This window comes from Medicago truncatula, chromosome 4 (assembly GCF_003473485.1).
Source record: "Medicago truncatula cultivar Jemalong A17 chromosome 4, MtrunA17r5.0-ANR, whole genome shotgun sequence".
Classification (NCBI taxonomy): domain Eukaryota; kingdom Viridiplantae; phylum Streptophyta; class Magnoliopsida; order Fabales; family Fabaceae; genus Medicago; species Medicago truncatula.
This window is the reverse complement of record NC_053045.1, coordinates 16169758-16312108: the sequence shown is the minus strand read 5'-3', so window position 1 is coordinate 16312108 and position 142351 is coordinate 16169758. Positions and strand designations below refer to the sequence as shown.

The 142351-nt window shown below is 33.6% G+C and overlaps 16 protein-coding genes and 2 long non-coding RNA genes across 22 annotated transcripts; 10 read left to right on the top strand and 8 right to left on the bottom strand.

Annotated features, from left to right (window-relative positions):
- The first annotated feature begins 13060 nt into the window (after window positions 1-13060).
- Window positions 13061-16951, top strand: LOC25479419 (structural maintenance of chromosomes protein 1). The gene is made up of 2 exons (XM_013588182.1): window positions 13061-16410; window positions 16675-16951. Exons 1-2 carry the CDS (start codon window positions 13061-13063, stop codon window positions 16949-16951), a joined length of 3627 nt encoding a protein of 1208 aa, XP_013443636.1.
- Window positions 16952-18143: 1192 nt separating this feature from the next.
- Window positions 18144-21295, bottom strand: LOC25479420 (equilibrative nucleotide transporter 1). Its single transcript, XM_013588183.3, has 2 exons — window positions 20645-21295; window positions 18144-19179 (listed from the first exon to the last, which is right to left on the bottom strand). The coding sequence occupies exons 1-2, from the start codon at window positions 21162-21164 to the stop codon at window positions 18452-18454; spliced, it is 1248 nt and encodes a 415-aa protein (XP_013443637.1). The 5' UTR covers window positions 21165-21295; the 3' UTR covers window positions 18144-18451.
- A 3300-nt stretch (window positions 21296-24595) lies between these two features.
- Window positions 24596-32713, top strand: LOC25479421 (structure-specific endonuclease subunit slx1). 2 transcript variants are annotated; one of them, XM_024774862.2, is made up of 4 exons: window positions 24596-24880; window positions 25514-25620; window positions 27295-28768; window positions 32304-32432. In XM_024774862.2, the coding sequence occupies exons 1-3, from the start codon at window positions 24681-24683 to the stop codon at window positions 27426-27428; spliced, it is 441 nt and encodes a 146-aa protein (XP_024630630.1). In that variant the 5' UTR covers window positions 24596-24680; the 3' UTR covers window positions 27429-28768; window positions 32304-32432. The 2 variants fall into 2 exon arrangements, with proteins under 2 accessions (XP_024630630.1, XP_013443638.1); XM_013588184.3 differs by lacking the exon at window positions 27295-28768 and having other exon boundaries at window positions 24604-24880; window positions 32304-32713.
- A 973-nt stretch (window positions 32714-33686) lies between these two features.
- On the bottom strand, window positions 33687-35022 carry LOC25479422 (acyl-CoA--sterol O-acyltransferase 1). Its single transcript, XM_013588186.3, has one exon. The coding sequence runs from the start codon at window positions 34855-34857 to the stop codon at window positions 33766-33768; it is 1092 nt and encodes a 363-aa protein (XP_013443640.1). The 5' UTR covers window positions 34858-35022; the 3' UTR covers window positions 33687-33765.
- Window positions 35023-43841: 8819 nt separating this feature from the next.
- On the top strand, window positions 43842-44334 carry LOC25481166 (uncharacterized). The gene is made up of 2 exons (XR_003008346.2): window positions 43842-44054; window positions 44147-44334. It is a non-coding gene; the product is annotated as an uncharacterized lncRNA (long non-coding RNA).
- A 5738-nt stretch (window positions 44335-50072) lies between these two features.
- On the top strand, window positions 50073-53532 carry LOC25481165 (uncharacterized). Its single transcript, XM_013586347.3, has 3 exons — window positions 50073-50236; window positions 50324-50376; window positions 53254-53532. The coding sequence occupies exons 1-3, from the start codon at window positions 50146-50148 to the stop codon at window positions 53374-53376; spliced, it is 267 nt and encodes an 88-aa protein (XP_013441801.1). The 5' UTR covers window positions 50073-50145; the 3' UTR covers window positions 53377-53532.
- Window positions 53533-66109: 12577 nt separating this feature from the next.
- On the top strand, window positions 66110-66616 carry LOC112418492 (uncharacterized). The gene has a single exon (XM_024774876.1). The coding sequence runs from the start codon at window positions 66110-66112 to the stop codon at window positions 66614-66616; it is 507 nt and encodes a 168-aa protein (XP_024630644.1).
- Window positions 66617-72087: 5471 nt separating this feature from the next.
- LOC120579905 (uncharacterized mitochondrial protein AtMg00810-like) lies at window positions 72088-73150 on the top strand. Its single transcript, XM_039832658.1, has one exon. It carries the CDS (start codon window positions 72146-72148, stop codon window positions 73148-73150), a length of 1005 nt encoding a protein of 334 aa, XP_039688592.1. The 5' UTR covers window positions 72088-72145.
- Window positions 73151-74266: 1116 nt separating this feature from the next.
- Window positions 74267-75860, bottom strand: LOC25479423 (protein STRICTOSIDINE SYNTHASE-LIKE 12). The gene is made up of 3 exons (XM_013588187.3): window positions 75843-75860; window positions 74900-75054; window positions 74267-74819 (listed from the first exon to the last, which is right to left on the bottom strand). The coding sequence occupies exons 1-3, from the start codon at window positions 75858-75860 to the stop codon at window positions 74282-74284; spliced, it is 711 nt and encodes a 236-aa protein (XP_013443641.2). The 3' UTR covers window positions 74267-74281.
- A 5807-nt stretch (window positions 75861-81667) lies between these two features.
- Window positions 81668-86330, top strand: LOC25479424 (ubiquitin-like modifier-activating enzyme atg7). Of its 2 annotated transcripts, none has more exons than XM_013588188.3 (14): window positions 81668-81848; window positions 82669-82886; window positions 82989-83180; window positions 83272-83326; window positions 83411-83505; window positions 83643-83832; window positions 83927-84026; window positions 84136-84280; window positions 84354-84512; window positions 84601-84789; window positions 84958-85140; window positions 85223-85338; window positions 85443-85599; window positions 85990-86330. In XM_013588188.3, exons 1-14 carry the CDS (start codon window positions 81731-81733, stop codon window positions 86167-86169), a joined length of 2097 nt encoding a protein of 698 aa, XP_013443642.1. In that variant the 5' UTR covers window positions 81668-81730; the 3' UTR covers window positions 86170-86330. The 2 variants fall into 2 exon arrangements, with proteins under 2 accessions (XP_013443642.1, XP_039688497.1); XM_039832563.1 differs by lacking the exon at window positions 81668-81848 and adding an exon at window positions 81936-82162.
- A 1756-nt stretch (window positions 86331-88086) lies between these two features.
- Window positions 88087-94232, bottom strand: LOC25479425 (serine carboxypeptidase-like 40). The gene is made up of 7 exons (XM_013588189.3): window positions 93562-94232; window positions 92472-92579; window positions 91757-92028; window positions 89489-89743; window positions 89101-89309; window positions 88612-88717; window positions 88087-88372 (listed from the first exon to the last, which is right to left on the bottom strand). The coding sequence occupies exons 1-7, from the start codon at window positions 93932-93934 to the stop codon at window positions 88214-88216; spliced, it is 1482 nt and encodes a 493-aa protein (XP_013443643.1). The 5' UTR covers window positions 93935-94232; the 3' UTR covers window positions 88087-88213.
- Window positions 94233-104905: 10673 nt separating this feature from the next.
- LOC25479426 (UPF0496 protein 4) lies at window positions 104906-106171 on the top strand. Its single transcript, XM_013588191.3, has one exon. It carries the CDS (start codon window positions 105061-105063, stop codon window positions 106003-106005), a length of 945 nt encoding a protein of 314 aa, XP_013443645.1. The 5' UTR covers window positions 104906-105060; the 3' UTR covers window positions 106006-106171.
- An 85-nt stretch (window positions 106172-106256) lies between these two features.
- On the bottom strand, window positions 106257-110627 carry LOC25479427 (agamous-like MADS-box protein AGL15). Its single transcript, XM_013588192.3, has 8 exons — window positions 110171-110627; window positions 108882-108957; window positions 108700-108773; window positions 108491-108590; window positions 108161-108202; window positions 107536-107577; window positions 107257-107432; window positions 106257-106628 (listed from the first exon to the last, which is right to left on the bottom strand). The coding sequence occupies exons 1-8, from the start codon at window positions 110350-110352 to the stop codon at window positions 106550-106552; spliced, it is 771 nt and encodes a 256-aa protein (XP_013443646.1). The 5' UTR covers window positions 110353-110627; the 3' UTR covers window positions 106257-106549.
- A 7887-nt stretch (window positions 110628-118514) lies between these two features.
- LOC120580266 (uncharacterized) lies at window positions 118515-119591 on the top strand. Its single transcript, XR_005645964.1, has 2 exons — window positions 118515-118998; window positions 119137-119591. It is a non-coding gene; the product is annotated as an uncharacterized lncRNA (long non-coding RNA).
- A 182-nt stretch (window positions 119592-119773) lies between these two features.
- On the bottom strand, window positions 119774-124542 carry LOC25479429 (EEF1A lysine methyltransferase 4). Of its 2 annotated transcripts, none has more exons than XM_024774863.2 (8): window positions 124199-124542; window positions 121908-122021; window positions 121736-121804; window positions 121581-121600; window positions 121437-121489; window positions 121299-121329; window positions 121117-121198; window positions 119774-120255 (listed from the first exon to the last, which is right to left on the bottom strand). In XM_024774863.2, exons 1-8 carry the CDS (start codon window positions 124380-124382, stop codon window positions 120050-120052), a joined length of 759 nt encoding a protein of 252 aa, XP_024630631.1. In that variant the 5' UTR covers window positions 124383-124542; the 3' UTR covers window positions 119774-120049. The 2 variants fall into 2 exon arrangements, with proteins under 2 accessions (XP_024630631.1, XP_024630632.1); XM_024774864.2 differs by having other exon boundaries at window positions 121908-122056; window positions 124199-124337.
- A 3013-nt stretch (window positions 124543-127555) lies between these two features.
- LOC25479430 (lactoylglutathione lyase) lies at window positions 127556-130289 on the top strand. The gene is made up of 2 exons (XM_013588196.3): window positions 127556-127946; window positions 129877-130289. The coding sequence occupies exons 1-2, from the start codon at window positions 127602-127604 to the stop codon at window positions 130132-130134; spliced, it is 603 nt and encodes a 200-aa protein (XP_013443650.1). The 5' UTR covers window positions 127556-127601; the 3' UTR covers window positions 130135-130289.
- Window positions 130290-134919: 4630 nt separating this feature from the next.
- LOC25479431 (calcium-binding protein 39) lies at window positions 134920-135958 on the bottom strand. Its single transcript, XM_039832959.1, has one exon. The coding sequence runs from the start codon at window positions 135952-135954 to the stop codon at window positions 134920-134922; it is 1035 nt and encodes a 344-aa protein (XP_039688893.1). The 5' UTR covers window positions 135955-135958.
- A 2107-nt stretch (window positions 135959-138065) lies between these two features.
- On the bottom strand, window positions 138066-140564 carry LOC25479432 (S-adenosylmethionine decarboxylase proenzyme). Of its 2 annotated transcripts, none has more exons than XM_024774877.2 (4): window positions 140490-140564; window positions 140299-140377; window positions 139533-139688; window positions 138066-139415 (listed from the first exon to the last, which is right to left on the bottom strand). In XM_024774877.2, exon 4 carries the CDS (start codon window positions 139261-139263, stop codon window positions 138181-138183), a length of 1083 nt encoding a protein of 360 aa, XP_024630645.1. In that variant the 5' UTR covers window positions 139264-139415; window positions 139533-139688; window positions 140299-140377; window positions 140490-140564; the 3' UTR covers window positions 138066-138180. The 2 variants fall into 2 exon arrangements, with proteins under 2 accessions (XP_024630645.1, XP_024630646.1); XM_024774878.2 differs by having other exon boundaries at window positions 140303-140377.
- Between the last annotated feature and the right edge of the window lie 1787 nt (window positions 140565-142351).

The following is a 142351-nucleotide window of genomic DNA, read 5'->3' as shown; positions in this document are numbered from 1 at the left end:
TTTGATCTTTTGTTCCGGGTCTTTGGGGGCCAATCCGAGTTTTCTTAAATGATTCTTTAAGCATGTTTAACTACTTTTAATCCTCCAAAACCTACTGGAACAATGATTGCTTGCCTATACTTGAAAATTTTGAATTGAGTCTTAACTTGTGAATTTTGAGGATTCCAAACTTTGTCGAAAACAAATTTTGTAAATTAATAAAGCTTGCAAGTTGAACCTACAACTCATATAGACTTAGGTAATACTTGCAAGAGTGGTCAAACATCTTAATCAAGTAGAAAGTGATATTTCGGGTGGGAAAGTGAAGGTTGTGAAAACGGGATTTTCATATGAACTTAAGTTGTGCTCGGGTTAATGTTGATGATCCGGAGGCGACTTAATTTCATGAGTACATTGTCGATTAAGGTTGTTTGAAGATTTTCAACTTGTCTACGTCATTTTGTTTTAAGTGGCTATGTTTATATAACTAAGTGAAGTTGTATGAATGAATGATTATGCGGGATATGCTGTCTATCATGAGATGTGTAAGAAATGTTGAATATGTGAAACTATATGTGATAGTTGATTTTGAATGACATTGTTGATTATTGATAAACATGTTGATGTGTGATGATGAATACTATGATTTTAATTGTGTATGGGCATGTTTTCTTGATAATGCAAATGATGTGGAGATGAACAATATAATTGGGTGTTGTCCTATATATTGTGGAGAAAATTATGATTGTTGTCGCATTATCGAGTCTTGTTACATGTCCATTCATCATAGTCGTGTAATTGTAAAAGGGTTGAGCTCTTTTACTTCGGAGATTATGTAAGGCGGGGTGAACCCTTACATACGATGTTGAGTTGTTCCATCGGAGGTGACGACCTTTTGGAGATTTGGTACCACATGCATTTATGTGTCAATAAGTGCATATCATGACATGAGTCTTATTTGATATATGTGATTGTTCATGAAATGTAATTAATGATTATTCATGATAAATGTGATTGGTGATTGTGAACGAATATTTGTGAATTGATAATTGTTCATATGATTGATGAATATTGATGCGAAATATCGGGGTGTGATGTAAGTATTAATGTGTGATTATTATTGATCAAATGCATGTTGTTAATTGATTATTCATGATAACTGCTATTTGGATTTTGATAATGTAATACTTACCCCCCGTGGTTTTAACCGCCTATCTGTCTGTATGGATGGGTAGACGTTGTGCAGGAGTAGTGCTTGGTGATATCGGGAGCTTTCTCCGGTATCGGTGTTGAGTCGGCTCTGATCTAGGTTTGTTGTGTCGGTCTAGATTAGGTTATTTTTGGATTTTGTTTTGTTGGAGATTACCCGTTTTGTTTGGGATTTTTGAGATGCATCTATGTGATGTGATTTATTGATTCATGACATGTATATATTTGGATTACTCTGGTTTATATTCCGCTGCAACCGTTGAGGTTTATATACATGTTTATTGATTTTTGAATTTTGAATGTGGCGTAGCCTCTATTTCTTGAATAAATGTATTATTCGCATGTTTAATTGCTTTAATAGAAATAGGAGCGTTACATTATGCATGAAATCTTTGAATGGTAATATTTGATTATGCTTTAATTGTGAATTATGAACTAACCCCGAGAGGTCGTTTGGTTGACCGCCTACCTTATTCGTATGGATGGGTAGACAGTGTGCAGGAGTAGTTGCTTTGCATTGCTGGGTTTCTTGAGGAAAACTCGGAGCTTCCTCGTTTGCTGCTTTTTCAGAGTCTAGTGTGTCGGCTCTAATTAGGATGTCTTTCTGTTTGGAGTCTCAGGACTATTTGTTGTAGTGTGATTGTGAGACATGATTACTTAGAGATTTTTTACTAAACACAATTGAGATGTTATTTTTATTTTGCTGCCAAGTTTTGAGAAAATTGCTATTTATGCATCCTTGATGATTTATTGGCGAAATAGCATCTAGATTCTTCATATGCTCGTATCATTAGTGTGATTTATCGCTTTTAGAGTTTAAGGTGTTACAATATTTTAGGGAATCAAAATTCAATGCATTGTATGAAGCGGCAATGATGCAAAATATCAATCTATGTTATTATAAAAAATAAAATCAAAAATATCAATCTACGTTGACCGATGTAATATAATATGAGATAAAAAGTATCTTAATTTCTAATAACAATCATCAATTTAAACCAACTTCCTATGAATATAGAATATTTTATAGAACTATAACAATTGTGAAGCCGTGTTATTTTTGTTTAGGAGTTAATTTATATGTCTTTTGTCTATTTATTCGTTATACAATTCTTTTGGGTAACCATGATATAGGTTCACAAATTCTACTAACGTTAGAGATGACTAATCTCCGTCAAAAATTGGTGGGTCAAGGTGGATTCTTCCCTTCAATTGATTTTTTTTTTCTGATATGCATGAGCCACAAAACAAACCACGACCACGTGTTTAAAGGGACCCAAAACTCTTACCACTTGGACTAATTCATTATTGATTTTGTTACACTTTTATTCTTGCATTGGACATTCATCTCACCATTTATATTTATTTTTAAGATATTATTATAATTGTAAATTGTTTAAATTTACATTACAACTAAAAATGTCTGCGAGAAAGAATAGGAGAGAGAGCGCTCGACCAGCGGGTTTCAGGCCACCACCACGCCGTTTTCCTTTGTTGGTGGTGCGTTTGAATGGGGGGGATGGGCCATATGCCAGGGAGGCAGAAACGGGGTGGGATCAAGGGGAATGGACCTGGGTGAGAAATAGGAGAAGGAAAGCATTGGGACCGGCATTCGACGGACGGAACGGACAGCGGCAGGGCAACAGACAAGGAGTGGTGGATTATTCTTCGAGACGACGGGTGATATTTCTATGGAAGAAATCAGAATCGTGTTAGGGATGGTAGCAGAGACAGTCTGCGTGGTGCTCCAGCTAGGGTTAGGGTTTTTCATGAAACACACCGTGGAAGATCGTTAACCTATCGTTATGGACGTCCTTTTTCATGCTCTAGAGAAGTTGTGGCTCGGCATTGGAAGGGTATGAGCTCTGATGTTGGTGCAGACCAGGTTAACAGGGCAAATAATGACAATTTTCGAAACAACAGTGGTGTAATTCGTCAGCTGCGCTTTGGGGAGATTAAAACCGGCAATAACAGCACCGCTATTCAGGTATCAGCAGTGTTTTATTTTACCAATTTCCCTGAGCGTCTGTTGTTTGTTGATTTGAAGAAAGGCTTGGAGGTGTGTGGAATCCTTTCAGATGTTTATTTATCTTGGTTTCGTAATGTGCGTGGACAACGCTTTGGTTTTGCTAAATTTTCGAAGGTTCGTGATGTAGAAAAATTGAAAAAAGCTCTCAATAATGTAGTGTTTTGGGACATTAGGTTGTTTGCAAATGTGGCAAAGTTTGATAGATTTATTGAGGAGAATAGAGGTAGTACTGCTGGTGGAGAGGAGAGGAATGGTGGTAAGAGGGTTGAGGGAGAAAATAATAGGGGTAATAAGGAAGGAAAAAATTTGAGGGAGATGGAAGGGAAAGTGGATGAGAGAGGGGACAGTCGGAAGTTGGTTTTAGAAAAGGTGAAGGTGGCTGCCATTCGTAGTGAGTTGGAGAGGGAGAGGGAGAAGGTATTTACGGTGGGGAAAGTGGAATGTGGCGGTTTTAAGGGAGCAAAGATGGGGAAGGAGGAAGGCACCAAGATGAAAGATGTCGAGTTGAAAGAGGAGGGAAGGCCAAAATCTGTTGTTGGGGAGGGAACGGAATCCGTGTGTGGCAACGTGACACCAGAAGCGTTGCGTGAGTTTTTACCGTTCCATGAAGATGTTGAATGGGCGCATAAGAGTATCCTAGCCAAAATAAAGGATGGTACGTGTATTTCTGCTATTAAACAAGCTTTTGTAGATGCTGGTTTCGATATCTTTAAGTTAATAGCATTGGGTGGGGATAATGTTTTGTTACATCCATGCGTAGAAGGAGATGTTATGGAATTATTTAAATCGGCAACGGACTTTGTTGGTAATTTTCTTTGTGACTTTCGACCGTGGACGAAGGATAGTAGTGTACCTTATGAGAGGGGTGCATGGGTCAGGTGTTATGGGGTGCCATTGCATTCTTGGAATGATATATTTTTCTTGGAATTGGCCTCTATTCGAGGTAGGCTTTTAAAAATAGATGATGTTACTGTGAATAAAGATAAAATGGATTTTGCACGTTTCTTGATTGCTACAAGTGAATTGAAAGAATTAAATTTTGTTGTCCATTTTATGATTGATGGGAGGGAGTATCCTATTTGTTTTATTGAGGACTTGGAGTTTGGTTTTGCTGAAGATGCATGTTTAGTGGAATATGAAGAAGATAATAATTCACAGTGTTCAACTCATGCGTGTATGGACGATGAGGAGCCGTTGGTTGATGCTATTGTGCAACAATTACAAAAGGATTGGGTTCAACATTCTATTGTGGTTAAGGAGGAGGGTGAAGTCGAATTAGCTCAGCAATCTCAAGGTAAGGTGGTGATTAATGAGGTTAAAGATGACTCGGGTTCTTCGTCAACAAAAACTTCGACCGCGTCTTTAAATGTGTAGGGGGTGGACGGATTGAGCAAAGGGACAAAGAAAAATTGCAAAATAAAAAAGTTTAAGGTGGTACCATCGTTGGTTGGTTTGAAAAAATTGCAAGATTATCAGAAGCTGACAGGTTAGCTTTGATTCGGTCTTTGAAAAGGTCCAAAATTGCTACAAAAAAAATCAGTTAAGGGTAAGTCTTCTAAAACGTCCTCAAACATTTCTTCTTGCAAGAAAAATGGGGTTTCTTTGTCAGCGGGTTCAGGTTCTTCAGCTAATTCTAAAGATTGGGAGAATTGGAATGTCCTTCATGGGAATGCTAAGGTGGTAGAAGATGATGTTATAGATGTGGGAGAGTCTATTGGTGTTCCGTGTAACAATAGTTTTCAGGTTCTTTCTAGAGGGCCAGCAGGTGGTGGGTTGGTGAGGGAGAAGGAGATGCGGAAGGTGAGGGTGGTTTAGGGTGGTTGGGAGCCGAGTGGAAGGTTGTGGGGAGTGGGGTTAGCAATGAAGATTTTATCTATTAATATTAGAGGGTTAGGGGCAGCAGAGAAGAGGAGGGATGTTCGGAAATTGGTGTTAGAAAGGAAGCCGATGATGTTGTGTATTCAATAATCGAAGTTGGAGGTGGTTGATGAGTTCTTGTGTCGATCGTTGTGGGGGGATGATCCGTTGGCCTTTTCTTATAAACCTTCTGTTGGTGCCTCTGGAGGTATTATCACTGTGTGGGATCCTAGTGTGGTGGATGTCTGGTTATCAGTAAATATTGCTAATTGTTTTATTGTGAAAGGGAAGTTCATAAAAAGTAATGAAGTGTTTTGTTTGGCAAATATTTATGCTCCTTGCGATAGTAGTGGTCGCCAGGTTTTGTGGGGTGCTTTGACTAATTTGATTCAGTTACATGGGGAAGCTGTGTGGTGTGTTCTTGGTGATTTTAATGTCGTTCGGTCTAGTGAAGAACGAAGAGGTCGAGTAGACAATTCCTTATCTGCAGAATATGTTCCTTTTAATCAGTTCATTGATGGTAATTTTCTCATTGATTTACCGTTGTGTGGCCGTAACTTTACGTGGTATCGAGGAGATGGTGTATCCATGAGCCGTCTTGATCGTTTTTTATTATCAGAATCTTGGGTGACGTTGTTTCCTAATTGCATTCAAGTGGCTCTTCCAAGAAGTTTGTCAGATCATTGTCATATTCTATTAACCATTGATGAGGAAAATTGGGGGCCTAAACCTCTTCGAATGCTAAAGTGTTGGGCGGATATTCCAGGCTATGCAGATTTTGTTAAGTATATATGGCAATCGACTCAGGTACAAGGATGGAGTGGGTATATTCTAAAAGAAAAATTGAAAAAATTAAAGGAAAATTTGCGGAGTTGGCACTTGAATCATACTCTTAACATTGATAGTAAAATTCATAGTGCTAAGGAGCGCATGGCTGCATTAGATGCTCTTGGGGAGAACCATTCCTTGGGTGCTTCGGAAGTGGAAGAAACACGCTCTCGGTTGATATTATGACTTTATCGAAACTTCAAAATAGCATGCAGTGGCAGAAGTCAAGGGTAAACTGGTTGAAGGAATGTGACACTAATTCTAAATTTTTTCATGGTCTTATGTCTTCTAGAAAGAGGTCAAATGCTATTATCTCCTTGGTGGTTGATTGGGTTAATATTGAGGGTGTGGAACCTGTGCGTCAAACTGTATTCCATCATTTTAATAATCACTTCAAGAGAAATTGGTAGGAGAGACCAGACATTGGTGGTTTGGTGTTCAAATTTGTGTCAGCAACTGATGGGGCTGATCTTATTAAACCTTTTATGATGGAGGAAATTAAAGCAGTTGTGTGGGACTGTGATAGCTTTAAGTGTCCCGGTCCAGATGGTATTAATCTGGGTTTTTTCAAAGATTTTTGGGATGTCTTGAAGGTTGATTTGCTGAATTTTTTTGCTGAATTTTATCATAATGGTAAGCTTACTAAAGGCCCTAATTCCACTTTTATAGCTTTGATCCCTAAGGTTGAAAGTCCTCAACGGGTGGCTGATTTTCGTCCGATATCTTTGGTTAGTAGTGTTTATAAAATTCTTTCCAAAGTGTTGGCCAATCGATTGAGAATGATGGTGGGAAATGTTGTATCTGGTTCTCAATCTGCTTTTATCAAGGGTAGACAAATTCTGGATGGGATTTTAATAGCAAATGAATTAGTTGATGATGCAAAGTGTAAAAAAAAAAAAGATTTACTTATGTTTAAGGTGGATTTTGAGAAAGCTTATGATTCAGCTTATGATTCAGTTGATTGGGGTTACTTAGAGGAGGTGATGGTTAAAATGAATTTTCCACGTTTATGGCGATCTTGGATTATGGAGTGTGTCACAACGGCCATGACTTCAGTGTTAGTCAATGGATGTCCTACTGATGAGTTTAAGCTTGAGAGAGGCCTTCGTCAAGGGGATCCTCTTTCTCCGTTTTTGTTTCTGTTAGCTGCTGAAGGTTTTCATGTGATGATGTCTGCGGTGGTTTCAAATGGTTTGTTTGTGCCATATAGTGTTGGGGCGCAGGAGCCTGTGTTGGTGTCCCATCTTCAGTTTGCTGATGACACTTTAGTGATCGGTGTTAAATCATGGGCTAATGTTCGGGCCATGAAAGCAGTCTTGTTGTTATTTGAAGCCGTATCAGGGTTAAAAATGAATTTCCACAAAAGCATGTTATTTGGTGTGAATGTTAATGAGTCTTGGCTTCATGAGGCGGCTGTGGTTATGCATTGTAAACATGGTCGGCTCCCTTTTCTCTATTTAGGGCTGCCCATTGGTGGAGACCCTCGGAAGATACCGTTTTGGTATTCGTTGATTGATAGGATACGTAGGCGGTTATCAGGGTGGAAGTGCAAGAATTTATCTTTGGGTGGTCGGTTGGTTTTGCTTAAGTCCGTTCTGTCGTCCATTCCGGTTTATTTCCTTTCTTTCTTCAAAGCTCCCTCAGGTATTATTTCTACCCTTTAATCTATTTTTATTAATTTTTTTGGGGAGGGGGTGAGAATTTTAGGAAAATTTCTTGGATTAAATGGGATACTATTTGTTTGAATAAGGAGAATGGAGGGTTGGGGTGAAAAGGTTGAGGGAATTTAATACATCTTTGTTGGGGAAATGGGTGTGGAGGGTGTTGGAGGAGAGGGAGAGTTTGTGGAATGTGGTGTTGCAAGCTAAGTATAGGGAGGTAGGAGGGAGGGTGCGGTTTAGTGATGGTGTTGGGTCAATTTGGTGGCGTCAACTAAACCAAATTCGATCTGGTGTGGGAGTAACGGATGCTAGGTGGTTGGTTGATAACGTTGTAAGGAAGGTAGGCGATGGGAGTACCACTTTTTTTTGGGAGGATCCTTGGTTGTTTAATGGTTCGTTAGCGGAGCTTTTTCCTAGACTTTTTGAATTGTCGGAAACTAAAGAGGCCACGGTGTGGGAGATGTTTGTGTTAGGATGGGGGACGGATGGGGGAGCGTGGAGATAGAGGAGGAGATTATTTGCGTGGGAGGAAGAGTTGGTGGGGGAGTGTGTGGAGAGGGTGGCTAATATTGTTTTGCAGGTAGGCATGTCGGATAAGTGGGTTTGGAGACTTCACTCTTCACAAAGATATACGGTGCACTCAGCTTACTCTTGTTTAACAGCGGTGGACAACACCGCCAATGAAGATTTTCATCAATTTTTATGGCTTAAGGCGGTTCCGTTAAAGGTTAACATTTTTGTTTGGCGTCTTTTTCTGAATAGACTTGCTACAAAGGACAATTTGCGTAAAAGGAATGTCCTTGAGGCTAACAATGTATATTGTGCGGCCTTGTGTGGTAAGGAGGAGGAAAGAGACCATTTATTTTTCCAATGTGATCATTATGGGTGGTTATGGCTCTTGGTATCGCGGCCATTTATATTGTGCGGCCTTACATGGTAACTTACATACTCATGCTACTCAATTTTGTGCTTTAGTCGGGTTTTCAAAGAGGTCTACGGTAGCGTTTACTATCATTTGGATTTCGGTTTTATTTGTTATATGGAAAGATCGCAATAGGAGAATATTTCAAAAGCAGGTTGTTCATCTTGAAGCTCTTTTGGAAAAGGTTAAACTTCAAACGTATTGGTGATTGAAAGCAAACTTTATCACGTTCGTCTTTGACCATCACTCATGGAGACAAAATCCTTTTTCTTGCTTACAGACTGTCATGTAATGTCTGTTTTTTGTAGAGTTTTTGGCTGCGTGTAGCCTTCTTGCGTTGTAATTAACATTTTTCAACCCCCTTTTGCACATCTTGTGCTTGAGGGGTTGATTGTTTGCTTGCATTTTAATATAATTCGCTTAGTTTCTTCAAAAAAAAAGTTATAATTGTAAATTTAAATAAGTTCAATTTAATATACTTACATGTGTATTCGTGCACACAAAATTATTTAATATCTAACCCGGGCAACGTCGGGACTCTAAACTAGTTTTCTAGAAAAACAAAAGGAGGACGGAGGCAGAAATTACAACGCGAGAGTTGCCTAGATCTTTTGTGATGCTTTTAGTGTATACTTCTAGCGAATAAATTTAAACATTTAGATTAAACTAAATCAATGGATATTATTTGGTGTAAGTCTAATGACTTACACCTGGTATAAACGAATCATGACTCATATACTATTGATTGATTGCACGTTTTAGACAAACCTTTTTAAAAATTAGTTTTTTAAAACAAACTTTTGTTATCTATAATAATTGATCTATCCAATCTATTTGAAAAATTCAAGTTTGTTATCTATTTTAAACAATTTGTTTTTTAAAACAAACTTTTGTTATCTATTATAATTTATCTATCCAATCTATTCGAAAAACTCAAGTTTGTTTTTTGAAAACAAAATTTTGCTACCTAAGATTGTAACATTGTTAAAAAAATTAATTATAAATTAGAAGAACAATTTGATGAAAAAAAATTGTTTGTTATAGGAAAAATAAAGTATGAAAAAGAAAAGTTTGTTGAAGAGAGATAGAAAGAGATATTTCAATTGTTTTTTTTAGATAAAATATTTCAATTGTTATTATTGTTGTAAAAAAAAAAAAAATTATTATTACTAGCGAAAAAACGAGCACTCACGTTTCCATCTCTCCGCTCTTTTTATTACGCTAACACGTGTAGATTATGAACGATATTTTATAGAAATTTTCGTGTAAATTAAAAAAAAAAAATTTATATAATTTTTTGATATAGATTAAAATTATAAGTATATATATGTCCTCTCAAAAAAATATATATATATATGTGACATTCAAATGTAACAAATTCAACAAATCATATTTATTTTTTTCAATGACAACAATAATGTAACAAATATAATAAAAATTCTTATTTTTTTTAATAACACGAACAATATAACATTATATAAGAAAATTTGTTTAATCGTATAATTAGAATAACAAAAAGTCAACCCAAAATCTTCCCAAAACCACCTATTTTCTATATATATATATATATATATATATATATATATATAGTATAGATTTGAAAGAAGAAGGAAAAAAACGGAGTACATTAGGTATGCAACATAAACCTATAAATAGAAACTTCAGAAAGCCGAAATCTAAAAACAAAATAGATTCATATAAAAAGACATTGATCGATTTACACTGTACAACACAATTATTAAACCCCTAATAACCAACACTGCTAAAGTCTTTTCTCCAACTATAGAACAAGAGCTTAAAAAGACATTGAAAGATCAACAGGCCAACATATAATTCAGGTATTCTTTATCGGTCTCTCTTTATGTTTCAGAATCACTCTCATGTATCCTAATGTTATCTTGGTATTGTGTTTATTGTTTATTCTTGACGTTTGTAACATAATTATTTGACTATTAAGTTTTAGAGCAAGGACCATGTCTTTGATTTGGAATAAGTTCTACTTTTTTTTAGAAACAAAAACAAAAAAGTAGTTTAGTTGGTGCTATTGCAAAATTGCGCTATAGCAAAATCACACACTATTTTGAAATAGAGTACATCATAATGGTATATTACTTTCCGTTTTTTTTATTGCACTAACATTTGAAAATTATGTACGATTTTTTTTTTTTATGGAATTTTGATTTTAATTAAAACTTAAATGTTTGTTATAATCTAATTTCTTTAATAAGACCAACAACAATCTTTAGATTATATTGTTGGTGTCATAAAAAATAGAATTTAAATTATATTTTTTTTGTTATATTGTTACTGTCGTTGAAATAAATAACCATGGTTAGTTTTGTTTGTTATAACTTTTTGTTTTGAGGAATGATTTATTATTTTTTTACAAGTTGAGGAATGGTTTGTTATAATTTGAAAGTAACAAACATTTATATTTTTAGTTTTAAATAAAATCAAAATTTCATAATAAAAATGTTCATAATTTTCAAACGTTAGCACCTTAACACAATAAAAAGAGCGGAAAGACGGACACGTGAGTGCTCGTCTTTTCGCTAGTAATTTTAAATCAACAAACATTTATATTTTTAGTTTTAATCAAAATCAAAATTTCATAAAAAAAAAAAAAAAAAAAAAAAAAACACATTTCATAATTTTCAAACGTTAACACAATAAAAGAGCGGGAAAGACAGGCAATCGTGTGCCCGTCTTTTCGCTATATATTTAGTGTAAATAGGTATTAAGGTACCGTTTGACCCGGCTTTTTTTCAGCTTCTCTACGTTTTTAAGGAGAAGTTAGGCCAAACACAATATCAATTAAGTTACTTATTAAAAAAGTACTTTTTTTAGAATACTTAAAATTGAATGGAATGAGCTTTAGGCAAAAGTTGTTGAATGCTATTTCAAAAAACTATTTCTCGACAATTTATTTCACAAGTACCTCTCTTCAACCCACGCTGGGAACCTTTTTTTTTATTTTTCAATATTTATATTTCAATATGCTTTTTTCTTCCATTTAATTTTTTTGAGCCGGTCCATTTAATTTTTTTTTTGAAGGAGGGTCCATTTAATTTTATTTTATTTTTTAGGGAAAAGGAGGGACCAATTAATTTTATTATTATTTTTTTATAGGAATTATATTATCTTTTTATCACTTATATATTTAATTTCAATATCGTTTAATTATCACAACTTCACTAATATTTTTATTCACGCTGTCATTGAATCACACCAAATATTTTTATTCTCTTTCTTCAACCTCGCAAATATATACACACACACATTAGAGTTTAGAATAATACTTTATGTCCGTCTGTCTATTTTTTTGTTACGGTAATGCGTAAAAAAAAAAATTAGTGTTGTATAATATATTTGTCTGCCTCAGTGAAAGAATTGTGGAGCTGAAGAATATATCTGTAATATGTATATGATGTGTGTATATATAAAGAGAATAGTTGTTTTTTTCTTTTTCAATTATACTCTATAACAAATTTTGTTATAATTAAGAATACCATAGTTTTGGTGTCACTCAAAAAGATAAGAATTCATATTATAATGATATTATATTTGTTACATTGTTGGTGTCATTGAAAAAGATATGTTTAGTTTTTTTTTATAAGAAAAAAATATGCATAGTTTGTTACAATATAAATGTAAAAAATATATATAAGTATAATTTTTTTAGAAATCTATACTTGTACTTTTAATTAAAATTAAAATTTTATAAAATTAATTATATGTATTACACAACACTAAAAAAGTTATCCGTCAAAAAAAAAAACACGAAAAATATTATATGCATTAGCGTAGCAAATAACAGACAGACAGACATAAAGCATTACTCTAATCGCTAATATGTGTGTATATATTTTTGAGGTTGAAGAAAGAGAATAAAAATATTTGGTGTCTTCAATGATAACGTCAATAAAAAGATAATAAATTCTTTCAAAATAGATAATAATATTAAATGGACCCTCCTTAAAAAAAATTAAATTGACCGGTTAAAAAAATATATTAAATGAAAGAAAAAAACATATTGAAATATAAATATTTAAAAAATAAATAAAAGAAAAAGGTTTTCAGCGTGATTTGAAGAGAGGTACTTGTGAAATAAATTGTCGAGAAGTAAGTTTTGTACAATATTTTACCAAACAACTTTTAACTTAAAAATAACTTTAAAACTAAAAAAAAATAACGAAACCAAGCAGATTTAGCTTCTTTCTTAAAGGACTTTATTTTAACTTTGTTTTAAAGGAGCTTTTAGACCGTAAAAAAGTCTGGCCAAACGGTGCCCTCAAATGGGAGTAAAACATTCCAAAAAAAAAAAACGAGACTAAAAAATATTCGGAGGAGTATTAGCTACGGAACATAAACCTATAAATAATAGAAACTTCAATCTTTCAGTCGAAAATCATTGGATATTTTCTTCAAGTGATTTTGATTTCTGAAAACAAAATCGATTCCTATAAAAAACACGTTAATCGATTTACATTGTAAACACAATTGTTAAAACCCTAATAACCCTTTCTTGTTTCTTGAACCAACCTAGGGTTTTGGTTTCCACTACAGCATCAAACCATGTCACTGGGGAAAATTCACCGTCTGGAGATAGAGAATTTCAAGTCATACAAAGGTTCCCAAATCATCGGTCCCTTCGCCGGCTTCACAGCCATCATCGGCCCTAATGGCGCCGGTAAATCAAACCTAATGGACGCTATCTGCTTCGTTCTTGGCGTTAGAACCTTTCACCTCCGTGGTTCTCAACTAACGGATCTTATCTACGATGACAGCGAGAAACAGAAGAACGAACGTTCTGCCTTAGTTCGATTGATTTATCAACTCGCAGACAAATCTGAGATTCAATTTGCAAGAACCATCACTGCCACAGGCGCAAGTCAGTACTTTATCGACGACAATGTGGTTACCTGGGATGTCTACAATGCTAAACTCATATCCCTTGACATTCTTGTCAAAGCTCGGAATTTCTTGGTCTTTCAGGGTTATGTGGAATCCATAGCATCGAAAAATCCAAAGGAACTTACTTTACTCTTCGAACAGATATCTGGCTCGGATCAATTCAAGAGAGAGTACGACAAGTTGGAAGATGAAAAAAATTCTGCAGAGGAGAAAATGGCGCTTGTTTATCAGAAGAAAAAGACTATTTTGATGGAGAAAAAGAAGAAGAAAGAACAAAAGAAAAAGGCAGAGGAACATCTTCGGTTGCAAGACGAATTGAAATCTAAGAAAGAGGAACATTTCTTGTGGAAGTTGTTCAATATAGAGAATGATTTTGCTAAAACCACTGAGGAACTTGAAGTTGATAAAACAAGTTGTGAAGGTGTTGGTAAAGAGGTAGAAAAATTTGAACATGAAGCCAATGAAAAGGAAAAAGAGCTAGCCAATTGTGTTGAAGAGATTAAGCTACTTGAGGAGAAAATAACTGAGATAAGCAACAAACTTGATGACAAGACTCGACCCGATGTTATCAAGTTAAAGGAGAAAATATCTCGTATCAATTTGAAAATTGAAAAGGTGAAGAAGGAGCTCTGCAAAAAAGGTGAAGAACGAAAGAGGCATGCTAATGATATAGCAATGTTAAAGAGAAGTATCTGGGATCTTGAGGCGAAAAAGGATGACCTACAGGAAAAGGGTCGAAATGTTGGTGGTCAGATTAAGTTAGATGGCAATGACTTGGAAGAATATAGTAGAATAAAAGAGGAAGTTAGGATAAAAACTGCAAATCTTAGAGAGAAAAAAGAACTTCTTGATGGGCAGCAACGTGGTGATAGTGAAGCTCAAACTAATTTGGAAGAAACTCTTCAACAATTAAAAAACCGGGAGTCGGAGCTGGATTCAAAGGAAAAACAGATGCGAGAAAGGCTTGATAATTTTGCAAAGAATAAGGATGACCTGGAAAACACGAAGAGAGAGCTGTGTCTGTTGCAGGAAAAGCAAAGTGATTTCAAGCGAGAATATCATAACTTGAAGAAAAAAATTGGTGATGTAGTAAATGAACTACACGAATTAAAATCTGATAGATATGAAAACGAGAGAGATGCTAAGTTTGCTGATACTGTGGCGACTCTAAAACGCTTGTTTCAAGGAGTCCATGGTCGCATGACTGATATTTGTAGACCAACACAGAAGAAGTATAATCTAGCCGTTACCGTTGCAATGGGTAAATTAATGGATGCAATTGTTGTTGAGGATGAAAATACCGCGAAGGAATGCATCAGACATTTAAAAGAGCTGCGGTTTCCTCCCCAGACATTTATTCCTTTACAGTCTATTCGTGTGAATCTAATAATCGAAAGATTACGCTCGTTAGGGGGTACCACAAAACTGGTTTTTGATGTGATTCAGTTTGATCCTTCCTTGGAGAGGGCAATTCTCTTTGCTGTTGGGAACACTCTTGTTTGTGAAGATCTTGAGGAGGCCAAAATTTTAAGCTGGACTGGTGAGAGGTTAAAAGTTGTGACTGTGGACGGAATTCTTCTGACAAAATCTGGCACAATGACTGGTGGCACTAGTGGTGGAATGGAAGCAAGGTCAAAAAAGTGGGATGCCAAGAAATTTGAAGAATCTTCCCAGAAGAAAGAGAAGTATGAATCGAAGTTGGAAGAGCTAGGATCAATTAGAGATATGCATCATATTAAAGTGTCTGAAGTAGAGGAAAAAATTAGCGAACTCAAGAAGAAAGCTCAATATGCTGAGATTGAAAAGCAATGCATTGAAAAGAAGCTTCCAACATTGAGCGATGAAAAGGGGACTATCAAAAAACAAATTGAACGAGTTAGTCCAGAACTGATCAAGTTAAGAGCTGCTGTTGAAAAGAGAAATGCAGAAATACGCGAGCTTGAGAAGAGTATAAATGAAATCACCGATGAGATATACAAAGACTTCAGCAAGTCAGTTGGGGTTGCAAACATTCGCGAGTATGAAGAAACTCAACTCAAGGCTTCTCAAAATGCAGCAGAGGAGAGACTGAACCTGAGTAGCCAACTTTCAAAATTAAAATATCAGTTGGAGTATGAGCAAAATCGGGACATGAGTTCTCGAATTCAAGAATTGGAATCTTCACTGAGTGCTTTAAAGAATGATTTAAAGGGGCTACAGAACAAAGAGGCCGAAGCAAAGTTAGCAGCGGAGAATGCTAATAAAGAGATCAGTCAGTTGAAGGGTGAATATGAAAAGTGGAAATCCAAGTCAGAGGATTGTGAAAAGGAAATTCAGGAACTGAAGAAGAGGGCTTCTGCAGCCAAAACAAACTTATCCAAACTTAATCATCAGATTAAGTCAAAGGAGGAACAGATTGAGAAGTTAATGGGGAAAAAGCAGGAAATACAAGAAAAGTGTAAGCTGGAGCAGATTAACCTTCCAATCATATCAGATCCTATGGATACCGATAGCTCAACAGGTCCAGTTTTTGACTTTGATGAGCTCAGTAGGACACTGAGAAATAGGAGACACTGTGACAGGGATAAAATAGAGGTAGAATACAAGAAAAACATGGATGCGTTGATGTCTAAGATCGAAAGTACAGCGCCAAATTTGAAGGCATTGAAACAGTATGATGCCCTGGATGAAAAAGAAAGACTTATAACTGAAGAGTTTGAGGCTGTCATGAAAGAAGAGAAGGAAAGAACAGATAGTTTCAATGCGATTAAGCAGGAGAGATATAATTTGTTCATGGGTGCTTTCAACCGTATATCTGGTAACATAGATAAAATCTACAAACAACTTACAAAGAGCAACACACATCTTTTTGGTGGAACAGCATACCTATATTTGGAAAATGAAGACGATCCATTTCAACATGGCATCAAGTACACTGCCATGCCTCCCACAAAGGCATTCTTCGATATGGATCAACTTTCTGGTGGCGAAAAGACGATTTCTGCGCTTGCGTTGATATTCTCCATTCATAGGTACAGTTGTTTGTACTTGTAAAATTAATTTATCTTTCTATATGAGCATTTTTGGTTTGAGAAAGTATTTTGTTTTTTACTTTTTAGTTATAAAACTGTCCTCATTGTTTTTACTTTATTTCCTATTTTTAAATATTTGTGTATGTAAACAAAAAATAAATGTTATTAAAATTTCGAAGAGTTCAACCAAGTAATAAATATACTTACACATCTTGCCTATACAGAATGTCTACTAACATGGTTCCCGCTTCCTTATCTTTTCAGTTATAAGCCTTCACCATTTTTCATACTTGATGAAGTTGATGCTGCATTGGACAACTTGAATGTTGCGAAAGTTGCTAGCTTTATTCGTTCAAAATCTTGTGAAGGAGCGAGGGCTAATCAAGATACCAATGATGGAAAGGGTTTTCAGATAATTCAAATATCACAGAAAAATCACTTCTATGACAAAGCTGAAGTGTTAGTCGGGGTTTGCAGAGACTCTAAAAGTGGCAGTTCGAGAACTCTCTCGCTTGATCTCACTAAATACCGGGAGTCCTAAATTTCATTCATTCAATAAATTTTGTTAGTTAAGTTCTTTGTAATGTACAGAGCTCAATTTGCAATTTATAGAAATCCTTCACTTAGGTTCTTCCTTTCTGATGGGAGTTCATACTGCTTCATCTATATCTATACTTTATTTTACCTTCATCATATATATACTTGGTATTTCTAACCATTTTCTAAACATTAAAATAGTTCTTAAATTGTATCTGTTTTGGACCTCAGTATCTGTATTATCTAATTCATATTCAATTTAATTTCTTTTCTATCTGTTGCCACTAATTGATTTCTAAATTTGTTACTTTTTTCCTTAAAGATAGATTTTGCCTCTATAGATGTACATAGATTAGTTAACAGTGTTGTTAATGGCACTCATGGCGCCACAATGGCGGAAATCACATGGTCGATTTTTGGACAACCATCATAGGAAATTTGTAAAGGAACGCAAACCATTGCGGCGCCATATGCCGCAATGGCGTGTTTATATGGCAGATGTTTGGATTTCTCCTATATTCTGCCATACACTGGTGACAACATCGTTAGTTACAAAATAACCTGAAAGTTAAAGTGTTAGTTTGGATTTTCGAGGACTCTAAAAGAGGCTGTTTGAGAACTCTCATTTTATCTCACTAAGAGATCTGGATAGGTATATGTTAGCAAGTCCTACTGTCAAATGTTTGTGGAGCAATATAATGTTGCTTTGAAAGAATTATTTAGTTGGAGTTTGGGTGTTGCAATATAATGTGGAGTAGTGTTAAGCTACTGTGTGATGTAACTTTCATCTCCAAAATTTGGAGTTTGGCTCACTAAGAATTATTCTTGTGGTAATGAGCTTTATATCGGGAGTCCTAACCTTCATCCATTCGATATGTTATATAAGTTAAGTTGCTTGCGATGTACAGAGCTCGATTTGCAATTTTACAATAATAATTATCAGAAAGTGTCATTATTCTACACAACTTTTATATTTGTTGGTTCAACTAACAGGTAGAGTATTTCTTTTTTATATGGAAAATGTTAATTGTTCTCTTTTTTTTTAATGGTTTTTGGTTCAATTCTAGAGCTGTTTTTTCCCTGTAATTTGGGTGCTGTTAAGGTCTAGCATGTTCAGAAGCTTATTACTTGATTACAAGGGTTTTGAGGTTCCTTTTGTATGGAGTAGTTAAATAATTTTACGGAAAGTATAAATATTTCTTGCAAACATATAGACAGATCTTAATCTTTCAGACAGAATTTACCTGCTCAGGCTTTACATTTTGTTTGGACATTTATCAGCAAAGAAAGAATGGAACAAATAAAGAGGGACCAACATGGTGCCTTTAAAAGTGATTCTACAATTAAAAAGAAGGGTATTCCTTCCTATACATTTCAAAGGTAAGCTTACAAGTTTTCACGTGTTCGGAAAACAAATTAAGGAAACCAATCCCAATAATGACTTCTGGTTCAGTGAAGCCAATACAGAGGTTTTGGAGTCCCTAGATATATACAGATTTCCAGGTCAGATGACCCAAAACCAAGCAATAATAGAACCAGAAGCCAGACCGAAAACTAAGAATAACACACTCACAATCCCGGCAGTCTCGGCATGCTGTAACTTTACGGTTTTAGGAGCTAAAATCATCAATACACTGGTAAGGTATCCATTTGTAAGCCCCAAGAGACAAGTCAGTATTGTGACAGGAATCTCTGTCCGGAAGAATTTTGGACCATGTAGGCATCCCAAGAAGAGAGGGAAAAACAACAGTCTTGCTATGCAACAACCAATAGCAATTTTTGCATTCTCTAGAAGGTATACTGCGGTAAGGCTTTTGCCGACTAGGTCAAAAACATTAAAGCAAGTAATAAGGAGAACTGGATACCAATCCTTAAGAAGTTGAGAGTGGACATCCTCTGTAATGTAACCTGGAAATATTGCGAGTGTCACAACATAAATGAGCATTAATGCAACTCCATACCACTTGATTGTTCCCACGGTATCCCATACAGTTGATCTCCAAACAGATCCAGTCAAAGGACTGTTGTCGTCTTCCACAGCGACTGCCTGAATCTTTAGTTCATCGTAGTACTTCATAATGGGAAGTTTGTGAGCTACATTGTACAAAACCATGCATAGGAACATAATCACAATTGATACCGCAAAGTAGAGATTTGCACTCTTTTGCAGACCGGAGACATCTTGTGTGTAAACAGCTTTTGTAAATATTCTCAGGAAAGAAACAAGTACCCCTGAATTCAAAAACATACATAATGTGAAGAGGAAAACCATTTACCTTTTCAAATTTCAATAAAAAAAAGGAATATATCGAGTATCAACAATTCCTTACACATTATTTTCCATTCAAACATAAATCAAGTTACTTAAGATTCATAAAAAAATCTAAAACAAAAAATAAAACATGATATTAGATGAACTCTGCCTAATTGGTCGGTATGCAAAACTACGAGGTCGCTTGATAGACATAGAACATAAAGTTTCAACTCAGAATCAAGCTCCATTTTGTCTCCTTGATTCTTCATAATAATTGCCTTACAACAATAAAATAAATGCCTAGGCAAAGAGAAACCTGAGATGCCCAAGTAATACTAACTACAAGGCATCACATACCTAAGCAGCCACAGCACAAAAATGCTTAAGTTTTCAAAGGTGCACAAAAAAAATGTGATTTTAAAAATAAAAAAATCAGGTTCCTAGAAATATAAGTTGCAAATATCTGATTTTATTATAGGAAAGGAAAGGTACATTTATCACACACACAGTATCAATATAACATATCCCAAAAGAAGAGAATGACTTCAAACTTAATAAGAGGAATGCCTAATTGGCTTCACACTCCCATTCTCAGATCATATATATGATCTATGAAGCACCGCACAAACATGACCACCGGGCACAACATTGCCATTGATATGCACAACCATATAATAATTTTAAGAATTAAAATTGACCAGTGATTGACTATAATCACATTCATCAGACAACACCGACATATGTCAGACACTATACACTCCTTCAATCTATAATGATATCAAAATATTAATATCAAATCACACAAATCAAACAATGCATCTATAATCTTTATAAAAAAATGAAAAACCCAAAATGGGTGTCGGACAACGAAACGACACCGACACATGTGATTACATTCAAAGTGCCAGTGTAGTGTCAGGTGTCTGTGTCACTACATAGAAAGTGAAAAATAAAAGTAAAAAATGTAAACTCAAAATAGTAACAAATTTTAGGAGTGAAGACTTATTTATAGACTTCAATTACACTAACTAGAGTTAGTAACTAACTATTCCAACTACCTTAAATAACTTCACCTATCTTCCAACTATTTTAACACACACTCCCATTCTCACATCATATATGATCTATGAGGAACAAATACAAACACTACCACTGGACACAACATTGACATTTGACACTAATATGTACACAATGTTGTGGCCCAATTCAATCCCTCACAACCTATGAAGCACAGACACTCCTCAGATTAGGTGTGTCCCGGTGTCAGACACGCATCCGTGTATGACACGACAGTGACAGATATGATTACACTGATAATGTCATTTCCTCAAATTATCATCGGTGTCAGGTGTCGTGTTTGGTGTCCGTGACTATGTTTGTGCGTCATAAATGACAACAAATAAACTCAAAATAGTAACAAAGTTATGGGTGTGAATACTATACCAGAAGCAGCAGTGCCAGCAATGACAGCTTGCATATACCTCTCCGGCAACTCACCAGCAGATCCAACAATTGAACCCTGCACCAATGCATCAGCAACACCCGAAAGTCCAACAGCACCAACAGCAACATAAAACCCACCGTAAAACCCGACCCGACCCTTAACATAAAAAACATCAATCAAAGGAACAAGCAGCAACGAAACAACAAAAAGAGCAAGACCCAAGTTAATCCTAACATAAGCATGAGATTTATGCCTATAAAGAATAATCACAGTAAGACCAAAGAGACCAACGAGCATGTAAACAACGGCGAAGATGCGATCAACGCTTGCTTCAGGGTAAAGATAAGAGAAATAATCAACGGCTGTGATGAATGCATTCCATGGAAGTAAATAACCGAAACCGAGGATGAAATAGGTTATGTATGCTAAATGGTATTTGTCTTGTGGTGCTTTTTTGGTTGTTTCTGAAGATGATGATGATGGTAAAAGAAGAGTTGAATCGGAATCGGTGAATACCATTGTTGTTTTTTCGGGTTTTCCGTTCGGGTTTGGGTTGTTGATGATGATGATGTTGATGCGTGTAAACTTACTTTCCTCTTTTTCTGTTCATATCTTCAAATCAAAGGGGACATTTATTATAATGCAATTTGCAACTAACTTTTGACTCTACCTAATCCTAGTTGTAATGTAATGCAAGTAAAATAATTAATTTATTCAATGCAATTCGATCTTTTTCGTTTATAAATATTTCTTTTTTATTAGAAAAAAAAAAATGTTTCTTTTTTAGTTACGTACACACCACACCAACCAATAATGTAGTTCTATCATTTTTTCATAAAATAAATAAAACAAACATGTGAAATTTGATTATTATGAATTTAAAAGAGATGTATTGTCGATATAAATCAATTTTACACATGCAATTAATATCTATTATTAAGTTGAAGAGTTTAGTTTAGTAGTAAAACGGTATACTTTAAATATATGAAAGCCACAAGTTCAAGCCTACTACAGTCCTTTAATTGGCTCATGTCTATGGAGTTGGATTGTGTTATTATAGAGATGGATTGTAAAAAAGTAGTGGATGATGTTCATAATTCATAGTTAGATCGATTTGAGTATGGTTCAATTATCTCTTAATTTAGTATCTTTTTGTCTTTCAAAAACAACTATAAAGTTGTGTTTACTAGACGACAAGTAAATGGTAGTGCTCACGCTCTAGCATAAGCATCTATCAATTACGTTATTCGCAAAACTTTTACAAGCATTCTTCATTGTATTTGGAATATTATCATAAATAAAATGTGTTGAATTTTGTTTGAGTCAAAAAAGTAACTATGTTTGAATCTCAACTGAGGGTATCTATAAGAAATGTTAACCGAATTATTAGGAGAAGATATATCATAGTTAGTTTAGAAAATCAAGGTTATCGTTGTAGCAAATGAATCAGCAGGAATTATTAACATTAGACCAATTACAGGCTAAGTAAAAGGCTTCTAACGACTAGTTTCCAGTTTTTCCAATACAATGATGACATATTTATGCCTAAAATAATTATCTAGTTAACAAAAATTAGTAGATGTAGAATTAGAGGTTCGGAGAACTTTCCCAACCGATGGAAGGTTAGACGAGTGTTATTTTAGTCGAGCAAGGGTCAACCGAATCTTTATTGAGTCTACTAATTAGCATGTGGGCCTTGAAGACATCAAATTGAGTTAAATCTCAATAGAACTAGACAATAAGACACTAAATACATGCTCCCTCTTTATCGTGCCACTAACGACGAGGAGTGATTGAGTAAAGAAGCGTGTTTTAAGGGAAGGTGTGCATCGTGGACCTTGTCAATGGATCACGTTGTGAAGTGAAAGTTACCATTTGAACAAGGGGTGCCGCGAACCCCTCAACGAGAAAAACACACACACTCTCCATGCAAATATCTGAGCAAGGCTAGACATTGTAGTTCATGTCGTTTAAATTGGTATGAGTAGTTTTCCTTATAAATACCCATTATATACATAGTATTCAACACAATAAATCAAACACAAATTATTTTACGTTATTTTATTCTTGGGTTAATTATGTTTTAGGTCCCTATAAATAGGTGCGTTTCCAACATTAGTCCCTACCTAAATTTTATTCAATTTTTGGTCCCCAACGTTTTTTTCCGTTAGCAAAATAGGTCCTCGCTGTTAATTGTTGCTGATTGAGCAAACGGTGAAGCACACGTGGATGCCACGTCTGACTTTTTTTGTTGGATTAAATATGTTAATATGCATTTTAAGTTTAGTCCTTACTTAATTTTAATAGTTGTTTTAGTCCTTACAAAAATATTATGCACTCAGTATTAGTCCTTACTCAATTCAAATTTGTTTAATTTATGCTTAAACTCTTAAGTTTTTTAACAATTTTTTGTAGATGTGTTAAGCATTACTCTTTGGTTGATCTCTAGGCATCTTGTATACTGCTACTAGTTTTGCATGAAATGGGAGCATATGGGTTGGTTCGAATTAATATGGAATTATTTTCCCCCGCTCATTCAATATTTTGCCCCTGGTTAAGATATTAGGTTCTACTCAAATAATCTATGCCGCTTCAACATCTTTTGTTATGATAGACTACGTCTTCTTTATCTTGACGAAATGGGCGGAATGGCTATCCCAATGCCAAAAATATTCACGATTTTCACTATCTTATCGATGACTTCTTTTGCATTGTCGGGCATGAGTGGTTTTGTTGCCGAATTGATAGTTTTTTTGAAATAATTACTAGTCAAAAATATTTTTTCATGATGAAAATACTATCATAACTAGTTTTAATAGGTTTTTTTAGTCCCTACAAAAAAAAATTACTTCTAATTTTAGTCCCTACTAAAACAAAGTTTGTTTAATTATCCTTCAACTGTTAAATTTTTGAACGACTTTTTTGAGACAAGTTTAGAACACTATGAATGGTTCAATTAATAAAATTTAGAATTTTTTAACATGAAACGAATTAAATATGAATATTTGAAAACAATAAAAGTTAAAGATAAAAGTAATAAAATATGGACATATAGATCAAATTTTGCGGCGGAACTTTTAGTAATGTTCTTAACACGTCTACAAAAAATTGTTAAAAAACTTAAGAGTTTAAGAATAAATTAAACAAATTTGAATTGAGCAAAGACTAATATTGAATGCATAGTATTTTTGTAAGGACTAAAACAACTATTAAAATTAAGTAAGGACTAAACTTAAAATGCCTCAATTTTATAGGGACTAAAAACATATTTAATGCAACAAAAAAAAGTCAGATGTGACATCCACGTGTGCTTCTGTTTGCTCAATCAGCAACAATTAACAGCGATGACCTATTTTGCTAACGGAAAAAAACGTCGGGGACCAAAAATTTAATAAAATTTAAGTAAAAACTAATGTTAGAAACGCGCATATTTATAGGAACTTAACCCTTTATTCTTTCATCATTTTGTCTTTATCCTTATTTACATGTAATTTCCTAGTCTCTCCTAAAAATATTAATGTATTTTCTTTAGTCTGATAGCAAAAATAATATCTTTCTTTCCTCAACATCAATCAATTGAATAAAGAATCACAATTGATGAATATCATTGATAAATTGATTAAATCACTAGTTCCACAACAATAATATAACCAAATTACATAAATTATAACCAATTATCAAAACATATTATTATTTATTTATTTTTGATCAAATAGTCTCGTGATTAAAATTTCACCTTTAATATGAATAATAAACAGGTGAGGAATCTAGGTTCGAACATGACATCTACATATATAATACGATATCATTACCAATTGAAATATGCTGACTTTATCAAAATAAATTATAGATTAAAAAATATTTATTTGAAATTTATTATAAATATTTATTTTTAATTTATATAAGTTACTCCAACGGTAATATTATTTTTAAATAAAATAACTTTTTTCGGATTGTCGTTTGTTTTCATTTTCAAGAGCTGGTCGGAGAAGCGGTCCAACGGTAAAGCAGAGAAGTAGTTGATTTGATTTTACGATGAGAACGCTATCTCAGACATTTCGCTCCATCAAACGCCCAATTTCAAACCCTAAATTATCCAAATGTTCTTCATCATCGCCTAAAAAATCAGAATTAAAACCAAAATCAGAATCATCATCATGGTGTGTTTATCTCATTCTCTCCACCAATCATCCAATCAAAACCTACGTTGGCGTCACTACCAATTTCCCTCGCCGGTACCTTTCAAATTTCACCTTTTACCATTTTTCTGACCTATACGATTCATCTCTCTTGATTTCCATATTCAATTAACGTGTTATCTGAATTTGGTGCTAAAATTTGTTGTTGCATTTTTGTGATCATATGAAACGGATTTTACTTTGTATTTGTGCTATTTGTTTTTTCAATTACAATCTATGAAGCACGGACACCGGACACGACACGGACACTGACACGCCGACACAGCTAATAATTTGGAAAAATCACATAATTTAGTGTAATTATGAGTGTCGGTGTCGTGTTGGTGTCGGACACGACACGTGTCCGACACCGGGACACGCCTAATCCGAGAAGTGTCCGTGCTTCATAGATTACAATTAATGGGTTTAATCCCAAGGAAAAATTAGGAAAAATTGTTTGAAAATTACAATGCTGCCTCTGTTCTGTAAGTAATATGATCTGGTTAAAGGAAACTATAGTAGTTTGTAAAACTTGAGTTACGGGTTTGCCTATTGTTACATTCCGGTTTAATTTTGTTACATCGATGCAGTTAATTTCCTCTTATATTTTTTAAATGCTGCTGATGTATGTCATTTGATCTGGAGTTATAGAAATAGGTGTTTGATTTGTATTTATCTTAATTGTTGTAGTTTGAAGGAGCATAACGGTGATCTTAAAGGTGGTGCAAAAGCTTCACGTGCTGGAAGGCCGTGGATTTGTGCATGTATCGTTTGTGGCTTTACAAACCGAAGTGAAGGTATATATACGACTACCTTTTGTGTTCTTTTTTTAAAACACTAAACTATAAGTTGTTTTTCCATTAAACGCAGAACTATAAATTGTTTTTCCATTGTGATAATCTAACTTATGCGGAGAAAGTAAATGTTGTTATACTTGTGTTCAGCTTTTATGATTTCATTTTGTTTTAAAATATTTCCCATTTTTCTTTGATGTTCTTCCATTTGGATGTTATAGTTGAAAAGTCACCTGCCAATACAACCTGACATATGTGAGTATTTGGCCACACTACCTACCCTTAAATAGACTATTGTCATAGGAACAAAGTTCCATGTAAGAAGAATCAACAAGAGAAACCGAGGGAGGAAGAAAACTTGTGTATATTGCCTTAATGAGAAAAGAGTACAAAAGCGACTATATATATTACTATGTTAGTCTACTATAAGCATCATACATCACAAGTATAGGAACCTATCTCTTGTAACCATTCTCTAACTGTCGTTGAGCTGGCATAATAGCTTCAACATCCGCAACTGAATGCTGAGTTGATGCAGGCTTTGTGGTGTTAGTTTAAGTAGCTTTGAGCTCCTTCAACAACATATTGTACAATCACACTCCTGGAGCATACAAATTAGATGCATCAGTCTTGTTACAAATGAACCCAATACAAGGACTCCTATGGGACTTGACAATAATATTGGTTGCTTAGTCATTGGTATTGAGGTAGCGTGATAGGAACCAAATAATCCACCACAATAACACAACAAAGAATGAAGATGAAACAGATGGTAATTAAGGAAAATAGGATATTTCATTTATACGAATGAAAATGGTAAAATAGTAGAAGAGAGAGTTTCTCTAACTACTCCCAGAGCAAAGCTCCGACACAACTCATAAGAATCCTAATCTGGCCCTAAACAGAAAACTTATTCCGTCATACTCTATAACTCTTAAGAATACTCCTTTATATACAAATAAATAAAGAGAACATTCTAACTCTAATGGGCCTCTTATTATTTAGTCATAATGGCCCACTTACTAATGATCTGCTTAAACCTAATTAACTACCTACTAATTACTTAAAACATCCTCTCATTGGGTCCTAACATTGCCACTGACTAGAAAAACAGACTTGTACAATCCATGAAAAATAAGTGAACCACTCCTGCAGTATTCACATGTTGTAGCTGCCAGAGTAGTATTGAGTTTTCTTGGGTCCCATTGCTTGATAGTCGCTGAGTAATCCAATGGCCTTACCTTCTCCTTAGCTGGTGATCCTTGCATTGGATAAATGCAACTTCCAACACTTAGTAGAGCTAGAATGCCCAATTTTACTTGTCGAGAATCTTCCAACAGTAACCCATATGTGTCTGAGGGACTTTCAGCACCATCTCCAAGTGATTTCACATGATTACTCACTTTATCCGTCAGCAAGCTTGAAGCAAGATTGATGAAGGCTCATTCATCCTCACCTAAACAATTACTCTGTTTCCTTTCAACACAGAAAGTTTCGTTTTCAATCTCTTTCCCTTCCTTCACTTCCTTTTTCGTTTTCTCTCCATACCATTACTCTGTTTCGTTTTCTCCATAGTCCATACCTCATTACTTTGTTTTCTCTCCATACCCATCAATACTATTTTTAATATAACATTTGTAATGGCTTCAACTACTAATGTCAATGAAACTTCTTCAGTTGCTTCTTCAGCTCCAGTAGCTTCTTCATCTGCTGCTGCTAGGGCAAGGCCAAAAAATGAAAAAGGAAATAAAACTGATCCAGCATGGGAGTATGCTATTTCTATTAAGCAGGATAAGAAGGGTGAAATGTAGATTCTGTCAACTTCCTTTTACAGGAAGTGCTTATAGGGTTAAGCATCATTTAACTGGAACGAGTAGAGATGTTTCGCCTTGTCCGTCGGTTCCTCCGGATGTTAAGAAAGTTATGCAGGATAGGGTTGATAAGTTACAAAAGAAGTTTGCTAAAAAAAGCTAATTTGTTAGTTGTCGATGCTGCTGATGGGGACAAAGATGGTGCTGCTGATGCTGATCTTGAGATTGTTGATGGAGGCAGGGGAAAAAGAAAAAGTGTAAGCGAGATAGCACCTAAGAACATGTTTAAAAGAGGACTCACTACAATGAAACAATCCACAATCAATGGTGTGTGGAAGAAGGAAGACCGGGAAGATGCTTGTAAGGCTATTGCTCTCTCTTTTTACAATAATGTTATTCCATTTGATGTTGCAAGGTCTGATGAGTATTTTAAGATGTTTGAATATGTTGCAAAGCATGGTATAGGATTTAAGCCACACCCTCTTATCATGAGATTAGAGCTAAATATTTGGATTATTTATATGGTGAAATTAGTAAGGATTTGGCAGGACATAGAGCTGTTTGGAAGAAATATGGTTGCACAATTATGACCGATGGTTGGACTGATAGGAGGAGAAGAACTATATTGAATTTTTTGGTACATAGTCCAAAGGGAGCTTTTTTTTTTTTTAAAGTCTATTGATGCATCTGACATTACCAAAACTGCTAATAAATTTTTTTAAGATGATTGATGATGTTGTTGAAAAGATTGGAGAAGAAAATGTTGGCCATGTAGTTACGGACAATGCAACAATTTATAAGGCAGCTGGTGAGTTGTTGATGGAGAAGAGACCACATTTGTATTGGACACAATTTGCTGCTCATTGTATTGACTTGATGTTGGAGGATTTTGAGAAGAAGATCCCTCTCCATACAGATGCAATTTCTAGGGGCAAAAAGATCACGACTTATATATATGGAAGAACAAGTCTCATATCTTTGTTGCATAAGTTTACTAACCATGTTGATTTGATTCGACCAACAATGACATGTTTTGCTACCTCTTATTTGACATTGGGGTGTTTGAATGAACATCAAAATCAACTTATTGATTTGTTCAAGTCAAACGAGTGGAAGACTAGTAAACTTGCTATGAGTAAAGATGGAAAGGTCGTGCAAAATGCTGTTTTAAATAAGTTTTTTTTGAAGAATGTTTTGAACTGTCTAAGGGGTGCTTTTCCACTTGTTAAAGTGTTGCGCATGGTGGACTCGGAAGAAAAGGCAGCCATGGGATATATTTATGAAGAGATGGATCGTGCTAAAGAGAAGATTTGAACCAACTTTAATGGGGCTGCTAGGAGGTAACTATAATTCTATTTGTGCCTATTTTTTTTATCACAATCCATCTCTCCATAAATATATCTCATGGCTGCCTTTTCTTCCGAGTCCATCATGCACAGCACTTTAACATGTCGGAAAGCACCTATCAGACAGTTCAAAACATCCTTCCAAAAAAACATATTTAAAACAACATTTTTTGCACGATCTTTCCATCTTTACTCTTAGCAAGTTTACTAGTCTTCCACTCGTTTGACTTTAACAAATCAATAAGTTGATTTTGATGTTCATTCAAACACCCCAATGTCAAATAAGAGGTAGCAAAACGTGTCATTGTCGGTCGAATCAAATCAACTTTGTTAGTAAACTTATGCAAAAAAGACATGAGACTTGTTCTTCCATAAATATAAGTGGTGATCTTTTGCCCCTAGAAATTGCATCTGTACGGAGAGGGATCTTCTTCTCAAAATCCTCCACCATCAAGTCAATACAATGAGCAGCATATAGTATCCAATACAAATGTGGCCTCTTCTCCATCAACAACTCACCAGCTGCATTGTCTGTAACTACCTAGACAACATTTTCTTCTCCAATCTCTTCAACAACATCATCAATCATCTTAAAAATTTTATCAGGAGTTTTGGTAATGTAAGATGCTCAATAGACTTTAAAAAAAAAAGTTCCCTTTGGACTATGTACCAAAAAGTTCAATATAGTTCTTCTCCTCCTATCAGTCCAACCATCGGTCATAATTGTGCAACCATATTTCTCCCAAACAACTCTATGTCCTGTCAAATCCTTACTAATTTCACCATAGAAATAATCCAAATATTTAACTCTAATCTCATGATAAGAGGGTGGCTTAAATATTAAACCATGCTTTGCAACATATTCAAACATCTTAAAATACTCATCAGAGCTTGCACCATTAAATGGAATAACATTATTGTAAAAAAGGAGAGCAATAGCCTAACAAGCATCTTCCCGGTCTTCCTTCTTCCACACACCATTGATTGTGGATTGTTTCATTGTAGTGAGTCCTCTTGTAAACATGTTCTTAGGTGCTATCTCCCTTACAATTTTTCTTTTTCCCCTCCCGCCATCAACAATCTGAAGATCAGCAGCATCGACAACTAACAAATTAGCTTTTTTTAGCAACTTCTTTGGTAACTTATCAACCCTATCCTACATAATTTTCTTAACATCCGGAGGAACCGACGGGCATGGCGAAACATCTCTGCTCGTTCCAGCCAAATGATGCTTAACCCTATAAGCACTTCTTGTAAAAGGAAGCCGACGGAATCTACATTTCACCTTCTTGATCCTGCTTCAAAAGAAATAGCATACTCCAATGCTGGATCAGTTTTATTTCCTTTTGCATTTTTTGAAATAGCATACTCCAATGCTGGATCAGTTTTATTTCCTTTTGCATTTTTTGGCCTTGCCCTAACAGCAGCGGATGAAGAAGCTACTGGAGCTGAAGAAGTTTCATTGACATACTAGTTGAAGCCATTACAAATGTTATATTAAAAATAATATTGATGGGTATGGAGAGAAAACAGAGTAATGGGGTATGGACTACGGAGAAAACGAAACAGAGGAATGGTATGGAGAGAACGAAAAAGGAAGTGAAGGAAAGGAAAGATATTGAAAACGAAACTTTGTGTTGAAAAGAAAAAGAGTAATGGTTTAGGTGAGAGGAAGAATGAGAGAGAACAACGAGAATACAAGCAAGAGAGAGAATGACGGCGAGAAATTCGCCAGAAACTTTCCATGGCCGTCGTTCCTGTGTTTTAGGGTTAAGTGAGAAGTATTGAAATTTCCGGGTTTTATTATTTATAGAAACCGGGTTATTTTTTGACCCGAGCCGGTTCGGGTAGCCCAAACCAATTTTGGCAAACCCAGGTTCTTGCATCAGGAACTCATTCCTGCCAACAAACATGGGAAAAACGATTCGAAACAGGGTCGAAGCACGTTTGGGTGTGGGAAGCACATAGGATCGTCCGTTCCTACGTGCTGGGACTGGTTCCTGACTACCTTGGTCCTAGAGTAATGTAAAATAGTAGAAGAGAGAGTTTCTCTAACTACTCCTAGAGCAATGCACCGACACAACCAATTCTATTTTGGCCCCAAACTGAAAACTTCTTCGTTCATACTCTAGAACTCCTAAGAATTCCCCTTTATATACAAATAAAGAGAACATTCTAACTCGAATGGGCCTCTTATTGTTTAATCTTAATGGGCCACTTCTAATGATTTACTTAAACGGTTAAACCTAATTACTTAAAACACCCTCTCCTTTTGGATCCTAACATAGCGCTACTAGTTAGTGATATTATAATACACCATAAAGCACATTTTATTTGACAATCCACTTCGATATGTTTGGTCCTCATATAAAAAAATCAGGTTATAGAGGAAATATGGACTGCAGCTTGATTATTACAAAGCAACTTTATTTGAGATATTTCTGTAAATTTTAGTTCTTGAATTAGTTAGATTTCTCTATGAACTCACAGCAAGTCATAGTTTAGTATTCTGGGTCAGCATCGATCTGATTGCATTGCTTCTTATTTTTCCATCAAACAAGGTTACCTTACCTTGAATGAAACACAATATCATCTGAGATGGGAACTCATCTCAATTTGGGAGGTCTTTCCTGCTTTCCTGCACTACTTAGACGTAGTACTGGCTTAATATTATGTTACCCTGTAGTCACGGGGTCCCAATATCTCTCTCTCTCTCCCCGCCTCCCCCTGTCTTGACTATCTAGCTACTTATTTTGCGATTACCTGAAGGCATTCTTGCTGAATATTATAATCCTACTATCTTTTACTGATATAAAGACCTCAGTTCTTTTAAGTGCTGTGAACATATAATCAAATTACCTTTTCTGCCACTATTCAATAAGACTTACAATATGATTTGTAAAAGAAGAAACGAGGGAGCTAATTGATTGATTCTGGATTTCCTGCTTTTAATATGGTATAATGTTAACCCACTTGGGTTGGCTTGGTAATTTCAGTAGGCTAGTTTGGTTTCTTCAAAAAAGAATATGGTATAATGTTGTAGTGTTAGACTAGTGACTTAGTGTAATGAGACTTATTTTTATCAGTGGAAGAAATATTTTCCCAACTGTAATAATCTTGTCTTGTGGCTAAGTGCTGTCAAATAAAATGATGATTTTGTGTTGATTTTTAATTCTCATTTTTACAGTAGTGTTTTGGAGCGTTAGATCTGTTCAGTAATTTAGCATTATAAGCATTTTTGTCACGGGGTTGACTATTTGATAGCTCCTTTTGATAATCTAGTGTTTGGTAATTTTGGAAGTCTTTTATGTGCAAATGGGCTCTAATCCCTCTATTTCTCTTTGCATGTTTTGCAATAACTCGAAGTCATGGTAATATTATAATCCAGCTCTCTTTACTAATCTGAATAGGCTGTTATTTTCTTCCTGTGTTTAAATATCACATCTTTTTTATATTTGTTCCTTTTAAGGATTTGGATTTCTGAATTTCCAGTTGATGATTTTGTTTTGTTTTCCTTCTGCTTTTGTAGCTTGTGTATTTGAATCAAAATGGAAAGCGTTGTCAAGGAGAGTTCCCCGCAAAAAACAAAATGACGATTCCTCCAAGCAAAGCGAAAGCGAAGATCCATCACGTCCACTGCTGCAACACAGGCAAGCAGCTTTAAATAGAGTGAAAACCTCACTTGACTGCACAAACTTAGAAATTAATTGGCATTTGGATCCAATTTGATTCAACTACAACGATGTAGGTGTTTTAATTTAATAACTGTAATATATTCAAATGCCAAAACATAGGCCAAATATTTAACAGACACTTTACAATACACACAACGATTGATTATTTTAATAAAAGATCTCTGTATATCCAAGAACCAAGTCCATTGAGTATATGGAATGGAACAGTATATTATATTTCAGACCCAGCATCATTTAGTGAAAAGGACAATATTTGATACCCTTAAAATGCAAAGCATGCTATATAATCTAAATATGAGTATTAAAAAAGCAAAATAAAATATAGTCGAAAAAATTGTGATTTGACTTGTTTTAATCTACATCATATCAGTTTAAATTGAACCATCCAAGGATTGGCGGATTCTTGGCCAGCGATGAATGATTAGCGAAAAAGACATAATTTCCTCCCTAATTAAAAGAATAAAAAGCTAACTTGTACCGCTAATGACATATGTTAAGATAACTAAATACAGAAATATAGTATTGAAAATTGCGCATTTAACGTCTAAAAAGTTAAAAAAAATATTATTTTCACAATGCAAAATTTATCTTTCATTTTTTTTGTTCTTAATTTGTGTCGCTGAGGTGTGAAAACATGGTCGTGTAGTACACAAATAGGAAGTTTCCTTGTTGACTAATTTTCAGAAGAGAATATGATTGGCTCTCTTAAATATAGTGGCATCTACCAACTACAATTGATTAGTATATGTTTGATTACACTTTTGGAGTTTAAAATCTATATTGATATATTTGAAAGATATCGAGTGGGATTGCTTTTATCGTGCAATTCAGGTTGTCTAATTAGCTTCGATTCAATCAAATACTGGAATTGTTATTTTAGACACTTCAATGTATGGTGTTCATTTTAAATGTTGTAAGTTTGTGTTTAGATTCATTTTGTTTGTTTTTATAGAATTTGAATTTATGTTCTTTAACATACTCTAATTTAAATAAAGGGTTAATAGTGATTTTCACCCATTTAAAAACCAAAATTTCTTGAAAAAAAATTCTGAAAATAACATATTTGGGGTGTTTTCCGAAAAATAAAATTTTTACGAGGGAGCAAATCAAACCGAAAATTTTATAGGGGCGAAAACCGGAAATGACATATATTATAGGGGTGAAAAGCACTATTACCCCTTAAATAAATATCATTTTTTTAGTAGACAAACATATCATTTTTTTCCTAACAATAGCGATTGTGATAGTTTGATAGTCAAACAAAAAAAAATCAAGAGTGAATTACAACAAAAAATTTCAGAACTTGGAACTGAGATTTTTAACAAACACACCTAAAGCAGCATATTCCTCAAAAGCCCTAACATCAAGCCTACACCGTATAAACTCTGGAAGAAACAACCAAAAACACGTTGCAAAAACAAATCCAGCCGTCAAAAACCCCGACACAAACCTCGGCAACTGCCACCTGGCAGTAAAACACCTCTTCAATGCAATCTCCACCGTCAAACACACTCCATGAAAAACAAAGAACCCAAACATCCTTAAAGTTGGTTCCAACCTTCCCATGTAATACAGTATAAGCTCATGCATCAAACCTGAAACCACAAATGTTCCAAACACTGCTGGTAGTGGGGCCCACTTTGGACCCACAATGTTCTTTGCTGCTTTTAATGTTGGTTCATACACTGTTGGTCTTAGGATGCTTGTCACCATAAGGTTCCATCTTCTTCCCCAGAAATCTTGGAGTGATGTTGAGAGGATTGGATTATTAAACTGTGGTTCCAATTCTAAACCCAATATTGTTCTAGCTAATGTTGCAACAATTGCTAAGATTATTTCCAATAGAAAATATATGTGGAAACAATACATACCTAGTATAATTTTTGGATGAATTTGGTCACTGTAATCATAAATTTTCACCAAAATAGCCAAAAGAACAAACTTTATGGCATATTGTAGAAATGGGGTGTTGGTATTTGATGTTTTTGAAGTGGGTTTGGTTTCAGTTTCAAAATCTGAATTTTTTGATCCATTTGTTAGATTTTGATGGTGTTTTTTGGGTGGGTTTTGTTGGATCTTGATTGGAAGACAAGCAAGAGCTATAAAACGTGTAAGAGAGATTGATGAATCAGATGATAAAGGACCAATATTGAAAGCAAATAGCAAGAGTTTGAAATTTGCAAGCCAAGCAAAGAAGAATCCTAAGGTGCCTGTTAAGTGTACAGAGGTAAAGGTAAGAGGAATGAAAAGATTGAGAAAAATAATTGGAAGAAGACAAATAAGTCTTTTTGTTCCTGGTGAAACAAATTTATGAATCAAATAACAGTAGCTTAAGGATATGATAACTATGGGACACACCTTGATCAGATTCAACATGTTACTTTCCATGATTGTTGAATAAGTAATTTTGTTAGAGCAATGTTGAAGAGATAATGGAGATATTGGAAGTTACATAGTGATTTGGATGCAATGAATTTCTTTTCTTTTCCATTAATTATAACAGCTAACCCAAACAGTGGGTAGACCTGACTTTTTCAACATGGCCAACACACTCATATGGAAGTATATTTGTTTTAGGAAAATTATAGTTGGACCACTTCACATTATACACACTTTGTACACCTCCAATAAACATCCTCCATGTGGCATTTTTATTTAATTTTTTTTTTCTGAATCATCCACTAATCATCTCTTTCCCCAAATCTCTCTGCAACTTTCTCAGACCTCTCTCAAGCTCTCATAACTAACCGCACTACATCCATCTCTGATACTGTTAATGAAATTATTTGAGGAAAGACCATTCCACACTACTTCCACCTCATGTGGGGTATTTTACATGAGAAACCCAGTTGTTGTTACGGTAGTGCAAACCTCAAATAATTCCTTTAATAGTTTGAATAATGCTAATGCTTTGGTAATGAAAAATCATATTGAAGGCATACCAACCCCTATTGACATCGTAAATTGATCTCCTCCACTAACAGGATGGTTTATATAGAGGATGGTGGGTGTTCCGGTGAGGGTGAAGGAAGAGAGAGATGAGATTGCGAGATAAGAGTTGAGAGCAATGGTGACGCGGTGGTGATGGGTTGACGGTGGCGGTGGTGTAAAGAACGAAGTGTGGGAAAATCGCAGATCTGGGCGACGACGGTTAAGACATATCTGAGCAGATCCGGTGATGGTAAAAATGGTGGTGGTGAGGAAGGGGATCGATATTGATGATGGTGGTGGTGGTGGTGGGGGCGACGGCGGCGGTCCATCGGAGAAGAGAGGGATGAAGGAAAAGAGAAGAGAGAGACAGTTGGTGGATATGTGGAGCCCACGTTGCCACATGTCATTTTTTTAAGTGGAGGTCAAGAGGTGTTTGCCACATAAGGATGTATGCCAATCACTGCTCTTGTTTTAACAGGTGGCTTTAGAGACAATGTCATTGACTTTGAATGTTTGCTAGTGGAGGTTTACCATGTTAATAAATTATTCGGTCGTCTCTAAATTATAGTCGTTTAAGGTTTGCGTATGATTATTAAAGAAATGATTAATTATGTTGATTTTAATGGTAAAATTAGTACTCCCTCCGTTCCTTTTTAATTGTCACTTTTGCATAATTTTTTTGTTTCTAATTAACTGTCACTTTCAAAGTTCAATACAACATTAAATATTGTTTTGTCTTTATTACCCTTGATTATTTATTGTAGAGAGAGAAGTAAATGAAATGAGATATTAAATGATGAAGGTTATTATAGGAAAAAGATGAATTGTTGCATAAAAAGTAGTAAAAAGTATTTCTTGTCTTGGTTTGTGTAAAAAACTCAAAAGTGACAATTAAAAAGGAACGGAGGGAGTATCATTTACTAAAATATCGTTATTAATTGTAGTATTGGAGTAGTTAAGTTGAATGAAATTCAATAAATAAGAGTATAATAATGAAAAAAATAATAAATGTTGCATTGGTATTATAAAGTGACAATTTTTTTGAGAAAAAAAAAATGTTAAACAGACAATTATTATGAGACGGAGGGAGTATATTTTTTTTCTCAAATTAAATAATAATTATTATTTACTTTTTTGTTCAAAAGTAATTATTTTTTTAACTGCACTAGATTGAAATACCATCTTCTCATCTTTATTTTTTATTTTTTTAAAAAAACTATTTCCTCCAAAATATTATATATAGTAAAAGATTATAGGTTCTGTTTGATCTTGTCTATTGCTATATGTTTTTTGAGACTGTCCTTAAAAAAAAGTTTTCTCAGACTATTTGAAAACTTTTTAAAACAATTTGTGATGTTTTTCATAAGTCTTTTACGACTTATTTTCATAAGTTCTGGAAGATAACTTATCAAAATACTAATATTCATATAAAAAACATTTAAATTTATTTTATAATTTTCTATAAAATAATAGTTTGTGTAATATGTAACGCCCCATTTTTATTTAATTATTTTTAGTTGATTTAAAGTCTTTTTATATGATTTTTAAATGATTTACGTTGATTTTGTGGTGTGGTATATTTTATTAAATGACTATTTTATTATTTAATAGAATAAGTAAGAAATAGGATTTAATTGGAGTTTGAGGGTTTTACGAGAATTAAGTAAACTTAGGGGGAGTAAAGTGAATATTGGGAAGATTATATTTATAAAAGAATTAGAAAAATAGAAGTGAGGGAAGCAGTTTTTACGTACAACAGGGAAAAGGGAGAAAAGTCAAGAAAAGGGAAGAGAACCAAGAAGGGCTGCGATTTCGATTATCTAAGGTAAGGGTGAGGCTAACTTACATTAATTTTAGTGTATATGATTCTGATTATGTTTTAACAAAAGTTATGAATAAATTTGGAGAATTGGGAATTAGGGTTATGATGAGAATTGATGATTAAACGATTGAATTAGGGTGAATTGATGTAGAAATGATGAACAGACCTTAAATGTTTCATATATTGATGTTTAGAATCAGTTTTAAGGTTAGAACAATGGGTTTGGGTGAATTTTTGAGAAAAACTGTAATCTGGCCGTACTGTTATTCATCGCTCGCCTCCCGAGTGATGATCCTCGCCATAGCGAGTGATGAAGATCATCGCTCGCCTCGCGAGCAAGAGTTGTTCGCCTCGCGAGTTGCATTTCGCAGCTCGCCATAGCGAGCACGTTTACTCGCCGTGGCGAGTGTGGGCAGAGAGCTTGCAAGATTCTGTGTTTTTGAGCTGTGAGTTTAACTTTGGGTGTTTATGAGGGCCTGAACATGTACCTTAATGATTAGGCGAAGTTTTAGATTGAGTTTGAACTCAGAATAGAGTCAGATTGGATTCTAGAGTGTTTTACCCTAACTCGCCGTGGCGAGTAGAGGCTCTCGCCTCGCGAGCTAGTGCTTGACAGACTGCTTGGTTTAGGATTTCATGTGACTTTGTCGCACGAGAGGTTGTGAGCTGAACTTTGGGATAGCAATGAGAGATGTATAGGATATAAATGATGAACTGTGAAGCTGGTTATGGCCAATTGAGGTTATTAATGTGATAAAATTGTACAAGTAATACTTGGTTTATGTTATAATGCTAGACATCGTTGGATTGTATAAGATATTGTTATATCATGCTGACGTATACTGTTGTTGTTGATTGATTATGATTGTTAATGATCGCTGGTTTATATTTAATTGCATTCAATTAGAATGTACAATGTGTTGGTTCGAGTTGTCGTTTCTAAGTAACAGAGTCATAGGTTGTTGATGTTGACCAAGTTGGGGAGTGAGTGAGTTATTATGCACAATCGTTGTCGTCACCTATGTTGTTGTTGTCGTAGTTGAGTTGTATGCTGATATACACAAGTGGAGTCCTTTCATGATTAGGAAACTGTTGAGGGCTCATGCCCTGGAATGCTTTGTCATTCAACCGTTGAGGGCTCATGCCCTGGAATGCTTTGTCATTCAACCGTTGAGGGCTCATGCCCTGGAATGCTTTGTCATTCAACCGTTGAGGGCTCATGCCCTGGAATGCTCGTCATTCAACCGTTGAGGGCTTATGCCCTGGAATGCCTTGTCATTCAATCTGTTGAGGGCTCATGCCCTGGAATGTTCATCATTCAAATTGTTGGGGGCTTATGCCCCGGAATGCTTAGTCATTCATTGAGTTGAAAATAGTACCCCGTCGTTCGTTGTCGTTGATGTAGTGGATGATGTTGTCGTTGTCGTTGATGGTGATATTGTCGTTGTTGTAGGTTGTGTTGTGGTCGTTGTTGTTGAGGGAGATATTGTTGTTGTGGTCGAGTTGTTGTTGTCGTTGTGGGTTGATTTAGTAAGAGTTATTAAAGTCGAAGAAGTATGAATATTATTGTTGACTTATATGTTGCTTATTACGTTATTTAATTAAGTTGATGATTTATATATCTATTATTATTGTTTGTGAATCTCACCCCTTCTGCTTGGAATTGTTGCCCTTCGTATGGGTAACTTGCAGGTATTGAAGTTTGTTAGAAGTGGTGGCTCAAAGTGTCTAGGGCTCTGATACGTACGGGATGGGATTTTCTTATTGTTTTTCATTCCTATGTATCAAATTTGAATATTGCTGACGTAGCCCTATGGTTGTTGAATTTATGTTGATAAGGCTCTATGCCAAAGATTTAATTATGGAGATTTAAACTATTGCTATCGTTGTTTTGATGCAAATTTTCCGCTGCAAATTTAATAATGACTTGAAGGATGTTTATTAAATAGATTTTATATTCTATTTAAGAAATTTTGAAAATGTAGTGTGACATGCCCGTTTGGGAATTACTCTGATGCATGAATTATTAATTAATGGATTTTTGGGAAACGGGGTGTTACAATTGGTATCAGAGCAGGTTGGTCCGTCCGGCCAAGTAGTAGAGTCGTGTTGAGCCACCTAGGATAGGGTGTCAACTTTAATGTTGCTTTTTGTTGTTGTTCTGATTGTTGTTTGTGGTGTAGAGTTTTAAAATGGCTGGGAGAAATGATGCTGCTATTGCTGCTGCGCTTGAGGCTGTAGCTCAAGCTGTAGGACAACACCCACAAGCTGGTGCTGGTAACGATGGAGTAAGAATGTTGGAAACTTTTTTGAGAAATCATCCACCAACATTCAAAGGAAGGTATGACCCTGACGGAGCCCAGAAGTGGCTCAAGGAAGTTGAAAGAATTTTTAGAGTTATGCAGTGTTCAGAGGTGCAGAAGGTGCGGTTTGGTACGCACATGTTGGCTGAAGAGGCAGATGATTGGTGGATAAGTCTTTTACCTGTGCTTGAACAAGATGGTGCTGTGGTGACCTGGGCTGTGTTCAGGAGAGAATTCCTGAATAGGTATTTTCCGGAGGATGTCCGAGGGAAAAAGGAAATTGAATTTCTGGAGCTGAAACAGGGGGATATGTCAGTTACGGAGTATGCTGCTAAGTTTGTGGAACTTGCTAAGTTCTACCCTCATTACAGTGCAGAGACAGCGGAGTTCTCCAAGTGCATTAAGTTTGAGAATGGCTTGAGAGCTGACATTAAGAGAGCTATTGGGTATCAGCAGATCAGAGTCTTTTCCGAGTTGGTGAATAGCTGCAGGATATATGAGGAGGATACCAAAGCTCACTATAAGATTAGGAATGAGCGGAGGAACAAGGGTCAACAAGGTCGTCCGAAACCCTACAGTGCTCCTGTAAACCAAGGGGAACAGAGATTGACTGATGAGAGGAGACCTAAGAGGAGAGATGATCCTGCTGAGATTGTTTGCTACAAGTGTGGTGAGAAGGGCCACAAGAGTAATGTTTGCAATGGTGAGGAGAAGAAGTGCTTCCGATGTGGGAAGAAAGGGCATACAATAGCTGAATGCAAGCGTGGTGATATTGTTTGTTTCAATTGTGATGAGGAAGGTCATCTTAGTTCGCAGTGCAAGAAGCCTAAGAAGGGTCAGGCGAGTGGAAGAGTGTTTGCTTTAGCTGGTACTCAGACAGCGAATGAGGATCGTCTGATCTGAGGTATATTTTCGAGGACGAAAATTCTTCAAGTTGGGGAGAGTTGTAACGCCCCATTTTTATTTAATTATTTTTAGTTGATTTAAAGTCTTTTTATATGATTTTTAAATGATTTACGTTGATTTTATGGTGTGGTATATTTTATTAAATGACTATTTTATTATTTAATAGAATAAGTAAGAAATAGGATTTAATTGGAGTTTGGGGTTTTACGAGAATTAAGTAAACTTAGGGGGAGTAAAGTGAATATTGGGAAGATTATATTTATAAAAGAATTAGAAAAATAGAAGTGAGGGAAGCAGTTTTTACGTACAACAGGGAAAAGGGAGAAAAGTCAAGAAAAGGGAAGAGAACCAAGAAGGGCTGCGATTTCGATTATCTAAGGTAAGGGTGAGGCTAACTTACATTAATTTTAGTGTATATGATTCTGATTATGTTTTAACAAAAGTTATGAATAAATTTGGAGAATTGGGAATTAGGGTTATGATGAGAATTGATGATTAAACGATGGAATTAGGGTGAATTGATGTAGAAATGATGAACAGACCTTAAATGTTTCATATATTGATGTTTAGAATCAGTTTTAAGGTTAGAACAATGGGTTTGGGTGAATTTTTGAGAAAAACTGTAACCTGGCCGTACTGTTATTCATCGCTCGCCTCCCGAGTGATGATCCTCGCCATAGCGAGTGATGAAGATCATCGCTCGCCTCGCGAGCAAGAGTTGTTCGCCTCACGAGTTGCATTTCGCAGCTCGCCATAGCGAGCACGTTTACTCGCCGTGGCGAGTGTGGGCAGAGAGCTTGCAAGATTCTGTGTTTTTGAGCTGTGAGTTTAACTTTGGGTGTTTCTGAGGGCCTGAACATGTACCTTAATGATTAGGCGAAGTTTTAGATTGAGTTTGAACTCAGAATAGAGTCAGATTGGATTCTAGAGTGTTTTACCCTAACTCGCCGTGGCGAGTAGAGGCTCTCGCCTCGCGAGCTAGTGCTTGACAGACTGCTTGGTTTAGGATTTCATGTGACTTTGTCGCACGAGAGGTTGTGAGCTGAACTTTGGGATAGCAATGAGAGATGTATAGGATATAAATGATGAACTGTGAAGCTGGTTATGGCCAATTGAGGTTATTAATGTGATAAAATTGTACAAGTAATACTTGGTTTATGTTATAATGCTAGACATCGTTGGATTGTATAAGATATTGTTATATCATGCTGACGTATACTGTTGTTGTTGATTGATTATGATTGTTAATGATCGCTGGTTTATATTTAATTGCATTCAATTAGAATGTACAATGTGTTGGTTCGAGTTGTCGTTTCTAAGTAACAGAGTCATAGGTTGTTGATGTTGACCAAGTTGGGGAGTGAGTGAGTTATTATGCACAATCGTTGTCGTCACCTATGTTGTTGTTGTCGTAGTTGAGTTGTATGCTGATATACACAAGTGGAGTCCTTTCATGATTAGGAAACCGTTGAGGGCTCATGCCCTGGAATGCTTTGTCATTCAACCGTTGAGGGCTCATGCCCTGGAATGCTCGTCATTCAACCGTTGAGGGCTTATGCCCTGGAATGCCTTGTCATTCAATCTGTTGAGGGCTCATGCCCTGGAATGTTCATCATTCAAATTGTTGGGGGCTTATGCCCCGGAATGCTTAGTCATTCATTGAGTTGAAAATAGTACCCCGTCGTTCGTTGTCGTTGATGTAGTGGATGATGTTGTCGTTGTCGTTGATGGTGATATTGTCGTTGTTGTAGGTTGTGTTGTGGTCGTTGTTGTTGAGGGAGATATTGTTGTTGTGGTCGAGTTGTTGTTGTCGTTGTGGGTTGATTTAGTAAGAGTTATTAAAGTCGAAGAAGTATGAATATTATTGTTGACTTATATGTTGCTTATTACGTTATTTAATTAAGTTGATGATTTATATATCTATTATTATTGTTTGTGAATCTCACCCCTTCTGCTTGGAATTGTTGCCCTTCGTATGGGTAACTTGCAGGTATTGAAGTTTGTTAGAAGTGGTGGCTCAAAGTGTCTAGGGCTCTGATACGTACGGGATGGGATTTTCTTATTGTTTTTCATTCCTATGTATCAAATTTGAATATTGCTGACGTAGCCCTATGGTTGTTGAATTTATGTTGATAAGGCTCTATGCCAAAGATTTAATTATGGAGATTTAAACTATTGCTATCGTTGTTTTGATGCAAATTTTCCGCTGCAAATTTAATAATGACTTGAAGGATGTTTATTAAATAGATTTTATATTCTATTTAAGAAATTTTGAAAATGTAGTGTGACATGCCCGTTTGGGAATTACTCTGATGCATGAATTATTAATTAATGGATTTTTGGGAAACGGGGTGTTACATAATACATATACGTTTATCTTGATTAACGATTGTGATATAAGCTACAAGTAAGCTCTTTATTCATATAGGCTCACAATGCACTTTAATTAAAATACCAAAATGACAAGACTATTTCTTTCACCTTATATGTTTTTCACGTGCCCTATTTTTTTTCTCCAAAAATATCTCTGGGCGAAAGATACCTTGATGGTTAAACTTGCGCCCAAGCAGACAAACATGACACCCATACAAATTGTGCTTCTTTTCAGCGCAGCATCATCTCCATTGACCGTTCATACAATCCATAAATTTTTAACGTAGTCTCTTTTTATGAAAGGTTAACGATGGAAACACATTGTTGTAGAAGGAAGAGGAGGAGAGAGTGTGAGATGATGGTGTGAGAAATGGTGAAAGTTTGAAGAGTATTATTAAGAGAAGTTTGTGAAGATTGTGTTGCATAGAGTCTAATAACTCATAATAGTGAGTCAAAAAACGTGTTCAAAGGCATAAGACGGTTAGATATTGAGTGAACAACCATGATCGTCTTATCGTCGTGTTCTCGTGTAGTTATGCACACATATGACCTTCCTAAGCATCCTTGAGGTGGTGCATCTATTGTTGAGCCTTCGTAAATGGGTTGTTGGTTGGGTCGAGGTCCGGTCTCGAGCAATACCTATATCCCTAGCTAGGTTAAACTTGTGAGTCTTACAATTTATACATTTAATATGTATTAAGTTTGATATAAAATTATTGTCAAGAAAAAAAACCTTTGATATATAATTTTCCAAAAAAATATATATATCATAGTTGGTACAATTTTATTTTTAAATGATGTGCTCATACCTTTTCGATGTCCTATTTGTACAGCTAAATATTTTTTCTTAATTCATTATTGTTATTTGTTTTTGGAATTTTCCCCTATCTATTATGAATGGTTAAAATAAAAATAAAAATATGTATAATGAAGTTTAATAAAAAAAATTAAAGAACTTTGGCAGTCATCAAGACTTTTATGTGAGATTCTTACAAATATTAAATGACCCAACGGGTGAACAATAGGATACACGCATAAGAGACATTTAACATTAATTATAATGAATCAACAAAAAATATTTTAATTAAAGTTAACAAAGCATTAAAGTTTACTTATAAAGAGATTAAAAAAATTGTTTTACATGCAAAGGAAGAAAAATATGGCTCACATTCTCATGTTTGTTTATGCTTTGATTATCTTTCTTTCTCCGTTTTTGATTGGAAGGAAAGGAGGACCACCAGGAGGAAGAAGTATGTCATTTTTCACACCATTTTATAATCTATCTTATACACAGTATTTTATCACCTCTTAATAACATTTATTTTTCTTATTTGAAATGCAGCTTACATTCCTTGCATTTCTGATGATGATTGCATTGTGGCACAACCTCCTTATGTTTTGCTATGCGTTAATAACTTTTGCACATACTTTAGGGACGATGATTTACCTCAAAGATAGTTATGATTCCTCAAAGCATATAATAATGTTTGTACTTTTATAATTTACTTACAATTTGATCTTGATTCTCTAGACTTTGAATTTTTATGACAACCTTAACTGTTTATTATTATAATAAACTACTTTAATAAGTAAATAAAATATAGACTTTTATATATATATATATATATATATATATATATATATATATGCAAAACGTCCTTGTAAATTTGTGTATTTTTTGTTTTCGTCCCTGTATTATGATTCTCTAGCCTTTGAATTTTTATGACAACCTGAAATGTTTATTATTATAATAAGTTACTTTAATAAGTAAATAAAATATAGGCAGGCTCGTCCTTGTAAATTCGCGTATTTTTTGTTTTCGTCCCTGTATTTTTTTCTACAAAATCAACCCCTGTAAGTTATAAATGTTTTGATTTTAGTCCATGTCTTCATCATCCGTTACAAAAACGTATACATGGCAAACAGAGGATGATGTGGTCGTGACTGAAGTGGCAGTTGACATTGATTTGGCAAAGTAGATGATGAGTTACATAGTGAGAGGGACCAAAACCAAAGCGAAATTCGTATAGGGACCCATTTCTATTCCGAACTAGGTCTTGGTGTAAACATGAAAGTTGTAAGTCTGAATGTTAGATTTCCATTGTCTATGGTTTGACCTCAATCAGACATCCACAACGTGAGTTATGATCAAAATACCACACATGGTTCAGCATAGTCGTGCATCTCTCTCAGTCTTAAGAAAATAAACATTTCCACCACTTTCTGTTCAGAATTTGATTTAGGTGTATTCATGAAAGTTGTAGATATAAATATTAGATTTCATTTTACCTCAGTTTGAATCCAATAGCACCTCTAGAACTTCAGTTATGATTTAATTACTGTTAGAGCTGTCAAAACGGGCGGGCCGGCCCTAGCGGGCTTCGGGCTTTAGCGGGCCGGGCCAAAAAGCCCGGTTGACAAAACGGGCTTGAAATATACTACCCGAGCCCGGCCCGTATTAATTTTTTTTTTTTATTTTAAAAAAGTACTATAAAACACTGCTATAATTTTTTTATAAATAATATTTTTAATATGTTTAAATAATGTCTAGCACAAAAGTAAATTGTAATCATTTTCGTACAAACGCGTAAACTAAAACGACGAGGAAAATGATTTTAAATAAATTAGATATGTTATGGTTATAGATATTTATATATTCGATCTTTAAAACTATAAATAACGAAATGAATAAATATAATTTTATATTACATTTATATTTGTGTTAATTCATTGAATTTTCACTTTTGTTTTTTACTTTGATAATCAACTAAGTAAATAATTATTTGAAAAATATATATAATTTATAGAACTTTTTTTTGTTATGCGGGCTAACGGTAAGACCTGTCACTAGAGCAAAAGATGTAGAAAATGGAGATACAACTAATGAGGGATGTGTGTTCTAAACATGATGTTGAAATAACAAAGACGTAAAATATATATGATATGTAGATATGATGTTAATCGATGTATGAGATGTAAACTATATATATATGATATGTAGGTATGATGATAATATAAATGTTATATGACGATGATGAACGATGTAATAAATGGTGCTTGTGAAAGACTTGAAGGTAAAGTAGAGAGAGTTGTAAGAGGTTAGTTCATGAACTAATAAAGACCAAAATTATAGTAAATTAGAGTAAAGGATAAATGTAGCGACGAGTATAAATGAAGAGCAAGAACGTAGAAAAGTTGTTATGACGAAGAGAAGAAGAGTCAACGTTAATGGTAATGATAAAGATATGATAAGGCGTAGGTAACCGATGATGGAGAGAAGTAGGTTAAATAAAGGATAGGATGAGAGATGTTAGTCGTGATAAGGATGAATTTCGAATTACTTATGAATAATGAGAGAAGATCATAACGGTGTAATTAGCGAGGTCGAATTAGAGTATTGACGATGATTAGGGGATTGTTAAGAGGAAATGTAAACGAAGATAGAGAGTTGTGGATGATAATAAAAGAACCTTAGAATGATGGTTAAGTCTAATAACATAATTTAAAATTAAAGAGTACAAAACCTAAGTAAAACGAGCATATGATGTTAGTGGTCTGATGTATTAGACGGTGAAGAAGATGAGTCAATATATGAAGATAGGAATTTCTAAGTGAAAGTAAAGATGAGGTTAGGGCTTAAAACTAAGACGAAAAAGAGGATACGATGTAGAGGGTAAGGTGTAGAGCCAAAATGAACAAGTAAAACGGTGAAGTGGTTTAAGGTAATGATGATGCTAGGTGAAGGAATAAGACGAACGTAATTGGAAATATAAAGGCGTAAGTTAAAGTAAGGGATGGTGTTAGAAAGAATGATAATGGTGAAGTAACGACCTTAGGTTAAAATGAAATGGGTGTGGTAGATTTAAGAGGGTATATGAGGTTGAGAGAATTGATAGGACAAAATAGATTGGGAATAGAAAATTATGTTAATTAATGAATAATGTAGGGGTAATATTAGCGATGAGACAAGATAATGAATCACTAGAAAGATAATGACATAAGTTTGAATGAATGAAGGATGATAATGTGAATGAGGTAATATGGCGCAATGCTGTTCTAAATGGTGAGAATAAATGTGGTAGTTGTAACGATAATGGTGAAGTAAAAACTTAGCGGAGAACGAGGAATGGATAGTTGTAATTAGGATGAAGTACTTATTGCACGGAGAAAGTTAACGTTGAGTATAGGTTTTAAGGACGATGTTGAGTAATTATGATGTCGAGTAATGACTATGTTGTAAAATGTTGAATGATGAAGTAATAACCATGTTGTATAATGTTGAATAATGACTAATAATGACGAATGACGTACTTTTTTTATAACAACAAGTAAAATGACAAAAAGAACTATGTTGTGAAGATGACTTGTTGATGTATTTTTCATATGTTGTTAGTGAGTCTTCATGCATCATATCATATTGCATAAAAATGACGAAGGACGAATGATGTATGTATGTTCAGTAACATAACTCTAACATACAAATGTTGATTAGGATGTATGTTGAGATAAATTCCAAAAATCTCTTTTAAATTGTTTTAATGATAACAAAACATTTAAATTATATTAAATGATTATGAGATTATTTGTTATTTAACATGTGTTCTTGAGTGTTCTTAAAGATAGGTTACAAAGCAAGCAAATATTTTTCAAGAACATTCTCAGAACAAAGCTCATCACACTCTCTTGATATGCCACACCAAAGTTAGCTCAAGGAAAGACAAATTAGAAGATCTTGGTATTTAAAGAAGAAGTTATGTGTCAAGGATCTTTGTGAAAATATGGAACAAAAGGATCAAGAGTTTTATGCTACAAAAGGAACATATTTATTATGATATACCTTCAAAGAATGAAAAGAAATAAATAAATATGGAACCTATGAGAAAACAAAAAGGAACCCATGAGCATTAGACAACACATCAAGAACGAAGTACAAGAGCCAGTAAGAGATGGACAACACATCAAGCTAAAAGGAATAGATAAAATACAATCACTTGTACTTGCTTTCTTTCTCTCCAAGGCGTGTGAGTATGACAACACAAGAAAAACAATCTTGGTTGCCAACTAGCAAATAATAAATCTGCATGGTACTATTCATGATGTCACAATTTATTGCAAGCTGTCCAAGCAGATTTATAAGAACGTTCTTAGAATTTCGAAAACAAGCTGCTAAACAATACTTCAAAGAGCTTTTCACTTTGATGAGTTGGCAAACTTTCGTCTCCCTATTTTACCCTCAAGAGCATGTGTTTATTACAACAACAAGGGACTCCATTCATCTATAAATACAAGGGCTTGCAAAGAGGAAATGTATTGAGTCATTAAGCAAATATAATCATACTTGATTTTCAAAGCATCAAGAATACTTCAAAGGCTCTTTTATTGTGTGCAATAGCGAAAATCCAGCAGCAACTTGATGGGATAAAACCGCAAGTGTACGGTTCTATCGAAGTAGTAAAATAAGAGTATCGTTCCGACAGGGAGTTGTTTAATTCAATTAACTTTTATTGATGATTAGAAGAAGATCAAGTTGAAAAGTTGGAGTTTTCAAACGGTTGAAAAGATAATATAACAAAGAGAGTCTTGGGATTATTGGTTCATCTAACTGACAAGTCCTTCGCAAACCAAACTATTAAACTTATAACCTTACGTTAGACCTAACTTCTAAAGACAGTTTCTCTTTTGTTCCTCTAGCAACCAAGCCTATTTCGCTGACTTTATTATTATTAAATTTTGGTTCTAGGTTGCAACCAAGCCTATTTCGCTGACTTGATCACAATTAGAATCCTTGAAGTTCGAAACTATATGTCTCAAAGATTGTAAAGACTATTTCGCTGCCTTTACAATCTCTCTCTAAATTCACTTGTTCGAATATCAAAGTTCCACTTTCGTTTTATGAATTGATATTTGAGATAATGGATTAACAATTATCAAACCCTCCCCTTTCGTTTTCACAGTTTGATAATGGTTAATTCATGTTAAAACGGTGAATTTAGGTTAGAAATTAGAGTTACATAAGATTAAGGTTTAAAGCTTGGTTTAATTAGGATTATGTCATTTAGACTTATCCAACAATCCCAAGACAAGAAGAAGTCTACTCACTCATGTTCATCGTAGACATGGAGAAGAAGGAGAAAAGCATAAAAGTAAATAACAAGAAAGTAAAGGAAAAGAAAAGAACTTGTATTAGAAAAACAATTGTCACTTATTGAATTCCAAGAAAAGATGAATATTTGTGATGACTAGCTACTCTATTTATAGTTTACATTCGACTTAGAATCTAAGCAATTACATCACTAGAATGTTCCACAAGCAAGGGCTTTTTGTTAAGACTAAAATAGAGTAGCTTAAAATCTAAGCAAAAGCAGCAAAAGTTGTCCTGGGAGGTGGCACTGCCGTGCCAAGCTTAGCACGGGCTGTGCCAAGCTTCTGACTTGAGGGAGATGTATTTTTGTCTCCGAATCTTCGTATTTTTGCACCGAATCAGCTCCAAAACCCCTTTATTTTGCTCCAAGACTCAATCCATCAAATATTCATTCCTGAAATATAATAATATGCAATTGAAGTAAAATAGCTCAAAAAGAAAATAATATTAAAATAAAATAAACTTAAATCTAATTAAAACGAAACTAAATATTAAACTAAAACAAACAATTATTGACTCATCAAACTCCCCCACACTTGAATCTTTGCTTGTCCTCAAGCAAAAGGCATAGACATAGCAGCAATAAAAAAGATAACATATGACAATTCAAATAAAAGCTTATGTCTCCTCTAAGGTTTCATTTCAATGTACACTAATCACAACTTCAAGTATTCCTTGTGAACCTATTCAACCCAACAATAAGTCTCAAGTGAGTGTGTGTGTGTGTGTGTGTAGTCCAACCCTTTTCTTGCTTCTGTAATTACAAGTGTCGGTGTCGGACACGACACGTGTCCGACATTGAGACATGCCTAATCCGAGGAGTGTCTGTGCTTCATAGCTTCATATACAGTTAGTTTCCATATTTTTATCAATATTTTAACATGTATCCAACCTATTATTTTGAATGAAACGCGTTAAACTCGTTATTGTCAATTTTTCTAAAATTAATTATTACTTGAAATTAAAAAATGATATAAAATTATTGTGTAAATTAAAAACTCAAATAAAATAAAATAATATTTTATTTTTTATTTTGTCCGAATTTACCTATTAGCAAATCCAGTGGGGTGTGATTTTAAAATAGGGTAGTAACGATGCAAAATAGTGAAAGCCCGATTGTATATTTCGAAATCGAAACATACAAATTAAAACCCTAACCCTAATTCTAATTCTTTCATTTCAATCAGAAGCGGAAAAGAATGACGCAGAAATCGAAACTTTTCAAGGGCCAAACTAAGAAGAAATCGATTCCTGCTAATCGTCATGGCAAAGTACCTCAAACTCGCAAAGGTAAATTCTCTTGCCATTAATTTTTTTATTTTTTTTGAAATTTTTAGCACAATTTTCTGTAATGAAATTGTAAACTTTTCTTTACAGGGAAGAGATTTGTGAAGCCAACGAAAGTTACAAAGGATATGGATGCTGATCGTGTAAGTTCCTTTTGCTTTTCTCTAATTTTCTGTAATAATTTGTAGTGTGTTTTTTGTGGCTTGTTTTAATTTTCAGTTATGATTTGGGTTTTGGATACTGTTAATTTTGAAAAAGTATTCATGTTTCTGCTTGGATAAACAGATTAAGGCTCCGTTTGGATTGAGCTTATGAAAAATAGCTTATGCAAATCAATGAGCTTTTATGTTAATTTATAAGTTCCCACTAACGAAAATTGTATTACATAAGCTATTTTTTCATAAACTATCTTTACAAGCTTATAAATAATACATTAAAGCTTATTTATTTATGTTTTGCATAAGCTCTAAAATAAGCCAATACAAACGGACCCTAATTAAGTCCTATAAGATAAGTGCTTATCAAATAAGAGCTTATATTAACTATTTCTAAAGTAAAACAAGAAAGTATGGTGAAATTGCTATTATATAAGCTATAAACTGTTTTCATTGGCTGTTCTAGAGAACTTATCTCTGAATGAAAACAACTTGTCACTGTCAACATGTCATAAATTGTTTCTGTAAGCACTTTCAAAGACACTAGCAAGAGTTTATGGCAGTAAATAAGCTTAGGTAAATTGTTCATGAGCCGATCCAAATGCAGAAGCTTGTTTATCGAGTTGACGTTTTATATAATTATCTAATTTGATATTGGTTTTTGCGAATGCTTCTATGTTTACAAGCTGTCATACAATTATTTTCATAAATTACCTATGATAATGTATATTAACAGTTTAAACAATGGTTGAGGGGTTATATTGACTTAACTCTTTTTTGGGGCTTATCTGATGGCGTAGTAACTTGTAAGCACTTGTACGGTGGAAGCCATTAACACTACAACGGGAGGACTTTGTGATACAAAAATACTAATTATAGAGAAATAGGTTGTGTTAGTCACATGTTACCAAATTCTGAGATTCATAGAATGTAGCTAAGGATTGGTTTAATGGCATTGGATCAGTATCGAGATGTAAATATCTGCAGAAGACTGAGGGTAACCCGACAGATGTTCAACTGATCCTATCGGCTGTGAAATATCATTTATACAATACGCACCCTTTTTGGCAACCACTTGATTAAAAAAATACAAGCAAGGAGAATTGTCACATGGGAGTAGATGGACTCTCTTGTTTTTTTTTATTATCTTAGAGATCAAAAACTAAGAAATGTGTTTATGGACTGTTACGGGTATATTAATATCATAACATTTTAAATTGTGGTCATGATATTTGTTGATTGGTTTTCAATCACAGTGTAATTGATTCGACTTAAATTTTGACCATAGAGATGTGAGAGACATCATGTAGAATGTGACTCAAATTGCATTCACAAACTTATTTTCCTTAAAAAGTTCATACCATTAAATTAACTCTCTATTCTCTTAAATTTTGTTGGATATACAAGGAAACATATCATTGTTGCATTGATGAAAAGCGATATTGGTAGTTATCTCATTTTGCAGTGTCAAAAAATTTACTGCTTGAACACAGTGATTAGTGCCACTTCTCAGTATTGTTTTGCTTTTCTTATGACATAATTGAGTGTCAATATAATCAAAATGAAAACAAACAATATTGGATGTAGTATTAATTACTTTGCTGCATAATGACATAACTACCATTAACATTTTTCATCAGTGCAGCAATGATTTCGTTCTCTACACAACAACATTATATATTGTGAATGGGAGTACGGTATTTTCCAACATGTTCAGCATAACCCAAGTTCTGCAACAAGAAAATTAAAATTGCACAAATTATCAATGCCAAATTTGAGTTGTATTCTACATGAAGTTTTTGACGACTCTATGATCATAGCATCAGATATCATGACCGTGATTTAAAACCTTATGAAATTTGTATACCCGTAATTGTCCATACACACATATATCAGCTTTTGATCATCCTAGATAATAAAACAATAGAGTCAATCTACTCCCACGTGACACCGCTTCTTGGTTGAAAAATCTTTTGAATCAAGTAGTTGCCAAAAGGGTGTGTCATCAGCTCATGTAAATGATTCTTCACGACTGATAGGTATTGACATCCACACCGATCCATAGCCATTGAAACCACCCCTCTGTGCACGGTGTCCTAGAAGCAGCCCTACAAACCTTGGAATTTAGTAACACATGGATAATACTTTAGTTAGTATTTGTATGGCATACAAAGTCCTCCCATCGCAGTGTCAATGTGTTCCATCGTAGGAGTGGTAATCATATAAGTGCAATATAAACTATTTCTATAGTGAAAAAGAAAATATGTTCAAATTGTTTTTGTATGAAGCTATAAGCAGTTTTCATAGGCTATTTTGGATAAATTTATCACCAAATGAAAATACTTGCAAGCATCTCATAAACTTTTTCTGTAAGCCCTTTCAAACACTGAAGAGTTTATGCTAGTAAATAACCTTAGGTAAATTGTTCATGAGCCAACGCTAATGCCAGCCTATGTTTATCGAGTTGACAAAGTTTTATATAATTATCTATTTTGCAGTTGTTTTTTTGTATGCTTCTATGGTTATAAGTTGTCATATACTTATTTTCATAAATTTCTTATGATAACTTACAGCACTAGTTTAAACAATGTAAGCATTGTACAACTATTTTGAAAACCTTATGAAAACATGTTGATGATGATTTAGTTGTAAGCTTTACCTAATTTTTATGTAGTCCTTGTGGTAGCTTTTAGAAATAAGAATTATAGTTGACTTCTTTATTTCTTTTTTGTAGAAATAAATTATATAAAACTCTTGTTTAATTAGCATATAATTGAACTATTTATTTGAACGTTATGCTTACTATAGATAATTGAAATATTGATTTTAATTTTTTATATTTGGGTTCAATTTCTGTTAAACCAGGAAGTGAGCAAATTCATTAACCATTGCAATGAAGTTAAAGCAGCGACTGTAGCTACAAAGGACGGTGGTTATCTAAGCATTGTTAAGACAGCACCAGAGTCTGCAAGTGGTGCAGATAAATAGTTAGTGATGGTAGGGATAGTTGCGATAACTAAATATATCTTATGATACAATTGTGTATTTGTAAAAGCAGTTTTGATGATCCCTTCTTTCTTTACCTTTCCATAGTATTTTGTAGTGTTATTTATTGCTATGAATTGCGTATTTTTTTTCTCCTTTTGGATACATATGGGGTTTTTTGGTTTAGAATATTGCATTTTTGAATTATGGAGGATATTTTCGTTAATGAGCAGAATTTCCCTTCATAAATATAAATGTCACCTAGCAGAGGTCAACAAGCCATGGTCTTTTCATGACCTAAGTCTATTTTTGAATTTTGATTCAAATGTTTAGAGAAGCTGGTGAAAGAAGGTTTAATATGTGGAGGTAATGTGGGGGAAAATGTAATATTTCCTTGCTTGGTTTGGTTGAAGGGGGAAGAAGTGAGAAGAAATTAAATTAGACAATATTTATAAATTGATCCCTTGTTTTAGGTCCTTTAGATTGTCTTTGGTTTTACAAAATATATTGAACAGATGTGACAGTGATTAACTAAGTGATCAAAGTTAATCAATGTCAATTTTGGAACATTGATAGAAAAAAATGTTTACATTACAAGTATTCAATCTGAGACAACATTCTTGAGCATATACACAATGAAGTTAGTAAGAAAGCAATTTGTTGCATTCATTTGAAAAGTTTTAAGATCAATTTTTGGTTTGAGTTTGAAAATAAAATTCATACCCAAGTTTGAGCCAAAACTTCTCCTACTCCCTCCCCCACCACTTTGGAGAAGTCTACCACCCCTTTTGAGATTGTCGTAATACATTTAGGGTTCGTTCCTTGGAAGTAGTAATAAAAAAAAGTGTGTGACTAATAAAGTTTGAAAATTTGAATTTGTTTATTAGAATTGAGGGTAATTGTAAGTTTTTTATTTTAATGAAAATCAAGGGAACAATGGATATTAGAATAAAATCAGAAGTCAGCAGATAACACTCATGCGTTTTCCTTTTCCTTCTTCTTTCACACATACACCCAACCACCACCGGTCCTGCTGCTGCAGTCCACCACCACCGAACTGTCGGCCGTCGCTCTCCTCACCTCTCCTCTCTCAGTCGGTAACGTAATCTGCTATCCTTATTCTTCCTCCCTCTTTCAGAACAAAGCGAAACCAGAGTTAGTGTTTGGGATCCTTACCGACGTCTTGGTGTTAGCCGTGATGCTTCTGAAGAAGAAATTTGGGGATCAAGAAATTTTCTGTCGCAACAGTATGCTGGACATGAGAGGAGCTTAGAAATAATAGAGGCTGCCTTTGAGAAAATATTGATGGCTAGTTTCGTACAGAGGAGGGTTGAAGAAGTGATGAGGGCATGGTTGTCCATGACACAAGTGCTTCAATTCAAGGGTTAGGAGGACCAATGACAAGGTCGAGAACCAAGAAAGCTAAGGAGGCCCTAACTCAATTGGTGGCAAAAGTCTTGGAGTCCAAACCTACACTAGAAAGCATGGAGGATAAAATAGTCATGTGCATCAAACCATTGGAGGAGGGGTGGGGCGCATCTCTTGCTGCCCATTTTATTTAGTTGTTCTTGTTATGTTGTAATAAAAAGTGTAAGAGACCAATTTTGGCCCAAAAACACTAAGTATGGTTATTTTGTGTGTTTAATCCATTTTAAAGCTTCCAAAGCTTTGAATGGAATGTTTTGTGTGTTTATTTCGTGCAAAGGAGTGCTGAAGACAAAAGAAAAACAAGACATTAAAGAACATTTAATCTGAAGGAGGAAAGAATGCAAGAATTGAAGAGGAAAGGGACAAGACTTCAATGAGACAATGAAGACATTTCATTTCAGCATATGAAACCACCATCATCATCAAAATCACGTCCATCATCATGATCATCAAGACCAGCCACTCTCATTCATTGATTTGTCTTGTAACCATTTCTTGTATTCATGTTAATTTACTTCAGCCATAGAAAATAATGATAGATTAATTTGGCTGAAGAAATCCTAAGAGTTATTTGCATTTTTCTTTGTAATTCAGCAAGTGTCCCTCCTACCTATATATAGGACACGAAAATTGAATAAAAGACAAGTTAATTTTTGTTAAAAAAAAAGTGAGTAATTGCTCTTTAGGTTCTGGATTGGACCTTGTATTGATCATATCAAGAATCCTTTCTTGTGGTGATCTTCATTCCATAGACTTATCATTTTCTAGGATTAGAAAGTGTGGCGTCCCTAAACTCTCCATTCCATTTCTTGTTTGAAACCACAAATCAGCCTAAACACCAATTCAAAACCAAATTCTCATTTTCAACTCAAATCATTGTCAAAATTAATCCCAATACATAATTTTCGTTTCTTTTTGGCACACCCTTTCATTAACAATATTTTTTAGTTCATTTCTTGTGTTTTGAGCCTTTAATTAATCTTTCAGCAAGCAACTTTTATCAATTCATAATTAAAAGTCAAATATGAACAATTTTCACAAAATAGTGTTCATCAAGTGGTAATCAGAGCAAGGTTCCTTTTAAAAGGGCCAAAAGTTCAAAGGTATCAAATTCTTCTTGTTCATTATTCTGATTTTCATATTACAAAAAAAAAAATCGAAAAATATATATATATAAAATCAGAATTGTTGCTTGTATCATCAATTTCGTTTTTGTGTTTTATTTGCCACACTTTCCTTGTTTTTTCCATTTACCTTGTCATTTCAGAATTTGAATTAGTTTCCTTGTTCACATCATTTCCAAACCTTTGTTTTTTTTTTTTTCCTTTCATTCCTTGCATTGTGTTAAGTTTGTGTTTTGATTTTCACTATTTTGAAAGTTTTCTTACCTTGATTTACTTGGTTTCTCTAAAGAACTCAAAAGAGCAATTGAGTGGAAAAAGGCAAGAGTGATACATTAAAAAAAAAAAAAAACCAATTTGAGTTAGTGTAAACACTTGTGAGGATTAGTTTTAGGGAATCATGGTTGAGGAAGGTCCAAATAAGTTACTAATAGATGCACTCACAACAAGGTTTCAAGCCATGTTGCAGGTGTAAGCTGAACAATTTCAAGAACAAATTGACGAGTTAAAAAATAGTTTAGCTAATGATGGAAGTGGTGGGGAGGATGATGGAAGTAGGCCTAGAAGGAGGGATGAGAGGCCAAGGGAGGATAGGTTGAGGAGTATTAAGATCAAAGTTCCATCCTTTATGGGAGCGAATGATCCGGAGGCATATCTAGAGTGGGAGACCAAAATTGAACAAATTTTTAATTGTCATGATTATTCTGATGTTGAAAAAGTGCAGGTAGCAGCCATTGAATTTAAGGAGTATGCTCTAATATGGTGGGATCAAATGGTCAAAGAGAAGGTGAGGTATAATAAACCACCCATTGCAACTTGGGAGGAGATGAAGAGAATCATGAGGAGAAGATTTGTGCCATCCTATTACCATAGGGATTTGCACAACAAATTACAAAGACTCACTCAAGGTTCTAAACGTGTTGAAGATTATTCCAAGGAGATGGAGGTGGCGAAGATTAGAGCCAATGTGGTGGAAGATCACGAAGCAACCATGGCTAGGTTCATTCACGGACTTAACTGTGACATTAGTGACATTGTGGAGCTGTATCATTACATGTCTTTGGAGGAATTAGTCCATCAAGCCATCAAGGTTGAACAACAACTCAAAAGGAAGGGTCAATTGAGAAGAAGCTCAACTTCTTCTTTCAATTCTTCAAGTTGGAAGGACAAGCAAAAGAAGGAGGGTACCTCTTCACCTAAGGAGGTCGCGAGTGATCCTAAAGGTAAAAACATTACTTCATCCCAAAATGTTTCTACTAACAAGATTGTTACGTGTTTCAAGTGCCAAGGTAAAGGACACATAGCTTTTCAATGTCCAACAAAGAGAACTATGTTAATTGAAGAGAATGAGGACCTTGAGGAGGAGGAGTATGTCGTGAATGATGAAGGAGGGGAAGAAGAGGAGGATGGTGAAAATGGTGAATTTCTCATGATTAGGAGGATGTTGGGAAACCAAGCTAAGGAGGAAGAATCAAATCAAAGGGAAATCCTTTTCCATACAAGATGCTTAGTGCAAGGAAAGGTATGTTCTCTAATTATTGATGGAGGTAGTTGTACTAATGTTGCTAGTACACACATGGTGGGTAAATTAGAATTAGAAACAAGACCTCACCCTAGGCCTTACAAACTTCAATGGCTTAGTGAAAGTGTAGAAATGCTTGTTGACAAACAAGTAGAGGTTTGTTTTAAAATTGGGAAGTATGAAGATGTTGTTGTGTGTGATGTAGTACCAATGGAGGCTTGTCATTTGTTGCTAGGAAGACCATGGCAATTTGATAGAGGAGTGCAACATGATGGCCGAAGTAATAAGTATTCTTTTATGCACTTTGGAAAAAAAAATATTATTCTTGCACCATTGAGTCCTAATGATGTAAGAGAAGATCAAAAGAAAATGAAAGAAAAATATGCGCAAGAAAAAGAAAAAGAAACAGAAAAAGAAAAGAAAGAAAGTTTCATGGCAAAAAAAGAAGAAATAAAAAATGCCATTGTCACCAAACAGCCCCTATATTTGCTATTTTGCAAAGAGGTGGTTTTGTTTACTAACACTTCTAACACTCAAAAATTTCCAAGTTGTGTTGAATCACTTTTGCAGGAGTTTGAGGCTTTGTTCCCTAAAGAGATACCAAATGGGCTGCCACCTTTAAGAGGTATTGAACATCACATTGACCTAATTCCAGGAGCATCTTTACCAAATCGTCCAGCCTACCGAAGCAATCCCCAACAAACACAAGAAATTCAAAGTCAAGTTGCTGAATTGGTAAGTAAAGGATGGGTAAGAGAAAGTTTAAGTCCTTGTGTTGTCCCTGTTATTTTAGTTCCAAAAAAAGATGGTAGTTGGAGAATGTGCACTGATTGTAGGGCTGTTAACAATATTACCATTAAGTATAGACATCCAATCCCTAGGCTAGATGACTTACTTGATGAATTGTTTGGTGCATGTTTATTTTCTAAAATTGATTTGAAAAGTGGCTATCACCAAATAAGAATTAGGGAGGGGGATGAATGGAAAACTGCTTTTAAAACAAAATATGGTTTGTATGAGTGGATGGTTATGACGTTTGGTTTAACTGATGCACCAAGTACTTTTATGAGACTCATGAACCATGTCTTGAGGGAATTTTTGGGAAAATTTGTTGTTGTGTATTTTGATGATATCTTGATATATAGCAAAAATTTAGAGGAACATTGTGGTCATTTAAGGACTGTTTTAGAAGTTTTAAGAAAAGAACATTTGTTTGCAAATTTGGAAAAATGTGTCTTTTGCACGGATCATGTAATTTTTTTAGGTTTTGTTGTAAGCTCCAAGGGAATCCATGTGGATGAAGAAAAGGTAAGAGCAATCAAGGATTGGCCACCACCCAAAAATGTAAGTGAGGTAAGAAGTTTCCATGGTTTAGCAAGTTTCTATAGGAGGTTTGTGAAAGATTTTAGCACCATTGCTGCACCTCTTAATGAGATTGTTAAGAAAAATGTTGTTTTTAAATGGGGTGAGAAACAAGAGCAAGCTTTTGCTGCACTTAAAGAAAAACTCACCAAAGCACCAATTTTAGCATTACCAAATTTTTCCAAATCTTTTGAAATTGAATGTGATGCTTCTAATGTTGGAATTGGGGCTGTTTTGATGCAAGAAGGACATCCAATTGCTTATTTTAGTGAGAAGTTAAAGGGTGCTTCCCTTAATTACTCCACTTATGATAAGGAATTGTATGCTTTGTTTAGATCATTGCAAACTTGGCAACATTACCTACTGCCCAAAGAATTTGTCATTCATAGTTGTTATCTGGATTTTGGGGTGTCAAGTCATTAATTAGGCTTGAACCTTTCAATCTTTGATATTCTCTATTTTTTCTTGGGAAGGGGAAAATTGAGAAAACCCTTTGAAATTCTAAGTTCGGGGGTCGTTTTCGTTACGGGAAGGTGTTAAGCATCCGGAACGACTATAGTATTCTATAGGAACCGTTTTCCTAAGTTTATGACTACGCTTTATTTTTATGCTTATTTATGGAAAAGAAAATTTATTTAGTTTAAGAACGGAGGGAGGAAAATGTTTGAGATTTTATTTTATTGGACTTGGAGAGGTTTTGACCTCTTGCCTACATACCCTTTTAAGGAATCAAAATTTCATGTAGTTCTCTCTCAAAAAATTGTTTTTGTGTGTTTGATTGATTTTAAATTTTGCAAATGGTTTTGAAGAAGAGAAGGAGGCTGTAAAGGCATGAGACGAGACAATAGTGAATGGTTGGTTCAATTATTAAAGAAAGAGTGTCTAAGTAGAAATTAAGATTCATTGAAGTTTTGATTAAGAAAATAAAGGAAAATACAATGGAATGTTGACTCCAAGGTTTATTAGAGAAAAAAAAGTTTGAGTTATGGAGTTATTTCCGGGAAAATGATATTTTTTCTAAGTATTGTGTTTCCTAAACATACATCTAAGCGGTAAACATACAACGTGTGTGCGTGTCGGTGCTCGTGTCGGTGTACATCATTATAGAGAGTCCATTGTCCTTTACACTTTACCCTAGTTTACATGCTATGGTCTTGCAAGAAATTAAAAGGAAATTAAACTACCTAGAACTATTACATGTCCACTTAACATAAGAATGAATAGGAATGAAATGATGAAATGCTATAAAATGGATGAGACATAGAACAAAAATGGTTAGTAAAATAAGGCATGAAAATATGGCAAGGAGAGCAAACAAAGGAATATAGGATAAACGGTAAAATAACGACGATAACCACAATACAAAGAGAAATGCAATAGTTGCAAGGCAAGAAATTAACAAATCATGTCGAAAACAGCGAAACACACACACAAACAGCGACATTCTCATCATGAAATTGCACATCGGACATTCATACCATAGATCAAGATATCACGAACGGAAAAACGAGAAATTGCATGAAATTCAACTAAAGAGAAAAAGTAATCAAGAAAGCAACACATATACTTTTTATCAATTTTATAACATGTAAAGCATCACAAAAAAGTCAAAAATGTATCAAGAAACACATAGAAATTTTTTTAGGAATTTTTACGAGAAAATTAGAACGAACAGTGGTTCAAACAGCAAGAAAACAAGGTGTGAATAGCAAGAAAACAGCAAAAACGCAGCTAAACCAAAGGGAACAGGCCCAAGCCCAAACCTAAGGGGTCCGGACGCACAAGAACCACAGGATTGATCCAGGGGATCAAACCCTAGATCAAACGGCCAGGATTGAAGGGAAATGGACCGGTCTTGGACCGGTCCGATTCACTGGCCTATACAAGGAGGGGAGCACCGGTTTATTTCATTTGCTATTGTCCTTTCTGTCTCTAACTTCTCACTTCTCTCATCTCTCTCTGACTTCCTCCGCCGGACTCATGAACGAACGGGCGGGGAAGATGAAGATCTGGCCGGAACCTTCATAGGTCCGCCGGAATCTTCATCTTCTCCGGTGAGATCTCCAGTTTCCGGCAACCTCTAACCTCACCAGAACTTCAAAATTTTTACGTCTTTCTACTCGCCTCTAAACCCTAAACACGAATCTAACACTGATTTTCACAAACAAGGCTTGAAACAACGTAGATCTAGAATTTTCATACGGTTTTGAAAATTATTTTTATGTTTTTTCAACTTTTTGAATGTAACCGTTCAAACTCCTACAGATCTACATAGTTTCGTCTTTGTTACTGTTCTTGAGAAAGAAAGATGAAGTTTGAGTTTTACCTGAGTTTTTAATCGGAGATTTCACGAGATTCTTCGGAAAAACTTGATTCTTGGCTCTGTTTTGTTGATTTTGCTTGGAAACCGAAAATAAATCGGTGTCTTCACCTGTTCACTTTCTTCATCTTCTTCGTCGGTTTGAAACTCTTTTCCTTTTCTTCTTCTTCTCCCTGTGATCGGTGCTTGAGTTTCTCACCTCCGGTGAGGAATTCGCGCCTGGAATTGCAGGGACTTCAGTTCAGTGATGAAGATTCATCCATGAATCTCTGAGAACTGATGCGACTTCGGTGAATTTGTTGATGAAATTTGGTTCTGAAAGTTAGGGTTTGTGAATTGTTCTTGGTGGATTTTCTGTTTTGATCCTAACTGCCAAGAGAGAGAAGTTTTTCACGTGTTTGTGATGTGGCACTGGTTGAATGGGTCTCTGTGTGGATTTCTCTGACACTGTGCACTATTTATAAGCTGCCACTTGTACTTGAGATCCAATGAAATGGTGACACCTGGACATGTATGAAAAATGGCTCGGCCTTGGACTTGTTGTGACCTAAGGACCTTTCTGCAAAAAATGTAAAATTGAGGACTAAACTGCAATTAATAATAATGGACTAAAATGCAAATTTAAAAAGCTTTGGACTAAAGTGCAATTATGGAAACTTGCTTGAGGGACCAGAATGCAATTAAAAATAAAATTGAATTAAAATTGGTAAATTGGAAAGAAAAAAAAAAAGTAAAGTGAAACCTAAAATGAAACCAACAAAGGACTAAAACGAACCAATTACAACAATGAGGTATTTTAAAATACCTCTCTGTCGAATATTGGACAGGAAAAGACTAAAATGCCCCTAGGGACTAAGATGACTCAAACTGACTCAGACACAATTTTGAAATGGTTTTTAAACAAAGACTCAACGATGATTTGTAAAACAAGCCGAAAAGACTCAGAGACAAACACAGGGACTAAAATGGGTTCCACTGCAGGAAATGACCAAAATACCCCTTTTGTATGATTTTTGAAATAACATGCAGGAAAAGCAATGCAATGATTCAGAGAGTTTTCAAATGACTTGTAATGTAAGAAAGACACTTTGGGATGATCCTATGCGAGAAAAACACAGGCAAAACCATGATTTGAAAATACCTTGAGACAGAGACAGTAAAATATGCAGATGAAAATAAAGTGAAGATTCAAAGTAAAACAACAGTAAATTGACAATTATCAGTGGTAGAAAAGAAATTTGAACGAGTATTTTTAGGTCCAAAATCAGGGTATAACAATAGTGACCATGAATCTTTGAAACATTTAAAAGGGCAAGGTAAGTTGAACAAGAGACATGCCAAGTGGGTTGAGTTTCTTGAACAATTCCCATATGTGATCAAACACAAAAGAGGTAAAGCTAATGTGGTTGCAGATGCACTTTTAAGAAGGTATGCCTTACTCTCCACTCTTGAAACTAAAGTTTTTGGACTTGAGCAAATTAAGAGTTTATATGAAAGTGATATTGATTTTTCATCAAAATATTTAACTTGTGAACATGCTGCCATTAATGGATATTTTAGGCACAATGGTTATTTGTTTAAAGAAAAAAGATTATGTGTGCCAAAATGTTCCATAAGAACTTTGCTTTTAAAAGAGGCGCATGAGGGGGGATTAATGGGACACTTTGGGGTTGTTAAAACTTTAGAGTTGCTGCAAGAGCATTTTTATTGGCCACATATGAAAATTGATGTCCAAAAGTTGTGTGAAAGATGCATAGTGTGTAAAAAGGCCAAATCAAAAGTTTTGCCTCATGGTCTTTATACACCGTTACCAACTCCTGAATTTCCTTGGGTTGACATTTCCATGGATTTTGTTTTGGGTTTACCTAGAACAAAGAATGGGAAAGATTCTATTTTTGTTGTTGTTGATAGGTTTTCCAAGATGGCACATTTCATTGCATGCAAAAAGTTAGATGATGCAAGCCATGTGGCTGATTTGTTTTTCAATGAGATTGTGCGCATTCATGGAGTTCCAAGGAGCATAGTTTCAGATCGTGACACAAAATTTTTAAGTCACTTTTGGAGGACCTTGTGGGGTAATATTGGAACAAAGTTACTATTCTCAACAACTTGTCACCCTCAAACAGATGGTCAAACTGAGGTAGTAAATAGAACTCTCTCTACTCTTCTTAGAAGTGTTCTTACAAGAAATTTGAGAATGTGGGAAGAATGTTTACCCCACGTGGAATTTGCTTACAATCGTGTGGTTCATAGTACTACAAAAATGTCACCATTTGAAGTTGTTTATGGTTTTAACCCCCTAACTCCACTTGATTTGTTACCTATGCCTAATAGTTCTTTTTTGAAGCATAAAGATGGAAAAGACAAAGCTGAGTTTGTGAAGAAAATGCATGAGCAAGTGAAGTTGCAAATTGAAAAGAAAAATGAAGGGTATGCTAAAAATGCAAACAAAGGAAGGAAGAGGGTGATTTATGAACCCGGTGATTGGGTTTGGGTGCACATGAGGAAAGAAAGGTTTCCTAAACAAAGGAAGTCAAAACTTCAACCAAGGGGTGACGAACCATTTCAAGTGCTAGAAAGGATCAATGACAATGCATACAAGCTTGAGTTACTCGGTGAGTATGATATAAGTGCTACTTTTAATGTTGTTGACTTAGCTCCTTTTGATGTAGGTAATGGTGATTTCAATTCGTGGACGAATTCCTTTCAAGAGGGAGGGGATGATGAGGGCATGGTTGTCCATGACACAAGTGCTTCAATTCAAGGGCTAGGAGGACCAATGACAAGGTCGAGAACCAAGAAAGCTAAGGAGGCCCTAACTCAATTGGTGGCAAAAGTCTTGGAGTCCAAACCTACACTAGAAAGCATGGAGGATAAAATGGTCATGTGCATCAAACCAATGGAGGAGGGGTGGGGCGCATCTCTTGCTGCCCATTTTATTTAGTTGTTCTTGTTATGTTGTAATAAAAAGTGTAAGAGACCAATTTTGGCCCAAAAACACTAAGTATGGTTATTTTGTGTGTTTAATCCATTTTAAAGCTTCCAAAGCTTTGAATGGAATGTTTTGTGTGTTTATTTCGTGCAAAGGAGTGCTGAAGACAAAAGAAAAACAAGGCATTAAAGAGCATTTAATCTGAAGGAGGAAAGAATGCAAGAATTGAAGAGGAAAGTGACAAGACTTCAATGAGACAATGAAGACATTTCATTTCAGCATATGAAACCACCATCATCATCAAAATCACGTCCATCATCATGATCATCAAGACCAGCCACCCTCATTCATTGATTTGTCTTGTAACCATTTCTTGTATTCATGTTAATTTACTTCAGCCATAGGAAATAATGATAGATTAATTTGGCTGAAGGAATGCTAAGAGTTATTTGCATTTTTCTTTGTAATTCAGCAAGTGTCCCTCCTACCTATATATAGGACACGAGAATTGAATAAAAGACAAGTTAATTTTTGTTAAAAAAAAAGTGAGTAATTGCTCTTTAGGTTCTGGATTGGACCTTGTATTAATCATATCAAGAATCCTTTCTTGTGGTGATCTTCATTCCATAGACTTATCATTTTCTAGGATTAGAAAGTGTGGCGTCCCTAAACTCTCCATTCCATTTCTTGTTTGAAACCACAAATCAGCCTAAACACCAATTCAAAACCAAATTCTCATTTTCAACTCAAATCATTGTCAAAATTAATCCCAATACATAATTTTCGTTTCTTTTTGGCACACCCTTTCATTAACAATATTTTTAGTTCATTTCTTGTGTTTTGAGCCTTTAATTAATCTTTCAGCAAGCAACTTTTATCAATTCATAATTAAAAGTCAAATATGAACAATTTTCACAAAATAGTGTTCATCAAGAAGAAAGTCGAGGAGTCCCCACCATGGGTCAAGAGCGTGCTAAACATTGTTGAATTTCCACCAACAGAAATTATCCTCAGAAGATTGTTTCTCTTTGCCTTCATGGGTGGCTGGAGCATTATGAATTCTGCTGAGACTGGACCTGCTTTTCAGGTTTGGTTTGAATTTCTTTCATTTTTTCTTTCTCTGCAATGTATAATCAAATGCACAACTCTTGAAAACAAAACTGTATTTTATATTTGAAAAACACACAAGTATAGGAAAAATTGCATATTGACAGTACTATTCTCTTGCTATAGGTGGCAATCTCTTTGGTTGCGCCCTACTTTTTCTTGTTCATTGGTTGTACCTTTTTCAAGTGAAGTGGCAAGTACTCGTCCATAGTTTCATTCAATGTGTTGTACTCTTAATGAGTTTATAGGTGACAAACAGTGGCAACGGCGTTGCCACGACCTTGTGTCAGGGGTTCAAACCTTGGAACTTTAATTAATAATTTTAATAATACGCAATAAAACTAATGTTTATTCAAAAAATTACATTGTGTATATAGAGGACATATCACATGAGAATGACTATCTTATGTCAGAATGATGAGAATGAATCTCAACCGTTTTATATATATATATTCTACAATTGTTTCATCTTCTATTTGATTACACAACCCAATCATCACGGTCTTTATAGCAGAAAAGACAGTTTAAGTGAGTTGAGTACCAAAAGCTCATCATGATTAAGAGAGTGAGGACCAATGTACCTACGAATTATCCACCAATAAGGTTCTTACATTGAAGTTAAACTTAGGTTCTTACGAGATCTGAATCAATTTCTAGACCAATCGACAATTTTTTTATCGTTGAGAATCATATCAATTTAATTTTATTAGTAAAAATAAACAATTTTTAGTATAAGCAATGACAAATTATTATTATTTAAATTTTAAACCATGCTTGCCAGATAAATATAAAATCTTTAACAAAAATCATGCATATATGTAATAACTTTCCAAAGATACAATCAAATGATAGTCAATTGGATATATTGCATTTAACAAGCAACAAATTAACCTGACATGGGATCCCTTTCATTTCTGTTCTAATAATAACAACAATAATATGTTATGATAAAGAGGAAACTCTGTTTATTACTTCAAAATGTGACTCTGCAGGTTGATAAAGAGGACAGGTGGCTTTGGAGATTGAAATCAAGTAATGATTTCACTGTTCGGAGTGCTTCTAAAGTTTTGGTTAATCAACAAAACACATACACCGAGGTTTCTCCGAATGCTCTTTGGCACAAGGATATTCCTCTGAAGGTCGTTCTCTTTGCTTGGCGTCTGATTCGTGACAGGTTGCCAACTAAGGATAATTTGATTCGTCGTGGAATTATAGGTCCTAATGATAGTTTGTGTGTTGGTGGCTGTGGTTTGATGGAAACTTCCCCTCGTTTATTTTTACATTGTCAACTTTTTGGGGAGGTCTGGCACTTTATTCATCTTTGGTTGGGTGTCTGCTCGGTAATCCCTAATGTGCCGGCAGATTACCTAAATCAGTTTAGTTTTGTTGGTGGCAATTGTCCCAAGGGGCTGCTGTCTATTATGCAGTTGATTTGGCTTGCGACGGTGTGAGAAATTTGGAAGGAAAGAAACAACAGGATTTTTAAAGGCAAAAAATGTTCAACATATCAGATTGTTGACTAGATTAAGTCTCTTACTTATATGTGGTTGAAGGCGAAAATTCCTAATCTCTCTTTCAACTACCATGCTTGGTGGCTTAGTCCGTTCAATATGTTGGGCATTGGCTAATGATTTTTTTCTTTCTCTGCTTTTAATTTCTGTTTGTCTGTTTCTTTTCCTTTGTACATATGTTTGTAACTTTGTTCTTTTCCTGACACACCTTGTGCTAGGAAGAACTCTTTGATTTGAGTAATATATTCCATTTTAGTCTCTTAAAAAAAATGTTATGATAATAGAAAAACAAAAACAAAGTAACATTGCACCACGTTTTGACGGTTCAGAGTGACAAAACAGGTTCAAAGAGAAATATTGAGGGGGTTCAACATGTGAAAAAGTAGATTTATAGGAGTAAAGATTGAAATCCAGGGGATTCACTTGAACCCCCTCACATTAGGAGCTTGTTACTAATCTGATCGTGTTTGGAATACAAATTTTCTACCATGATCAACTCATGCTCGTTACCATAACACACCATGAACCAAAACTAGAAGAAATCAGTTGCAAGGATGAGTTTGATAAGCGATGCAAAGATACATATCAAGGAGGAAATGGCTCCATAGGCAACCGAAATTTAAGCAAAGAACCTCTATGCTAACAATATCTTCTGAGTTTAATATCTCTCTCGCATCTAGGGGTGTTCAAATCCAAACCGATCCAAAATAAAAATTCTGAAAACAACATGATCTCATTATTTAGGGGTGTTCATCTAAGTATCCCTCAGCACAACTAGAGCTTATGACTACAAAAGTGTTGTATGATCTCATTATTTAAACATTCTGTTAGAATAAAAAAAATAAATTAGGATTTAGTTGTCTATTTTGCCAGAAAATTGTGCTGCCCTATGAGTTTAAGTGTACATACACACACACACACTTCTACCTAATCTATATTGGAATGCAATTTTTTTCCCTCTTGATGAAAGTGCACCAAGGGTTGTAGCTTTATTGAAGGTTATTTTTTCTTGCTGCGTATTTCCTGCTACACTGCATGTTGATCGGTCTGAGTATAGATTCAGCCATTAAGTTAGATTGGAAATTTATTCTGTAATTATTTTGTTATCATATGCTTAAATGATTCTTGAAGTTCGGCACTGGGAAACCAGAAGTTCAACCCTGAATTTAGTTTGCCTTGAGTCTTTTGACTGAACGTATCGGTTAGTTTTGAAAATGTAAAGCATTGTGCGTTGAACCAAAGATAGGGTTCAATTTGACTGAATAGTGTGAGCTGTTTGAATTATGAATTTACCGATGAACTGTCTAGCTGTAAAAGTTCTGATTATTATTTTGTCGATACCATCCAAATCGGTACAAATCCCCTTTGCTTATATAATTTTAGTACGTATAATATGCAACTTTCATTAACACCGTCTTTGTAATCCATTACCACAATTCAAACTAGTTTTTATATTTTCATATTAGTGATTTGCAATTTATAAACCACAGATTCAGCACATAATCAACATTCCAGAGATCATTGAACCTATGTTACATGAAAAATGTTGCATTTACAAGGTTCCTCACCATCTTCTGAAGTTGAATGAAGATGCTTACACACCAAAGTTTATCTCAATAGGTCCTCTTCACAGTCATAACCCTGAACTAAATCAAGAGAAACAGAAACAAAAGTACTTTCATTTTGGAAACATTTGTCAAATAAACTGTTGAATATTAGCACAGAATCAATCAGATTTTGTGCTGTTTGACTTATTATAACTGGTTGTAAATACTAATTAATTGTAATTAGTTGTATTAGAATTAGAATTTAAAGGGAGAATAAGTAGCATTTATAGACAGAATAATTTGTTTTATTTTCTGGCTAGACTAGCACTCTGCCTACAGTCCCTTGTATTCTATAAATACCTCCTATGTACTGTTTTATATATCAATGAAATATAGAGCATATTTCCATATGGTATCAGTGGCAGCAAGAAATCCATAGGGTTTATTTTGCTTCCGTATTTTTTTTTATCCATCCCACATAATGTCTGATTCCATGTCTGATAGTGAGTCCCAGCATTCACCCAAACCTGAATCACCCCAACCTGTCAAGACATACCATGAAAACCACCCTGTTCAGATCACAACAATTCGGCTAAACGGTGCTAATTACTTTCGTTGGTCACATTCTGTTCGGTTGTATATCAGGGGGAGAGGAAAGATTGGCTATATCACTGGCGACAAGAAACAACCAGACAAGGTAGGCGCAGATTATGATACATGGGATGCTGAAAATTCCATGGTCATGACATGGTTAGTCAATTCTATGACTGAAGAGATAGGTGCGAACTATCTCTGTTATGCTACCGCAAAAGATCTTTGGGAGAATGTCTCTCAAATGTACTCTGATTTGGGAAACCAGTCCCAAATTTACGAATTAACTCTCCAGCTTGGAGAAATTCGACAAGCTGAAGATTCAGTCACCAAATACTTCAGTTGTCTCAGACGTATTTGGAAAGATTTGGATCTCTTCAATGAATATGAGTGGAAGTCACCTGAGGACTGCAAGCACTACCAGAAGATGGTGGATGTTAGCTGTGTCTTCAAATTTCTTGCAGGTTTAAATGTTGAGTTTGATGAGGTTCGTGGCCGAATTCTTGGTAGGAATCCTATCCCTCCAATTGGTGAAGTCTTTGCGGAAGTGCGTCGCGAAGAGAGTCGTAGGCAAGTGATGCTCGAAAAGAAGAAAGTTGTTGTCCCGCCACCAGTTGAAGGATCTGCCTTGGCCGTTCCTCAAGTCAATCACAAATCTTTCCGTAACCCACGAGGTGGTGACAAGACTCATTTAGTTTGCGACTACTGTGGCCGCAATCGTCACACCCAAGAAACTTGTTTCAAACTACATGGTAGGCCAAACAATAGCAAGGCTGGTAAGTTTGGTGACCGACCTATGCCTACAACCAGCAATGCTGCTTCATCTCCATTTACTAAGGAGCAGATGAATCACCTTCTTAAGCTTCTAAAGTTCAATTCATCCCCTAATACTCCTGTTGGTACTGTGGCACAAACAGGTAAGGATTCTTGGGCACTATCTGTCCAAAACCACTCCAACCCCTGGATAATAGATTCAGGGGCATCTGAACACATGACTAATTGCTCTCATCTATTCAGTTCATATTTTCCTAGTTCAGGTTCTGAAAAAGTTAAGATAGCTGATGGTAGTTATTCCAGTATTGCAGGCAAAGGCAACATAAAAATTTCAGAGCAAATCACTTTTCAATTTGTTTTACATGTTCCCAAATTTGCTTGTAATCTTCTATCTGTTCATAAACTGTCTGAGGACTCTAATTGTTCTGTTCTTTTTCGTCGTTCTACTTGTGTTTTTCAGGACCAGAACTCGGGGAAGACGATTGGAACTGCTAGAGAGATTAATGGACTGTACTACTTTGATGAAACCCCTCTTGGCAATACAGCAATGTTTGGTTCAAGCCGTACAAGTCCACCTCTTGTTTCAAATAAAATCATGTTATGGCATAAAAGATTAGGTCATCCTAGTTTTTCTTATCTTAAGCATTTGTTTCCTGAATTTTCCAAAGAAATAAGTTCTTCACAATTTCATTGTGATGCTTGTCATTTAGCTAAAGATCATCGTGTGTCTTTTAATTCAAGAGGTTATTCTGCTTCCAAACCTTTTTATCTAATTCATAGTGATGTTTGGGGTCCTTCAAAAATTAAAACTTTATCTAGAAAAAAATGGTTTGTGACATTTATTGACGATCACACACGGGTTTGTTGGGTTTACCTCATGGAAAAGAAATCAGAAGTTGAACAAAGGTTTCAAGATTTTTTTAACATGATTAAAAATCAATTTCATACCACGATTGGCATTCTAAGGTCTGACAATGGCACTGAATACTTCAACAAATATTTAAGTACATTCCTAGTAACTAATGGGATAATTCATCAATCCACTTGTCGTGATACTCCACAACAAAATGGTATTGCTGAAAGAAAAAATAGACATCTACTAGAAGTTACTAGAGCTATTATGTTTTCTATGAATGTACCTAAGTATCTTTGGGGTAATGCTTTATTAACTGCTTGTCACCTCATCAATCGAATGCCATCCCGTGTGTTACAATATGAGACTCCCGTTCAGGTTTTACAAAATAATTTTCCCACTTCTCGCATTATTACAAATCTTCCCCTTAAAGTTTTTGGTTGTCTCTGTTATGTTTACATCCCAAATATTTTTCGTTCCAAGTTGGATCCTAAAGCTGAAAAATGTGTCTTTCTTGGCTATGCTTCCAATAAAAAGGGATACAAATGTTTTAACCCAGTTACAAAGAAATTTTTTGAAAGCATGGATGTCCACTTTGTTGAAGATCAACCTTTTTTTAGAGAAAATTCTCTTCAGGGGGAGAGTCAGAGTAGTAATGAGGAAGATAATTTTTGGGAAATTTTACCTGTTCTTGATGATATTGTAACAAATGATCATCTAGATGCTAAGATAACAGAACCTAGAAATCCTAACCTTGAATTGCTAGAACATATGGTATTTGAAACAGGGGGAGAAGAGGGAGAAACACTGATTAAGAATCCTGAACTTAGAGTGTATGTTCGGAAAAAATTTCATAAAGATGGTACAGATCCCATTGTCTTTCCAGCAGAAGTTCAATCGGATTCTCCAAGTGAAGGTCCTACTGATAATCCATCTTCTAGTTCCTCCGGTAATTCTTCTCACTCATCCAATGATTTACCTGATTTGTCTTTTCCTGATATTAATCTTCCGATTGCTGTGAGAAAAAATATCCCTGACCTCAATATTCCTATTGCTGAAAGAAAACGTACTCGTACATGCACTAAATACCCCATGTCTAATTACTTGTCGTATGACAAGTTATCCCACAGTCACAAAGCATATGTGTCTAGGATTTCTAATTTGTTTGTGCCCAGAACTATTCAGGAAGCATTAGGTGATCCGAATTGGAAATTAGCAGTGAAAGAAGAGATGAATGCTTTGAACAAAAATAACACTTGGTGTATCACTGATCTACCTTATGACAAAAAGGCAGTAGGATGTAAGTGGGTCTTTACAGTGAAGTGCAAGGCTGATGGAAGTGTGGAAAGATACAAAGCAAGATTAGTAGCAAAAGGATTCACTCAAACTCATGGTATAGATTATCAGGAGACTTTTGCCCCGGTTGCTAAGATCAATTCCATCAGAATTCTTCTCTCTCTTGCAGTAAATTTCAACTGGACCCTACATCAATATGATGTTAAAAACGCCTTCTTGAATGGAGAATTACATGAAGAAGTATATATGAGCTTACCTCCGGGATTTGAAGATAAGCTTGGAAGAGGTAAAGTTTGCAGATTGAAGAAATCCTTGTATGGATTAAAAGAATCGCCAAGGGCCTAGTTTGAGAGATTTGGAAGTGTTGTCAAGGGACATGGCTTCACTCAAAGTCAAGCTGATCACACTATGTTCTTCAAACACTCACGTGAAGGTAAGATTGCCATCTTAATAGTGTATGTTGATGACATTATTATGACAGGAGATGATATTGGAGAGATTAGTGATCTAAAGAGAAGACTTGAGGCTGAGTTCGACATCAAGGATCTTGGAAAATTAAAATACTTTCTCGGTATGGAGTTTGCAAGATCGAAAGAAGGAATTTTCCTCAACCAGCGGAAGTATATACTTGATTTACTCACAGAGACAGGGATGACGGGGTGTAAGGCAGCAGAAACACCAATGGATCCCAATGTGAAACTAAAATCAGTTGCTGAAGATGAAATAATAGATAGAGAACGCTATCAACGGTTGGCTGGTAGGCTAATTTATTTGTCACATACAAGGCCTGATATAGCATTTGCTGTGAGCGTAATAAGCCAATTTATGCATGCACCAGGGCCAGCCCACTTTGAAGCTGTTTTCAGAATATTGAGATATTTAAAGGGAACTCCAGGAAAAGGGTTAATGTTCAGAAACAGAGGGCATATACAGGTTGAAGCCTATACAGATGCTGACTGGGCAGGTAATATAAATGATCGGAGGTCTACATCCGGATATTGTACCTTTGTAGGTGGAAACTTAGTTACATGGAGGAGCAAAAAACAAAATGTTGTAGCAAGGAGCAGTGCAGAGGCTGAATTCCGATCGGTGGCTCATGGTTTTTGTGAAGTACTATGGATCAAAAAATTCATGCAAGAATTGAAGATTGCAGGCCCAACTCCAATGAAAGTTTATTGTGATAATAAGGCAGCTATTTCTATTGCTCATAACTCTGTTCTACATGATAGAACGAAACATGTTGAAGTGGACAAGCACTTTATTAAAGAAAAAATTGACAGTGGTGAGATTTGTATGTCCTATATACCTACCAAAAGTCAAGTAGCAGATGTCCTCACAAAGAGCCTACCTAAGAGACATTTCGATGACATGGTGTGCAAGCTTGCTATGAATGACATATTCATGCCAGCTTGAGGGGGAGTGTTGAATATTAGCACAGAATCAATCAGATTTTGTGCTGTTTGACTTATTATAACTGGTTGTAAATACTAATTAATTGTAATTAGTTGTATTAGAATTAGAATTTAAAGGGAGAATAAGTAGCATTTATAGACAGAATAATTTGTTTTATTTTCTGGCTAGACTAGCACTCTGCCTACAGTCCCTTGTATTCTATAAATACCTCCTATGTACTGTTTTATATATCAATGAAATATAGAGCATATTTCCATATAAACAAACTTTAGCTTTGGTACAATATAAAGCTTTTCTTGAAGAAAACAGAGAAAATATTGGTAATTTTTATTCCAAACAAGAACTTTGCAAGGATGAGAAGCTTTTGGAAATGATTTTGTTAGACTCAGTTTTCATAATGGAGTTGTTTTTTGAGAAAAGCTAAAGAATCTGAACAGAAAGATGATTTCATGTTTACAACATCAAGTTTGATTTGAGAAGAATATTTTTTTCTCTGATTGATATTTTTCATTGAACATGTACAAGGATTATATAGCCATAATTACATAGAGATACAGCTGTGATCGTGCTATTACTCCTAACAAATAGGAATAATAGCATGATCATGAATTAAACAGCAAGAATAAAACAATATCTCAACACATCATGGATTTACAAAATCACACAGAGATTTCTTGCTGCTTGAAAATCAAATTCTTATGTTTGTTTTGGAGGAATTACACAAAAGGCTGTTATTAGGTGAAAAGAATGGTTTCAATAGCAATAAGGAAAATTGTGTTAGTTTTATTGATCTTGCTTTTAACTACTTTGAAGTTTATTATCCTCAAAAGTTAAGTAAAAACTTGGAGTTGACTCCAAATTGCAAATCTTGCAAACACTTCATTGATTTGATTAGATATACTTATCTTCCAAGAGAAATTCAAGTTAATGGTATGAGTCCATCACAAAGTATCACACCTTTTTGATCAGAATATTGTACTAAGAACAGCTACAAAGTTGAGGGAAGCAGGTATTAGCTTTGAGAAAGTTCAAGGTAGAAGCTATTGTGACTTAAAGTTTAAGAAGACATCAATTTTGAGATGGGTTTTGTGCTGAGGTTGTGTACCATGTTTTCAATTTGTCGAATCTAAGTTACATATCCCGCATTTGAAAGTAGACCAAGCAACTGAATGTGTTCTTAGGAACCTCATCGCGTTTGAACAATGTCAGGGAGCCAGCATAGAGTTTTCCATTGTACTCTTGAACCTCACTAGCTGGTTCAGTACCATACTCAGCAGTAAGAGATGCAATTTGTAAAATTAAACGATTCTCAGACACTCTGACTCCGCGAGGCAAAGTTGTACGCCTTGGAGATATTGGCAGTCCTAATCCTAAAACACTATGCACTGAAATCCAAAATTGGCCTCCCGAATTCCTCTTGATGTTATTTGGTCTTCCAATAAGTAGCATGAATAGTTCTGATGAATTCGCTCTTGGTCCTTTCAGCCACACTCTTCGAATTCTGTTTGATAGAAACTCACTTATAAGTACAAATGAGCCATCTCTACTTACTGCCACACCAGATGGCATAGCAAGATTGCTTAGCAACACTGTCGTTTGATTCGTGCTAGGATCATATCTCAATAAGCTTCCCGAACTATCTCCACTAGTTAGCAGTGTTTGGTAATCCCTACAAAAAATTAAGTAATGCAGAATTGGCATTTAGGTGCAAAAGATCAACAACATTGTATGTAGAAAAACAATGCTTACTTGAGTTGGAAGTTAGTGCTAGCTACGGTAAAATAAACGATTCCAGTGTCAGGATCTACATCCAAACCATCAGCAAACATAGTAGAATTGCCTTGTGCAGGTCCAACTAATTGGGTTACATTCTCGCCATCATTATTAACAAAGCAAGACTCGCACTGTCAAAAGAAACGTTAATAGTTTGTTACAAAGTCATGATTACTTTAATAATTATGTGTTTATGAACAACACATAACATGAGAATACTGTAAAATTAAAATGTGAAACTCTAGAACTAAGCTATGATAGAAAAAGATATGGTCGGTTAGTGACTCATGAAAACTCTTCTTCTTCAAAATGTAATGCATTAATGTCCACTCAATGACGTGAACTGTTATCATTTGATTTATAAAAATTAACTAATAGACGGACACCGACTTGTTTTTCACATTTTTCAATAAAGATCATAGTCGGTCTTTATCGCAGCAAAAATTAAACTTCAATTTTGAACAAAAATTTATCATTTCGTATTATTATTTTAATATTACTATATTTTTAAATCAAAATTAAATTAGGATTTATTTTGATTTTAGTTTTTAAGATTAATTAAAAAAAAACTAGGAACAGATCAAATTTGATTTGCTAAAGAAGAAAAGAAATATAAATAAAAAAGTTTAATTGAAATAAAAAATTGGAAGAGAAAAAACTAGAACAAACCTTTCTTAGTCGGTTTTATAATATATTTTGTTGTTAAACTAGTCCAAAAATAATTCCCCCTCATTATATATTGGTTTAATTAAGGTCCTAAACTATTTGAGAATTTTTAAATAGGCCCCTGAATTAAAAAAAGTTGTACTCAAGTCCTTGAACTATTTTATCTTTTTCAAGGTTTAAATGCTCTTTTGGTCCCTTAAGTATTTAATTGGTATCGCTTTGGTCCTTTAATTAAAGGCGCTGTCTCCGGTACGCGACCTCCATGGGTCATGTACGGTACATGAGTTGCTTTTTGCTTTGTTGACCTGCATGTGTAGGTTTTGTACGGTGTTACTCCCTGTTGCAGAAGGTTAATTTATTACAGAAATTATTATTCCAAATTTACATTACCACCAAAATTACAAGGGCAATTTCGGTAATCTTGTTTTTGAGATTCAAGCTTTATGCTCTTGATCTGTTAAACAAAGAAGGATGATGAGGTTGATGTTGTAGAATAAGAGGGTCACAAAAATCATCAACCTACTCCCCACAAAAATCAAAATCTGAATTCGAAATCATTCCACTCCCATCAAAAATCAAAATCCCAACTTGTTTTTGCTCCTTTTGTGAACTGTTTTAGACCTCTTTCTTGGATTTGGATCTGGATCGGAAGAAAAGAAGAAATATGGTTGGATTGAGTTAAAAAAATCCCAACTTGCAAACTGCCCATTTTTTTCAATCCAATTATTACTCCTCCCAAACCAAACATCCCAACGATATCTACAGAGGAAGAGAGCATGGGATATTGATTGATGGGGAAAAAAGAAAATCAAAGTGTGAGTATGGCTTATGTTTGGTGGATTGCGGATTGTGTTTGATTTTCGCGGGTTTGATTTTTTACTGGGATTCTAGGTTTTGATGGAGGAGAACTTTAAAAACCAAATTGGTTTTGAGTGTGAATGAAACTCAGATCTAATTTTTAGGATGTTTTTGGTGTTTTTTTTTTTTTTTGACAAAGATGAAGATATGAATGTTGGGATGAAGATCTAGGTTTTAAATTTATAATTAATTTATTAATTTATGTAGTAAAAATTAAATAATAAATTATTTTATTTAATGATTTGGTGTTATTTTATAATTAATTTACTAATTGTTTTTGGTTTCAACTGGTTTGTTTGTAAACTTTTGAGGTCCTTGTGGGCACACCTTGTGCTTATAAAGGACTATTTGTTGGTGTTAATATATTCTATTTTTTCTCGTTAAAAAAAAAAAACTATTGTTCTTTAAAAAAAAAAAAGATTGAGTAATTGATGATTGTAAAACTTTAAAAAATAATGAGTAGATTGTTGAGATATTTATGCTACATAAATATTAAAAATAAATAATAACTTAAATAAAATATTAGTGGATAAGATCAAATCAAATGAATATATGAAGTTTGTTGAGTTATTTATGTCAAATAAAATATTAGTTTTAAGAAATAAAAATATTGAGAATAAATGTGGAAGTGACACGTGGGTTAACATTATTACTAAAACTCATTTAAATTATTAACAAAATTTAGTTTTAAATATATACTTCTATTAAAACCCATTTTGAAAATACATCCAAAGCAATTTTAATATCAAATACCCCAAACAAAATCAATTAACAAGAATCATTTTTGCATTACTGAATCCAAACATAAATAAATTTATACTCAACTCACTTTTGACCAAAATCAATTCGATCAAACTCAATTCTAGTCATCGTGAAACCATTGGTTCAGCTTTGGATAAAATTGATTCTGACAGAATTGATTTTAAGATAATTGATTTACGTTTGGATATTATAATGCAAAATTGATTAAACACGTTGAATGTTGTTTGGATAGTTTTGATCAAAATTGTTTTTGAATGTATAAGTACTAAAACCGACATAATTAAATACATATAAATGGACATAGTTGAATGTACATGTAGATCAATATTAAATATAGATATATTTTTAATTTAAATAAATAAATTTTCTATAGATTAATTTAAAAAATAAAATTAAGATCATTAAACCAATTTTTGATAAAAATATATTTAAGTTTTTTTTTTTTTTTTGACAAGATATATTTAAGTTAAATAAGTTAGTTGTCAAAAATATAATTAAGGCCCAAAATAAAATCAATTATTTAGGACTAGAAATTGAAAAGGGAAATTTTTTAATGCAAAAACATGTCAAGATGGAATTATATAGGAATATCAAGACTTTTGAAATTGAGATTTAAATGAACCAACCCGATTAACGATATCAAATATAATCAATCCGATCGTTGTATATGGCCTAATTGGACTAAGAACGAAGTAGGAACTGAAATTTTTATGATCAGAATCTTAGGTATAAGTCAATCCAAAAAGAAATTCCTTCAGAAACGTAGTCAGCACATAAGGACATTCATTTGATAACCAAAATGGACGCAACCGACTAACAATATCAAATATAATATATCCGATCGTTGAATATGACCTAATTTGACTAAGAATGAAGTAGGAGCTAGAATTTCAGCCATCAGTATTCGGTATAAATCAATTCGACAAACTATTCTTTCAGAAACCTAGTTAACACTGAATGACATTTCTCGAACAACCAAAATGGACCCAACCGACTAATAGTATCAAATATAATTTCATGTTAGATCATATTCAACGTACCCATCCGTTAGCTGGTTGGGTCTATTTTGGTCGTCGGGAGAATGTCTTTTCGTGTCGACTAAGTTTTAGAAGAGATAGTTTGTCATACTGACTTATACCAAAGATTTCAATTACCGCAATTTCAATTCCTACTTCGTTCTTAGTTCAATTAGGTAATATTCAAAGGTTGCATTTGTTTATATTTGATACCATTAGCCGGTTGGATCCATTTTGATGGTCAGGGGAATTTCATTCCATATTTACTAAGTTTCTAAAGGGATAGTTTTACTGATTGACTTATTCTAAAAAATTTCGATAGTCAAGGGAATTTCATTCCATGTTGACTAGGTTTCATTTTTATCACTGAAATTATAGTTCCTATTTCTTTTTTAGTCCAATTAAGTCATGTTCAAGGGCCTAATTGATTATTTTTTTATACATTATTAGTCGGTTGAATTTCCTTGATCAAAATCTTCCGAATATATCAAATCGACAAATTATCCCTGAGTCGATTGGAAAAACGAAATAAAATGTTTGGAGATAAAAATTTATGAAATTCTTTAGGAAGATTAAAAACAAAATGAGATGTTTATAGGGATAAAAACTGATGTAAACCTAATTTTATTTTTTGAGGGAATGTAAACCTAATTATTTCTAAATTTTATTCGTATCATCTTATATTATTCCTTTATTTTTTGGACAAAATTTTATATTATTATTGGAAAAATTACTCAAGATATCCTTTATCTTATTTGAATGGGAAAAAAATATTTAACTCTATTTTTTAAAAGTTGTTTAAAGGAATCACACCAGTGGCCGAATCAGAAAAAAAACTCCGGTGGGCCACTAAAATAAATTATAATATATAAAGATAAATTAAAGTTGTAATAAGTATTAAACACAAAGTTGAAATGATGGAGTTTGACTAAAAAGTTAGGGTGGATACTTAAATAATTACATATTTTACAACTACTATAAATTATGAATCTTTTTTTGTACAGTACAACTGTTAATTGAGAGAATTTTCAGTTGACAAGACAATATGCGAGAGATTTAAAACTCATGCAAATTCGAAGGTTTGTAAACCTCCACTAACTTGCTAAGTATAAGCATCACATAAATGTCACTTTTGAAACCGTCGAAAATTAAAACCGTTGAAAAATTGTTTAAAGTCTCGTAAAATAAACCTATAATAATATGCAAAGTTCGGGGTTCAAACTCCGACCACCACAAAAAAGAACTATAATTGAATCATTAAAAAAATTTGGATGGACCACTACACCACTTTATGGAAATTTGAATCAACCGAAATTTAAAACCGACATAAAATTGTATAAAATCTCACAAAATAAATCTTTAATCGTTAATTTTTAATTTTTCCGAGTGGGCCGTGACCCACCCTAGCCCATGAAGGGCTCCGCCTCTGAATCACACCATTTAATATTGTTGAGATGCCATGCTCAAATAGCATTTTTTTTTTGTCAAGTAGCTTAGTGGCTAGAGCTCACACAATTTAATTGTGGAGAAGTGGGGTGTCCGGGGTTCGAACCCCGGCCCCTGATATAATACCAACTGAGCTAAGCTCACGGGGATTGCTCAAATAGCATTTCTAACTTCTAATTATAGTATGTCACAACATTTTTTTATAAAATTAATATTTTTTAACAATGAAAATGCATTCTAACTCCATGGCTAATGAAGTGGGTCTTTCTTGTAAAAACAAGAACAAAGCGAGTTCTTGAAATAAATCAATTAGACATAGTTCCAACACTCTGATGCATAAATTGAAAGGTAAATCAAAATATTTCTTCATAAACTAAATGAATATTCAACTGGAAATCAATTTGGTTTTTACGAACGGTAGTTGAAGAGGGAGGGGAAGAACAGATAAAATAACGCGGATCTAAATAACGCAGAAATGAAAAAACTCAGATTTTAAACAATCTCACATGGTAGAGAAGAACGAGATTGAAGGAGATTAGTTTGGATCTGATGGTAAGGTTAATTTTGGTTGTTAATTTTGAAAGTTTGGACAAAGTAAGTAGAGATTCAATATCTTTGAGAAAAGAAAGAGATGGTTTTGATTGTGTTAATTTGAGTCAACTCAGGTTATTAAAAAATACAGTGAGTCAACTCGGTGGTTGTGGTTGCAAGAGTAGATGATAAAGGACTGTTCATGTTTTTGCAACATTTCCAAAAACATCCTTCATTGTATTGTGTTATTCGAAGTTCCAATTTTTATTAGTAACAAATTATATATAATAACAGGGCCCACTATACAAAACTTAATAGGTAATTTGGCTTTCAATCAGAACCACTCATTAATTTATAATAAATCCTATGGCTACCATTGCTTCTTCATACATCATGTACGGTACGAGACCTACAAAGGTCGCGTACGGGAGACAGCGCCTTAACTAAAAAAAAGATTGTTTGAGTATTTTAAGTTTTTTTTTAGTCATTGGCCCTTGCATTTTTTTTTTATAAAAAAAAAAAATTTTCATTTTTTTTATAAAAAAATTATTTTTAATATTGTTTTTTTTTAAAATATATATATATATATATTTTTGTAAAAGAATCCCTGAACCAATGACAAGGTGACACGTGTCACTTTGTCATTGGCTTTGGGATTTAAAAAAAATATATATATTTTTAAAATTTTTTTTTGTAAAAAAAAACTCAGAGTCAATGACAAGGTGACACGTGTCCAGGAGTTAACTTTTTTTTTAAACCCTAACGGAAACCCAACAGAAGGGACCAAAACGAGACTAAAAAAAATTTAAAGTATTCAAACAATCGTTTTTTTAGTTAAGAGATCAAAACGATACCAATTAAATATTTAAAGAACCAAAAGAGCATTTAAGCTTTTTTTCAATTAAGTCCTTCCGTTAATCAACGCTTAGTCAACTTGATATACATCTTGATCCCTAAACTAATTTTCTATTTGTAAACAGGTACCCAAACAATTAAATCATATGAAAGTTATACATATATATTTGTAATTAGGTCCCCAAACAAATTAATTTTCAAAAAAATGCATATCATGCATTTAATATTATAATTAAATTTCCCATTTAGTTTTAATTATGAAAGTAAGCATTTATACAATTAAAATAATATCAAACATACAATTTTATCCTGTTATATTTTTTATTTAATGATTTAACTCTTTCTTTCTTCAAAAAAAAAATTAATAGTTAAGGGACCTACTTACAAATAACAAATTAATTTAGATACCTACTTACAAAAAAAAAATTCTGTTCTCAAAATTATTTTATACCAAATAATTAAATTTAATAAATTTGTAACAAACATAAACATGCATATTTTTATCTTTTTCCGAATATAACCTGGAACATATTAATCTATCTTTCAAATTTGTTTTAGAAACTCGGGTAGGACTTATCCTTCTTTGACAAAAAAAATTCCCAATTCGTTTGAAACTTGGTTGAATCAAAACGCAATACGAGATAGATCTGCAATTTGAATTTGAATCACGGCCATGGCTTTGCTCCAATTTATGGCGATGGAGAGCTCCGTCGATGAAGGCTTCTGGCATAGACTCTCTTCTTTGAAGCTCAATCAACTTGGCATCGATGATTCTCCATTACCCATCATTGGTTTTTGCTTTTTCCCTTTTAATTCTTTTTTTTTTTGTTTTTAGTCTTTGTAAATTACAAAATTGTATGATTTTAGGACTAAGAACCTGTTTGGATCAAAAACTTATTTAAGTGTTTGTAGCATAAACGCTTATCAATCATGTAAGGACTTCTGCAAGTTGTTTTCATAAGCTATCCTAGAGAGCTTATGTAAGTAAGCTGAAAACAGCTTATGGGCATGTCATAAGCTGTTTCCATAAGCGCACTCGAAGAGTCTCATCAGTGCTAATGTCCGTAGATAATTTTATACTAGTCAATCCAAACTGACCTTAAGAGTGAGTGTATGAACTTAGAGCAAAATAATTTAAATTTTGTAGGGGCTAAAAACAAAATTTGCTCTTTCTTATGCGTTAATAGTGCTTTACCCCCCGGTAATATAGGCCATTTCCGGTTTACCCTTGTAATATTTTTTTTTAGATCCCGTCCTTGTAATTTGAAGATTTTTAGGTTTTGTACTGAAATTTGCTCAAATTACAGGGGCGAAAGTACCATAAATTTTGTAATTTGATGCCATGAAGGTCCAAAACCAAAGAATCTTCAAATTACAAGGACGGAATCTTTTTTTTTTTTTTTTTACGGGGGTAAACCGGAAATGACCTATATTACACGGGGTAAAACACTATTAATTATTAACCCCTTTCTTATATGCTCTTCCAAGCATTTGCGCAAGTTCTTGTAATGTAATTATAATAAGTTAAACCAAAATAAGCTCCTTCAAAGCACCGCCTTGGCAACATTTTTATTCTCCAAATCATTTTATATTGCTCTCACTTGATTCCAGGTTTCTATGCGCCTTGCTCGCACCCTCGAGTATCAAATCATTTAACTCTTTTAGCCGAGTCTTTACCTTCTGAATCAAGCGAAGCATCACTTGTACCAGATTCAAGTCATGGTAACAGGAACAGGTGTTCTGTTCCAGGGATACTTTACAACACTAATACTATGGAGAGTTTCCATGCGCTTGATAAACCGAATCTTTTAAAGGAAGAGGCCAGAAAGGTAAACCGTTCAGCTAATGTAGACATTACACAATGAAATCACTAAACATGAACACGTTTTTTGCTCTAAAAAATTTAGTCTTACCATTTGTTGGTAAATTAGATATGGGATGACATTCAAACTGGAAGAGCTGTGGAGGACTGTTCAGTACTTTCAAGATTCCTTCTTATTTCTTTTGCAGACCTGAAAAAGTGGAGTTTCCACTACTGGTTTGCTTTTCCGGCTCTGATGCTTGATCCTCCTGCAACCATGGTTAATATAAGTCCAGCTTCTCAGTGGTTGAGCATCGAAGAGGTGCTCTGCGTTAAATTTTTTGTTACTCGGTTTTTGTTGGTATCATCGTTACTTTCATGGACGTTGACACTCGTTTATTCTTAAATGATAGGCAGAATCCCTCTCTGCAGCTTGTAACGAATGGCGTGGTTCAAAATCAACAGCAGGTATAAATAATAATCTCCCTTATTGCTATAGTTGTTTGCTCTAAACTCGGCATGCTTTGCCTAATAGTAGAGAATATGTGGCAGGTGTCCCATTCTTTTTAGTAACTATAGATCCAAATTCACGTTCTACTGTTAGGCCTCTGAAGGACTGGGAAGCTTGTCAAAGTGATGCTCAAAAGGTCTCTTTTTCAAACTCTGGTTATAGTAATTAATTGCAGTTTTTGTGAAGTTGGTTTTTCATTGTCATACATAGAGAGCATTGGATGTGAAACTATAGATAGATGTTTTTGTGAAATTTACTAGATTCTATTGACAGATCCTATTTGGATTTTATGACCCTTGTCATCTCCCAAATATTCCTGGATGGCCTCTGCGCAACTTGTTAGCGCTTATTTCTGCAAGGTGGAATCTCAAGTCTGTTCAATTTTTCTGCTACAGAGAGAACCGTGGTTTTGCTGATATGAGTTTGTCTCTTGTTGGTGAAGCATTGATAACAGTTCCACAAGGTAGAACAGCATTAATCACGTGACAGTTATATTGTTGATATCTTTTCTCGTTTTTGTTTGTTGGGATTCTAATTTGAAAGGATCAACTGTATAGGGTGGAAAGATGCGGTGCCTAATGCAGTTGGATGGGAAATTAATAAGCGGAGAAAAGGACCTATGTGTATTAACCTTGCACAGTCCATGGATCCAACCAGGTTCATTACCTAAGTTATTTTCTCCATTCTAGGTTTTGTTTGGTAATGCTACATAATTTATCAGCATATCTAGTATTTTCAATCATTGTTTTAAATGTGTTTTTTATAGGTTGGCGGTATCTGCTGCGGATTTGAATTTAAAACTTATGAGGTGGCGTGCTTTGCCATCTCTAGACTTGAGTGCTTTGTCTTCCCTCAAGTGTCTTCTACTTGGGGCAGGCACACTTGGATGCCAGGTTGCACGTATGCTTATGGTGAGTACTAAGAAAATCCCTTTTTTTTTTCTTCGATACTTCAACTCTTGATAACTTATATTTATCACTGCAGGCATGGGGTGTCCGAAAAATTACTCTAGTTGACAATGGCAGGGTGGCTATGTCTAATCCGTTAAGGCAGTCTCTTTATACTTTCGATGACTGTCTTAACGGTGGAGAGTTTAAGGCTACAGCTGCAGTTGAAAGTCTAAAACGGATATTTCCAGCAGTGGTAGATCATCAATCCTTATGACTTTGCTTGAAGCTAAACCCTATACTAACTTTTTCCACATAACAGCATGTTTTTTGTTCTTTTTTAGGAAGCGGAAGGCATAGTTATGGCCATACCAATGCCTGGACATCCGGTACATAGCCGGGAACAAGATAGTGTTCTCGATGATTGCAGACGTTTGCACGATTTGATTGATGCCCATGATGCAGTTTTTTTATTGACAGATACAAGGGAAAGTCGATGGCTCCCAACACTTCTCTGTGCCAATGCTAACAAGGTTCAGAAATTTATACTTTTAAATAGTATATACGTTGTTATTTATATTTTATTACTGATTAACATGTGGTTTACATTTTAAACTGAAGCATATGTTACATACATTGGTTATTCCATTCATAGTAGGATTGCATATCCTAAACTAACATGATTACTTATATATTCACAGATTACCATGACTGCAGCACTTGGGTTTGAAAGCTTCTTGGTGATGCGCCATGGAGCTGGTCCTTTCAGTGACTTGAGTTCTGAAACAGCTAATTCTTCATCTGCCGATTCGAGTGTAAAGGATGCAAATGGGAAACATAGATTAGGATGCTATTTCTGCAATGATGTTGTTGCACCAACTGATGTAATTTCCATGCAGAATTGTGCTGTGATAATTTGAACTGATGTAATTTCATGTATAGCTAATTCATACTTGCTTTCTGCAGTCAACATCCAATCGCACTTTGGACCAGCAATGTACTGTGACCCGACCAGGGCTAGCTCCTATTGCCTCAGCCCTTGCTGTTGAACTTTTAGTAGGGATTTTGCATCACCCTCAAGGGTAATTCTGCAAACATTGATTTTACGTGAAAAGAATTTTGAAAAGAAATTTTAACCTACTTTATGCATCCTTGAAATTCAGGTATTGACAAACATTTTTTTCAGGATATTTGCAGAGGCTGATATTAACAGCAGTGTCACTGGAGCTACTGAGAGCTCTCTTGGCATTTTACCTCATCAGATTCGTGGTTCCCTTTCTCAATTTTCTCAAATGAGCCTTGTAGGTTACTCCTCCTCCAGCTGCACAGCCTGTTGCCATACAGTAAGTCTGAAAAATTAATAATGTCTGATAATACTTTATGTGGTTAGTTATCGTATGCTGCACTGTTTACATTGTCGTCGGTAGTGTATTAAATGTTTTTATAGGGTTGTCAACAGGGGAGGAGCCCTAATTTTGCCTGGAACACATGAGCCATAAGTTTGATACTGTGCTAACATGATTTTAATACTAACTTACTTTTATCTAAGTATTGATTTTGGAATTGAAGGAATAGTTGATTAAAGGCATTTTATCAAATATTTTCAAGTTTAAATAGGTTCAATGTAAATTGGGGCAAATGTTAACATCAATTCGATATCATTCAGTTTGTTACTACATCTATGTTTATCATTTTCCTAATCCCCTTTGTTTTGTAAAACTGCAACCATTCAGGTTGTATCGGAATATCGAAACCGAGGAATGGAGTTCATACTTGAAGCAATTAATCATCCTACCTACTTAGAGGATGTCACTGGACTGACAGAGTTAATGAAATCAGCCACCAAATTCTCATTGGAGTGGGACAAGGACATAGATAATGTTGATGAGGATGAAGATTGTTTTGAAATATGAAGCATAACAATTAGTCAGTTGTACATAAACTAATTTGGGCAATTATAAATTTAGCCGGTGTCGCAACAGTTGGTATACTTTGTCAAATGTACAAAACTGAAATTACATTCTTTGATTTATTTCAATAATTTGAATTACTTGACTACAAATTCAAAATCCAATCTGAAATTTGTTAAAAGTTGAATAAATTATCATCTCAGAAAAATGATAAGGGGATGTTTGGTTTTGTCTTAAATAATTGAAAGTTGTATTGAATTGGAGGATTTATTTATTTATATTTTTTTGAAATTCCACTTTTTTTTTTTTTGTTACAGTTTGATTGACCACTCGGAGGGGCATTCCCCTACTAGGTCTTGGAACCAACATCTCTAGCTAATCCAACAAGTTTATGAGCTTTGACATTTAACTTTCTACTGATATGCTCAATTTTGACTGCATCTAGACTATTCATAAGTTCCTTACAATCTAAGATAACATGATTAATAGTTGCTACGACCAGTTTCCTCTCAAACCATTGAGCCACAGTTTGAATTTTCACCTTCCTCCGCTGTTGTATAGGCCAGTTGCATCCCCCAATGAATTCCCAGTGCTTCTGCCAATAACTGTTCAGTGTTGATATTGTCTGTGACAAGCTGACAGAATTGTCTCACCCCAGCAGGTCACACCTTTGCTGAAACAGCCTGCACCAACCTGCATATGAAAATCAGTATCTGGTGTATCGTATGCTTGCATAAGTTGAACACGAACAATTTGTTGATTTCTCCTTGGTTGGCTGAATGAACTTCACAAATGAACTCCATGGCTTCCTTAGAAATTTGTTCCGGGACTGCCTTCTTATTCTTGAACACAGTTTGATTTCTTGCTTGCCACACTTTCCACAAAGTTGAACAGAATATTTGGGCTCTATAAGGGTATTTGCACGTGAGCCATGAATCCAAACGTTGATATCTGTCTGGTGAGGGACTCGAATGCCCAAGGGTGATGAGAACCACACCTCTTTGTGACTTCACAGACTGTTCGAACTTGGAAGGATAAATAGATGTTCCGGGGATTCTTCAGTCAAGTCACACAGGGGGCAAGTTGCATCAAGAGTGACATCTTTCTTAGGGTAGCCCTTGTTAAAAGGATATCCTTGGTTTGGCAGAGGGGAATGCCAAATCTCTTTCCACAGGGTTTTGTCAGGGCTGGTAGAGGGACCATATTGGTTTGGTAGATACACATCTCCCACTTGATGTGAAGCTGACCGTACTGAGTATTCTCCGTCTCTCTCCCAATGCCAAACTAACTTATCCAGAGGCGATCGAAACGATAGAGAAATGCTGATGATTTGTTTGGCCTCTTCTTGGCTAAAAGACATGCGAATTAGGTCCCTCCTCCATTGCTTCGTATCAGGATCATTTAGCTCGCACACACTAGCTCCGAGACTCGGAGTTGCAATAGGACTCGTGACTTTGAACTCGGAGTTCGCTGGCATCCAGTTGTCTTTCCACACCTTCATCTCCTTTATGTTCCCAAGTAACCACCTTGATCCTTTCCTAAGCACCTCTTTGTCACTCATCATTCTCATCCAAGCATAGCTCGATGCAAAACCTCTGTTTTGCTTCCATGAAGCTGCCTCTCGGATAGTAGCGACTTCGTAAAATTCTAGTCATTAGAGAGGAGTTCCATTCTCTTATTTTTTTTCAATTACTACAAATATTTTATAAAATGATTCTATAAATACTATATTATTTTACTTTGTTTCTCAATATTTTCATAGAAATTAGTAAAATAATTGAATAATTTTTATGTAACCATTTAAATACAGAAAATAAAATTATAATTTTATAGTTATCAACAAAAAATAAGAGATTCATAAAACATTTTCTAAACTTTTAAATCAGTGCTAACTAAAATGTTATGCTTTAAAAAAACATGTGAATAAGACAAATTGGACATTTCATTAAAAAAATGTGATTATTTATACAACTCTAAGCCAATGAAAGATCATAAGTGGAAGGAAACTAAAGAAATCCAATTACAATTTTATTTGCTTTCATTGGAACTAGGATTTTAATTTGGGAGCAGGAAGAGGAGTCCCATCTAAGAAATGTTTAATCAAAGCAAGAGCTCTTCCTGGTTGGTAACTTGGCACTTGATGCCCTGCTTCTCTCACTGTAGCAAATGTTAGGTCTCCCTTGTATACTTGTGTATATCCACCAACCTGTTTCAAACAAAGCTTCTTATAAGAACCACACTCTTAACAGATCGACATTTTGGTCAACAAAAGTTAATGTATCTGATCCAAATTTTAAACTAGATACATCAATTTTTGTTGATCAAAAAGTCTCTTTTAAATAAAACCGGAGGAAATACTACATTTCAAAAGGTCATAAGTTTAGTCTTGATATGAATACTACATTTTTAAAAAGCTAGAGTGTAAATAGCAAGTTTTGGAATTACCTCTCCATAAGCCAACCAAGGGTACCACCTAGTTTTAATGGGAAGGTTCATTTTCTTAATTGAATTCTTAGTTGAAGTAACAGGAACCCTTCCATCTGTGTCACCACTGCATAAAAAAAAAAAAGAACATTAAAAACATACTCTTTTCGATTATTATTTTTGTTAACGTATGAAATTCACTAGGATTCTACTCGATCACGAGGATCTAACTTCTAAGTTTGTATTTGGTATGCAACCTATTGTCAAAGTAATGTTATTCGTACGAATTTTATTAGGAAATCCGAGTTGATGTGATAAAGAGATCACAAGTACAACAACTAAAAAAAAACATTCGAAAATATAAACTTCGTCTGATGTATTGAAGAAAAAACATTCGAAAATGTGTGGATATTAGTTTTTTTCGTCAAATATTATATAAAAATTAATATAGCTAGAGTGTTGCTGTCAATTTTCTTCAAATATGATAGAAAAGATTGAATGAATTTTAACCTGAAAATCCAAACCCTAAGGCCACTATTGAGGAATTCATGTAAAATTGGAAGGACTGTTGAAGAACTATCAACCCAATGTCCAATGACATCACTGCAAGGACTCCATTCATATTTGAGTTTGGTGACATTAGCATGAAGGGCCTCTTGAACATCTTTTCTATTAAGATAGGCAGACACATAAGACTCACCACATGGATCATTCACAATCTGTAAAATAAATAAACAAGGTACATTAATTAGTTCTATTTATCAGACACGATACATTCTGACATCAGGACACACCTAATCTAAGAAGCTTACTGAGTAAAATGGATTAGAATATACGTAATTGCGACTAAAACGTGTTAACCCAAATTAGTAGAGAAATATTGAAATTTGAAGCTTACAGAGTACTTTTTGGGCTTGGCTGTGAGATTGTCATTTTTGCAAACTGGAGCATAAATGTTATATAAATTAATGAATGCAAGATCTTCATTAACTTCATCAGCAACTGCATTACATTCCTTTGAGAGTTTATCTGATGAGAAATCACAGACACTTTTTATATCATAAGCTGCTTCATCTGAGATGATAGCATGGCTAGCAAGATAATCATACATTGCTGGTGAGTCTGTCTGATCATGGATTACTGCATTCCCAATCTGCATAACATTAAAAAAAAAGGAGATTAGTCACTTTAGTCCCGAAAGAGGTCGTCGCTGAATGCAGATTAATTGCAAAATAGTCCCTAAATGTAGACTCTGTTAGTCAATTTAGTCCCTGAATGCAGACTCCGTTAGTCAATTTAGTCCCTGAATGTAGAGTCTGTTAGTCACTTTAGTCCCTGAAATTAACCAACAGAGTCTACATTTAGGACTGTTTTGCAATTTGACTAAAGTGACTACTCTTTTTCTATTTAGGGGTGACTAATTCCCAAAAAAAATTATTGCATATGATAAAACTATAATAAAAATCTCAATCCTTTATTAATCTACTCATTTTGTTTAGTTTTTAATTATATTTTTTAAACTTGAACAAATATTTAAAAAAAAAAAAAATTATGTTTTTGAAAATAAATGTGATCAACAAAAGCTATAATGCCTAGAGTGGACCAAAAAATGATGGAATATTTATATTTATGGTCCACAAAGGACCAAAATCCTTCTTTGGTCCTTATAGCATAACTACCATGACAATGACAAATTTAAGGTGTCTCATAGCTCAAATAAAGAAGAGCTCAAAGGGACCACTTATCATATAACTATTCATTTGTCCACCTATTTTAAAAAGTAAAATTTTAGAGGGTACTTTTTTTCACCTAATTTGCAAATTACTACTAATTTGTCCACCTATTTTAAAATTTTAAAAGTATAATTTTAGAAGGATATTTTTTTCACCTAATTTGTTATCCAAAACTTTACTTATGGACAATTTTTTCCATTTGAAAATAAACTTTCAAAAAATATATGTGTAGTGAAAAAAACAGGGGTGTGATAAATTGCTTCCATTGAATATCAACACTCCACTAAAGAAATGATCACCATGACCCAACAACAAAATGATTTTTATTTTCACATGCCAAAATTCTACAATTTAAATGACCCAAATAAAAATTATTTTTCTCTTCACATCATATGAAGTTCTCATACGCTTATACAGTTTTGATTTAATCTGAATTGTATAAAAACCTCATAAAATCTCTAACAACAGGTTAAAATATTTTGAATTTTAGAATCTTTATAGGACACACAAGAAACTTATTGAATGTGAAAAATAATGGTTAATATTACTTTATCAATCATTCATCATATCTCTCACTTTCTCTCATACTTTTTATTTCTAATATAACTTTCTTTCTTATACCTCTCACACCCCAATCCAAAAGAAGTTAATAAGCCAATCATGAACCATATATAAAATTAAATCTTGGACCCACCCAAAAAAGTGGCCTGACCCTGGACCAACAGAATTATGAACACAACCAATTTTAAGTCTTTTTTCTCCATCATCATGGAAACAACAAGACTTTTCTCCCTCATTTGAAAAAGGTTATTCAAATTGCTGGCCTTAGTAAGAGTATATATTTGCTTTTAACATGATAAATAATATTTGAAAGAGTTTAAAAAGAATAGTTTATGATATGTTACTATTTTACCTCACTTTTTTATATGTATAACTTTTTGGACATTGATTTTAGAGTTATTTTTTATTTTTTTGGCTTTAAAGAGTCTAACGACAATCCCCGTGAACTTAGCTCAGTTGGTAAGGATATTGCATTTTATATGCAGGGGTCGATGTTCGAACCCCGGACATCCCACTTCTCCACATTTAAAATGTGTGAACTCTAACCACTAAACTACTTGATAAAAAAAAAAAAAAAAGAGTTTAACGACAAAACCACATATTAATTATAGAGAAGAGAGACATTGCAGGTTCAAACTTCTGTTCCAATATATCGAATGTCTCTATATAGTTTTATACTATTAAAGGACCAACCTTAAAAACAATTTGTGCATGCATTTCTTTCTTGAGGGAACACATACACATTTGTTGAATACATGCTTAATTAATTATATATATTTTTTTGGACAAAGCTTGATTAAACTATTGTAACATATGACATTTCTAACTAAAGAAAACATGGAAATTAAGAATGAGGAAGTCACAGCACATACCAAGATTCCTTTGAGGTTGATGATTGTCTTTGCCTTTTTGTTATGATAAAGAATGGTATGTCCAAGTTGAGGAACATAATGTCCAGCATAACTTTCTCCAGAAATATAGAAATCTCTATTTTTATATTCTGGAAACCTTTCCAACCAATTTACCAAAAATAAATAGTTATCTGTAGCTGTTTTCTTGTCTCCATTAGTACTATAATCTGATGATTTGTTTGAATAAGAAAATCCTACTCCAACAGGTGACTCCAAGAACAAAACATTTGCAGCTTCAAAACCCAATTGAGTCATGAATTAGTTAGGTACTTGATTAAATTAATTAATTTTGCTATAGAGTAAAAAGTAGATAAAAAATAATTGGGTTAATATATGTTTACTGTGGTTTTTGGTTTACCCCTTATAAAAAAAAAATTGTTTAGATTTTAACCCTGTAATTTGAAGATTATTTGGTTTTGAACTTCATGAATTTGACTGTACAAAATCGATGATATGATAAGGGTGTAAACTGAAATTTACTCAAATTACAGAAGACAAAAATACTTTAAATTTCAAAATTTGATGTCATGAAGATCTAAAATCAAAAAAATTTCATATTAGAGGGTTGGAATCTAAACCATTTTTTTTACGAGAGAGTAAATCAAAAACTGCTACTATTATTACAAGGGTAACATATATTTAACCCAAAATAATTTAATATATAGATTATATATACCATAGTTCCACGAGTATCTATTATGGTGTAGTGTTTTGCCGTCACTGTTTACTCTGAAAGGTCCCAATTCTTGCATTGCTCCATAGGCTAGAGATGAACATCCGGGACCTAAAAATTGAAATCATAACGTATGTAATTAGCCACACAATGATGAAAATTTAACTATTTTTGTCTCAAAATTAAAATTTAATTCTAAGGTTTACTTTATTATTTATATCATTATTCATGTACCCACAAGGAAACTAGCTTACCCTACCACCATAAACAACCACGTGTGGCTCACAATTTGATAACATAAAAGAAAAAAGGAAAATTTTACTCGATGCTCCGAAACACCAGTTAATGATACTAAAAAGGAAATTATATAATAGTTATTGTTTTGAAAATGTTGATCAAAGTCATCACCAGTGAGACATTTATTTATTCATATACAGATACTTTTTGTATTTCATCATCAATGTACAATTTTTAACTGTACTTATAAGAAAAAAGAAAATAATCATTTTTAAATTACATTATTTTCATTTATTAAAAGAATTTTCAAATTACATTATTACTAACTTATTTATTTGTTCTCATACACCCATTATTTACGATCCTGCATATTTTCCTAAATATGGCGAAAATAGGGGGTCAAAATTGCATTTTTTTTTGTTAGGGGACAAAAATTGCTACGATGACAAACATAAGGGTCAAAAGTGCGTTTAAGCCAAATTAAAACATGTAATTTGTTGAGAAAGTTAATAATTGATGTACCACCTTCATGAAACCCAATAACGTGTTGACAAACAAAGATGATAGTGATGGAAAAGGAATCAGAGGTCTATATTGGATGTATTAGCAAGTTTTGTTGACCATGTTCTTTAGTATATGTAAATCATGTTTCCTTTAAAATGTGATAAAGAAGACAAAGAATTTTTTTTACATGTGCAGGCCAGTGGTCACACTATACTATAGGACTTTCAAATTAAATAAAGCACAAAAATAGTTGTCACATTAATTTCAGGACACTTGAACAACCAACAAGGTACATTATGAACAAAGACTAGTCAATCAAATTTAATAATAACAATAGATAGATTATTTTTACCTCCATTGAGCCAAAGAAGAAGGGGAAGTGTTTCTTTAGAATGTTGAGCTTCAACAAAGTAATAGTAAAAGGCTCTACCACCCAATTTATCCAATTTGACATACCCTCCAAATTGAGAGAATTTCACCAATGGTTGCCCTGGAAGACTCTTAATCCTATCTTTCTCTTTGAGACCCTCTTGAGAATGAATGGCATCATCATACACAATTTCTTGTACCTCAAATTCACTCCTATCAATTTGTGAATTTCCTTTGTATTTCTCCTTGTGAAGATTGTCAAGAGCTTTAACTTGTTGGTTTCCATGGATTTCAATCACAAAGTATGAAAGAATTAGAAAGGATAGAAGAAGAGAATAACTATTTGCTTTTCTCATTGTGTTTTTATTTGTTGTGTCTTTCTATGAAGATTCACAAGGGGGAATGAAGATATATATGAAGGTGAGAACTTAAAAGTATGAGGATTATGAGGTATATAAATCCAAAAGTAGCTAGCTGTTTCATGTAACTATCATATTGTAGAATAGAGAATAATTATAAAATGATATTTATTTTTTTGAAATTAGGAAACCAAGATGGGGTAAGATTGGGTAGCCCCCCAAAATTGATATGATAAGGCTATGAATCAAGTTGGGCATTAAGAGTTTGTTCTTGGCTACCAATCATGTTAGGACTTAGGAGGCCATGTGAGTGGATTATTGGAAATATATAGTACAAAAATTATTCATGTGTGTATCCCCTAAAAAAAAGTGTATTTGTATGTTCCATAATTCCACTCTTGTGAGTCTAAAAATTTATTAATTTTGATTTCAACGACAATGATTATAAAGTAAAATATAATATTTACTTCATACTATAATATCTTAAAAATTTGAATTATATAACTCAATTTTACAAAACTAAATTGTAAGGTGACGATTAAATCTCACTTATAAAAATAAGCATTTGTGTGGAACTTTTGTCACACTCTTCTCACGTCTAAGACTGAACATTTAAAATATGACTCAAGTGGTCTAATGATGGTGATCTCATAGTAGATGATCCATAAATGTTGAATAGATTCTGATTTCATATTAGAAATTTAAGTCAAGTCTAACTCAACTTCATAAAATCTAATTATAAGGTGATGACTATCTCCACTTAAGTATGTTGAATAAAAATGGGTTTTGTACAATGCCTTTAAAGTTTTGATGATAACAAAGTATTGAAAAACAATTAGATATGTTAATATGTGTTCAAGTGTGCAGGATCATAAATTAAAATTTGCTAAGTTCTGACCATATATGAGAGCATCTGAAGCATAAAAGAAGCTAAAGACTTGGTAGAACATCTGAAGAAAGGTCAACCAGAAGTCAACTTTTGGATCAGAAGAAAGTCAACCAGAATTTGGAGCATCAACATTAGAAGACTTCAGACTCTGGAATTCAAATCAATCAATGGAAAGATGGAGTCTATGTTCATCAATCAAAATATACAAAGAAGCTTCTAAAGAAGTTCAACCTAGAGGATTGAATAATGATCAAAATAAATTGTTGACTAACATACATATATTATCAGAATAATTATGTATTAAATTTGGCATTCTAATGGTTACAAACTCACCTAAGACATTTGGTAGTATGATCATTGAAGAGAGTTAGTGACCAAGACATTAGCCTAACCATTTTGATCAAATATCATAAAATCAAGCAATCAGTCAACATTGTAGTCAAAGTTTGCAATTATCCAAACAAATTAGGGAAGTTACTCTGACATGACCTAGTCATCTCTCTCTCTCCCCCTCTCCCTCCCTCCCTCTCTCCCTCTCCCTCTCTCTCTCTCTGAAAAACAACCTAATCATATTGCAAACCCCTCAATTAGTAACACAAATCCTAATCATCGCCATAGTAATTTAGTTGAAATAACGCAATCCCTGCGGATACGAATTTTAAAAATTTTACACCATAGTACACTTGGTATTTTGTCCATCAAGTTTTTGGCACTGTTGTCTTGGATTGTTGATTCATTTCAACAAGAAAATTTTGAAGTTGTATTATCTAGGAAGCTATCAAATAGGCAGTTTGTTCTCAAATACTTATAACATAAATACAAGAAACCACCCCACTATAAAGTGGAATAAAAACTTCACACTTAACCAAACTAAGGGTCACCATAAAATAACCCATTTGGGTTGGTGTGGTAGTATTGGATTGGGACCTAAGAGTGTGTTCTTCATTAAGGTCTCAAGTTCGATTATCGCTGGTGCCAATTTAGATGAGCCAATTTAGAATTCATAGAGAATTAAAGGATGTATTACTTTTGAATTCTTCTAAAATTCATAGAGAAGAAAATTGAGTTTTCCTTCCTTTTTGTAAGTTCTTTAGAAACTATATAATAAAAGATCAGTCCATATGCAATCCTTCATGGATGCATGAATATTCATATGAAATAAATAAACACACTATTAGAAAACAATGCGCACAAATCTATCTATAAGTTTATGGTTTCAATTGATGAAATTTCAACGGTATACCTTTAATCATCAATATAAAATAATAGATCAAGAATATTGCATATATCCTTAGTTGTTTAGAGCATGATGCTAATAATGAGTCAATATTTATGTTACATATAAGCTCTATTTATTTTTATTTTTGATAAATATGAGCTCTATTTATAGAAATGACATGATCCCTTCCAGAAAAAATGACATGATATGGACTAATAATATGGTCACCAATGGACGCCCACTTATTTTATAATTTATAATGTTAATAATGGTGAGAAATTTATTAAAATATATACTCCCTCCAGTTTCATTTATAAGAAAAAAAACAATTTTTTAGGTTTGTTGAATAACTAATGTATCTAATCCTATTTATAAACCAGATATATTAGTTATTTAATGAATCTAAAAAGTTGTGTTTTGCTTATAAATGTGATTGGAGGGAGTATGAGAGACTTTTTGCGGTTTGCAATGATATCTACTCAATTTCAGAATCACTTAACTTATTTTTTTGGTATTGGCCGAGTTTGAACTCTCAACCTTACATATATTATGTATTGTTCATGCAAACTGAGTTAAGCTCACGAAAATTAGGATCACTTAACTTATTAAATGCATGACTAGGATCACTTAACTTATTGTGTTCATTTCACAAAGACTGCTATTTTAGCACTTTTTGCTGAAAATATTGTTGAAATTACGTACACAACAAAGAGTGAGAGGGAAAGGGAAGATTCGCAATTGCATGTGCACATGTGAAATGAACCCCATTAGGGTTTCGATAAATACAAAAAAGTCAACACCAAAATTAACTTTTTTTTTTGTTAATTTAATGATAGGCCCACTTTTTACTTTTTTGTTACAAACTTTTTTACCTCTACAAAAATCAATCACCATTTTTTAAATTTGTAATTTTGCACTGCTTTGAAAAATAAATAGATCGATTTGGTGTTTCTTTCTTTCTCTAGCATCCTACAAAAAATGCTTCATCATAAAGATGCAACTACTAGCTGTTGTACATTGTTTTTATTCGGAAAATGCCTAATACTTTACACGAAAAGAAGCAATAATAGCTCTCTTATTTTCATTGGTTGAACTTTAACTCTCTCCCATAAGTGGTATTATTTAGTGCTAATTGAATTCTTACAAAACAGTACTAGCAATCTTGTGTTTGCTTCTATTTGGATATTTTCTTAATTATTATTCTTCTTTTTCACTTCTAGAATCTTATCAATCTGTCTGAAATAATAATATTATTGTAAAATTATTATTGTTAGGGTCATGCTAACTTGTGTATATAAATCCTAAATCCTAACTTCCTCCATTTTAAAATGAGTGTCGCTTTAGCAAAAAAATTGTTTTAAAATGAATGTCGCTTTACATTTCCAATACAACTTTAATTTTTTTCTTCCAACTTTACCCTCAATAATTACTCAAACTTTTCGCTCTCACACAATTTTCAATGCAATTTTAAGTTTGTCTTGTTCCTATAAAGTAAGGTTATTTTAGTAAAATTACTATGATATTTGACTACTTTATTCCATTCCTTAACCCGTGTGCAATTAGCTAAAGCGACACTCATTTTGAAATTGATGGAGTAACTTTTAAGAAGTTAAATGCACGACTTTTTATATACAATGAGTTCCTTAACATGTGTTTTTGAAGGCACAAGTTAGCATTTGCCTTATTATTATTATTATGAGAGTTATATACGATGAGAAATAGTCCCATAAATTCTAACTCATCCGGCAAAAATATTAAAATTGTTAGATCGAACGTTATGATCGAAGTTCACCTTGATATCACCATTTTACGTGCGAATTTATGATGATTTTGTTATTTTGTCTATTAAAAAAATACCATGAGAAATCATACCAATTTCTTTTAATAATTATGTGGCATATGTTAATACATGGTTGCATAATTGCTACATGAAAAAGTTACTGTACTAGTATAAAGTTAGCTTTATAAGTATATTGTATATTAATGTCTAGCATGTGCTTGAGATTTAAGGGGAAAATTAAATATTTTAATGGAATATTCAAAAGGAGCAAAGTAATCTTTATCAATTGGCACATGGGACAAAAGATATTTTGGAAGGTTCCTTTCGCTACTGATTTAAGAAATATTCCTCGAAAATAGCATGCATTCCTATGTTTATTTATTAAGATAAGATGCTACATAGTTTATGGTATACTTTTATTTTTTTGGACAAATAGTTGATGGTAAACATGATGAATATGGATTCTCTACTTTTGAGATATCCATCAATACATTGGTTACCGTTGGATTGGATTAAAATCTAACATTTCTCAAAATATAATTTTATTTTTTTCAAAATTTAAAAATTCGCAATATTTGATTTGTCAATGTGTTGAATGCATACATTCTAATAACATCACCATTGCAAGTATTATTGAACGAGTAATCTTAAGTGTGTTTGGTTCACATTAATTTGCTTAAAAATAGGATAAATGTAAAAAAAAGAAAAGGTATTGAATAACAAATGTTACTATGATAACTGTTATGGCAGTACTATCTTCTTTATACGAATTCAAACTTATTTAATCCATTAGTTTAACCAAATAAACTACTCATCCTCCAGTTGAATGTAAATTGACTTTGATTTGTATATGTTAACGTAAAATTAAGTTGAACAATATTCAATGTTAAAAAACATGTTTAAATGCACAATGGATTTTTCAAAAAAAAATAAAAATAGTCAAGCATATATTAAAACTAATTTTACATTTCTAGAATAAATTCTTTTTGTCAATTTCTAAAATCGTTTTTATTTCTCACAAGAGTGAACTCAATCTTTTTTCAAAATTAATTTTTCTAGGGTCATTTTTATTGCTCAAATAAATGTACTTAGTGTTAGTTTGTTTAGTATCACGATGGATATACTAGAATTACCGTGTGTGACACGCTCACCGCAATACCAAATACATGCTTAATTTTGTTATAAAAGTAAATAAAATGTTAAAAATCACGTTTAAATGCACAATTAGTTTTACATATAACATTAGAGGTTGGTTTTTTTTATCTTATAAGGCAAAATTACACTTTTAGTCTCTTAACTTAATTTCAGGTAACAGTTTTGTCCTTTATCTTTTTTTTTTTCATTTCAATTTGGTCTTTTTTGTCCATTTTCATATGAAATTTTAAGCTTAAAATTCATGATTTTATTTTCTTATGGTCTTTCAGATCCTCGTCTATGTTTGCATAAGAATATTAGATTTGAAGCTTGAAAATGTATATGAAAATGGACAAAAAAGATCAAATTAAAATGAAAAAAGATAAAGGACCAAACTGTTACCTGAAATTAAGTTAAGGGACTAAAAATATAATTTTACAAATAAATGCAAAATTACAATTTTAATCCCTTAACAAATTCTAAAATAGCTTGCTTTACAAATTCTAAAATCAACTTTTTGAAAGGGTTGCCCTTCTCTAAACATGATCAGACGTTCTATATCTAGATCGGGATCAGGCACTTTAATTATGTTCATTGATAAAGTTATAAGTATTTGTCCATAGCACACTTAGATAGAGTGGAATGTTGACTATATAATATTGAGCATGAATCACGGGTTCTCCTCTAAGAAAATAATCAAAGGGTAGGTAGGAAATAGGAACTAGACAAGGACTTAATGTAACCTATAAGTAGAAGAAAAATAATATTTGTAGAACCATTTTCTTATAATTTTTGGGACAATCCTCTCTCTCATATATTCATTATGCCCTTGCTTTCTCTTTCTATTACTTTGGTTTTTCGTGTTAAGAGATACATTTCTTTCTATATTTTTAGTTGTCCCATAAATTATACAAAAAGTGGTTGTTCAAATAATATACCTCTAAGTAGAACTCAAGTTTAAGAATTTAAAGCAATTTGTTAATTTAAATACCGTAGGGTTAATTTGGTAATGGAAAATTTTAATTATTTTTGGGGTAAATATGTTTTTTGTCGGTATAATTATACAAATTTTTCATTTTAATTTTTCTAAATTTTTTGTTAGATTTTTAGTCCTTCAAAAGTTTTTCCTCACTATTTTTTGTCTCTACTTTTTAGTTAACTCATGTTTAGCCTTCATATTTTTCATAAATGTGTAGAATATTATGATAATCTCACTAAAAAAATTAGATTTTTTTTAGTAAAACATAAATTAAATATGAATTTTTAAGTACCAAAAACATAAAAGTTCATATTTAATTAATATTTTTTTAAAAGTTCTATTTTTTTGAGATTATCATAATACTATACCCATTTTTGGATAATTTCGTTTAAAAAATATGAAGTCTAAACATGAGTTAACTAAAAAGTAAGGACCAAAAGGAGTGATGAAAAAAATTTTGAGGCTAAAAGTTTAACAAAATTTTAGGAGGACTAAAACGAAAAGTTAATATATTTATCGATTATTATATTATTATACTCTACTTTGAATTAAATTATAAATTTGTCAACCTTTAAATTAATTTAAGCTTATTAGTTTGCATTATTTTTTCATATATTTAAATGTATTACTATAAATAAGAATTGAGATATGATTTAATATACAATAAATTTCTCTAAAACTTCATGTTAAATATCGAAAGAGGGTTTAATATCATTGATTTATTAATTCGTTAGTCTATTTAACATTAGATCACATTACTTATTTAAAGATCTTCAAATAAAATAGGCTTTTAAACATGTTAGTAGGCCTAATCAGGCTTTCAGAAGACCATGCTCATGCCTAAAGAGTAAGCCTATGACAGGCCACAGATCAAGCTTAAGCCTTACAAAATTTGATAGGTCAGACTTAGGCCTTGCAAGGCCTAACTCGGCCTAACCTATTCTCATCCCTAGGTATATATAGCAAAGCTAAGGTTATAGGCGAAATGTATATAGAAAATCATAGAAAGTTGCCCTTCTCCCATCAAATTTTGTTCATTCCGAACCAAACTTTCGAAAATACCTCCACGTGAGTTAACTCACGCAGGTGTTAAACCCAACTTACTTAAGTCACACTGAAATATAACCTACGTGATTTAAGTCACACTAAAAACTCACACTGAACCCATTATGAGTTAACTCGTGGTTTTCTTTCTCACTTTCACACTTGGATAAGTATTCATTTTTCAACTCTATATTGATTTATTGTAACCGACCCTACACTTGGTTGTATTACTATTCATTCATTCAAGATATTTATTTTAATAAAATATTCTTCCATGTTTGAATCATGTAGTCTTCTTTTATCCATCTTCGGTGTGGTGCACATGTTTGATACCATCCATTGTTTCTTTTTTGAAAAGTAGGACATGTGAAAGTGAGAAAGAGGCGTAAGTTAACTTAACGCCGGGGTTCGTGTGAGTTTTTAGCGTGACTTAAGTCATGTAGGTTGTATTTCAGCGTGATTTAAGTAAGTTGGATTTAACACCTGCGTAAGTTAACTTATGCAAGAGTATTTTATAAAGTTTGGTTAGAAATGAGCGAAACTTGATGTGAGAATAGCAATTTTCAAAATCATATTTGTGGGTCCACATCGAAATCCTTATCTTGGCCTAACCGAAATAGTATTTTTGAGGTCGAAATCCTTATCTTTAACAAGAAAAATCTAACGTTTAAACTTGATGTGAGAATACCAATTTTCAAAATCATATTTGTGGGTCCACATCGAAATCATTATACTTTTGGATTGACCTTTTTATTTTAAACGTTAGATTTTTCTTGTTAAAAGTTGTGAGCGTTAGTTTTTTATGGTTAATGAAATTGTATGTTTTTTTATACTTAATGATCAAATACTTAGAAATAGGACTGTGAATGTTTATTAGAGTAAGTTTGAATGCAATTTAGTAGTTTAGAGATTGAAATAAAACAAAGTACCTATAATGTATATGTTGAACTCCAAGTGTTTGATAAAATATTTCAATGAATTGTTATTAATTTTTTCATTGTTTTATGTTGGGTAGATATGTCTGAGTGACCAAATAGACAGAGACTTGGCAATGAGACGATGACCTCCAATGCACACAGAGATAGGAAGGTTGTGAACCCTCCTAAAAGGGGATGCACTCATAGGAATGGCATGGAGCGGACGTCCTTAACGGATGCGTCCCAGATAACGGACCCTACCCTGCACTATGAGGAGGAGCAATGCTACCACGTTGCTCTGGAGCACTATGTATACGGAGGAGCACTAGGTGCAGCCTCAATAATACTACAAGCAGCCTCAACAGTTTGAGGAGCCACACCACGAGGAGGCTGAGGAGGTTGAGCCTGAGCAGCATCCGGCACCAGATTCTCTTCTCGGAGGCCTACTGAATTGTCGCTTTTACTGTTGTTTGCTACACATGTTGCATGCGTGCTTTGGAGAGACATCGAAGTGAATCTAATTGTTTGTTTTTAATGATTGAAATGTTTAATTTAATTATTATAATTTTAACGGTTCAAATGTTATATTGAAATGTTTATTTTAACTATTATATTTTAACGATTCAAATGCATATGTTTTAATTATTCAAATGTTTATATTTTTAACCGTTGTTTGTTTTATTTTTTGTATTTCTGATATTCATGAAAAAAGTTACATGCTGAAGTGAGGTGATTGTGCAATTTCTTCGTATTACACCAAATAAAAGAAACTTTGGCAAGAACTTGATAATTTTGGACCTATTCATGTTACTTTCTATCTTGATGATTGCAAAGTTGTTTGTAAATGTGTGAATACAGAGAAATGATCAGGTTATTCATTTTCTAAAAGGTTTCAATGATCAATATTCATCTATTAGATAACAAATCATGTTAATGGAACATCTCCCTAATATTGGCAATGTTTATTTTTACATGTGTAACAAGACGGTTATTCCTCTTGATGAATAAACAAATTTAGCTGCTACTAGGGATAAGAATAGGCTAAATCAATTCAGGATTTATAAAACCTAAGTCTGGCCTACTATAAGAAAATTTGGCCCGAGCATGATCTTTAGTCTGCAATAGGCCAATTTTCAAGGTATGGTCTAGCCTTTTTGATAACCTATCAAGCATAAAAACCTATTTTCAGTTACATTTAAACTCAGAAACAATCAGACTAAGTGACAATTGAGAGTAATCGACATCCACAATTTCAAAGAAGCAAATTAACAAAAAAATTTTCTGGTTCGATTCCTTGCAAAAAAAATGTAATGATAAATTTATCATCTGAATCAGTTAAATTATCAACAATGGCACTTGATTCGATTCCTTGCAAACTCTTTTTTTTCTCATAAAAATTACCTAGACCTGCCAAAAAAGGCAGGATTAAGATTAGGGGCAAACTTTATAGTAAAACACAAATGAGTGTTGCTTGCTAACTTACTTCCTTATATTTCTAAGTGGGTGAAAACTCATACTCCTTTATTGTTTAACTATCACGGGGCGGGAACAAGATGGGGAAAATTGATCTCCTTTGAAGATGAAGATCAAAATTTTAACCTCACTAAAAAACAAACATGTGCAGATTTTGTGGTGACTCAAAGGCAGGGTGACCTTAAACATGGGCGGGAGGAGCAGTCATCTAGGACATCTTTTTTATGGACATTAAAATTATTATGTTTATTTAGTAATTGGTAGTATATACATATATTTCTTTAACTCACTTTGATTAATTCTATTAAAAATATTTTTTTTATAAAACTTTATTTATGAATGGATCTTTAACAATAAAAAATGTAAGAAAAAATACGGTCAAATAATTAAAAAAGTAAAATTTTATTGATTAGCCCCATACACCAAAATACTTAGCACCAACAAACGTGTCTATTTATTATGTATCCTGCACACTTCCAATGTAGCTTGTTATGAAAGCCAGTCCAAGTTGACCCAATTGCAAATTGTGCATGCTTAGTCTCAAATTATGATAATCACAAAAGTTTCTTTTATGTAACTTTTTGCAAACTTTGATTTGAGCACTTTACACGCAAAACCAACATAATATGAGTTGGATTGTCACATACGTAAACATTTGATATTTAATATGAAGATAAGGAGGAATTCAACTTGTTAACATATCTTGTAGTGGAATACTACACAACAAGAAGTTGATCATATATAATGGAAATTTTATTCTAGAAAAAGTATCATATGATTCATGATAACATTTGACCGCCGACAAATTTAAAACCGGCTATTTTATTATGTGGGTGGAACACAAGTGTAGTACTCGCTATGTGTCGTGTTTAAGATGTTTATGCGTCGCAAATGATATTAGGTCCATTTAAAGAATTGACATCTTTTAATATATATATTAATATTGTATAATATATATCGGTCAAATCGAACATTAGACTAAATCTTTGAGACATAAGTATTTACCGTTTGTGTCATATGTTAATCTTTACATATTATCAACTCAATTAATCATCTTTTAAAGTTAATAGTCGTTTTAATCCTTAAATGTATAATGAATAACTACAATAGTCTTTCAATGTATCGAAATTTTAAAATAATCTTTGATGGTACAATTTGTCAGTCAAAATCGTCTCCGACATTAAAATGTTTTGTTGATATTGTCATATTAGTTCTTCAATACACTTACTTATTATCATATCTGTCTTTGGAAGTATTTACTTACTTATCATTATTTTAATTTGCTATATAAAAAGAGTTATTGTGAATATTGAAGGATTATTTTAGGGTCAGAGAGTATTTAGACTAACAAAGTGTATAATCAGAAACTATTTTATAATTTTGATACATTAAGTGATTATTTTAAATATTCGTTACACATTCAAGAGATCAAAATGACTATTTTTTTTAACATGTGTGTATTATTCAAAACGAGTAAACTAAACTTATAATAAACTAAACTTATAATAAGACAGGAGTAAGTGGATTCCACTCATCTTTGCTGGTTTAAAGATCAAGTTCACATAAACTTTGAAGTCATCATCTATATATAAACAACTAAACTTTCAAACCTTTTTGTCTTTGAATTCTAGTTGATAACACACACACCCCACAAATTTTTATACAACTTCTTTGCATTGTTATTATCCATGGTAATAGTCTTAGGACACAAATTTGCAAAACTCTACAACAAGCTGGAGAATCACAACCACAACCACCACCATCATCATCATGATTCTCAGGAGTTATCAGCATCCTTGAAGGCTTTCCGAGCCGAAGTTTCGAATCTGGTTAACGAATTAGCATCAGATTCGAAACCTGGATCGGAAATCCTATCCTTATTTTGGATTAAAAAATGTCTTGGAATCTTACCCTTGATCAACAAGGCTTTTACAAAGTTTACTTTGGAGATAGATTATCCAATGAGTAAATGGGAGGTTGATTCCATTGAAGAGTATCTCAACTACAGTTTGTGTTTGTTAGAGCTTTTCAATTCAATTTCTTCTTCTCTTTCTCATCTTGAAAAAGCTAAGCTTTCTCTGATTCATAACTTGAAATTACTATTTGAGCATTCACAATCTTTACCTACAAGTCACCATCTCAAAGCAATTCAACCAAGTTGTTTGAAAACAAAATTTGAGTATGAGTTCTGTGAAAAAAGTCATAAGGTAAGGTTTTTAAAAGGTAAGGAATTGATTGTTAATGAAGCTGTGAATGAAATGAAGATAATTGGTTTCTGGGTTTGTGGAATCTTATTGTCTGGTTTGTGTAATGATGTTAAGCCATATATTGAGGTTAAGAAAATGGTAGATGGGTTTGATGGTTCTTCAATTTTCACACTTGATTCTAAAATCAGTGAAGGGTTAGATGAGAAAAAATTGATCTTGAAGGAGATAAAGGATGTAAATGATGCTGTTGATTATCTTCTTGTTGCTTCTGATGAAGTGAAAAATGATGCAGCTAAGGAATTGGAGATAAAAGTGAACAAGTTTGTGAAGGTATTTGATGCTGTTAAATCAGAGGTAGATGATCTTTTTTCTAAGGTAATGGTTCTGAGAACTGAGTTGATTGATCAGCTAAGGAAACAATGCTAGAAATTTGTTACTTGATTTTCCATGTGAAGATTCATAGGTTATAGGTTGCAATTTTATTTTAATTTTTGATGTTTTTGAAATTGTAGGATTATTGTTAAGTAGTTTGTTTTAAGGGGATTATTGTAAAGTCATGTAAATATCAAATACAAATGATTTCTTTGAACAATACAGTGTGTAGTATAGGCTAATGCAACCAGGTTTCTAACATCACTGATTAAAGTTAAAAGGAAAACACAAAAGTAAGATGAATGTGCAATAAATAAGCATAAGCATATTTTTCATGAAAAACTTAAACAAGGTTTATAATTCAAGATTTTTACAGCCCATTATCCCAAAATTTGGTATAACCATCAATCAGCACCTTGCAAAAACCCTCAAAGGAGAAGAGCCAAATTCTACACTTATAATTTGATTGTTACCTACAATCCTACATTTCTTCTATGGTCTAAACTGACACTGTGCACAACTACACCTGCACTACAATAGTCTCAAGTTCGACTTTTCCGTGTCGAAACACGGAAAACCTGAGCTGTATCAGAGTAAATCAATCTGATTCAATGAAATCATTCGAAAAGGTCTTTTTCTCAGGAGTCTTCTTCTTGTGATTAACATCAGAAGGTAACCTGCAAAACAAGCAGCAAATGAGACTACACAAAATTGGGATAGTAAACATAAAAAAGGAGGAAAACTTTTCCAATCTTGCCATGTCTGAGACTCTAGTAAAAGTTTTCACATGTAGTTAACAAATTAATCACATATAATAGAAAATGTTGAGAAAAAGAGGTTTAAAAAAAACGAAGAAAGGAAACTTGAACAATTAGAGCACAGTGTAGCACCGTTACTTCAGATTGAAGACGCATCCAATGTCTGACATGGTAAGTGTCGGACATAGACATATCACCGACATGTGTGGTTATATTCAATTTCTTTCATTTTCTTAAATAAGTATTACATGTAATTGTTGTGTCTCGTGCTTGTGTCAGTTTTTCATAAATTACAAGAAATTATTTTAAATTTCGGTTCCCGACTGCAATAGCAGCTACAATGTCAAGGATTTTGAGGTTTCCACAACCATAATTGCAATGCAATTGAGGTCACCTCAACAAAATTTGTTTGCAAATATAAAGAATCGAGACAAGACTGCAGCCGCTTTTTAAAACCTGCATATTTCATAGGAGTGTTCTATCCAAGATATTCAACGATATGATTTTGGGTGCAGCTTAGTTTATTGGTGATAGAAAAGAATAATACCCTAATTGCAATGTGGTGTCCGAATCAGCTTTCTCATCGGAGCAGTTTCTAGTCAAGCTGGGACACTTAACAACACCATTATCTACAAAGGAGTTCTTTCTTTCCACATGGTGAAACTGAAGATAAGATGGCATAACATGTTCTGTCATTGGAAACAAGCACCGAAGTTCTTCAATCTGCAGTAGAGATTGGCAAAACCACAAAGTTATTATGATTGATATAATATTATTCAAAATAGAAATACCAGAAGATTAAAATCGTATTAAGAATATCATTTGCCTGTCTTCGCAAAGTTTCATTCTCCAGCATAGCCTTCTGCTCCTGGAAAGAATAAATCAAACAATTATCAGAATGAGGATATTATCCCTTTCCCATGCTTCACAGAAGAGAGAAGACATTGGTGCTACGACAAATCTATTATTAATTTGATCGTATACGAGAAGAGAAAGGAAAGAGGTGAAAGAAATCGAAAAAGAAAAGGACAGAAGGATAAGAAAGAAATCGAAAGGGAAAGCAAAAAAACAGAAAAAACAAACAGAAGAAGATAACTGAAATAATTGAAAGAAAGAAGAAAAAACAAAAAAGAAAGCACAAAGAGAAGAAATCTGATAATGCTAAACCAGGTTCTCGAATCAAGAAACTCTATATATTAAATTGCATATAGAAATATCAAGAAAAATACATAGACTAGATTATCTTTCAGAATTTATAAGTCAATGCAATGTGCTTGACTTCTAATTGAGACAGAAATATTGCCTACCAAATCGGCTTATTCTCAAAGTTACTCATGATAAAATGATTTAATGTGATATAAGAGTTATACATTTTTTTACAATTATAAGAGTTACACCTATAACTAAGCCAATATCCACTCAAATGTTAACTACTACTGATTTCAACGTACCTGTATTCTAGACTGCTCCAGTTGTTCCATGAGTAATTCCTCCTGTAAGAACAAATGTCAAGGATTAAAGGTCTAGTATGTTTTTATGAGCAGAAACCACAAAACAACCTTATAGCAGGACTTAATTTTTGTGAGGTGCAGTGTTATCGACTGCAGATGGCAGACCATTTCGGAAAGCCTGGAATCCACCATTGGGCCGCCATCCTTTACAAATTGCCTATTGCGGTAGTCAAAAATTATGTCGCCGTGGCAGCCCATGGCTGATATTTGACAACGCTGGTGGGGTGGGGGAAGAAAGACGAAAAAATAGAAAACGGTTAAGATAAGGACCTTCCTCTCCTTCACGGATGATAGTCCCTCGTTAATTTGCTGCTCTAGATGTTGCAGTTCCTTTATTCCCAATCCAGCTAAGCCCTTTCCCAACAGCCGTCTATAGTCACAAAAAATGATCATAATTATAAGTCATCCTTATTGCGCAGTAATACAAATACAAATGGCACAAGAAGAAATGTAAAAGATTGAAAAAAGAAAACACGTACAATTGATTTGTTTCTAGCTTTGCAATTTCATCTTTAAGAATCTCCACCATCCTAGAATCTTCCTTCGGAAGTATCTAATGAAGAAAAGTTAGAACAATTGTTATGCAGGCAAGGCAAGTAATTTTAACTAGAATCAAACAGCATTGTGTTATCAATCATTTGTAACTATTACTGATGATTACCTCTGTTTTATATTCCACTGATGCACTCTCTGAAGAATCTGTGCATTTGTTGTATCTTGAGAGTGTTCGTTTCATACTGCAAGTATAACAAAAATTTGTGTGGTAAGCAAGAAATGGAACATAATTAAGCTTTGAAACACGCAGAAAAGGGAATTTGAAAAATAAATGTTGTGGATCATCTTGATTATCAGACTCCATACTTTTGAAAAAGCATAGCTTTGCAAATTCATGCTAGAGGGTAAAGCAAGTAAGTAATCTCAATCATTAATAAGAAAATCAATTGTTGATATTTCAATACATTTATAATATGTGATCCATATGCACATGATGCCAATGGTTTATTTTATTGTCAACGATTTATGTTACCCTTTAAGGTCAATTGATCCGTTTATCGTGTGTTTGGTTTCGTGGTAAACGGTTCACTTTACTGTTGAAGGCCAAACGATCTGTTTATCACGTGTTTGGTTTCACAGTCAACGGTTCACTTTAACATTTAAGGTCAAATGATCGCTTTATAATTTATAGCATGTTTGGTTGGTTTGACATTGCAGCTCCCATTCTTGCGCCCCCTACGATTTCGTGAAGCTATAAATCCTAGATTCATTCCATCGCCGAAACAAACAGACACTTTTGAAGGCCAAACGATCCATTATCACGTGTTTGGTTCCACAGTCAATGGTTCACTTTACCATTGAAGGCTAAATGATCGCTTTATAGCATGTTTGGTTTGACATTGCAGCTCCCATTCTCGCCCCACGATTTTGTGAAGCTAGAAATCCTAGATTCAGTCGATTGCGGAAACTAACAGAAACATAAAAGAAACAAATGCATTGCTATGTTCTAAGAAAATTCAGTTGGCATAATAAAAAATGAGCCTTCAACAAAATCAACATTTTAGTAATTCAACATGAATGAACAGGTAGAATCAATAGAAAAACTTTTATACAAAACCTAAAATCACAAAACACAGTCTCTCAATAAAATGCGAAATTGTTTTTTTTTTCTAAATTAACCTAAAATATAACAAAATCAGAATTCCATTGCACAACCAAAAAAATTCAATCTTTTTACATGCAACAATAAAAAAAAAAAACAAGAAAAACAAAAAACATATATTTGACATGACATCCCTTATGAAACATCCACAACAAAAAAAACACAAACACCTATAAAAAAAAAAACATAAAACATATATTTAACAACCTTATGAAACAAAAACATTAAAAAAAAAAAAAAACAAAACCTAACAAACATAACATGCAAAGAAATGAAAAAACAAAAAAACATACCCAGAACTGGAAAACTCAAAAAGTTTCCCTGTGTTTGAAAAAATGATAACAGCAACCTCAGCATCACAAAGAATAGCTAGCTCCTGAGCTTTCTTCAACAACCCACTTCTTCTCTTTGAAAATGTAACTTGTCTGCTATTAGCATTTTCAATTCTTTTTATCTCGATTTTGCCCCTACCCATTTTTCAAAACCCAAATGAAAAATGATAACAAGAGAGAAAAGTAAGGAAAACCCAGTTGAAAAAATGAGATTTTGATGAAGAAAAAGGTATAAAAGAGGTTCCTTTTTTGTCTCAACTACTGAAATAGAAGTGACCCTTTTGGGTTATTATGCATTTGGACTAGTTAGGAAAAAGGGTTAGAAATTAGAAATAATTAGCGGAGAAGATAAAGGGGTTAAAGAGAGAGAAAGAGAAAAGAGAGCGTTTTTTTTCCACAAATGGCGAATGCTTGAAACGGCAACTTTGCATGGCTCTGTATCTTTTATAGAGTTTATGCATGACTCCTTCCTTTTATTTACTTTTTTATTATTATATTTTCTTATTGGTGGATTTAGACCGGTTTGGATCGTTTTTGAGGGAAAAAAACATCATTTAATCAAAAACGATTATTCGGTTTAGTTTGAATGACTATATTAAAAAAAATCCGATTTGATCCAATTTAAATATATACGATTTAATTTGGATGAATTTAAACTGCAACATTGTTAACTCATTTATGAGAAAAAGAAATAAAATTTGATAAAATATTTTTTCATTTAAAAATCAACATTAAACTCTGATTCTTTCAAACATTTTAGTTCATTATTTGATAAAATTTTATTTATTTTGTTTGCTACATTTAGAGTGAGATTCATTGTAATTGGGCCTCTTGAGTGGGTCCCATACTTTTTCTTTTCTTTTATTGCGGTTTGTTGTTTTGTTTTATTGGAAATGATAAATAAATAAAATAAGAAATTGCTAACAAATGCACTTAATATTATATAGAAAAGAATTATAAATTATTTATAAAATTATTCTTCATTTATGATATGAGAAAGGTTTTGCTTGCATCTGAACAGGGTGTATCGCTAATTGTGGTTTTAATGAAGACAGAGATCATTTACTTCTCACATGCGGTTTTTTCGGCGGTGTGTGGCATATCATTGCGGCTTGGCTTGGTTACTCAACGGCTTTCCATTGTCACTTTTTTGAACATTTTCATCATTTTAGTGGTCTGCGTGGCTTCTCTAAGAAATCGATTGAGTCCATGCAGATTATTTGGTTTGCGGTATCTTGGACAATTTGGAAAGAACGGAATAACAAAATTTTCAAAGGAAAGGAGGATAACTTGCTAACGCTAGGTGAAAGGGCAAAGCTTTAATCTTTTTGGTGGCTGAAATCGAAATACACTAATTTTGATTTTGACTATCAAGAATGGCGGCGGAGTCCTCTAACTTGCTTAAACATTATTTCTAGCTTGTTGTTTCTTTGTTTCACTTTGTTTCTGCGCCTTATTGGCTTGTACATGATTGTTTTGTGTACCCTTTGTGCCTAGGCGTTTTGGCACATCTTGTGCTTTAACGTCTAGGTTTGTTTAATATATATTCCATTTTGGCTTTTTCAAAAAAAAATAAAAAATTGAAAGAAGAGCGAACTAAATGTAATATTAATGTTTCATCGGTGGTGTAAAGTGACTTATATTTTAAAATAGATTTTTTTTCTAAAATAACTTATAATTTGGTACTGAAAGAGTAGTAATAATGTTTTGGAAATTGTATGATCAATTTTTTCAAAGTCTAAAAATGTTTTTTCAACAAATTTTTTTCTTTTTTTGTTCGTTACTAAGTACTTTTATGACATTTGTTAATATGACAAAAAATCGCAAACTAATGTGTTAAGATTGTTGTTTAAAAATTTCAATTCAAAAGTTAAGTATCATTTCAATTTCCAATACATTAATGACACAAGTTTCTATAAAAATTTATTTGTACTTTCATTTTATGATAAGTGCTTTTTAATTTTATTTTTTTGTTAAAACGACACTCATTTTAAAATAGAAAATGTACATCTCCGTTAATATCACCAATCTTTGAAATTTATGCATTTACATTTACTTAGTTCAAACAAAAGTAACAGACACGTCCATTATTTTTGAGAAATTGAGAGAATCTTTTTCTAAGTTTTTTTGTTAAAATAAAATAAAATTTAAACTTAAGAAAAAATTGTGAAAGAAGACCGATTGAAATTGACACAAAAGAAAATCAAACACAAGATTTCGAAAGGAACATATTTCATAATCCCAAGTTAAAACCACCGAATTAATGATATTTCTAAACTTTTTTTAAATGATTACTTCTATATTCATTTTCTTAAGATGTATTTATAGAACTCTTGTTAGCATCTGTATTATCACCCTCTTCTTGATTAAAGACCTTTTCTACGTTTAAGATAACTAATACAAATAAAAAGTTACAAAAACATTTTTTTATTATTGTTTTACTTTATAAGAGCATTACTACCTTAAGATCTTATTTATAAAAAAATAAATTTACTTTTAAAATCTATAAAGTAATTGATTTATATGATCTATATTCTAAACTATATTAAAATATCTTATTAAAGAGGTCTTAGATAATAGAGAAATGATATTTGTACAACCATTTTCTGACAACTTTTGAATAACTTTCTCTCTCATACTCACATTATATTCTTACTCTCTCTCTTCCTTTTTCTCTCTCCATTGTTTTTGACCAATAAAAAAAGAGAAAAAGAAAATTGTAAAAAATATTGTACCAAATAATTGTTCAAATATCATTGCTCTGGTAATAACCAGCAATTAGACTCTTAATCTGATTTGATCAGATTATTTCTGCATATGACACCTACTTTTAGTAATAGCCTGTTACCTAATTTGTAGAAGGACAGTAGTAGCGTTATGAATACTTTTCTTTTTTGGGGACTATAAGGTTGATAAAAGTTTCCTTAATATTCATTTTTTCCTTTATTAGTATTAAGGTTGAAAATAGTGGGACCCATTGGAATCAGTTCCTACTTTCCTCTCCTTTGCCACATCGAATACTCCGTCCCTTCTGTTTTGTTTTGCCATATTAAACTAATAAAAAACAAAATATAATATATAAAAATAGAAATAAAGTAATTAAAAGCAATGCCATATTTAGAGAGAGTCATTGAATAGGGGACTAGTCTTATTTGTTTATAGGATATGGGTTGGATGGTCTTTATCAAAAAAAAAAAAAATCAAATTTTAAGTTTCTAAATTTGGTGAGATATGCCAAAAGTGAAGTAAATGAAATTAAGGAAGGAAGGAAAGACAGTTACTTTCTATGTTTGTCATTTTGTGTTCTGTTTTGAAATGCAGAAGGCATGGTTCTATCACTTTCTTTCAACTTTAAATAATCGATGACTACGATGTTATTTGGAATTATCTACTATTCTACTCTTCTTTTCCCAAAAAAAGAAATACTAGCTAATTTTCATGAGCTACATAGAGTGTATCATTATTCATTACATAACCTTTAAGGGGGAAGAGAACATATAAGTTTAATTACTTCAAATTAAACAAATAAAGAAATATAGGTATCTAATTAACTTATTTAAATATTAGAATATCTTATTAAAGAGGTCCTATGATGTATTGGGACTAATTGAGAGCATGGAGTGGGTCAAATTGGATGCACTTTAGGCATCTAGAATGGTCAATTTAGGATTAGTCTATGCTAAGAGTTTCAACAATGTGATTGGTTTTGGTGCTATGTTGATAGTAATGAAAGTTTTGGCACTTTTCTTTGAATTTTCTAAAGTGGTGGTCAATTTATTTTACTAATGTAAGTGAGAATTATCAATCATTTCTTAATAACTTATTGAAAAGAAAAATAGACTAAGTTATTTTAGGGGATAAACTATGAGTTTATCAAAATAACTCTTTCCAATCAAAAAAGAAATAACTCTTCAAGTTTTTTAGGTTATATCCAGTTTTTATTTTAAAGAATGTATATAATAAAACAAGCATGTTTTGTCGAAAAGAAGAACTTGATGAATCTGTATCAATTTAATTAAATCTTTCTAAGTTTTCTATTTCAATAGAGCTTTCGAATTTCATTAAAAGGGAAAGGGAAAGACCAATTTTTTGTTTTAAACAGATGGGAAGGAGCAATTTTTTATATTCCAAAATGTTTTGATAACATTGATGTATTTGCAATATAAATATATAGAAAGAACAATTCCTATCGTGCAAAGAAAAAGGAAAAATTTATATAGGGTGTGTTTGGTTTGCAAAACAGCAAGTACTGGACATAACAGTAATTGAGTCTAGAAGTTATTAAGATGAGTTTATATTATATTTATATGATATATGTGTGATTTAAGAGGTTTATATGATTGAGGTGATTTTATGTGATTTATGAGGAGTTGTGACTTATTTTATTGTTTAATAAAATAAGATTTGAAAATAAAATAAATATTGAGTTCATGGGTTGTTTTGAGATTTTAGAGAGTTTTGGGGGAGAAAGAGAAATAAGATAAGATAGATGGAGGAGATATAAATAGGAAGACCTAGTTAGGAAAACATTTGTACGTACGATCGTTTTTGGAAAAGAGGAGGAAAAGCCAAGAGAAGAGAAAGAGGACCTTAGAGGCTGCGATATCAATTTCTAAGGTAAGGGTGAGACTAACTTACAATTCTATTAATCTATATAATTCTGATGATCATATTTAGCAAGTGTAGGATTGAATTGGAGAAGTCGGAGAATTAGGGTTAATAATAGAATTTGATGATTAAACGGCGAAAAGTTGTTAGATTGATGTAGAAACTGTTCCTAGACCTTAGATAATGTGTAGGTTGAATTTTGGAATCAAAGTTAGGCTTAAAACCATGATAATTAGTGATTTTTATGAAAAACTGCACTTCTTCCCGTAGCGACATTCATCGCTCGCCCCCCAAGCTATGATCCTCGCCACGGCGAGTGATGAACTTCATCGCTCGCCACGCGAGCAACCTTTTCCCCGCCTCGCGAGTTGCACGTCGCAGCTCGCCATAGCGAGCAGATGAACTCGCCTAGCGAGCTTGACCAGAGAGCTTGCAAGATTTCGTGATTTTGACTTTTGAGTTGATCCTTAAATGCTTTTGAGTGCCTGAATTTGTCTAATAATGATTAGGAATGAATGTAGGATGAGATTGAACCTGGAAAGATTGTAGAATGAACTTTTGGGAATCTGACATGAACTCGCCACGGCGAGCAGAGGCTCTCGCCTCGCGAGTGACCCAGAAATAGAGTGCCTTGTTAGGTTTTGCGACCTTTGTTGCACGAGTCGTTAAGGGTTGAACCTTGGGGTAGTATTGAGACTTAATGATGACGTTAATTATAATCTGTGAAGCTGTTTAAGATGTGTTGATGTTGATTATGATGTGATATAATGTTATACACATTACTTGAATTATGAATGTATACTTGAGATGTTGTTGACTTGATTTGATATTATTATGTCATGTTGTTTTGTATACTGCCTATGTTGTTGTGTTATTTAACTAAGCTGCATGAGTCGGTCTAAGTTGACGAAGATGATGAAGTTCAAAATTATTGGATTATATAAGAGGTTGTCGATTTAAGATGTTTAAGAGGTCGAGTCCATGCATTAGCATTTCATTGTTGGGGGCTTGATGCCCTGGAGCCTTGTACTCAACACGATGGAGCTTTAGCTAAAATTGCGATGGGGGCTTGATGCCCTGGAAGTATATTAATACTCAAATAACAATGGGGGATTGATGCCCTGGATTGGTACCACATGCATATAAGATGTCTAAGTTGCATAGTCACATTGTCGAGTCAAAGATGATAAGTTGCCAAGATGTTGAGCTGTGTTCCACTTATGAACTATTAATGAAGTGATATGTGATATATTATTATCCATGATGTTATTATGATGTTTCCAAGTTGTTAAGTATAATTGTTGAATTATATGTTTAACATTATTGTTTTGTGAAATCTCACCCCTTCTGCTTGGAAATGTTGCTCTTCGTATGAGTAACTTGCAGGTGATCAAGTTTAGGTTGCTGGTGTTGCTGTCGTGAGTGATTTATTCCTCACTGAGTCTTAGGTTGCTCTGATACGTAACGGGAGGGGGATCTTTAGTGGCTATTTCTCTTTCCTTTGCGTATATGCTATGATTATGTTGCTTAACTGAACTTATGAGATGGTTTTTATGAGGCCTGCGTGCCAAGACTTATTTACGTTGAAGAATTTAATCCGCTGCTATAATTTTGATGATTTATGTGAAGGATAAATTGTTATTTATCTATTTTTTATTTTTAAGAAGTGTGATATCCCGTTTATGTGATGTTTTACTCTGATAATATGTTTGAAATTTTTAAGTTGGGAAAACGGGGTGTTATAGTGACTTGATTTCCCATCTTCACCATACCAAAATCTCCTTTTTGATATGATGAGAAGAATTCTTCATGAGGGTTTACATGAAAGGATGCTCCTGAGTCTATTATCCAAATGCAGTCATCAGATGCTACATTTAGATAGTTCTCCTCTTCAACAAGAAAGAAATTCTCGTTAGTTGCTACGACTGCTGTCGTGGTTCCATCTTCTTTATTCTTCTTTGGGTTTATCAGATCTGGATGGACTGTTCCAGTCTGTTGATCTCTCTTCAAGAATCTGCACTCAGGTCTTTTGTGACCCGGTTTGCCACAATAATAACAACTTGGTCTTGTGCGGGACTTGGATCGAGCTTGTGATCTCCCACGACCACCTCTTTCACGATTCTTACTCCTTCCTCTATTATCAACTATATTTGCTTCGAACTGGTTGTTGAAGCCTCTTTCCCTCCGTCTTGATTCTTCACTTAGTAAGGAATCTGTAACAGAATCCATGACAAGTTTCCCATCTGGAGCAGAGTTACTGAGAGTGACGACTAGAGTGTCCCAACTCTCAGGTAGAGAACTTAGGAGTAGAAGAGTTTGCAACTCATCATCTATCTTCATGTCAGCCTTCGTTAGTTGATTCACAATACCTTTGAAGGTATTCAAATGCTCGATCATGTTTTGGCTATTTGAGCACTCCAATTTCACTAGTCGTCTGACAAGGTGGGCTTTGTTCCTTGGCGTCTTCTTTTGAATCAAGGATTCATGTTTTGTCCATAACTCATACGCATTGGTATAAGTTGACACATGCTCGAACAGACTTCTGTCGATGTATTTTCTGATCATGGCTACTGCCTTCCGGTTTTGAAGCTCCCACTCTGTATCGGTCTTCTTCTCAGGTTTATCCTTTCGGGTGATTGGCTCATGAAAGTCTTTGCAATACAAGTGGTCTGCCATCATCGGCTTCCAATATGAGTAGTTGTCAGCAGTTAGCTTGAACATATCACCATCATGGCTGAGTGAACCCTCCATCTTGAGTTACACAAGAAATATTTTCTTTAACCAACTGCCTAATATCGTATACTAGAAAAAATATGAGTTCGTGAATAGTGCACCAGAAAAGTTCCCAGGTAAGAGAGGTGGGTCAATAGACACGCTTAAATACCAAGTATTTCCTTGCCAGAACTCCTAGACATGCAATATATCACTATCCCAATTTATTTCTAGCGACAAGAAATTTCTTTTCTGATGTGGAAGATCAAACAATGTTGCAGCCGCAGAGCATACTAAGAATTATCTTGCAGATACGACACCTCACAGTCCCAGAGCAACGAGTGCTCTGATACCACTGTTGGAAAATGCCTGCATAATTTTCCTCCTCCGTGAACTCAAAATAGGCACTAGCAGAAACGTGAAATATAAGCGTAATGACACAAAGAATTTTAGCGTGAAAAACCTTCTCAATATGAGAAATGGAAGAAACCACGGGATCCTTGGGCCTCTTAAAACTTCCACTATAATGATAATGGGAATACAACAATTTCACCCTTAGGTGTATCTGACTACAATATATCTCTCAATTTGTAAGGAACACTCTCACAAATTGGCTCACTATTTCTCTCACAAGAAAACTCTCTATGAGGATGACTTTTCTCTTGAGCAAGGCTCTCTTTCTCTCTTGCTCTTTGTTGTTCTTCTCTTGTGGTGTGTTGTGAATGCTTGCTCATGGTCCTATTTATAGGAGAAGCAAGCCAAAGTTGTCTTACATGCATGAAGACATTTGTCATTTGCCTTTCATGCAAACACCAAGTGTCCCTTGCAATGCATGCACCACACCAAGTGTCCCTTGCATGCACCACAACATATGTCACTCATACACTACACCATGTGTACACCATGCATCTTGCTACTTGTCATCACATGCAACCTTCCATTTTGTCAAATGTATGTTGGACATGTGGCAATGGCTGGACCCCACAAGTTCTTCTACCAAGATTTGAACTCATTCAAATCTTCTGGATGGAGCAGATTCTTGTTATGTTCCTCATGATCGATGCTTATGGCAGTTGAATCTTCTCCTTTAATTGTTTTCTCCCCTTCTACTATGGACTAATTTTCTCGCTTTTTCTAGTCGATTCCTGAGTTGAGACATTAAGAGTTATAACTTTGTATTGTAGTTGATGTTCAGTATTGATTCCCATGCATTGCAGATCATGCTCCCTTTATTCTGAGATATTAAATATATGTTGTTTCTATCAGTGTATCATATCTATATCAATGTTATGTATCACCTTGCTTAGATCTGAAAGATTATTTGCAGGTCATAGTTCATTTCTCTTCTTATTGGTGTATGCCTTCGAACGAATCCTTTCTTTGAAGAAGAATTATATTGGCATCCCCCATCAAGATGTCGTCTTCCAATGCCATAAGCCCTTGTTTTGAAGTTACGAACCGTCTTTCCAGTAAGTACGTCGATTTTTAAAGTTACTGTGCACTAGTTTTTGACATATGGTTTCAGTTTAGCTTCAACCTAGGATTTCAGTTCTCACTTGTTACATTGTACTGATATCTAATTAGGGATGCATCATTTTGCTTCTCAGGAAGCTAAGGTTGCTTACACCGGGGAGAACCATCTGCGCCGAGAAAGTGAAAAATGGGAAAATGTTGCTTCCTCGTTATAGTGATCATGTCAGTTTATGACCTTTGTTTTCCAATTAACTTTGGTTGGCTCAGATCAACATAAACATAGCTTGGCATAGCTGAGAAATGAAGGCTTTACCTTACTAGTAGAAAATAAAGGATTATCTAATGATGATTGATGATAATGGTAGTAGTAACAATAATATTTGATAGAGCCATGAAACAAAATGTCAATATTGTACTATGTCTCTTCATTGATTATATACCACAGCACCCACACAACAAAGTGTTGCTTCTCATTCTTCTCTACTCTACTAGTTCAAATACTTAGTATGAAGGACTATGATGTGTATAGTAAAAGCTCTGAAGGAGGAGCTTGACCATAATCAATTGTTGCTACGTTTAGGTCTTGTAACCGTACTTCCGTTAGTTAAGTTGGTCCCTTCCATTAATTTTTAACTTCAAATGTCGAAAGTGAATCGACAATGAAGGTTGCACTGGTATAGACGACCATACCATGTGGCTCCTAAGGTGGGGTTAGAAAAGAAGATAATGACTATGATAGAAGTATATAATTCTGGCTCAAGACAGAAAATATCGTGTACATGCAACAACCACAATTCACCAAGACATATGCAAAGGCATAATCATACAAATGAGTGTTAATCAGTCAATTTGTGTGACATCTTAAAAAAAATATTAAATGATATCATCATCTCTACAAAACCTAATTTCACTGCTCTAGATTGTGATATGAAAATAAGATAAAATCTATTACAAACATCTAATTGACAAGAGCAAATAACTCATGCATATCAATGTTTGTGAAGAGAATAAACACCACCTTCATCGGTGCTTCGATGTGAGTAAGCTCTATGAGACATCAATGTTTAATCGGTATGGAGGTATATCGTCTCCGTTTGTGTCATTTACCTTTCTACAAACATATATAAAGTGAGAATCTGGATCTTCCATAACCCAGTCTGCTGGGAGTAAGCCCTTGTCAGTAAGAGGAATAGGTTCCAACAATGATTTCTTCGATGAAGTACTACATTCTGGCTTATGAAATCCCGGTCTTGCTGCATGGATGAAGAGATTGTGAGCACAACACGAACACTGAATCAATGCTACACAACTATAACCAATAAAATTTCATATGGATATTATATATGTATTCAGGAAATGCACATTATTTCACAAACGAATTACAAAATGAGCCTATGCTACAAGTTATTTCACTCTATTTTCCAAATTATATTCTATAATTAGGTCCATTTGGTAGAGACTAGATCAAGGGGAGGGGATATTTTAAATCATTTTATGTTTGGTTCAATTTTTAAGAGAGGGAGGGGAAGGAAGGGAATCAAAACCCTCTTGGACCACTTTTTGATTCCCCGATTTGAAGGGGAGGTGACTAAAAACACTTCTAAATCATTTAAAATTCCTCCACTCCCCTTGAACCAAACATACTTTTAATTAAAATCCCTCCCCTTCCCACTTTTGAACCAAACACATCTCTATTTTCTTCCCATCCCGTCTCCTCTTTTGAACCATTCATTGATTATAACCGTAAATATAAAACCTGACTTGCAAAGAGTATGCAAAAACTTAGTTGGATTTTATGAAGATATGGTAATCCATGGAAAATGGGTTTTGGCAATTCAAAGTTTGTCCCGGAGGTAAATAAAGCCTAACTAAGGATTGTTGAACCAAGATTCGAACTAGGGTTGTCCCAAACAATTCGTCCATGACTGAAGCTCATTAAATACTTGAGCCCATCATCTTGATTAACTCTCAAGCGATGAACACAAAAATGGTAGTAATAATATTAATAAAAATAATACCAAGCACAGAAATAACAGCACTTGTAACAAAATTAAAATAATACTAAGCACAAGGAAATATCCTGTTCAGGAAAAGGCAGAAGGGTGAAATCTTACGGATATTATACAATGTAATTTTCCAATTGTATACAGGTTTGCTTAGGTGAGGCATCCGTACTGTTGGATCACCGTATGTAATCTGCAAGAGGCGATTCAGTCAATAATTATGTTTTTTAAATTTCCATGATAGATAATAGCAAGATGATAAATAGAATTTCAAATCCATTAAATGATATTACCAACATATAAGTCCCTCCAGGTTTTAGAAGTCTGCAATGAACAAAAAAAAAAGTATAATCGGTGACAATTTAGAAATGAAGAATGAATATTCTGTGAACACTTTTTAAGAAATATATGCTCGTTAAAAATTATACAACCTACACACTTCTGCAAGCATCTGAGAAGCACTAATTGGAGCATCAGTACCACACTAAAATACAAAAAAGAAAATAAAATTTGAGGATTAGAGCGTGAATCTACAAACTAGATAAACGATGAGAACAATCAGTGGAAAACCATACCATTAATGAATCAAGAGTTCCTAGATGCATCGAGATAACACAAGTGTAAATGCAATAGCAAAAACAAAGTAGCATCAGTGTATTGAATTGTCATGTATATAATTATAGATTTGATTAACTTCGGAAAGGTACGGAATTAGATGATTAACCACTACCTTTATCAATTACACCATCAAAAGATTCATCTGGAAAGAAGCTCATATCCCTAACATCCATCTGCAAGTCTATTGAGATTCATGAAATAATTTAAGATATGTCGTTAATCGTTTTTTTTTCAGTAAAAAAGATTGTACAGAAAACAAGTAAAATAATGTTATTGGTAAGTACATTTTAGCTGAGGGAGGCGCTCATGTTTTTTTCTCATCATGTCAATGGCAACTGATGAAATATCAATATTCACGATTTCCTCATAACCATCTTTGACCATATCCTCCGATATAACTGCAAAATACATCCGTTTGCTCCTTGTAAATTTTCTGAAAAATTGCGGACTCAATAAAAGAGAAATCACATCCAAGCAAGATAGCGAACTATAAAATATTGACAATAATACTATGCATTGCTCACGTTCAATAAACTGTTATCACTATTCTCATTAAAAGAATAAGAAATCCATTTTTGGTTAAATTGGAAGACATGTCAGGAAAATTCTTGTATGGCTCGGAATGAATCCACAAAACATAGTTAGCTTGACTCAGAATGGATACACAAAACTCGGTTAGTTCGACTCAGGTGCACCACTCAATTGCCTAAACTACTTTGAAAACTCCTCGGATTTTCAAAATCGTACTTTTCTAATTTCTTCATAAATTGAAGCAGGGATGAAGCAATGACTGCTATTACACTAAAACTTTTACAACAACAGCCAAGCCTTATCAAACTAAGTAGGGCCGGCTATAAAGATTAAACGACGTTATAATGTTGTATCATATATATCATATCTCTTTCCGAATAATTAATCTCTAGATCTTTTTTAATAGTTTATCTTGTAGTTTTTCTAGATCTTTCTCTGCCCCTAGCGATCTGCCTACCCTCCATCTGATCAACTCTCCTTACTACAGAATCTATAGGTTTTCTCTCTACATACCCAAACCACCTAAGCCGGGTATTTTATTTTGGGTCTGTAGACAAAGTGGTAATCACCGCCTAAAACTCGCACACACAATTGCAAGGTCCCAGGCTCGAACCAAGATGGCAGTGTCCAACCTAACAATATCCGCATTTACCAATTGAGCTAGGCCTTGCTGACTCAAATTGATGTTTTTCATTATTTTTTTCTTCTAAACCTAAGCCGAGTTTCCACCACCTTTTCTATGATAGTGTCATCCAAACACTCTCTAATGTTGTCATTTATTATCCTATCCCATCTACTCTCACCACACATCCAACGCAAAACCCTCATGTCTGATACACTTATTTTATCTTCGTGTTGGGTATTTACCACCCCACACTACGTCTCATATAATATCACCGGTCTTACAGTTGTATGATAAAAAAAAATCTTCAACTTGAGTGGTAAAATATTTGAAGGAGTTAGGTTATAAATCCATGGAAATGTCTCTCTGTTATTCAATTACTTCATAGACGTTTATATGACAGACAACTACAAGTTCTTTCAAACACAAAAAATTAAAGGTTTAAAGCAAGTATACACTCTTAGAATTCGTAGTTGGGCCTAATACAACCCCACAAAACCGGCTTGTGAGGTAAAGACTGCCCCCAATTATAAACACTTGTTCAGGCCCTCTCACTTCCAAGTGGGGACTCTTAACATACACAATCCGCAACAATATGAAAACCATGTTAGCCAGCTTTAGTTAGCTGCAAATGCCTAATGACTTCCATACCCAGTAAGCCCAGAAATGTATACAGAGGCCTTCAATCAAGTCTCATCGTTTAGATAGATAGTAAATACTCAATTTCCTCAATAAAATTATCAACTTAGTTCCCAAATTATCAATATTCTTAACGATCACTGAAATTGAATTTTTTTTCATAACTTGGTAGTTGGTACTATTGAGGATAGACTTGAAACTACATGAATATTGTCATGGATGGATGCATGCATTTGATAATTGATCTAGAAGCTGATTAACATTTTGCAATTCTAGGTATATCTTTAAAATATTGATGACTAAGTTGATACCTATGAAGCACAATTACGGATACGGACACTGACACACCAACCCAGCTAAAAATTTAAAAAAAAATCACATAATTAAGTGTAATTATAGGTGTCTGTGTCAAACACAACATAATATGTGTAGGTGTCAGGCACGACACATGCACCGGACTCGGACATGTCTAATCCAATCTCGTGCTTCATAGATTGATACAATATTTTAGATCTGAATCAAGTGATTGAGCTCAAGTGGTTAATGAGTCCACCTAGAATGAACTGTTTGATACTTAATTTTTTGTTGGCAGATTAACCAGAGTCCCTTCCACAACCGAAAGATTAACACTAAAAAAAATATTAAGATCTGATTGAATGCATGTATGCAAGTATAAAACATACAAATTTAATTAAACATCATAATAATCCAAACCAAAAAATAAAAAACATAAACTTTGTTTTATTCTAAAATGAGAATTTGAAAAAGGAAAAAGATTATTACCAGCATTGCCACAACCAACCATAAGAATTGTTGAAGAAAGAGAGAAACAGTGACGAAGAAAAGGTTTAAGATTAGAGTAACGCTGATACCAATCAAAAGAACCACCCTCTTGAATGTAACGAGCGTCCCAGTAATGAGCATCACCGTAATCATAGGTGTTGCAACTTGACACGTCTCTGAACATGTTTTTTCCGGCGACAAGATAAGACAAGACAAGAACAACTGGTTTGTTTTTGAGTTTGTTTGATTTTAAGGTTTGGTTTTGTTTGGGCTTTTTGAGTTTTGGACTTTGTGAGTGGACTTTTTGTTGAATAATCAAACACACTTCAACTAACTAAAGTACTAAACAACGAACTCAGTTGAATTTTTAAGGAATATATGAGAGTATATTCATGTTTCAGTTTTTTTATTTGGAGAATCCATCTGTTTGAAAGTTGAAGAGGTAAATAAGATTTAATTTATTTTTAATTTTAGATAAATTATCAGTACCTCTTGACCAAAAAAACCATGAATTCTTAGGTATTCACTAGTTGTAACATAGGCTATATTATTTTTTTGTCCTCTAACTATTTAATTAGTATTAGATTAGTCCTCTAACTAAAAATTGATTTATTTCGATCCTCTAAGTTTCTCACCGTTTTTACATTTAGTCATTTCTGTTAGTTTTATTCAAATAAACGTTAGAGTTTGCGTTATGTGGGTCCTCTAACTTTATTTATTAGTATCATTTTGGTCATATTCCTTGTTAAGGTATTATGATTAAATATTGACTGATATTATTGGTAACTGTTATGGTTCATATGTATGTGTGAAACAGGAGGTCAGATACCCACATAACACAAACCCTAACATTTATTTGAATAAAATTAACAGAAAGGACTAAATGTAGTAAAAGTGAGAACTTAGAGGACCGAAATAAATCAATTTTTAGTTAGAGGACCAATCTGATACCAACTAAATAGTTAGGGGACCAAAAAGGTAACTAAGCCTTGTAACATATGTATGTAAAACTCATTTAAAATTTGATTTGATTCTTAAATAAAATAATATAAAAATATGACATGATGTTAAATAATTGGATGATATTGTACTCGTGAGCTTAGTTCAATTGGTAGGAACAATGTATAATATATATAAAGTCCGGGGTCCAAACCTTGGCGAATAAAATAATATATATAATTGGATGATAGGTACATACTCAATCAAACTTTAAAGGTATCATTTTGTTCACCTTCAATTTATATAGGCAATTTCCGTAAATAATCATAATTGTCGGATCATTAAAACAGTTTAGTAATAAACTACTTTAAAAGTCATATTTATGAATGATTATGTTTTGTTGATAGTGTAAATTATTTTGCATTGATAATTCTTTTTTTTTTTTCTTCTCTAAATTAAAAGCATAATAACATCAAAGAGAATGAATGTCCCAGCTAAGATGGTATCCCATTCTAATTATTTGTCAACCGCTCATATATAGTATTAAAAAGGGAAAAAGTTACATAAAAATTAGACCCAGATAATCCTTGTAGTTCAACCCTAATGGGTAAATATAGCAATGAAAATAGCAACAACAAGGAACGCATCACTGAATACTTCACTGTAAATATAGGTCGGGGTCTTCCCGCATGTGTGATCACTCAACATAATCACATATCATCGACGTGAGACTACACCACATGCTCAAGAGGTACATCCATTTTTCATACAACAACATCAAATAATAGATATGCTCTACATCCAAAGGTGAAAATCGCTACTGAATACATGAGGTACCTCAAACCACAATCCCAAAAAACATCCACCTAACACCAAAAGCATCCAATTCTAATAGGTCTAAAACAAAGACAACATAAAAGGAAAGTGGAAACCTGAAAAGTATGATAGTACTTAGTAGTACTACATGACTATAATTTTTTTGTGGCCCATCCTTGAAGAAGCCCAGCTACACAAGGTGTCATATATATGTTATACACCCAAAAGATAAATATAAGGTGTCGTATCATAATCAAGATAAATACAAGATATATAAGACACCTTGTATTTTCTTTTATACAATCTATCATACTAGTACAAAATATGTAGGTATTAAATTTGTATATGATGTTTGGTTCGAATTGATTAGATTTTTTTTTTTAAAATAAAAAAATTAAATTAAATTTGAACAATTTTCGCAAAAAAGACTTCAACAAAATTGAATAATATTTGATCTTATGAAGTTTTTAGAAAAAAAGATCTTATTTTCTAATTAAGGTTTTCAGTTATTAATTTAGTACTATATATAAAGAGGATAAATGGTTTTTGTATGACTTTTCCACAAATTATACAGTTAAATAAACAAATTGCTTATAGAATACTAGATTGTTGTTGTCATTCAAAAAAGTAAGAATTTATATTGTATTTGCTATATTGTTGGTATCACTAAAAAGAAAAGTATAGTTTATTATACAATATGAAAATGCAAAATATCCATACCTATAATTTTAATCAAAATTTCATAAAAATTATTGTTTGTAAAATTAATGCAATAAAAATGACGAAAAAGGGCGCACACTAGTTTCTAATAAAAAAAAAGGGTTAAATACTAATGACATTGGTTAAAGAATTAAATATTAGAAGTTGGGGGAGCCAATTCATTAAAAATCTCAAAAAACACCCTTTTTTCCTTAAAAAAAAAACTTAAAACACCCATTTTAGCTGGCTTAATCAGTGCCATCACTAGGGCCGTTCCGACAAATCTGGAGGCTCAGCTCTGTATGTGAAAAAATGCCCGTAATAAAATAAAAATGTTTTTTTTTAATGATCAATGTTCTATTTAAAAAAAATTAAAAGATAAATACAAGGTGTCGTATATATGTTGTACACCCAAAGGTGAAAATCGCTACTGAATACACGAGGTACCTCAAACCACAATCCCGAAAAACATCCACCTAACACGAAAAGCACCCAATTTTAATAGGTCTAAAACAAGACAAAATAGAAGGAAAGTGGAAACCTGAAAAGTATGGTAGTACTTAATAGTAGTGCTGGACTATAATTTTTTTGAGGCTCTTCCCTTAAAGAAGTTCAATTTTATTAAGCGGTTTACACACCCCAAAGTCCGACCCTGGCCATCACCGCAACAGATGCGGTTAATATGAGCCTAAAAAAAATTGTTTCTTGGGAAAGAGCTGCACCGCATGCAAAAACAGCTTATTGTATTGTGTACGATTCAAGCAACCTCATCCAGGTCAAATATTGCGTCTTTAGCCAACACATTCACACACGTATACATGCTTACATTGCATCTTTTTTCCACGTGTCAAATCCATGCATTTTTCCTCTTTCCCATTTTCACCACCCCCATCAATATACCCTTTTTTTATATGAATAACAAGAAATTATACTCCGCAATAGAATAGCAATGCAGAAACAAGAGGTTAAAGAAGAGGAAAGAAACAGTAACAAAAAAGAAGAGAAAAATGAAAAGGAAGGAGATGAAGGAACTAAGGAGAGTAACCAAACACCATTAATGGCACTAAACCATATTTCAAGGCTATGCAGAGATGTGAAGGAATCCATAGACTTCTACACAAAGGTGTTAGGGTTTGTTTTGATTGAGAGGCCTCAAGTTTTAGATTTTGAAGGTGCTTGGTTGTTTAATTATGGAGTTGGTATTCACTTGGTGCAGTCCAAAGAGGAACAGAAATTACCTTCACCTGATGCTCAACATGACTTGGATCCTCAAGACAATCATATATCATTTCAGGTAAATATTGTCCAAGTGAATACGTGTGTCAAAGTTTTTATTTGCTATTGGAAAGCTACACTCAAATTAAATAATCTATATTTCACTACCAAATAAATACTCCCTCCGTCCCAGTTTAATTGAGCTAGTTTATCATTTCACACAGATTAAGAAAAGTGTATAAATAAAAGAGAGAAAAATAATTTTGAGTGTCTTTGTTAAGTATTGGTGCATTCTTCTTTATCATAAATGTAAAGTAGAATATATTGAATTGGGAGTAGTGAAAGTAATATTAAATAGAGTTATAATTGGAAAAATAGTAATTAATGTTGTATTTTTTTGAGTTAATTACATTTTTAGTCCTATAAATATTTATAGTTTTGTTTTTAGTCCCTACAAAATAAAATCACATTTTTTAGTCCCTATGACATTTTTGTTAAGCCTTTTAGGGACCAAAAATGTTGAAGGAAATTTTTGACAGGGACTAAAAATGCTGACGGAAAATTTTATAAGGACTAAAAACACTAACGGAAAATTTTGTAGGGATTAAAAAGTGTGATTTATTTTTATAGGGATTAAAAACAAAACTGCTGATATTTACAGGGACCAGAAACTTAATTAACCCTATTTTTTTTTAGGCAAAAGACAAAATACATTAGATAATAAAGAGATAGAGACTGGGGGACGTTCGACCTGATCCAGGTAAAACCCAAATGGGAATACATCATAACAAAACAAACCAGGTGGATCAACCATAATCTATCGTAACACAAATTCACTTATCATGAGTGCAACCCAGCGAACCCACATAGGAGCGCGAAACCAAGTTACAAAAAATATGAAAAGTGAATATTGCAAAAGAACAGTTAAGGTATAGAAATGGCGAATGGATTGACCGCTAACATGGTAACAAAATCCAAGTGCCAACCGCTCTCTGAATACACCAGCAAGCATACAAGCTCTTTCGAGCATACACGCGTAAGAACTCAGATCGAGGGATGAGTCCAATATGTCAGTAACCAGACCCTTTCGAGTTAACAGGACCAGACCCTTTCGGGTTATTGCAACCGAAACAGACCTTTTCAAGTTAATGAAACCGAACCACCCCTACGCCAGAATCTAAGCTCCCCAATCTTTGAACAGGAAAACAGAATCACAAGACAAACAGCCGGAGACTTCACAAAACAAACAATCGCCAACAGAGAAGATCCAACAGCCTACAAAATGAAAACAAACACAAAGACCGGCCAACAAAAAAATCGGAGATACGAGGACCCCAACGACGGAACTTGCACGAAACCTTCCGGCATACACGAACGGAATCCAAACATAATCAGCTTGAACCACCAAACCAGCAGATTCGGACCAACGAGCAACGATACAGAATCAAAACACAAGATCCGAGCCAAAACAACCCAGATTCAAGTTTCCAAAGCCAAATCAAAACCAACACCAACTTCCTAGTTCCTTCCAAACGGCAGCGACCAAAACACGATAAAGGAGGATTAAACCAAGATTCTTGAGACAATATTTTTTACAAATGACTCGGTTATTATAGGACGGAGGGAGTAATCTATATTTGTTCAACTAACCAAGTTAATTAGGCTATGCTAAGACTATTAAAATTAATTGGCTTATCTTATAAATATGAACCGACATAAAAAATACATGTTTAATGGGAAATGTTAACGAGTGCCACCGAGACACTTTTTAAGAACATTTAATAATAAATTTTTATAAAAAATTTATGTTATCACTACATTGCAATTTGTAATATTTGACTTTTTAAAAAAAAAATTCTAAATTTGGGATCCTTAAAGAGTGCTCTGGAACCCTCGTTAACAAGCTGGCATGGTAAAATTGAGAAAAAAATAATCATGGTATCTATTGTTAACTCTATTTAGAACATAGAAATCTGCTTGGTATGATTTGCATTGTAATTGTTTGTTAGTGCGAAGATGTAAAAGGCATGGAGAAAAAATTGAAGGAAATGAAAGTGAAGTACAAGAAAAGGAATCTAGAAGCAGAAGATGGAACAACCATGGATCAAATTTTCTTCAACGACCCAGATGGATTCATGGTAGAAATATGCAACTGTGAGAATCTAAAACTCACTCCTGCTGATTCACAAGGCAAGATAAAGATTCCAATGGATCGCCACACACCACCTGTGGAGACAAATCAAAATGAGCATGATAATGTAAAATAAACTTTGAGTTTTCATAAGGTTATGTTTATTAGTTTTCATAAGTTTACTTTCAGCTTTCATAGGTTAAACTAATGAAAATTTGATTTTAAGAAGTAAACCAAAGAATTGTCTCAAATATGATCGTTGTATATACTCTATTAATTATTTGTGTCTTTTTTGGTGGTGGTCGGGGTTTGAACCCTAAACCTTGCATATATTTCTGTCTGCAAAAAATGCAATTGATTGATTCCATAAAAAGAAAATTTATTTCTTTCTTCAACTAGAAAAGTTCGCAGTAAAAGTTAAAAAATAATATTAGAATAGGAATGCTAGTTGACACTCTTCAACAAACATATTTTTAACACACTATTTTTGATTGGATAAAATTTATATGTGGTACCACCAAATCATATGGGTTTTATATAATTTGGTGGAACTCGTGTTAATTTTAATCAATCAAAACATGTGTGTTAAAATATGCGTTCTTAGTATTAGTTAGATTTGGGTTATAAATCGATCACAATGGTTGAAAGAACTAAAAAGTATCTTATGTTACGCTGATTGAAGGAGCTTAAAAATTTATCTAATCGGTTAGGTCAACTAAAATATGGACTAGGATTCCCTTCATTTCTTGACGGAAATTAAGATGTCCATGTGAATCTATAGTAGTCATCAACAATGACAAATCCGTAATAGTTGCCTCATAGGCGTTTTGTCTTTAAGGGACCAAAAAGATCTAGGTGGAGAAGTTCTAGAGTTCTTGTGGTAGAGATCACATTTTTAAGTTTAAAACATACTCCAGTTTGTTTTCCTTTTTGACGAGCATCGCATAATTTTTCTTTTACAAATTTTGTTTCGGGTAAACCGACTACCACATCCTTGAACATAACTATATTTAGTAAGTAAAAGTGAACATGGTCAAGACGTTTATGTCATAACCAAAAGTCTTCACTCTTTGGCAACAAGACACTTTGGCACCACTTAATGACACATCATCTAGATCAAGCATATAGACATTTTATACTCTTACACCCTTAAACAAAATTTCCTTATCTGCATTGTGCTCAATAATGCAACCTTGGGTATTGAAAGTTATAGTGTACCCATTGTCATAAAATTGATTTATACTTAAGAGATTGTGCTAAAGCCCTTCAACAGGCATAGCATCTTTAATAGTTATTGTGGAGGGATTTCCCCAAACTCTACCTAAAATTTTACCTTGATTATTGTCACCATTGAACGACACCATCTGTATATAGGATGAAAGCAACCACAAGAAGGTTCGATCAAGCTCAACAATGATGGTGCATGCAAGGATAGGGGTCATATTTTGGATTGTGGTGATCTTTTTTGTGATTCGTATGGTAAATGAATTAAAGGATACACTAAGACGATTGAAGTCTTTGATGCCTTACATGCCGAAATGTGGGGTTGTATTTGGGTATAGATGTGGCTTGGAGGGAGCGCTTTGATCATCTTATAGTAGAAAATGACTCTTAAGATATTGATCGACATTATTTGTCACAATTTCAAGTTTAATAGGAATATCCCTATTTTAGTTCATCATATTAGGAAGTTGCTGAAAATGAATTAACATGTGCAAATCAACTATATTTGACCCGAAGAAAATACAAGTGCTGATTAACTTGCTAACTTTAGCGTTTTTATGGATCAATTGAATTTGATTGTTTTGGAGAGTCCTCCTAGTGACCATCAAAAGCTCCTCTTTAGTGATGTTTTTAGGGCTTGCATATGAAAGCCCCGCAAGTGCACTTTTCTATCAAATAGTAAAAAGAGTATTGATCTACAGGGAATTTTATATGATTACCAATCTAATTTTTAGTTTTAATTAGCGGAAAAGAAATAAGTTTGTTAAGAGCAATGTTTGTTTGGTTTAAAATTCAGATGTTTAAAAAGCATCATGGGATTGAGGTTTTCATCTCAATGTTTAATCCATTACATTCCTTATGTATTTCTCTATTCTATAATGAAATGTTTCTAAGGACAAGACATTCAATTGGCATACCATGTTTCCTCTCATAATACATGAACGTATCTCGGTTATAATCAAGTCTATTCTCATGGTTAATAATTATTGAGACCCTTTGAGTGCAACCTTATTAACCCAAGACAATCAAACTTATCTTTGCACATTTTTTGAGAGTCTTGTCCAATATCAAAATTTACCTCTCGGTTATTCGTTTGATATTTGAAGTTTTATTTGATATAAAATTAGACTTCACCTATTTGTTTTTTTTTTATTTAATATTAGATATCAAATTTAAAGACGATGAGAATAGATTAGAAAGCAATTTCATATAAAATAGAGTCTAGACTTGAGTTTTTATATTGATCAAATCATTAGATTATTCCCACAATCTCAAGACTAAAAGAGTTTATTCACCAATGATCATGATCATAATAGACAAGGGATTAATATATAGAGACATGGAAATAAAAGACATAAAGATAAATGACTAGGAATTGTAAAGATAGAAAATAAAAAGATAAGAATGTAAAGTGCAGAAAAATATAGAACGAAAACAAAAAGTAAGAACTTTGATTTCCACTTTATAGCAAGATTACAAGTGTGAAAGATGCTTCTTTTCCTCATAAATGAGGTCTATTTATAGCATAGAGCCTCAGACAATGTATTGAAAACGAGTTACAAGCTGAAAATTAAAGAATTCTAAGAGTTTGCAACAACTATTTCTGATTGCAGAAGGCGCATGGTCTTGCTTGCTTTCAAAATTATTGAACTTCTACATACTAGGAAGGATGCACGGTCGTGCTAGGTAGGCGCACAGACCGCGCTCCACTTTCAACAATTTTTTCTCAAATTTCTTCAAACAGGGCACACGGTCATGTGATATTGGCGCACAGGTTGTGCTCATTTTCTGATTTTAAAAATTCTTTCTTTTCTTCATTATTTTATCCTGAAAATGAAAACTAATGTTCTATAGTAAAATAGCTCTATAATAAGACAAAATTTTAATAAATATTATTTAATTCAAATGCTAAAAATACCCTAAATCAAGACTTATCAACATGCCTAAAAATGTTGGTTTAGTTTTTTAGTTTTTTTTCTTGCTCTCTTGGGCTTTGCCTAGTTTTTAAAAATAAAAAAAAAGACTAAGTTTTAGTAAAAAAAACTGAGTAATATTTCATAAAATAAATAAATAAATTGAGGTGTGTGTTCACACACAAAAGATTAATTTATGTGTACCAACAATGTAAAACATTTAATCAACATAAATGATATCTGAACACACAAATACAAACATAATATAGACACCTTTTTTACTGTTCCTTTATACTTGTATTTAAAATAAAATAAAAATCATTTTCCATCTTTCTCACATGCCTCTCTGCCTGTAAAAAAAAGAAACGCTTCTCTACCATCCTTTCTCTCTCGCGCGACCACTGACGTCGTCACTAGTGTTGCCTTTCTCGGATTTGATCCTCCACGCCGTTGTCACATATAGGTCTGAACGGGTCATCAACGGCATGGTTGTGGTGATGGGTCTCTGGCAGCATGGGGGAGAAGAGGATGTCGCCGGCGGCGACACGTGAGAGAACAGATCTGATCAGATCGACGGTGGTGAGGACGGTGAGAACGACGGAGGTGTTGTGGAGGAAGGTTGTTGAGCCTGTTAGCGGATGGTGGTTAGGAGAAACAGAAAACGCAGAGAAGGAAAGAGGAGGAAGATGAAAGTGAGAGAAGGTTAAGCTGAAAAATCAATTATGCCCCTGCACTTTATTGGAAATGACGAGAATGTCCTTGGTGTCGTATTTGTGTTTAAAAATTTGTGTTTGGTTATCATTGCTCTTTAATCAATTCACACCAAAGTGCATCTTTTATAGGTTCGTTCATAAAATATCTTAAAAAAATACTTAGGTAGCATGATTTAAGAGTTTAATTTATATACACCGATAATGTAACAAAGTTTTACACATTATATTAACACTTCATTAAAAAATTTAAGAACTCATGACTTGAAATGTTTCATTAATTGATGTGGAAACACATCATTAGAAACATGTGTAAAACTTTGTTGTATTGTCAATGTTTATAAATTAAACTCATGCATATGTAACAAAGCTTTACACTGCCTAAGTGTATACAAATTAACTCATATATCATTCTAAAAATGAGCACGGAATTGAACTATTGTCCTAGCTCTTTAGCTTCCTCTTCATAATATTAATACTATGTATTAGATGCTGTTCAAATGTATTTGATTTGCTAAAAATAGATTTTTTTTTTTTAGGGAAATTTGCTAAAAATAGATGATTTAGAAATTGTTAAATACAAAACATGTAGCAAGAGATCGAGAAAAATGGAAATTCTTGTACCTCCCTCTAAATCATGAGACAACTTTTTATCTAAAGTATAAATTGTAAAAAAAAAAACCGAAAATACTCTTTTTATATTTCAACATCATCTATATATCTCTATCCAGTACAATTCTATCTTGTCATATATTGTTTTCTCATGTCATGCAATATTTGTTCAATACTTACTATTTTGCAAATAAAATTTACCTTAAATTTCTCAACAGCACTTACTTTTTAAGTCTGTAATAATATCATTGTAATCAAAGAGGATACTCAAAAATGAAAAGAAACAAAGGTACTCTAAATGTACATTCAGAAAGTAACCAACTAAAAAGCTAACAAATACTACATTAAGGCAAAGAAAAACAACTCAATGAATAAAAATATTCAAGACAAAGTGTACCACAAAAATGGCTCAAAAAAAAAAAATCAGTGTACCTCAAACAAAAATGGCATAGAATAAATCACTTAGATTGATATTCTTTCAATTTCTTTGATGATATACTCCTTTTCCTCCTTAAATTGCTCATCTTCTTTTGAATCTTTTACCAGAGATAATTTATGAAGCAATTCTAACAGTTTTTCCTTATTCTTGCATAGAATAATTTTCACTTCTCGAGGCTTATTAGGATTCGCAACGAAAAACTTGAAAATGTCGAAAGCTGATAACTGAATTTTTTTACTTGAATCTGTCAACAATGTCATCACAACTTTCAAATAACGAACTTGTGAGATGTATCGCTTCATTATCCGAGCATCAGAAGTTTCTTTTGAAGTTTCCAAAAGAATATCCAAGAGAAGATTTATAGACCCTCTCCTTGTGGCATAATTAGGAGACTTCAAGAGATTCTCATTGTATAGATCAAAGAACACATCACAGTGAGTTTTCAAATACTCAGAGACCACATTAACATGTTTAGTGAGAAGTTCCTTTAATGTAGAAAATGCATCATATGCTACATCGAAGTTAGGCAAATCTACATATTTAAAGAACAGCCCAAATCTTGGAGATTCCAATAAGCCTTTTGCAAGATTAGGAAATTTGATGCATTCCCGCAACATTATGCCAGAGCTCGGCGCAGTTCCATTCTTATCATAGCAAACAAGAAGAAAGTCTAGTAATTCAATGTGTTGTTCGATGTATTCCACGCACGAATAATCGTTGGTGTCAACGACCTTTTGTTTAAAAAATATTGACCAACAGTGTACTAAATCCTTTCTAGCTTGCCATCCAAGTATAGGCAGCTTTTGAATTACAAGAGTAAGAACATCCGCCTTGCATATTTCTTCGACAAACTGTGAAACTCGATCTAAATTCAGCGATTCTGAATATATTCCATTTTCAGAAAGCATAGTTCTCATTGTTCCAAAATTCTTTTCAACTTTCTCTAAAGCTTTCTTAAGGGCTTTATCTTCAACATGAGTTTTGGGATTCAGTGCCATGAGACTCTCTTTCAAAGACTCTACCACTTCCTGCGCCGTTGTATAGAAGGAGAACGACATGATACGATGATGATAGCTGTAAATGTTGGCATAAAATGAAATCAAAATGATGTTAACGATTCTAGTAGTAATAATGAGAAGAAAATCACTAAACCAAACTAAGATAAGTCTTTTAATCACTACATCAAACCCTAAGTTTTATTCTGGTTGTCTATATCAAACCCAAACTTCTCAAGGGGAGCAAGAAAGCGAAAAACAGAAACTACAAGGCCTTCGCCACCACAGAAGGCGAAACCAAAAAAACAAACCCAATTATGTGAGCTCCAGCCACTAGGCTACTAGACCAAAAAACAGCACAGACAAAAAGAAAAGAAGAAAAAAAAAAACAAAAACGAGATCAAAGCGCAAACCCTGATATTAAAGCAAGTAAAGCAACAAAAAAAAGAAAATCTTCAAAAGAAAAAATACAACCAACAAAGAATGCCAAAGCAAACCCTAAAAATAACGTAAGTAAAAGCAAGACGAAATAAAATAAAAATCGTCAAAAGAAAAACCATGAAACTAAAAAGAATGCAGATGAATCCATATACAGAGACAAAGGTTAACAGAATGAATAAAATCATTAGATAAAGTTCAAAAAACAAGATTATTAGAGACAGTGTAGAAAAAAAAAATAGATATAAAAAGTACCGATTCAGATTTCAGTGCAACTATTTCTTTGTTTTTTTGGTACAAAACTGTCTCCCTGTAGACATATATATATACTGTACAGAGATAGGTGAGAAACTAAATTACCTGTTTATATATGCTAACTCATTCACGTGCTTTAAAGGAAAATTAAATTTCCCTGAAAAAAAAAAAACTTTAAGGAAAATTTGCACGTGCATATATTCATTTTCCAAAATAAAAAAGATTTGGTATTTTTTAATTAAAAATTTCCATAATAAAAAATAAGTCAGGTTTACTAATCTTTCTCTCTCTTTTTTTTTTTTTTTTTTTTTTTTTTTGTAGTGGTCAGGGTTTGAACCCCGAACCTAACATATTTTATGCATTATCCATACCAACTGAACTAAGCTCACGATGACTTACTGCCTATTATTATGATCAATGCACAACACCCTCACACATAATAACCACAAAAGTTGCATAAAACATTGAAAATATTAAGTAGTTTAATTCCATCATTAATTAAAGTTGGAATGTTACAATACATTTTCAAGATTACTTCTTTAATACATATTTATTATTTATAAATTTATATAAAATTAAAAGAATTGATAAAAAAAATTAAAAATCACATGGCTCATTAACGCTGTCTTTATCATTAATGTGATTTTTTTTTAACAAAAATAAAATGATATTCATTCATTCATATTGAGAGATTACATCATTCAACACCGCTAAAAACGTAAAGGATAAATCTGCGAACACACTCACAACATCCAAGTTAACAACATATAACGGCATAATGCCTACAAAAATATATGAGAAAATTAAAGTGACTGGAGTATCCATGGCCTCCGGATCTACAACGTTGACGTCCAAATCTTTGATTGAATAATTAATCTTTCTGTAAGAATCAAATGAACACTGCACCAAGACAGGAAATCAAACAACGCCGCACAAGACGACGAACAACAAACCACCATACTTAAATGATGAAATCACAAAAAAAACCTAACTCTATGTGAAAATTACTTATTTAGATTGAAATAGAGAAAAAGATGGAGAGGGGTGATTTCAGGTCAAGAATTGACTCAAAACCACCCCTCAATGAAGAAACTGTAAGAGAAAACCTAAAGAGAGAAAACTAAGGCCGGCTTGTTGAAGGGGGAGAAAGATTAATGTGATTTTATTTATAATACTTTCACATATTTTTAATCTATTACTTTATAATATTCTATAACAATTATTAAGATGAAGATAATAATATTTACAAAGATTAATGACAAAGATGAAAATATTGTTTTTATTATTATTATCTTCATCTTTCTCATTAATTTTTACTTATTTTTCAATGTAAATATTATTGTATAAAGTTGTCCCGAACTATTGTTGAATCAATCACAATTCATGCTTTCTCGCTATCTCAAGCATTTCCCTTATTTTATGATATCTTTTAGAGATATAATCCATTCCAAGTATAACACTCAAAAAATGAACAAGCAACATAACACAACACGTTTATTGAATCGTTTTCAAAAGGAAAGTTTAAAATTTATTCAGGTAACAACCCTGATAACAGTAAACATAAACAAGAACACAACATAAAGAAAAAAAGTACTATTATATCTCCTTAACTTCCTCCTCGTTCTCATCCTCGCTCCAGCAACATTTCAGAGTAGACCTTGGAGATGTGCAGCCATCGTTTCGAACAAAGGTGCGGTACACAACAGCGCCATCTTCTCCAAGCACTTCACTGATCCTCTCTCCACAGTTGTATCCTTTAACCTCCAAAGGAAATTTGTCAAGTTTTTCACCATTTGTATCAATGTGCAATGCAACAGAAAACTCAGCTGGATAGAAACATGCTAAAACCCTTCTAACAAGTTCATTCAGAGATTTCTCTTCATAGTCATAACCTACTGCTTCAAAGCTTGCATAGCTGAACCCATCTTCTGGGGTGACATGGATAGTTGATATTGCACTTCCCTCAATTCCGTTCATTGAGTACCCGCAAGGTTCAAATTCAAAGTCACAAATGTCAGATTTTGGAAGGATCTTCCTGATTCCAGAATTCTTAGTCATCAAACCTGCTGAAGATGCATCGGACTTGAAAAACACTGATGCCTTTTCTTTATCTAAACCAGTCATGCACATTTCAAGGCCATAGACAGCTTCCGGTGAAGCTTCTAGCTTAGCACTAGCAGAGTAAATGTGCCAAATTTGTGACTTATCAGCATCACCCATCATATAAGCTTGGCTACCAGAACCTAGTTTGCCAAAATAGCTGTCAAGAACAACAACTTCCTCAGAAAAGCTACGGTGAGGGAATGATTGAGCTCCAGGAAAAATGAAGCTTCCGCGAGTGTATCTCACTGATTTCACAGCAATGTTAAGACCATCAGCCAGCTTAAGAATGGCAGGTATCGACAGAAGCAACTTGGTAGTCCCGCAGGTTTTGATGATAAGTTTGTACGCATAGATGAATAAGCTTGACTCAGAAAGAACATATGAATCAACATAATCATTAGATAGTGAGTCAACAATGGTGCATTCTGCTGGTTTCAGAATCTCGTCAATTTGGTCTTTGGACAATGCCCGGAAGCCTAATCCAGCAGGGTCAGAAAAAACACCGTTTTCGAAAAAAGTTATCTCAAGCCTCTTTTCATAGCCTTCAAAACCGATAGCTGAGTTTGTCATGGCCATCTTGAATCAAAGGGGAAAATAATTTTTGTAGTTTGTAGAATATGGAGGGAGGACAAGAAAAAGGAGAGGAGTAAACTAGAATAATTTTGCAGAATGAAAAACCTACAAACTATATCAGAACCCAGAAAATGTCAGGATGGTTTGCGGGTGCACTGCATAATAAAGAAAAAAGGGTGTTAAAAAACAAAGCCAAATCAACCAATCTTATAATGTAGACATTAATCAAAGGAATTGAAATTGAAATTGAAATTGAAATGGGAAATTATTACGTTTGAGTAATCAGGTGATTTGAATTTTTCTACTCCACCATTAGGTCGAACGTCTTCAATGATGTAACCGAGAGGAGCTTCGTACAAAAAGGAGGAATTACTACTGCTAGACTTCTTCTTACCACCTTTAGACTCCATTAGTTCATTCACACTTTACTGGAAAAAGAATAAATCAAAATGTAAAACACAAAAATAAGCCGGTAATTGCAAAATGTCTATAACATGTGAAATCATAGAAATTCAACATGTAACATGAAATAATATAGCATAGCATGAACAACACATACATACATCAAAATTGGATGGTAACAATATCAATTTCTTAACAAGTTGTTACAAATGCAATTGAAAGTTAACACAGCTATGCAACCAAATCAAGATGGTATTTTTATTCCAAAAAATAAAAATCAACACAAGATGTCATGATTTATGGGCTATTTTTTTTAATATAGTGACTAATTAATGTGAAATCAAAACAAATTCAATATGCAGCGTGAAACAATGCATCTTTAACAAGTTGAACATTAACAAATTTTTTTCAGAAATTATAATAAACAGACTTTCTTAAGAAACATATATATGATTGAAATTTATAATCAATTTTAGGATTCAACCATTAAATGCTATGCTATCATTCAACTTTTTTATATTCAATCTCTAATTCATTCAGAAATTCAAGCATGTTTCTTCGTCCTAAAACCATAAACAATAATCTAAAAATTACGAAAAAATTGAAAATAAAATTCATTCAGAAATTGAATCATACCTACAATTGTAAATAATCGAAGACCGATTAAAGCTTCTCGATTCCCCTTTTATGAATCAGAATTCTGAATTGTTATGACCTAAATTGAACAATATAAAAAACAGAAAAAATAATCAAAACATTGAAATCATCACAAAAACAAAACAATTGAAAAGAAAAAAAGCAAAAGGAAAATCGTAATATGCACTTACAGAGAATGAAGAAAAATGAGGAACGAAAGAAAAACAGCTGAAAGAAAGAGCGAAGAGAGAATAATTGGAATTGGAATTGGTTTAGGTTATTAATAAAGAGGAGGGAGCGGGGTGGTTTATATAGAGGCTGAGGTGAATGACAATAATACCCTCATGATTTTGATCATATCGCTGGAAATAATGGTATGGAATCTTTTTGAGTTTTTTTTTTTTTTTTTGTCAGGATTTTTGAGTTTTTCTATTCACATCAAATATATTTTTGGTTACACCCAATTTTTTAAAAAAGTTTTTGATAATATCAAAATTATTCTTTTATATAAATTTTTTAAAAATTTTGATTTCATTCATCGTCACTCTAAAATTTCACTCTTTCACCCACCAACGATCAAACAATTTCGATGTTCAATTAATCTCTATGGAAGATTAAAGAGTGAATCAAAACATCTTTCATTCATACTCGATTGCATCTAAATAATCGAATTTTTTCTTCTTTTTCAATAACGCTGGTTTCAATTTTCTTCTTCTTGTTCAACTGCATTGTACGACAGTTTCAGTTTTACATTGTTGAGGTTAACTTAAATTCAGTTTAAGTAGGTTCATGTAAACTTAGTTTACATAATCTACTTAAACTTAGTTTACATAACCTACTTAAACTAAGTTTACATGTACATACTTAAACTGAGTTTTAGTATGTATACTTAAACTCAGTTTACATGAGCTACTTAAACTAAGTTTACATGATCTACTTAAACTGAGTTTAAGTATGTACACTTAAACTTAGTTTACATGACCTACTTAAAATAAGTTTACATGTACATACTTAAACTGAGATTACGTAGAATCATTGAACAAGGTTGAATTTTTAAATGTGCACTTAAACTTGGTTTACATGACCTACTTAAAGTGAGTTTAAGTATGTACACTTAAACTCAGTTTACATGACCTACTGAAATTAAGTTTACATGACCTACTTAAATTGAAGAGGGATTTTAGGGTGTAACCAAGAAAAAAGGAAGATGCTTTTTGAAAATTAAATTTTATGGAAAGGTCATTTTGTCATGTTGAGGTGCAACCAGAATTAAACAGGGTGTAGTTTGAAAAACTCAATCTTTTTTTATCCTTCATTTCTCACGAACCAATTAAATCTCGGCTAAAATATGGTTTTAATCCTTGCAAATATGCCTCGTTTTGGTTTTAGTCCCTGTAAAAAAAAATTTCTATTTTTTTTGCAGGGACCTTTTTAAAAAACAAAATATTTTGCAGGGACCAAAAACTACAAAATAGGTTCAGTCATCATGTGCCACGTATACAAATCATCACAAAAATGGGGTCGGGGACTATTTTAAAAAACAAAAAATTTTGCAGGGACCAAAAACAATTTTTTTTACAGGGACTAAAACCAAAACGAGGCATATTTGCAGGGACTAAAACCATATTTTAGCCTTAAATCTCTAATGGTTTTGGAGAAATGATATTTGTACAACCATTTTTAACAACTTTTGTGACAACTTTCTCTCTCATATTCACATTATGTTTTTTTTTTTTACAATAAAAAATGGAACTTATATTAACAATCCACGGGCACCTCCAAGTACAAGATGTACCATGGAGGCTCAAGAGTATTTACAAATATACATAGTCAAACAAAAATTAGCCTAGTCGCAAACAAGCCAAGGGACTTGACCACCACAATTGAAACCCAAAAACAAAAACAACATTTTGAGCTTTTAGCCACCAAAGAGAGGTCTGCTTTACTTTATCTATCATCTGATCAATAGAGCTACCTGTATTGTTAAACAACCTTTGATTACGGTCATTCCAAATGATCCACACAGTAAGCAACCAAACAAGCTGCAAGAAAG

What these genes read in the sequence shown, in the direction of transcription:
- LOC25479426 (XM_013588191.3), top strand. Translation starts at nt 105,061, where the DNA reads ATGGTAATAGTCTTAGGACACAAATTTGCAAAACTCTACAACAAGCTG.
- LOC25479432 (XM_024774877.2), bottom strand. Translation starts at nt 139,263, where the DNA reads ATGGCCATGACAAACTCAGCTATCGGTTTTGAAGGCTATGAAAAGAGG.
- LOC25479420 (XM_013588183.3), bottom strand. Translation starts at nt 21,164, where the DNA reads ATGGTATTCACCGATTCCGATTCAACTCTTCTTTTACCATCATCATCA. An exon ending in TGCTGGCACTGCTGCTTCTG is followed by an intron (nt 19,180 to 20,644) that starts GTATAGTATTCA and finishes TTTTGAATTCAG; the next exon opens with GGGTACTTGTTTCTTTCCTG.
- LOC25479419 (XM_013588182.1), top strand. Translation starts at nt 13,061, where the DNA reads ATGTCACTGGGGAAAATTCACCGTCTGGAGATAGAGAATTTCAAGTCA. An exon ending in TTGATATTCTCCATTCATAG is followed by an intron (nt 16,411 to 16,674) that starts GTACAGTTGTTT and finishes TTATCTTTTCAG; the next exon opens with TTATAAGCCTTCACCATTTT.
- LOC25479427 (XM_013588192.3), bottom strand. Translation starts at nt 110,352, where the DNA reads ATGGGTAGGGGCAAAATCGAGATAAAAAGAATTGAAAATGCTAATAGC. An exon ending in AAGCTAGAAACAAATCAATT is followed by an intron (nt 108,591 to 108,699) that starts GTACGTGTTTTC and finishes TTGTGACTATAG; the next exon opens with ACGGCTGTTGGGAAAGGGCT. An exon ending in TGGAGCAGTCTAGAATACAG is followed by an intron (nt 107,578 to 108,160) that starts GTACGTTGAAAT and finishes TATTCTTTCCAG; the next exon opens with GAGCAGAAGGCTATGCTGGA.
- LOC25481165 (XM_013586347.3), top strand. Translation starts at nt 50,146, where the DNA reads ATGACGCAGAAATCGAAACTTTTCAAGGGCCAAACTAAGAAGAAATCG. An exon ending in AGTACCTCAAACTCGCAAAG is followed by an intron (nt 50,237 to 50,323) that starts GTAAATTCTCTT and finishes TTTTCTTTACAG; the next exon opens with GGAAGAGATTTGTGAAGCCA. An exon ending in AGGATATGGATGCTGATCGT is followed by an intron (nt 50,377 to 53,253) that starts GTAAGTTCCTTT and finishes CTGTTAAACCAG; the next exon opens with GAAGTGAGCAAATTCATTAA.
- LOC25479421 (XM_013588184.3), top strand. Translation starts at nt 24,681, where the DNA reads ATGAGAACGCTATCTCAGACATTTCGCTCCATCAAACGCCCAATTTCA. An exon ending in ACTACCAATTTCCCTCGCCG is followed by an intron (nt 24,881 to 25,513) that starts GTACCTTTCAAA and finishes TAATTGTTGTAG; the next exon opens with TTTGAAGGAGCATAACGGTG. An exon ending in CTTTACAAACCGAAGTGAAG is followed by an intron (nt 25,621 to 32,303) that starts GTATATATACGA and finishes CTGCTTTTGTAG; the next exon opens with CTTGTGTATTTGAATCAAAA.
- LOC25479423 (XM_013588187.3), bottom strand. An exon ending in AGCACTAACTTCCAACTCAA is followed by an intron (nt 74,820 to 74,899) that starts GTAAGCATTGTT and finishes AATTTTTTGTAG; the next exon opens with GGATTACCAAACACTGCTAA.
- LOC25479430 (XM_013588196.3), top strand. Translation starts at nt 127,602, where the DNA reads ATGCAGAAACAAGAGGTTAAAGAAGAGGAAAGAAACAGTAACAAAAAA. An exon ending in ACAATCATATATCATTTCAG is followed by an intron (nt 127,947 to 129,876) that starts GTAAATATTGTC and finishes ATTGTTTGTTAG; the next exon opens with TGCGAAGATGTAAAAGGCAT.
- LOC25479424 (XM_013588188.3), top strand. Translation starts at nt 81,731, where the DNA reads ATGGCTTTGCTCCAATTTATGGCGATGGAGAGCTCCGTCGATGAAGGC. An exon ending in CAGTCCATGGATCCAACCAG is followed by an intron (nt 84,027 to 84,135) that starts GTTCATTACCTA and finishes TGTTTTTTATAG; the next exon opens with GTTGGCGGTATCTGCTGCGG. An exon ending in ATTTTGCATCACCCTCAAGG is followed by an intron (nt 85,339 to 85,442) that starts GTAATTCTGCAA and finishes CATTTTTTTCAG; the next exon opens with GATATTTGCAGAGGCTGATA.
- LOC25479422 (XM_013588186.3), bottom strand. Translation starts at nt 34,857, where the DNA reads ATGGAAAGTAACATGTTGAATCTGATCAAGGTGTGTCCCATAGTTATC.
- LOC25479431 (XM_039832959.1), bottom strand. Translation starts at nt 135,954, where the DNA reads ATGTCGTTCTCCTTCTATACAACGGCGCAGGAAGTGGTAGAGTCTTTG.
- LOC112418492 (XM_024774876.1), top strand. Translation starts at nt 66,110, where the DNA reads ATGATAAAGAGGAAACTCTGTTTATTACTTCAAAATGTGACTCTGCAG.
- LOC120579905 (XM_039832658.1), top strand. Translation starts at nt 72,146, where the DNA reads ATGTTCTTCAAACACTCACGTGAAGGTAAGATTGCCATCTTAATAGTG.
- LOC25479425 (XM_013588189.3), bottom strand. Translation starts at nt 93,934, where the DNA reads ATGAGAAAAGCAAATAGTTATTCTCTTCTTCTATCCTTTCTAATTCTT. An exon ending in TAGATACTCGTGGAACTATG is followed by an intron (nt 92,029 to 92,471) that starts GTATATATAATC and finishes TGGGTTTTGAAG; the next exon opens with CTGCAAATGTTTTGTTCTTG. An exon ending in CTTGGTTGGCTTATGGAGAG is followed by an intron (nt 88,373 to 88,611) that starts GTAATTCCAAAA and finishes TGTTTGAAACAG; the next exon opens with GTTGGTGGATATACACAAGT.
- LOC25479429 (XM_024774863.2), bottom strand. Translation starts at nt 124,382, where the DNA reads ATGTTCAGAGACGTGTCAAGTTGCAACACCTATGATTACGGTGATGCT. An exon ending in GCGCCTCCCTCAGCTAAAAT is followed by an intron (nt 121,805 to 121,907) that starts GTACTTACCAAT and finishes GAATCTCAATAG; the next exon opens with ACTTGCAGATGGATGTTAGG. An exon ending in ATGCTTGCAGAAGTGTGTAG is followed by an intron (nt 121,330 to 121,436) that starts GTTGTATAATTT and finishes TGTTCATTGCAG; the next exon opens with ACTTCTAAAACCTGGAGGGA.